This window comes from Schistocerca gregaria, unplaced genomic scaffold (assembly GCF_023897955.1).
Source record: "Schistocerca gregaria isolate iqSchGreg1 unplaced genomic scaffold, iqSchGreg1.2 ptg000808l, whole genome shotgun sequence".
Lineage (NCBI taxonomy): Eukaryota > Metazoa > Arthropoda > Insecta > Orthoptera > Acrididae > Schistocerca > Schistocerca gregaria.
Genome location: NW_026062176.1, coordinates 36,904 through 171,152, shown reverse-complemented (window position 1 = coordinate 171,152; position 134,249 = coordinate 36,904). Strand labels below are relative to the sequence as shown.

At 43.9% G+C, this 134,249-nt stretch overlaps 24 protein-coding genes and 2 long non-coding RNA genes across 39 annotated transcripts in view; 10 read left to right on the top strand and 16 right to left on the bottom strand.

The window, feature by feature from the left end:
* The window catches only part of LOC126322384 (splicing factor 3B subunit 2-like), a 2,629-nt gene extending 2,504 nt beyond the window's left edge, over positions 1 to 125 (bottom strand). The window contains exon 1 of the mRNA XM_049994297.1: positions 1 to 125. This exon is cut by the window's left edge and continues 2,504 nt beyond it. The gene's annotated coding sequence lies outside the window, so the exon portion shown is untranslated.
* A 428-nt stretch (positions 126 to 553) lies between these two features.
* On the top strand, positions 554 to 1,525 carry LOC126322379 (uncharacterized). Its single transcript, XM_049994292.1, has one exon. It carries the CDS (start codon positions 554 to 556, stop codon positions 1,523 to 1,525), a length of 972 nt encoding a protein of 323 aa, XP_049850249.1.
* Positions 1,526 to 1,825: 300 nt separating this feature from the next.
* On the top strand, positions 1,826 to 4,501 carry LOC126322378 (uncharacterized). The gene is made up of 2 exons (XM_049994291.1): positions 1,826 to 1,961; positions 2,346 to 4,501. Exons 1-2 carry the CDS (start codon positions 1,826 to 1,828, stop codon positions 4,499 to 4,501), a joined length of 2,292 nt encoding a protein of 763 aa, XP_049850248.1.
* A 4,209-nt stretch (positions 4,502 to 8,710) lies between these two features.
* LOC126322426 (uncharacterized) lies at positions 8,711 to 12,985 on the bottom strand. Its single transcript, XM_049994361.1, has one exon. The coding sequence runs from the start codon at positions 12,814 to 12,816 to the stop codon at positions 8,878 to 8,880; it is 3,939 nt and encodes a 1,312-aa protein (XP_049850318.1). The 5' UTR covers positions 12,817 to 12,985; the 3' UTR covers positions 8,711 to 8,877.
* Positions 12,986 to 13,918: 933 nt separating this feature from the next.
* On the top strand, positions 13,919 to 17,844 carry LOC126322392 (nuclear pore glycoprotein p62-like). 2 transcript variants are annotated; one of them, XM_049994313.1, is made up of 2 exons: positions 13,919 to 13,948; positions 14,722 to 17,844. In XM_049994313.1, exon 2 carries the CDS (start codon positions 14,827 to 14,829, stop codon positions 16,582 to 16,584), a length of 1,758 nt encoding a protein of 585 aa, XP_049850270.1. In that variant the 5' UTR covers positions 13,919 to 13,948; positions 14,722 to 14,826; the 3' UTR covers positions 16,585 to 17,844. The 2 variants fall into 2 exon arrangements, with proteins under 2 accessions (XP_049850270.1, XP_049850271.1); XM_049994314.1 differs by having other exon boundaries at positions 14,191 to 17,844.
* Positions 17,845 to 21,975: 4,131 nt separating this feature from the next.
* Positions 21,976 to 22,730, bottom strand: LOC126322408 (uncharacterized). Its single transcript, XR_007558992.1, has 3 exons — positions 22,635 to 22,730; positions 22,489 to 22,555; positions 21,976 to 22,395 (listed from the first exon to the last, which is right to left on the bottom strand). It is a non-coding gene; the product is annotated as an uncharacterized LOC126322408 (long non-coding RNA).
* A 519-nt stretch (positions 22,731 to 23,249) lies between these two features.
* On the bottom strand, positions 23,250 to 28,459 carry LOC126322427 (uncharacterized). 2 transcript variants are annotated; one of them, XM_049994362.1, is made up of 3 exons: positions 28,179 to 28,459; positions 27,529 to 27,799; positions 23,250 to 27,166 (listed from the first exon to the last, which is right to left on the bottom strand). In XM_049994362.1, exons 1-3 carry the CDS (start codon positions 28,212 to 28,214, stop codon positions 23,691 to 23,693), a joined length of 3,783 nt encoding a protein of 1,260 aa, XP_049850319.1. In that variant the 5' UTR covers positions 28,215 to 28,459; the 3' UTR covers positions 23,250 to 23,690. The 2 variants fall into 2 exon arrangements, with proteins under 2 accessions (XP_049850319.1, XP_049850320.1); XM_049994363.1 differs by having other exon boundaries at positions 23,256 to 27,166; positions 27,529 to 28,189.
* On the bottom strand, positions 28,396 to 31,451 carry LOC126322428 (mismatch repair endonuclease PMS2-like). The gene is made up of 7 exons (XM_049994364.1): positions 31,294 to 31,451; positions 31,042 to 31,198; positions 30,612 to 30,980; positions 30,395 to 30,488; positions 29,243 to 30,321; positions 28,763 to 29,177; positions 28,396 to 28,686 (listed from the first exon to the last, which is right to left on the bottom strand). The coding sequence occupies exons 2-7, from the start codon at positions 31,163 to 31,165 to the stop codon at positions 28,476 to 28,478; spliced, it is 2,292 nt and encodes a 763-aa protein (XP_049850321.1). The 5' UTR covers positions 31,166 to 31,198; positions 31,294 to 31,451; the 3' UTR covers positions 28,396 to 28,475.
* Positions 31,452 to 37,889: 6,438 nt separating this feature from the next.
* Positions 37,890 to 40,212, bottom strand: LOC126322401 (eukaryotic translation initiation factor 3 subunit L-like). Its single transcript, XM_049994321.1, has 3 exons — positions 39,974 to 40,212; positions 39,556 to 39,690; positions 37,890 to 39,433 (listed from the first exon to the last, which is right to left on the bottom strand). The coding sequence occupies exons 1-3, from the start codon at positions 40,155 to 40,157 to the stop codon at positions 38,232 to 38,234; spliced, it is 1,521 nt and encodes a 506-aa protein (XP_049850278.1). The 5' UTR covers positions 40,158 to 40,212; the 3' UTR covers positions 37,890 to 38,231.
* Positions 40,213 to 40,331: 119 nt separating this feature from the next.
* On the top strand, positions 40,332 to 45,135 carry LOC126322383 (uncharacterized). The gene is made up of 4 exons (XM_049994296.1): positions 40,332 to 40,426; positions 40,560 to 40,812; positions 40,917 to 41,011; positions 41,111 to 45,135. Exons 1-4 carry the CDS (start codon positions 40,366 to 40,368, stop codon positions 44,938 to 44,940), a joined length of 4,239 nt encoding a protein of 1,412 aa, XP_049850253.1. The 5' UTR covers positions 40,332 to 40,365; the 3' UTR covers positions 44,941 to 45,135.
* A 1,337-nt stretch (positions 45,136 to 46,472) lies between these two features.
* Positions 46,473 to 48,050, top strand: LOC126322403 (uncharacterized). The gene is made up of 3 exons (XR_007558991.1): positions 46,473 to 46,795; positions 47,075 to 47,181; positions 47,265 to 48,050. It is a non-coding gene; the product is annotated as an uncharacterized LOC126322403 (long non-coding RNA).
* A 2,143-nt stretch (positions 48,051 to 50,193) lies between these two features.
* Positions 50,194 to 53,792, bottom strand: LOC126322404 (uncharacterized). Its single transcript, XM_049994323.1, has 2 exons — positions 50,947 to 53,792; positions 50,194 to 50,868 (listed from the first exon to the last, which is right to left on the bottom strand). The coding sequence occupies exon 1, from the start codon at positions 53,614 to 53,616 to the stop codon at positions 51,325 to 51,327; it is 2,292 nt and encodes a 763-aa protein (XP_049850280.1). The 5' UTR covers positions 53,617 to 53,792; the 3' UTR covers positions 50,194 to 50,868; positions 50,947 to 51,324.
* Positions 53,793 to 58,312: 4,520 nt separating this feature from the next.
* LOC126322406 (uncharacterized) lies at positions 58,313 to 59,644 on the top strand. Its single transcript, XM_049994327.1, has 2 exons — positions 58,313 to 58,492; positions 58,653 to 59,644. Exons 1-2 carry the CDS (start codon positions 58,359 to 58,361, stop codon positions 59,374 to 59,376), a joined length of 858 nt encoding a protein of 285 aa, XP_049850284.1. The 5' UTR covers positions 58,313 to 58,358; the 3' UTR covers positions 59,377 to 59,644.
* Positions 59,645 to 59,906: 262 nt separating this feature from the next.
* LOC126322405 (uncharacterized) lies at positions 59,907 to 62,360 on the top strand. 2 transcript variants are annotated; one of them, XM_049994326.1, is made up of 2 exons: positions 59,907 to 60,004; positions 60,079 to 62,021. In XM_049994326.1, exon 2 carries the CDS (start codon positions 60,925 to 60,927, stop codon positions 61,882 to 61,884), a length of 960 nt encoding a protein of 319 aa, XP_049850283.1. In that variant the 5' UTR covers positions 59,907 to 60,004; positions 60,079 to 60,924; the 3' UTR covers positions 61,885 to 62,021. The 2 variants fall into 2 exon arrangements, with proteins under 2 accessions (XP_049850283.1, XP_049850282.1); XM_049994325.1 differs by lacking the exon at positions 59,907 to 60,004 and having other exon boundaries at positions 60,214 to 60,434; positions 60,901 to 62,360.
* A 26-nt stretch (positions 62,361 to 62,386) lies between these two features.
* On the top strand, positions 62,387 to 64,105 carry LOC126322407 (uncharacterized). Its single transcript, XM_049994328.1, has one exon. The coding sequence runs from the start codon at positions 62,414 to 62,416 to the stop codon at positions 64,103 to 64,105; it is 1,692 nt and encodes a 563-aa protein (XP_049850285.1). The 5' UTR covers positions 62,387 to 62,413.
* An 18,257-nt stretch (positions 64,106 to 82,362) lies between these two features.
* LOC126322394 (RNA-binding protein PNO1-like) lies at positions 82,363 to 83,516 on the bottom strand. Its single transcript, XM_049994315.1, has 5 exons — positions 83,340 to 83,516; positions 83,080 to 83,229; positions 82,923 to 83,006; positions 82,647 to 82,825; positions 82,363 to 82,579 (listed from the first exon to the last, which is right to left on the bottom strand). The coding sequence occupies exons 1-5, from the start codon at positions 83,472 to 83,474 to the stop codon at positions 82,441 to 82,443; spliced, it is 687 nt and encodes a 228-aa protein (XP_049850272.1). The 5' UTR covers positions 83,475 to 83,516; the 3' UTR covers positions 82,363 to 82,440.
* A 972-nt stretch (positions 83,517 to 84,488) lies between these two features.
* Positions 84,489 to 88,081, bottom strand: LOC126322416 (uncharacterized). Its single transcript, XM_049994341.1, has 3 exons — positions 87,846 to 88,081; positions 87,322 to 87,748; positions 84,489 to 86,084 (listed from the first exon to the last, which is right to left on the bottom strand). The coding sequence occupies exons 1-3, from the start codon at positions 87,948 to 87,950 to the stop codon at positions 84,625 to 84,627; spliced, it is 1,992 nt and encodes a 663-aa protein (XP_049850298.1). The 5' UTR covers positions 87,951 to 88,081; the 3' UTR covers positions 84,489 to 84,624.
* Positions 88,082 to 88,093: 12 nt separating this feature from the next.
* LOC126322415 (arf-GAP with coiled-coil, ANK repeat and PH domain-containing protein 3-like) lies at positions 88,094 to 91,110 on the bottom strand. Of its 3 annotated transcripts, XM_049994338.1 has the most exons (6): positions 90,912 to 91,080; positions 90,747 to 90,822; positions 90,575 to 90,670; positions 90,441 to 90,499; positions 89,911 to 90,376; positions 88,109 to 89,854 (listed from the first exon to the last, which is right to left on the bottom strand). In XM_049994338.1, exon 6 carries the CDS (start codon positions 89,771 to 89,773, stop codon positions 88,535 to 88,537), a length of 1,239 nt encoding a protein of 412 aa, XP_049850295.1. In that variant the 5' UTR covers positions 89,774 to 89,854; positions 89,911 to 90,376; positions 90,441 to 90,499; positions 90,575 to 90,670; positions 90,747 to 90,822; positions 90,912 to 91,080; the 3' UTR covers positions 88,109 to 88,534. The 3 variants fall into 3 exon arrangements, with proteins under 3 accessions (XP_049850294.1, XP_049850295.1, XP_049850296.1); XM_049994337.1 differs by having other exon boundaries at positions 88,094 to 90,376; positions 90,912 to 91,110; XM_049994339.1 differs by having other exon boundaries at positions 88,109 to 90,356; positions 90,912 to 91,110.
* A 3,725-nt stretch (positions 91,111 to 94,835) lies between these two features.
* Positions 94,836 to 100,096, top strand: LOC126322414 (cullin-1-like). Of its 2 annotated transcripts, XM_049994335.1 has the most exons (7): positions 94,836 to 95,242; positions 95,332 to 95,441; positions 95,654 to 96,572; positions 96,739 to 96,862; positions 97,057 to 97,161; positions 97,226 to 97,303; positions 97,414 to 100,096. In XM_049994335.1, exons 3-7 carry the CDS (start codon positions 96,451 to 96,453, stop codon positions 99,253 to 99,255), a joined length of 2,271 nt encoding a protein of 756 aa, XP_049850292.1. In that variant the 5' UTR covers positions 94,836 to 95,242; positions 95,332 to 95,441; positions 95,654 to 96,450; the 3' UTR covers positions 99,256 to 100,096. The 2 variants fall into 2 exon arrangements, with proteins under 2 accessions (XP_049850292.1, XP_049850293.1); XM_049994336.1 differs by lacking the exons at positions 94,836 to 95,242; positions 95,332 to 95,441 and having other exon boundaries at positions 96,331 to 96,572; positions 97,244 to 97,303.
* A 1,566-nt stretch (positions 100,097 to 101,662) lies between these two features.
* On the bottom strand, positions 101,663 to 104,395 carry LOC126322377 (calcium-activated potassium channel slo-1-like). Its single transcript, XM_049994289.1, has one exon. The coding sequence runs from the start codon at positions 104,393 to 104,395 to the stop codon at positions 101,663 to 101,665; it is 2,733 nt and encodes a 910-aa protein (XP_049850246.1).
* A 232-nt stretch (positions 104,396 to 104,627) lies between these two features.
* Positions 104,628 to 111,043, bottom strand: LOC126322376 (uncharacterized). The gene has a single exon (XM_049994288.1). The coding sequence runs from the start codon at positions 111,041 to 111,043 to the stop codon at positions 105,743 to 105,745; it is 5,301 nt and encodes a 1,766-aa protein (XP_049850245.1). The 3' UTR covers positions 104,628 to 105,742.
* Positions 111,044 to 111,227: 184 nt separating this feature from the next.
* Positions 111,228 to 113,516, bottom strand: LOC126322375 (uncharacterized). The gene is made up of 4 exons (XM_049994287.1): positions 113,468 to 113,516; positions 113,019 to 113,120; positions 111,856 to 112,887; positions 111,228 to 111,247 (listed from the first exon to the last, which is right to left on the bottom strand). The coding sequence occupies exons 1-4, from the start codon at positions 113,514 to 113,516 to the stop codon at positions 111,228 to 111,230; spliced, it is 1,203 nt and encodes a 400-aa protein (XP_049850244.1).
* A 1,181-nt stretch (positions 113,517 to 114,697) lies between these two features.
* Positions 114,698 to 121,069, bottom strand: LOC126322374 (helicase domino-like). Its single transcript, XM_049994286.1, has 2 exons — positions 115,933 to 121,069; positions 114,698 to 115,692 (listed from the first exon to the last, which is right to left on the bottom strand). The coding sequence occupies exons 1-2, from the start codon at positions 121,067 to 121,069 to the stop codon at positions 115,259 to 115,261; spliced, it is 5,571 nt and encodes a 1,856-aa protein (XP_049850243.1). The 3' UTR covers positions 114,698 to 115,258.
* Positions 121,070 to 124,082: 3,013 nt separating this feature from the next.
* Positions 124,083 to 128,387, bottom strand: LOC126322410 (uncharacterized). Its single transcript, XM_049994330.1, has 3 exons — positions 128,216 to 128,387; positions 127,706 to 127,964; positions 124,083 to 127,556 (listed from the first exon to the last, which is right to left on the bottom strand). Exons 1-3 carry the CDS (start codon positions 128,233 to 128,235, stop codon positions 124,536 to 124,538), a joined length of 3,300 nt encoding a protein of 1,099 aa, XP_049850287.1. The 5' UTR covers positions 128,236 to 128,387; the 3' UTR covers positions 124,083 to 124,535.
* A 52-nt stretch (positions 128,388 to 128,439) lies between these two features.
* LOC126322411 (GTPase HRas-like) lies at positions 128,440 to 130,253 on the bottom strand. 2 transcript variants are annotated; one of them, XM_049994332.1, is made up of 5 exons: positions 129,736 to 130,253; positions 129,307 to 129,396; positions 129,187 to 129,231; positions 128,974 to 129,108; positions 128,440 to 128,905 (listed from the first exon to the last, which is right to left on the bottom strand). In XM_049994332.1, the coding sequence occupies exons 1-5, from the start codon at positions 129,916 to 129,918 to the stop codon at positions 128,717 to 128,719; spliced, it is 642 nt and encodes a 213-aa protein (XP_049850289.1). In that variant the 5' UTR covers positions 129,919 to 130,253; the 3' UTR covers positions 128,440 to 128,716. The 2 variants fall into 2 exon arrangements, with proteins under 2 accessions (XP_049850289.1, XP_049850290.1); XM_049994333.1 differs by having other exon boundaries at positions 128,807 to 128,905; positions 128,970 to 129,108.
* Positions 130,254 to 131,555: 1,302 nt separating this feature from the next.
* Positions 131,556 to 134,249, top strand: part of LOC126322423 (tyrosine-protein kinase Fer-like) — a 4,195-nt gene continuing 1,501 nt past the window's right edge. For 2 of the 7 annotated variants that reach the window (XM_049994352.1, XM_049994357.1), the window contains exons 1-8: positions 131,556 to 131,620; positions 131,694 to 131,730; positions 132,012 to 132,346; positions 132,425 to 132,796; positions 132,894 to 132,919; positions 132,988 to 133,105; positions 133,305 to 133,597; positions 133,721 to 134,249. The exon at positions 133,721 to 134,249 is cut by the window's right edge. In XM_049994352.1, the coding sequence (XP_049850309.1) occupies positions 133,441 to 133,597; positions 133,721 to 134,249 (686 nt within the window). In that variant the 5' untranslated portion in view covers positions 131,556 to 131,620; positions 131,694 to 131,730; positions 132,012 to 132,346; ... (2 more) ...; positions 132,988 to 133,105; positions 133,305 to 133,440. Of the gene's footprint in view, positions 131,621 to 131,693; positions 131,731 to 132,011; positions 132,347 to 132,424; positions 132,797 to 132,877; positions 132,920 to 132,987; positions 133,106 to 133,304; positions 133,598 to 133,720 lie in introns of those variants that run through there. The other 5 variants (XM_049994356.1, XM_049994354.1, XM_049994351.1 and 2 more) reach the window with 5 other exon arrangements.

Sequence of the window (134,249 nt, the reverse complement as noted above, 5' to 3'; positions counted from 1 at the left end):
TTCGCCTAACACCGACTCGACCCCTCCGGACCGTATCCACGCGTCTCAAAAACAGAGAAGTGCCGACCCTTCCCTTGTTCAGCCCAAATCAGAACCTCGCCTGCCCTTTTCAACTCTTCAAAAAAAAAAAATGACAGCGCAAACCTGTCAACGACTCCATTTCGCGCGCTTATCTCCCCGTCATCCCCACACCCCCACCCGCACTCACCGACCCCGCTTGCTCAACCAAATGCCACTCGCGAACGCCCCGCGCACCACCGCCGCAACGCACCTATCGATAACGCGTCCGTCAAAAAACTGCGTCGCCCCTGCGCTCGAGCGATCTGCTTTCTCCTAGTGCGCGAACGAACGTCCTCACAATCGACTCGAAACGACTCATCCACAACAAAGGCTCGCACCCTCCCTCCCGCGCGCCGCGTAGCCGCGACTTCAGAAAAAATTTCTCAATTTATCCAGAAAACACACAATTGAACCATTCGCAAACTGTCACGAGCTAATTTAACCAATCTGCTCTCTACACACATTGGCTACACTAAAAGCTCACCTAGCGCACATGGAATGCGCCGCGACTTCCTGGAGTCGTCAGGCGTCGATGCTGTCGAGCCTTTGGAGCGACTTCAGCCACAGCTCTTTGCAGTTGGGCGAGTTGCTCATCAATAGCGACCCGTTTATAAGCAACTGCCTAATTTTTGTTTTCTTGAGTCTGACCAGCTTTGTGTTGGGCGAAATCACCGACAACTACTCCCAGGTAGACCGTCTCTGGTCGATCGCACCTGTAATGTATGCTTTTAACTACGCTGTTCGCCCGATGTGGAAAGGCGACCTTCAGTGGAACAAACGACTAATTGTCATGTTTCTCCTGGTCTTAGCTTGGGGAACTCGCCTGACCTTCAACTTTGCGAGGAAGGGCGGCTACTCCCTCTCAACTGAAGACTATCGCTGGGACTACGTTAGAAGCTTCGCCTGGCTCCGACGCCGTCTGGCTCGCACCTGCTTCAACCTTTTCTTCGTCTCTGTCTTTCAACACTTCCTCCTGATGGCAATCACCTTTCCCTTCGACGTAGCCTACCGGTCCACTCCAGAGCCCTTCAACCTCGTAGACCACCTCGCCAGCGGCCTGTTCATTTGCTTTCTAACCGCGGAATACGTCGCGGACGATCAACAATGGCAGTTCCAGTCCGTCAAATTGAACCCTAGACGAAAAAACGCTAAGCACACGAACGTGTTCGGCGCCGACTTATCCAACGGATTCCTCACGCACGGCCTGTTCCGCTACTCTCGACATCCGAACTGCTTCTCAGAAATCTGTATCTGGTGGACCGTCTACCTGTATTCCGTCGCCGTCACAAAAACGCTCATCAACTGGAGTATCATCGGCGCACTCACGGCCAACTCCCTCATCTACGCCGCTACCTTCGTCACCGAACGCATCAGCTGCTCGAAATACCCGCACTACCAACAGTACATCCAAGACACCTCGAGACTTGTTCCGTGGCTGCCAAGAAAAAATTCTAAAAAAAGTTGATTCCCAACGCGTCCCGCGCACACACTTTGGGCAACGACCCCAATCGCACCTCTCTCGAAAAGCTCCATTGCAGCACCCCCTCTCTCCCCGTCGATCGCGCGCACCTCCACATGTATTTGGATAAACGCCCATCTGGTCGGATTGCGCTCCTCGAAAGTTTTCTCTCGACGCGTGTCGGACCCTAGTCGGTGGGCCGCGATCCAAAAAATCTGTTCCGCAAAAAGAAAAAAAATTTACTTTTTTTTTTCCCGACGTGCATATCCTTGAGATTCTCGCCTAAATGATCCTTTAAGAGTAGCCATGGCCACCGCGGACCCTCGCTTTTCCAAGCTCCTGACGGACAGGCGCTTCTCGACCAAGAAGCCTTCCCCGCAGAAGCTTGAGCTCGATCCTCGGTTCTGGTCCATGATGACAGACAAAAAATTTAGCCTCGTCGGTACGTGTAGAGAGAGGAGAAGGGCTTTTGTTCCTTCCTGGACTCTGCCGCGCCGACCGGCGCTCTTCGAGAGCGCGTCTCGCCGTTGGACGCGTCCGGATATCCGAGAGTCGCGAGCTTGGAAGAGTCGTTCAGAGCGCGCGTCGCTCTGTGGCGCTCTTCGCCGAGAGCGCGCCTGGCCGTGCACGTGACTCACGCTTTTCGTTTCGCCAGGCGCCAAGGACCCTCGCGGCGGACAAGACTTGGAAGTCAAGCACCAGAGACAGGTGAGGAGGCTGGGGAGAATTTTTCGGTTGAAGAGACAAGTCCGACACGAGAAGAGCGGAAAGAGAGGAGACGAGAGCGAGCTGGGCTCCGGCCGGAGGAGGCGCGTGAGTTCTGGAGTTCGGAAATCGGGGGCGGGTGATTCCGGCGAAAGGCCGGGGGAGCCGGAGGGACGCGAGGCGACCCACGAAGACGGCGAGGGAGAGCGAAGGGGGCCGAAAAAGGAAGACCAATGTTGGAGCAGTCGTTCAGACGTTGGAAGCGGCCGTAGTGGAGGAACGAGTGAACCCGAGGAGCGGAGTCGCCGCGCGGCGGACTGTGGCCAGCGGCGCTTAGACGCCGGGCACGAAGGCGACGAACCGGTTTTTCGCGCCGGCGCTTCGCCCGCTATCGACCGTCGCCGCTCGCGAACGCGCTCTTGGCGGCTGTCAATGCTCGCGAATTTGGGCCGAGTGCTGTCGTCGCCACCCGACCGCGAGAGCGCGCGCGCCGACGACGAACGTTCGCACGAACAGGAAGAAGGCGAGTTCGACGCGACGGCTTTTTGGGCCGACTTTTACAGCCGCCACCCGCCAGAGAACGGGCGCGTCAGCCGCGGCGAGCGCAGCGAGAGCGATTCGGACCTCAGCGAGGAGGACGAAGAGGCGCAGGATGTGGGCGTCTTCGGCCAGATTTACGAACGCCTAGAAACTCATCTGTCTCAAGTCGGCGGAGAGACGCGTCGGTTGGCGGTAGTAAAATGCGATTGGAACCGCCTGAACGCAGCAGATTTGTTCACGTTGTTCAACTCGTTCGTGTCGAGTCAGGGCGTGATCAAGTCGGTCGTCATCTACGTGTCTGATTTCGGGGAAAGGAGGCTGAGGAGAGAACAAGAGGCCGGCCCCATGGTGGAGCCCGATCAAGAAGAGCTGGAATGGTTCAGGAGTCGCTTGGTCGACAGTCGACCCGCAGAAGGAGTCGACGTGTCCGGCTCGGCAAACGGGTGCCACCTCTCGGCCAAGGCGACCGAAGGAGAGAACCGAGACTCACCGACGCTCGACTCGCCCCTTCTCCAAAAACTGTGCAATTCTACCGCGACGGCGTCGTCCTCCTCTGCCGAACCCGACGTCCACCTGCGCTTCTATGAACTCTGTCGAATGTTCTACTACTTCGCCATCGTCGAGTGCGACAGCGTGTCCACCGCCACCGCGTTGTACGAACAATTAGACCACGACGACATCGAAATGACAGGTTGTCAGCTCAACCTGAGCTTCGTTCCCGACGACATCTCCTTCGACGGGCGCTCCATCAAGGACAGCGCCTACTCCGCGTCCGACAACTACGTCGGGCCTAACTTCGAAAACTCCGCTCTGCGCCTCACCAATGTCAAACTTACTTGGGACGAAACGCCCCGGGAACGCGTAGCCATCACCAAACACCAGGAAGCCTGGAGAGAAATGGGCGAAAACGACTACGACAAGTACTTGGCACCTCCTTCCTCTTCGGAAGAAAGCGCGGAAGAATCCCTCCCCCCTCTTCAACCACCCAACCTCCACGACCAACCCGCACCCCCCCTTAAAACACCCAAAAAAAAGGCCAAATACGCCCGGCTCTTGGAATTGGTCAACTCCTCCTCTGTTGCTCCCGACCCCCCCAACAAAAATCTGGAAATCACGTTCGACGATGCCCCTGAACTGCAACCCAACGAATCCGTCCAGCGCCTGCTCAACTCCTCCGCCAACTACGACCCCAAGCACGCCTTCTACGACTACATGGACGCCCAACGCTCACTCAAAAAACAACAACGGGACGCGCTTCGCCAACACCCTTCCTCCACCTCTCCTCAAGCCCCCACCGATTCCGCTTGCACCTCGTTCTTCAAACTTTACGAGGCGCTGCCAACCAAATCGCGCCACCTTCACGCCGACTCACCACGAAACCCAGGCCAAAAGAAACGAAGCCGATCCGAACGCGCCGACGACGACTCGCCCTCATCCGACGACCCGCTGTCCTCGGACTCCTCCGGCGAAGACTCGCAGGTCGATCCCACCCCACGTTCGAAGGCAAAGCAACCGAAAAAACGCTCAACAAAAGCCAAAAAACGATCCAAACCCACCGACTCTAAACCCCAACACAGCGCGCTCAACCTAGACGACGAACGCTTCAAACCTCTGCTCACCGATCCACGCTTCTTGCCAGACCCCACCCACCCGCTGTTCCAAAACAACGACGCGACGAAACAAATCATTCGAGCAAGGCTCGCATATGTCAAAACTCACGACCAAAACAACGATTGACCCAACCCCCCCCCCAGGCCCAGCACCTACATGGCCACCGCTCCCTTACTCCGAGCCCCGCCACCACCCCCACCCATCAACTCCACCTGCAGCCAAACGAAGGAAACCCTGCCCTATAGCCCGCAAACCTGCAACGCACCAAAAAAATATCTTCACCTTCGCGCGTACAACTCGCCTCGCTCCCACGAAAACGCGCTCACCCCGCAATCCCTCCTCCCAGCTGAATAATACGACCAGGTCCCCACTCTCCCACCGACCCTTCTAGCAACCTCTGGCGTTCTCAATTGAGGCCTCCAAGACAACACATACCTGTCACCCCCGCACCAGCCTTCTTCCTCTAAAAACTACGCCACTCAATCCAACTGCCACTCCACCAACTCCGATAAGCCCCGATAACGGACACTTCAAGCAGGCGCCCGCCAAAGGCTCTTCCAATCGGGGGCACTTCGCTCACTACCCACTACAAAGACACTCGCGTTCGAGAGGGAGACAACTCGAACGGTGACCGACTACTCCGTACAGACGAGACGTCGCACCGCTCATAGTAAAGCTCCAGCTCCAAGACCTCCAACCAAAGAAGAAAGAGCACGCTCAGTGCTCCAAAAACATTGCATGTCTGAGATGCGACTTTAATACTGACCAATTACGTTTTTATCACCCACTTTCGCGTCCCTTTTCCCCAAGTCCACCTGTCACTGCGACATGCCTCGTAGAAGAACGAAACCGGGGAATCACGTAGCACTTAGCCAAACATACTACCCAGGCCGGCATGTCCGCCGCAAATATAAGACGAGGGACTGTACAGAAATGTAAAATCGTCGTGTTATAGCACTTTCGTACTGTAAAAGACGAATATGCAAAGCATCCTCGAACGCCCACACCTTCCTTTCGCATAACCAGCAACACCTCATTTCCAGCCTCGTCTAGCACGCTCTTTTTTCGCGCATTCTGCGCCTCAAACTCCAACTCAAAAACACGTCGTTGGCCCTTCCGGTGTGATTTCGTCACTCGTTCTAAACCCTCACTAGGTGCCTCGGTCATGAAGTCATTCGAAAATGCGGAATTCGCGAACCTCAACTCCCTCAAAGCTGCGATTCTACAGCTCGAGCACATACTGAGAGCTAACACAACGTAAGCGCTTTTATTTTTTTGTGAATCTGGTCAAGCTGGTACAACACTTGCGCCATCTTGTCCTTAGTCAGCTCAAATTCAACTGTTTGACAAATTTTGTGGCCTGGTGTAAATTTTGTATTTGTTCCCAAAACCAGCCGCACTACGCCAACAACTTGCCCAGGGGGCGCGCGTTCCTCGCCCTCTTGAAGCACTGCATCTATACGCCAAAGAACCTGAACCAATACTCTGTTCCATTGACAAGCGCGCTGAACAAAACTATCTAAGTGGTTGCACTCTGAAAGCCAAGTCTCAAGAAAAAGGCGTTTTTGTATAGAGGAAAGTTCCGTCTGCTCGAAAAAACTCGAGTTAGATAGAAGCGACCGCGCAGAATATGCCGCATTTCCATGTGCACAGACAAAATTTACTTCGAATGTGTATTATGCAACATGTGTGCGGAACGTCAGTTGATCGAGGAATAAAAGCTGAATTCAAAAAGTTTTTTCAAACACCAATTGCCGTTACCTGCTGCTGAAGCAAAGACTCTACAGCTTCCACATCCAATTTTTCTTGAAGAATCTTTTGCAGTAATCCGCTGCACGCGTTCGAGATACGTTCAATGTCTAAATGATTGAGTGAGGCCGAGAAAAGATGATAAACTAGAAAAAAAATACAGAACCAACCTGACCCCAGCAAAAAAAAACACAGAGAAGCTGTTGCGCTAGAGAAAGAGGCGAAAGTGTCTGAGTTTTTGTATCAATAGGAAGACACACAATGTCCGGTATCACTAATCAAAAAAAGCCAACACACATTCGTATACCCAGGTGTCAGATTTCTCTTTATGAGGTGTGCTGCCGACCCTTGGTTGTCTTCTTTTATGTACGAAAACAATTTAAACTTCGACTTCAGATTTCAAAAACGTCAATGGTGGCCAGCATAAGGCACAGCTAGGCAAACCTACCTCCGATCGACAAATGAGGACTATGAGAAAAGATTTGATCCTTAAGGTAGGTGACGGTCATGGAATTGTCCTTTGTATACTCCCTTAGCAAAACCGTTTTCAGTAAACGACCAAAGTTTTCTGGATCGTCCATGACCTCGTCGTAAAACCAATGCGCTTGCTTAGGCTGTTAAGACAAAAATAAAGAAAAAACACAAATTCAAAGCAAGCTAATAGTCGTTTCTGTACAACTAAATATTATCTACAGAGATGGACACGTAACGGGTAATTTTGTCACGGATTTATTCTGTGGCACATACAACTCTATCACTTATCACTTGTAGATGCATGCAACACGCATATATCGATTCTAAATATTTTAGCGTATTCTGGTTGTATCGGCAATATATCATTAGTTTGTTCTCTTTTCTTTGGTCTTTTTATTCCTTCATACTCTGTCTCCCGTTAGCTATGTCTCTCTCCACATCTTCTATGTGCCTCTTTGATTACACACTCTCATCTGAAACCATACTCAGTATCTTATCGCAGTTTTTATATTTGAACCAGCAAATTCCAATGTACTCTCATCCGCATTCGTCGTCCTTTCCTTTCGCAGCCGTCTATCGCCTTCTTTCTCTCACCCACTTATCATTCCTTGGTCATTGCTGTTCTAGGCCGTACCGAGATATCTCCTCGAATGTACAGACAGAAAACACCCACACTAATACATGTGTTTCTTTATCCTGTCGTTTCTATAACTTGCGACTTGTTGTCCTCTTTATTTCACTCTCTATAGGTGGAAAGGTCTCTCAACCGGCTCAATGAAAGCACGCCCTCAGCGCGCATGCCTTTACAGTTCTCTAAGTCCTTCAAAGTACTGAACGAGTTGCTTGTCTCGAGCTGCCAATTTCATTCTATAACTACCTACTAACTCTATTTAGCCAGCTCGTTGAGCATATAAAAATAATTTCCGGCTCTATTCGCCGTCTCGTCGAATGCGAAACAGACTCTCCGTTGCAGTGCCTGCAAATCTCCTTCGGATCGGCGCTCTGCACACTCAAGCGAAGCTTCATCTTTTATTTTCACGCGAAACCGGCCCTGGAATCTACCGAAGGCGCCAACAAACAGCGAACACTCATGAGACAACTGATTTCTTCGCCAGCCATCAACGAAATGATAAAGAAAGAGTTGAAGCCGACCAATGTTTTTATCATTTTGGGACTAAAAACGCCTTCAAATCAAGACCCACCCGCTATCGATGGGTTCGTAGCATATCATAATTACAGCGTACCGCAAAAACATATGGCAATTTACATACACAGCAAAAAAGAAAGTGCCAACACCGGTTGTGAATTCGACACCGATAATTTGTCTTTCTACAAAATAAAAAACTCTATTTCCGGATTCTCGTAAAGCACCGAATGTTCAAAAAAGAAGGCTGCTTGATAGAGACCACAGACGAAGACAATCCACACATACCCAAAGCAAGTTCCAGTTACCAGGAGGCCGAACGTGCAGCCAGAGCGATACAGACAAAAGCACCTCCACCGCAAAATTCGAATAGGTGCTAGAACAAAAAACGGCGCAAAGCTGTGCCGCGCCTGAGAACAGAAAAGCCGTAAACGCGCGTAAAAAAAACCGAAATGAGCACAAAGCCCTCTACTACAAGAAAAATGTACAATTGATAGGGAGGAGTGGTGACAGGTAATACACCAGCATGCGTTTGTATACAAAGTTACGAGGTATACACGGAGTCATGTATAGGATGCAGGACTTCAGACTCACGCTATGTCCCAGGCGTGTCGTAGCAGGAGGAAAGCAAATGCTGTATAAACAGAAAGGCCCAAGTTGAGTCGACCCTTAGACATGAGAGCGGTTCCGTACAACGATCAGTATGCGACCAAGAGCACTGGCCACAGCTGGGTCGATTCCAGTACGCCAACACAGGGAAACGAGGGGAAAGCAAACAGAAAACAAACAGAGTCGATTTACATACCAACTCGTCGCGTATCCGTTAAGAAGCAAGCAGATCCAAGCCCAGTTAGCTGCCGGACTCTAACCGAAATTAGAGTCAACGGGAGGGTGACAGCAAACGGGTAGCATTCGTGATCGCACAAGATCCGATGGCGTCGAAATGCATAAATGTGTGTCGAAGAAACACAAAAAGAGGGGTGACGTTCTTTCTTCCTTGCATTTTGCAGTTCAAACATTCAGCATCGGTCTTTCAATATTGCTATGTCAGGTGTAACTTCGGAATTCATATAATGAGAGTGGTGTAAACGCAACAAAGGTCGTTTTATGAGGTCTCGACGCGCTCCGCGCGATTTCATTTTCTTGCATTTTTTGAAGCAGTGTCGACAGGTTCAGGTTTTTTTTTCTCACTGTTGGAGTCTTTGCCTTGGCCCTGATCTTCTTGGATGATAGGTTGTGGCTGAATGGACTCGGACGGCGTCTGAGTTAGGTAGGAGTTGCCCTGAGAATAGAAGGGCAGTGTCTGAGAGAGGAGAGAGAAGTTAGAAGGTTGAAGTTCCTTGTTGTACGGATTTACGTGAGTGAACTTGCCATGGTAGTATGGGTCGGGCTGCTGCTGGATCATAGAGCTTTGATACGCCAGTAGCTGTGGCGCGGCGGTGGATGACGAAAAGGGCTGGTAAAGTGACATGGACGTGCCGAAGGCGTCCCCGAGTTGTCGGTCGTAGGATGGTGAATAGTGGTTGACGTTGGGTACGCGGGAGGCGGTGTTGTCCAGGTACGAGCAGGTGGATGGGTGGGAGAGTCGAGAGCCAAATTGGGAGGCATACTCCGGGACAGGTTGCCACGAGCGAGAGTAGATGGAAGAGTCCGGATGAGGTGGCTGGTTCGGGTGGCCGCCGGTGTATTGAGAAGGTTTCATACCAGGATAGGAGATCGACGGAGTCATGTGAACAGGAATGCGAGGAGGGTAGTATTCCTCGGGCATGAAAAAGTAGGGTTTTTTGATTTGTAGAAGTTTAAAGGTGGTTGGTCTGAGGTTTTCTAGGGAGCCCTCAACGAGCGCGTTGCACTCTGCATAGTGCCAGAGTAGATTGTTCCAGAGAGCCTGCTTACATAGAACGCGGGGATTCCCAAGGAGTACGAGGCCGAATCGAGCACGGGTCAGAGCTACGTTGAGGCGACGTGGATCATTCAGAAAGCCAATGCTGGGATAGTTGTTGATGACCGAATTGTTGGAAGAATACCTGTTGCCATTTCCAGAATTGTGGTAATGATTTTGCCCGCCTGAAAAATTTGTGTTGTTGGAGCCGAGGCTAGGGTGGCTCAGGCTCGCAGACTCGTTTGACCGGACGCAGCTGAAAATGATAAAGTCTTTTTCTCTTCCTTGAAAGGAGTCGACAGAGGCGACTTCAATGTGTTCAACGGTCTCAACTGGCAAAATGCGCTTGAAGCAATTCACCAAGTAGGCGCGTTGCCCCTCGTAGGGCGTGATGACACCAATCTGCTGAGGCTTCACGCCGGCCTTCAAAAAGTGCATAAGTAGCCGCTCGCAAATGTTGGCCTCACTGCGGTTCAAAAAAGACGTCCCGGAAGCAGAAATCTCCTCTTGGCCAAAGCTGGCGTAGAAGAACTTCGTCTGGTCTTTGTTGGGCCACGGAAACTTGACAGATTTAAGTGTACGCTGCTTCACTGTGACGCCGTTCTGCAGAGAGCCCTCGTAGAAGGTGTTGCTGGGCCAAGCACTCAAGCAAGGGTGCATGCGGTACTGAATGTTCAGACGAATGGGCTTGTTCCCCAAACGTACCAGACGCTCGAACAGAGACAGAGACAGCCCGGCTCGGGCAGACTGACGACACATAATGACAGGACCGAGCTGGCAGTGGTCACCGACCAAAACCAGCTGCCTGGCGCCAGAAACAATGGGAATCAAGCATTCTGGCTCGGTACTTTGAGTCGACTCGTCAATTAGCACTTGAGCAAATTTAAACTTTTTCAAACGTAAATCGCCAGCACCAACGCACGTCGTACAGATCACTTGCGCTGCGCGCAAAATGGCCATCTCAACCTCGCGCTTCAGCTGCTTGTACCGGTGTTCATCGTGCGCTGGCAGCTCCCCGAGCTCGTCTCGCATTTTCTGTAAACGAGCCAGCTCAATTTTATCAGTGTCGTAGTGCGGCGTGACAGAAGCAGAAGATGACGAAGACTTGTCCTTCTTGGACCTGGTCGTCGACGACTCAGTGCCTGACTGCTGCTGGTCGCTCTTGCCAACGTCCTTTTTCGTCTCGTCGCCTGCGTGGTCCGACGAATTTTGTACCTGATTTCGAATTTCGTCCAAAAGCTGGCGCACTTGACTGTGCAACGTCAAGTGATCGACCGGAGACAAAACGGCCTCCCTCGACTTAGCCGCGAGACGCACCACTCTCAGCCCGGTCAGATGAATCCTCTCTGTCAGGTGGTCCACGGCCACGTTCGAAGGAGAGCACACCAAAACCTGACCCACTCCCTGCTTCACCAAGTGGTACACCACAGCGGCGGAAGTCACGGTCTTCCCAGTCCCCGGAGGACCCTGTATCAGAGACAACGGAGAAGATACGACCGCCTTGACGGCTTCCAACTGACTCGGGTTCAGCTGCGGTAAGTTGGGAATTTTCACCTCCTCGACTCTCTTCAAGTTGCAATTCCTTAAGCTCTCTTCTTCAACCTCTTGACCCAACAGTTTCTTGTACAAATAGGTAGATATGTTATCCTGCGACTTCAGCATGTGCATGGCCGCTTGCATGCGGTCGAAAGATGTGCTCTTCCAAACAAACTCCACACAAAAGCCGGAAGTCACGTTCACTGGAGGCGACTGTGAAGACGCAGACGCGTGCGCATCCTGAGAACCATTCGATTTCAACGAGGACTTGGGCGTGTAATGCAGCTTTATGCCAATCTCGTCTCCGATAACCTTTATGACGTGCCCCTGCGCCTCCCATGGCTTCCTACCACCCGGTACATTCTCCCCCGGCAGTTTGAGGCGTAACTCGTCTCCAGGGACCAGCCGAAGGTCGGCATCCGCTCGAGGAAACGTAAACCACGCAATATGGCGTTGATTCATCGCCACCTCCCATCGCACCGTGATGCTTTCTTGACTCTGCGACTCCTTCATCCTCTTGTCGTAATCTGCCTCTAGCTTCACCAACGGGCCAAAAATGCTCTGGTACTGATACGCGTCGGTGTACTGCATCATCACGCTGTTCGGCTCCGCGTCTATGCTGGCGGGCGTAGAGTTCAATATCACGTCCAACTTGGCGTTGGGATCTTGCTTCCAGAGCTCCTCCAAACGCACAGTCTGTTGAATGTTAATCTTCATGGCGCTCGCGATCTCGGCCTCGGTCGGCGTTTTCACAAGCCAAGGCAGAAAGGCGCGATTGTCAATTAGAGGCTGCCAAAGTGACATGTTCCATTCGGTGTCTGAACTCGCCTTGCCGCAAGAAACGGTGTCACGCGCCACGAGGCTCTTTTCAGCAGCCGAGTCGGCCGCGTTCGCAGAAGAGACCAATGACCGAGTACAGTGGTCACGACACAAAATCACCACAAAACTCTCAGTCTTAGCTGGCGTGTAGCCAAGCACAAATACGTTGCGGCACCCGCACTGGTAACATTCCAACTGAACGTCTCTCAGCGGCGAGTCCTGGTGAAGTTGAACCGTTTTGTGTTTGTTTCGTACAAGATGTGTAATAATGTGACTAGCTGTATTCGTGCCCGCCTTGCTATTGCAAAACCATTTTTTGCACGTAGGAAAGTTGCACTTAACCACGCAAGCGGTTGAGTGAATTCCACAATATGAACATGCGTATTCAGGCAACTCCCGGATGAGCTGCTCGTTTTTATGATCCGCGTCTAAGGTAGCTGCGTCCAACTTGTTGTCTTCATGGACTTTTTTATCAAAGATGTCATCCTGGTATCCGATAGTAGAGTCAAGGTAGGCAGACAGAGAAAGCGAATCGTATGACGACTCGCAAAACATAGAAGGATGGTCGTCGACGGAAGGAGAAGAAGGCTGAACCAAGCCATCTGAAACCGCCGTGTACGGCATCTTTACTTGCAACTCACTCATCAGCCTATAAAGAGTTGAGTCAAAAGTTACACACCAACACAAAAAATGGTCTTGGTGGAACCGTGAGTAGATAAATGAGAGACTCAATGAAAGAGAATCAGTTAGAATTTGAAATGCGTGTATTTTCCGAACAATTTCTGCTATGGCACCAAGTGCGGTGACTATTTTCATCTTCCGGACAGCCGCCATCATCCTAGAGGCTATCTATGGCATCTCTTTGAGTATGCATCAAACCCGTCGGGGTCTCCTCTGTCGGTCACGCTCAAATGGTAATCCGCATTGTCTTCATTTTTGTTCCATCCGCCTGTTCAGTCATTGCTCTTCATTGCGAGAGGTATTCACATCCTAGGCAAGTTCGAATAGGAACAGAAAAAAAATCACGAATTCATCATCGTGTTTGTAGTGTAGAAAAACACAAACGGGTAAAAAAGCAATAGAAGGAAAAAAGGGGTATAAAAAGAGGAAAAGAACAGATCAGAAGAGGAATTCAAATGCCTGCCCGCTTTCTAGTGCGTCACTTTGCTCTGCTACGACGCCGGCTTGCACTTGTTGACCTTCTTTCTCTGTTCTTTGCGCTGGCTTGTACCTTCGCCCACCTCCGCGCGCTTTCTAGACGACAATGAGTGTGGAGTTTTCAGCTGGGGAATTAATAGTTGAGAAGGCGGGTCCACTCACTCTTCCGGCCCGGCGTAATGATGTCTGGAGAACAGGCCACTATGGACACGCGGCAACTTGACGCAACGATTTGGCGTCCTCGAAAAGGCAGTTTCGAGAGATGTAAGAGGGAACTCCCTGAAATTCGATAGACCGTTTTCGCTCCGAGCCACGAATTAAGCAAAACATGCTCTATAAAACGCCAAAGCCGGCCTCACAGGGTCGATACGGGCGCTATGTATGCCCTCAACGAACACCAAAAAAATATGTGTGGTGCGCGTCACGCGTGCCGCAATAAATTAACTTGTCAACACACGCATCGATCTATACGCTCTATGTACCGTTTCGGCACACATACGCGTCGTTTACCTTACTGCCGCGCTTAGGTGCACCGAACCTCGGTGCTGGGGTAAGTCTGCGCAAGCTGCTTGTCCCCCGACGCTTGATACCGTCTGACGTTGAGCGCGCAGATCTGGATGTACATCGTACTACGCGCTACTTCGGTTTTCACCTTTCCATACGCCCTCTTCCGCCAGCATAATAGTTGCGCTTCTGAGATTACGGCTATCTTCATACACACACGACATGCATGTCTTTAAATGTTTAAAAATATATTTTCACTTTTCGTCGTTCTATCACCATTGCTGCTTTTAACTCTCTATACGAAGAGGTACGAAAACGTGTATAGTGCGCTGAATGATTGTACAGATTTGTGATCGGAGGATTATTGTGTCACCTCTGTAGTCTTGTCATTATTTCCACGGTGTTCGGCAGCTCCAAGCGCATCTATTAGATAACGTGGCAGACGATCAGAGGGCCTCTTTTAAGTTTTCTTCGACTTCAGGATCACGTCTGTTTAACAAAAATTGACGATAGGCTTATGATGTGCACACGTCACGTTTCTACACTCAGATTAGATTGGTAGTTCTTTGACATGGACACCGTCACATTGAACTCTCGTTTATCCTACGCAACTCAAACAAAGGCGAAAGAATGCTAACCTTAAGTGACTGTTACTCTTTCATCGTTGACACTTTTGGCAACTTTCGTTCCGAACAACCAACGCCCACGCAAATCAACTGTAATCGTTTGAACACACTACCGTTGGTGGATGGCAACGATGTACGGTCTTTGTACAACACACAATGATACGTTACCAAATATTGCGGTCCACATCGCGCCAAACCTGAATTCTGAAAACCTCGAAACCTGTGCGTTGCGCGCGTATCACACGAACGTGTCAATAATCAATCAACGCAACTCTTTTCTGTTTGAAATTCCATGTGCATACACGTCTTTTTGTGTACAAAATATCTAAATGGCCTTATTGATTTGATATGCGGGGTGAAAACGCAAAAATAACGAACATCGAACTACTCGCTGCTTTTTTGCCTGTCACTGTGGGCCTCATCGCGGTGCTGTGTTTTTGGTTTGTCTATGAAGTCTAATTGACTTCAAAAACACTTCTTCTGAAAAAGTTCTCAAGTCTGAGACGCGCCGTCCCAAGGATTCGACAATTCATTGTTCTTGTTTAGTTGTCCAAAGCAGATGGAGTCGAAACAAAATGGAAGTCAAGAATCGAACCCTAAACTGGGTTCTCAAGAGTCCACCTCATATTCTGGATTTGGCATGTTGAGCTCTTTTGGGAAACAGCCGAGCACTATGTCATCTTTTTCTTCTAATCTAGACCAACAGCAGCAAGCGCAGACCAATAAACCGTCATTTTCCACGCTCTCGCCTAAATTTGGACAACAACAGCAAACACCTGCTAATACGTCGTCTTTCTCCGCCAAGCTGGGCCAACAGCAGCAATTGCCATTCGGTGGTACCTCGGCCTTTTCTTCCAACCCACAACAAGCCTCAAACACCCCTTCGTTTTCGTTTTCAGCAAAGTCCGAACAGCAAAAACAAGAAACGTCTGGTGGTACATTTTCCTTTGAGCCGCAGCAAGCGTCAGGCACTCCTTCATTTTCGTTCTCAGCTAAGCCCGAGCAGCAAAAACAGGAAACCTCTGACAGCGCTCCTTCGTTTTCCTCCAAGCCACAACAGCAGGCGCCGAGTACCCCTTCGTTTTCGTTCTCATCTAAGCCTGAACAGCAAAAACAAGAAACACCTAGCAATATTCCCTCATTTTCCTCCAAGCCGCAACAAACATCGAGCGCTACTTCGTTCTCGTTCTCAGCTAAACCCGAACCGCAAAAACAACAGCAATCAGGCGCCACTCCTTCATTTTCGTTCTCATCTAAGCCAGAACAGCAAAAACAGCCGTCAGACGCCACGACACCGTTTCCGTCTTCGTCCAAGCCGGAACAGCAGCAACAACAATCATCGGGCACTACTACCTCGTTTTCATCAAGCTCAGCACAACAAGCCTCGAGCGGCGCCCTCAAACCCGTTGACAGCCAAGGTCCATCCTTCAAGCCGCCAACTTCGTCTTCTATTCCAAAAACCAGCTTTTCTACCAGCTCGTCTGGCCATGCAACAACTAGCTTCAAGCCACCAACCTCTCTTGATGCGCCAGCTTCGGAAAATACCGCCAAAACAACTTTCTCAAGTCAGAATCAACAGAACAACCAAACAACGGCGCCAGCTTCAAATGTCTCAAACGTTCCTTCCTCAACCGAGGGCTCTCCTTCCTTGAGCAGCTGGCAACCGCCTTCTAAACCCGCTCTAGATGGCGCGTCTAAACCAACGTCCTCGTCTGCCGCGCCTCTCCCTTTTTCTTCCACTCCTCAACCATCTAAGACAGATTTCCTCACCACCCTTAAAAACAAGCCCCTTGAAGACGTGATCAACGACTGGACGAACCAGATTGAGCAGGACAAGGACAACTTCATCAAACAGGCACTCCTTGTTTCCAGCTGGGACAAGAAGGTCAACGAGAATGGCCAAAAAATACTCCTTTTAAAACAGAATGTAGACCTGGTATACGCCGCTCAGAGCGAGCTAGATCAGAATTTGGAACTGATTCACTCACAACAGAGCGAGCTGAATAACATGCTGTCAACTCTAGAGAACCAAGTCGAACAGTGGTCCTTGGCTCAAGATCTATCCCCTATAGATCGAGAGCGCGAGAAGGGATATAAATTGGCAGAAAATATCAATATTCTGTTGGACCGAATGTCTGTCAAATTGAAAGAGCTCGTCAACAAACTGAACTCCGCCCAAGAAAGAGAATTAGAGAGCGACAACCCTATTGCTCAGATAGTGCAAATACTAAATGCGCACCTGAGCTCTTTGCAGTGGATAGACCAGACTTCCACTGCACTGAACGCAAAACTACTGACCCTCAGTAAACAGTCCTAATCGCCTCGGTACGATAAATGGGTGCACCAGCTGAATGCAGGAACTAGAAAAACAAAACAGGAAGGTGGCACGAAGCTAGAAAAAAAGTGTACCGAGAGCAACCCTACTGGACAGAACTGAGAGAGCACGCCAGCGAAAAAAATTGACCTCAAGGAGAGAGTGCAAAAAAAAAAGGTCCTCTAGAGCAATATAGCACGTTGTCTAACATTCAGCAACAATGCAGCATGTGGGGTAGGGCGGCGATCGCATGGGCTAATGCGTCGGCCCCTCCTTATTATCAAAATAATAACCATCACTGCCTGCACCCCATCCACATATACACCATACACACCTTATTACACAAGGCGGTGCAAGAATGAAGGCCGCGCTGTATACAGCCAATAAAGCTCACCTGGTCCCACTTTGATAATTTTTGACAGCTGGTGAACCCTACAGTGCGCATGTCCTGTGAGGTAATGCACTTGGTTGTAATTCCTGCTGTGTGAAGACTTCCTGTTTTTAACTTGTCGAAACCACGTCAACGACACCTCGATTGTAGCGCATACAATCACCGGGATCCATGAATGCGAGCAAAACTGCCTGCGTGTCTCCATTACTTTTACCCACCTTCTATCGAGGAAGAGGGGACCTAGTACACAAACCCTACAAACGCTTTGTCTGCTTCATTCAGCCCCCATTCCCAAAATCTGACATGTCGCGACGCAAGTGCAGCCCGTCATCCTCTGATAAAGTTATCTGCATACTCATTCTTGTCGTATCTACTATCTTGCTACTGTTCTGAATCACTCTACCACCCCCCCTAATTTCTGGTCTTATTACTCTCACATGCAAAATGCTATTATGTTACATCCGTCTTTTCAAATTCTACCATTTTAGTTTCATACTTCTTTAATTTCATAAGCAACAATGACGATCCACAGCAAAAAGAGCCCTACCAGTTTTTGAGGAAGGTTTGTCTCCCTCGCGTAGAGAAATATAACATACTATATGGCGAGTCGTGCGTATGCGTACAGAGTCTAAAAATGTACACGATATAGCTAGGAATATCACCACAAGCGATAGGCACACACCTATTTTTGCATGATCGATAATTCTATATGTACTGCAAACAATTAATGCTCCTGGTCCAAGAAATACTATACTGCACTGTTGTTTTTTACATGCGCGACCTTGTTGACTCGAACGTAATAAATGCACGTTTGTAGACACTATAACCTCCCGTAGAGAGTCATTGCCCGTATATCTCTATTGATATATATATATATATATATATGGATATTTGTTTTATATATAATTAGTACTATTATAGTATACATATATCGGAATATAACGTTTGATATCATTATATTATTCGATTAAAATTTTGTATTGTTGATTATAACCATAGCCATTTATATGTTTATGTATATTTTACAGTATTTGACACAATAAATAGATAAAGGTAAAATGAACAAGGTAGATATATATATTAGTGTTATGTATTTATATGTGAAAATAAAAACAGATAATAAATATGATCAATAAAAATAAATAAATGATCTATATATCAAACCATATCAGATATATGGGCAATAAAAGATATAACTACAGTAACACAACTAATATCATATGGTATCTATACATACATATAGAATGTTATTAGACTATTATGCATATATAATATATAAACTAAATACAGGTATATAATGATGAAATGATAACTGTACAATATTATATATAATAATTGTATATATATACCAATAGCAATATAAATAAGTATAGGTCATTAAGTAGAATAAGTACAGAAGATATCTATAATAATAGTACATGTGATATAAAAAGTCTGAAAGAAACGCACGTAATAATATATATATATAACAAAATGGTATAAATATTAATATATGAATTGGTTACATCCAGTAGAAGCATATCATATAACAAACTGAATATGCCATATGAAAGTATATATAGTGTATAAATACGTGATATATATAGGGAGGGATAGTAATAAAATGATTGAGACATATAGAAACATATCTAATAATAACATAGGAAATATAAACTTATGAATTAATAGATCTAGTACAACTATATTTCATATCAATAAAATATCGTATGTGCACACATGTACATGCATAACTAATAATATATATATATATATGTACATAGATATCAAATAATCGGATGAATGCGTTATCAACAGTTCTCAGATCATTATCTAATCTTTGTATGTATTCATATAATATAATAACAAAATATAACAACCAATATATGTAACTAAAAATACATCAGATAACTTAGTATATAATAACGAGCTCACAATATATATGAATAGTCTAGATAGAGTATGTTATAATATAATACAATACAGAACTAATAATAATATATATAACAGTACAACACCATATAATACGCCTTTATTAACACATGATATTGAATTACCTAGTCTAATTAGATAGTGTGTAATGATAACAAATTAAATTGAATACTATTGAACAATAAAACTAGTAAATATATGTATGGTATAGGAAGTTATATGCATAGGTATGTGATTTATTATATGAATAAACTAGTATGTAATGATATCGCAAAATAACATATATTTAGAATAACTAGACGTAGTAAACAGTTAAGAATTAATTCGAACCATTCTGGAAATCTTGCTACAATAACATACAATTTGAGATATATGTATGAATATTCATAAATAATACATAGTGCTAATAATGCAAAATAATATCAATAAATAATAAAATTCACTCAGAGGGTTAGATACAATATAGACAGCAGCGACAAAATGTGTTCTAGATAATAATAAATATCTTGAATATGTACTAATAATAATAAATAATAACAATGTGTATACTAATTAACAAAATAGAGGCTTCGGAGACTACATATTTATAGAAGCAAATCGTACTATGCGTCAACCACAATTGATAAATTGCTCAATATATAGATACTTCATCACATAAAGCTAATAAGCATCTAAAAATCTATACATATATAGGATTATGTATCTAATTAATAGCCTGTAATAATAATTATATAAATTTAGTGGTATTGATAAACGGTTTGATTTAATGAATCGTTATGAAGATTATGTGAATGTATTTTTATCAAATAATTTTGTTGAGAATATATGTAGGGTATACATAACTAATCTATATATTAATATAAGTATTGTAATATATTTATCAGATTATAGACATATATATACTATTTAGTAACGCATCACCTCATTATAATATATTTGAATGGGACGAGTATAATATTAGACATGAGCATCAGAAAGTATTGTATGTGGTAATAAAAAATAATGATACTTAATAATAAATAATAATTTATATGAGTGATTTCCATATATTTAGGTCTAGAAATAGTATAATAAATATAAGTAGACTATTTTTATAATATACACCAAATGCAATGATATTGTACGTATATATAACAATAGTTAGTAATAGACAATAACTGATACAAACGTAGAAATCCATCTGGTTCAGATCTAAATGTAGATATAAAAGATATAATATTACCAATCAGTCTTAAATACTTGTACAATATAACAATAAATAATGGTAATAACAAAAACAAGAAATAATGACACACAATGCCACAATATAGAGCTGCATTTAATTACTAATATAATAGGAGAGGATTACATGGTCATATAGAATTTACGTAGTTTATATATATAAAAAACTAAACATAATTAATAATAACAACTGATATATAAATCACATAACAAATAGCAATATAAAATGCTATTATAACAACGAAAACTGCAAAATAAATAAACTACGGTATGTGTATTATGTATATTATGTATATATATATATACAATAAAATAAATAACTAACATTATATACTATATAATATTATTTAGTGCATTATAAAATATAATACATATAAGATAATACTGTAATAAATGATATTAGAATACAATAAGGTAATAGAAAAGAGTATGTACATATATATAATATGATATAATGAAATATGTGCGGGTAGTGTGATGTGGATTGAAATGTGTGAATAGTGCGATAGAACGAAGAGTGTGTTGTTGTATAGTAGTATGATATAGTAAAGTGTGTGGAAGAATATGATAGAATTCGTGATATTAACATGATGTGGCGAAGAGTGAGTAGGTAGTATAATAGAATGTGAGTATATGGGTAACATAAAAGGGTGTAGGTGTGCAGGATAATGTGATAGGGTGAAGAAGAGATGTAAGATAGTATGATAGAGTGTGAGTGTGTGAGTACTATGATAGAGAATCTGTGGATAGTACGGTATAGCGAAGAGAGTCTATAGATATGTATCAATATAGATAGAATAATGTCTATAGATTTCAAACTATTCCTTCGAGGCCGATTGAATAAGGATAAAATTTTTAGGCTTGATACACCGACTGATTAATAGAATGTGATGTTCAATGCCTCAGTTTGTATCCGCATTGTTTTATTCATTTAGTTTCAGATGATGGAATTATATAAAATACAAAAACACCTTCCTCCTAACGTTAATCTAAACCCCATTCTTGTCGCAAGTTTTTTTGGGTAACCAAATTTTTTCTCCACTCCAGTCGGTCATAGGAATTCCTTTTAGATTTACTCTTCAAAGGCACATACCACGGATCAAATCCCTGACGATATCTTTCTGCCCACAACAAAATCCATTTCCTCTGCCTAGTAGGTATACCAGCTTCTCTTAGCTGTCTGCTTTTTCGGAATAGATCCTCCCAGCAGCTAAACTTATCTATGTGTTCTTCGCATCCCCTCCCAATGGTCTTCAAAAATCTAGCCACGTCCATATTATCTGAATAGAAGAAGTTGATCATTTAGTTTAGAATGTCACGCTTCACATTGCCTTTTTTGCCTAAAAAATCAGCTTCAGCAAGTCTTGATTTGTCTACGTACTTCTTGGCTCGGGAATAGGCACCAGGGGAGCTGAAACTGGTTCTTCCTGCTCTTGTGTGAACATAGTGTAGTAATCGTTTTCGCGAATCAATTTTTCAATTCTTCTACCTAACTGCGCAGCCCGTCTCTTTGGCCGATGCGTGGAATCCCATGGCTCGTCATTGTCTTCCTCATTTAATACCCCCGTAGGAGGAATGTACTTACTGTAATAACTTGACATCTTCAGGGTGTACCGACGTGTAGACTGTCCGTACAATGAACCAAGATAAGAAACGCTCTTAGTTTTGGCCCAAGCGAGCGAGCTACATTCATTTGAGCTAAAAACTACGGGCTTGGAGCGAGACGCATGCAAGCAAAGATAATTTCGTCTAAGACAACTGTTGAGCATGAAGAAAAAAAGTGTACGGGCGATGAAAGACTATGTAATTTTAAAAAATTTTATATACTTTTATGAAAATAGAAGAAATGTGAAATATTGTATTATAGAAGAAAATAGACTTATATAGAGTCGTAAACGTAATCTTCAGTTATCTTTAATTGATTCAGAATCTTTTACTTCGATTCAACTTGATTCAAGAAATTTTCTAAACATCTCTTTATAATGTAGTAGTTTGCGCGAAAATTATTTAAATTTTTATCATAGTAAGGGTCTCTAATAAAGACACCATTCGGATCAACTTTTTCTGGGTCGTAGTAACCCAGCCTTTTAACTTCGGCTCTATGGTCCTTTGGTATCATATTTTTCACATTCGATTCATTCAAGGCGTCCATATACAAAATGTAATCAAATTCAAAAAAATCACTTTGTTTGATTTGTCTAGCCCGGTGAGTAATTGGCGGACATTTACTTCCGAGGATTTCTTGACAAACAGAGATTGTACGCGCGTCTGGCCTATCACCTATATGGTATTTCCTAAATCAAGTGACAGTAGATTAATTTATTATTTTTTTGCTTTAAAAGCGCCATTCACTGTTTTTTTCATACGTAGCATGAAGAAGCACCTACATGGTTCCTGCAGAGTCAATTATCCATCGATCTTTTGCCACACCATCATTGACTAAATGATTCATGACTTTTTTTGGATTGAAAGATCAGAAATTTGACACCCAGAGCGGAAGTTCTTGTACCGCGCCTAAATAAGACATTCGTACTGATTTCAGCCATAGTTGAACGGACAATATTTCCTGTACATAGAAACAAAACAGAATGTATCTTACGAATTTCCATTATCAAAATGATATATGAGTGTAAAGACGTTTGAAGCTATTGCCAAATATAAAATATAATTTGAAAATTCTATGCTACACAATATTATAGGAAAAAGTGGATTATATGCGTATATAGAAATCTATCTCTATCGCTTGACAATGCACAAGGGGGCAAACGTATGAGGCAAATCATACCAGCAGTTTCCATATTAAAAAATTTAAGACTGTACAGCCTGTCACTGAGGAGGCATAGATATAGATTAGCACACGAATAATAATTTCAGCGTGCATCCCATCAATCTTCACACATTCCGTGCACTTGTTTTGACTTTTTCCATTGAATTTGAAACTCAAGTTTGTACAGTGTCAGGCCGGCAATTAGGTCGGAACTAAGATTCAATATAGTCTAGAGTTTGGAATAGAATAAAAGATTATAGGCGTAATTCTAATAATAAATGGATATGAAAGCGATAGGCCTCTCTAATCGGAGAGCATAATATAAGAAAGAGATGTAAGGTCTGGCTATGGCCCTGATAAAATAAATAAAAAAAGTTGTAATTTTAGAGAAAATGCAGACATAAAAATTGAATCATAGTTTATGTATCCGAAAATGATGGCGAGTAGAACGATTAGAGTAGATACACAATCTAAAGTTATCTGTAACCGAATTTAGGTTAAAAATACAGATTGACAAGGCTTTGAATTAATATCCATGTTATCGTGTAGGCCGTTGTAGGAAACACTGCGCGCAGCCTTAAAACAAACTTATACATTTACAAATATTCTACAAACAAATATTTTTATGCGAGCTTTAAATATCGCAGTCAAAAATATTTGGTCCCTCTCAAATCTTGATCTTATTCTTAAGCAAGCGGCGGTAAAACTCGTAGGTCGAAGAAAAGAAGATGTCGCTTTATACATAGTTAAAGGGCTTTTAGGCAAGAAATATGATGCAGCAAAAAAGGAAAGGTTGTAGACCTTGTAAATAGAGTGGATGGCTTAGTTCTTTTCCATAGTAAATAGACTATCTAGAGAACTTGAAGACTTGAATTTTTTTTTCGTTTTTTGATATTTCTTAATTCTTTCTTTGAATATAGCCTCAAGATTTTGAGGAGCTCCCAAAATTCTAAAGCATCGCTGGCAGGACTTGACGACGCTGGACTCTCGGTTCAGACATTTTTGAATTTCAGAACTATGGGTGTAGATCATGTTGTAGAGAACAACCAAGTTCCTAAGATAGTCATCTATGTGAATAAACAAAGATGAAGAGGATCTATTGGACGCCTTAGGAATGATTTTTGGTACTGTAGATACGAGTGATAGAAAGTTCGAAGCCTGACTGAATTTCTCTTGAATGAAGTCGTTCAAGTCAAACAAGTAAACTTCTTTTGTAAAGGTGACCTGGGTCATGATATTCAAGAGAATCTTGGAAACGAGAAGCAAAGAACGCCTACTGTGATTCGTGAGTGCGGTTTTAGATACCAATTGATACTTATCTGGAAAGTTGAGTACTGGACTAATAAGTCGTAGAATTAAGTAGCCAAATACAGCAATATCTCCGGCGTTGACGATGCCCTCAAATTTTTTTTCTGAGGCCAGCTTAAGATCGTGACAGATCTTTCGGCATTCCAGTGGTAACATTGGAATTGAGTTGCAGATGTCATTAAAAAGTTGATCTATAATTTTTTTGAGTTTTTTCATGTTTTTCTTTTGCTTGTCCTTGTCGCGAAGTCGATCAGGATCAATTTCCAGACGGTGACCAGATTCTATAACCCTCTCGACTACAGGCTTGCACACTGAAGCAACATAGTCTTTGCATAGTATGTGAGTGTATATGCGCATAACTTTGCTGGCCAAGCTGTTTAAGCGAAACAAAGAGCCGACGTGGATAGTGTTGTCGACCTCCCACTGAATGACAAAGCGAATCAAATTGAAGGTGCAATCGCCGAACAAATAAATTTTCAACAGACAGCTTGCCAATTGATCTATGTCGACGAGTTCTGTCAGGATTGGGATGATCAAGAAAAAACTCGGTGAATAGATAAATTGCAAATAGGTATTTAAGCCCGAATATTCCTCGAGCAAATCTTCTTTCATAAGTTTCATACGACTGGAGATTGAAGCTTTGATTTTAACAAAAGAAATCCATTTTTTCGCCTTCAGCCACTTTTCTGTCTGTTCAAATACATTCAGTTTATCTGTCTCGGCCTTTTGAACTTGATCCGATCCCAACATTGGGAAGTACTCATTAGCGCACTCATTCCATAATATAAAGTCATGCCTATTTTCAAGGTGCATAAATATTGTCACGTCCCCCATCACAAGCATCAAAGTGCATCCTTCATTTTTAGGTGCATCCTCCAACACCTCATTTGACACGATCTCATACATTTTAAGCATTGGTAGCGTGTATCCGCCAAACATGGAATGATCTTCCGTCTCCCAACGAATGGTCTCTCTATCCACAATTACACAGCATTTCCTCCATCCCATCCATGGCAGCCCTGTCTGACTTTTCAAGTATGACCACAAGGTCAAGCTATTCGCATCAGAAATACACCTATTCAAGTTCAACACCAATTTGCTTGCTGAATGTGGAAGCGATGGATAACCTACTTCATTCGCCTTTCCTGCGGACAGCGTTGCCCCCCCTGCTGGGCGCTTTTTTTGCAACGGACAACTCGACACATCCTCCTTTTTTGCAGCAGGCTGTTCGACCAAGACAGAAACGCTGTCACTATCAATCTTAGAATCAAGCGAGGTATCAGCCCCTTCAGTATCCTGTTTACACGTTTCTGTCACCGCTGACTGAGATCTATTAGTTATGTGATGTCTGGGAGATTTTGTGGATTTATGCAAGGCTTGGCTTTGAACTCTACGACTCCTTGAACTAGGTTCAGAATGTCGACATGATCGACTTTTGGTCTTTCTCAATTTGGAACCGCTGACGGAAGACAGCGGCTTGTCTGATTCAGTGCCAAATTGGGTCAAGGGCACTCTAGTCAACTCGGCGCCATCGAGGGGCTGTAGGGAGGCACCCCCATTAAACGTCTTATTCTGCAAAGTAAGTGAAGATTGCAGATATTGATCGGACCCGCTATCCTCAGGCTCAGATAACATAGACGGCTCTTCTGGATCGGAAATACGCAATGACTTCTTCTGTTTGGGTGCCGTCTCTACCGATAATGGCCCTTCCTTCTGTATATCAGTACGCTCAGCTGTTATCAAAGAAGGTTGCATATTTTCCGCTTGTGACGATTTATCAAGTAGCCCGACATTCTTTTCCGTAAATGCGGATTCTTCATCTAGTATGTCGATACTACCATCCGCATTCAAAGGTATATCTGAGTCGCTATACTCGACAGGGGACAGCACATCTTTATCCTGCGTTGTATCACTTGTTTTATCGTCTGTCATCACAGACTGCCCCTTATCTAAATTCACGTCCTCTCCTACAGACACCGCGAGCGGGACACCTACTTCTGTACTCTCCGAGTCGGAAATCGTTAAAGCATGCAAAATTTCACTTTTTGCGTTACCGTCTTCTACGGCCAATGATCGTTTCTCGTCCAGTACATCAACGCCATTCACTTGCTGTAATTTATCTTCTAGCGCTTTAATATCTCCTGATAACGACGGTTTGTCAAAATAGTCAGAACCTTCTTGCGTCAAGTCCGGCTGCTGTTTTGATCCAGATTCAGAGCTAACATTGAGAGGCAATTCCAACAATGACTTTGACAGTAATTCCGTAGAGCCTAAGGACTCCGACTCTGTCTCCAAACCCGCAGACCTAGATAAATCAATCTCTGTATTCGACTCTCTATCTTCAAACAATTTCGTACATTCTTCTTTTCGAACATCTTTACGCGCAAAAACCTCTCCATTCTCACGTTCAAAGTCATCATCTCTAGATATGACAGATATAGTGTCCGTAGTACTTTTCAAATCGGATATCTCACTATCAATTCCTAACATATCCAATTCATTTTTTACGTTTTCTAATTCATCCCATTCTCCCTGTTGTACATCTTCGAGGTTTGTGTCGGTTTTGGCTCTTTCAAAATCCAAAATATTGCTCTTTATACTGTCAAATGTCTCATCTATTTCCAAACTATCCGTGTCGCCAGTTTTTTCATACTCTTCATCCTCTTCGTACATGTATTCCTCTTCAGACACATATTCACTATTACCGCCGTCTTCACTCTCTGCTCTTTTGCCGTTCATCATTTGTTCATTTGACATTGTACTGTACAACATCGGTTCCTCTTGCTCCGACTTACTCTCCTCATTTTCATCTTGGTTCACCATATTTATTTCTTCCATAACCGTCATCCATTCCCCATATGTCGGTTTCAATTCATCAGCCTCCTCCTTCATCATCATACACAAGAGTTCTTCATTGGAAAGGTAATCCTCCAATCCACTTTTCTGGGTTAAATCAGATGATACATCGTTCCGGTAATTGGTGTATAGATCTAAAAATAACAAAATCGTAGATTAGACAGTATTATTCAGTTATAGACGAAAAGACATAGCATATGATCCTATAAAGAATTCTGGATTAAATTATGATGTAGTATATATAGGTTTTCACGCTTACTACATCAAAAAACAAACGACAAACTAGGAACCTTCGCAATTTTATGTCTACAAGCACTTTCATCAAACGAGATACAGCCCATGACGAATTGGTAGAGGCATTGAGAATTCTTATCATCATAAGACACTTCCCGACCCTTTATACCAGAATAACGGGATTGCCAAGTTGTCTTTCTTTCCTCTTTTTGCCTTTCTTATTTTATCTCTTGTACACTAGTACTTGAGTAATCGGACGTACTTTTAGTTTTCAGCATGTCGAGCTGCTCCTGCAAATTTAATTTTTGCTTAGATCCTGCCGAATCGGACAGTGATTGCTTGCTTGACATGCTTTCTATTTGCATCCACAACTTTTCGACATTTTGCACATCCTTCATCATACTGTCAATTTTTTTAGATGCAGATGCAACTGTCGTCTCTCCAAAGACGCAGCTACTATCCGATATATCTAAATCCTCCAGTATATTTTCCGCTGTCTGTTTATCACTATCACCACAATCTTTTTCCATATTCTTAGTAATCCAAAAAGTTAAAAATGGAAATTAAAATAAGCCCAAATTAGCATGTGTAAAATCAATTCTTGTAACAGGAGACAGCAAACCAAATAAAGCGGAATATAAGGGATGGCCAATATGAACGAAAATATATGATAAATAATAGCGCTCAAAAAAAACTAGAAATAAGAATATACAAGATAAAAACAATAACTTGACCCAAAATATTGACTCTTTTCCGGCGTATTATCTATTAAGAATAACCCTTTAGGGACAATATGTTGTTCTATCAACACCGATTAATTCTGCTTACATTAAGGAGATATGCAACAGAAATGAGATCCTTTACTACATAAAAAATTCTTTATACACGAACTATATAATACAACGTACATACAATACTTAGAAGGCACGGTACGTTTTCCCTACACATAGTCTTTCAAGGACATTAAATGGCACATAGTCGGCCTTCCATGTGGACACTTCCATGGATCATTTAGACTAGATAGTTGTCGGACAATTTTTACCATTGTTTCTCTATCCAACGAATCGCCAACCATCACAGCTTTTCTGCATGCTCTAGAAGCAAATACTTGGTCAACACGCTTCAATCTTACTAGTTGTCCAGGACGGCTTTTGATCATCTGAATTAACTCCTGTACATCTGAAATCACTCTCGTAAGTAAGGTCTCTTCTAGGAGAAAATAATAGATTTTTTATATTCAATTTTCATACCTGCCGCCCCAAGGTGCAAACTCTTTGTGAATGGATAAGACACCATTCGAAGACGGTGCAACAATGGCGCATCTTCAATAAACTCAAATTGAAATCCGTTCATCTGAAACAAGTCCAAGTTTTCTAAAACGATCGATTGGTCCGCCACTGTGAGCTCCAATTGGATCGGCCTAAAAAAAGTTATCACATCAGCCACACATTTCTCTATACACACATCCGTGCGTGCACACGTCTTCAAAAACGTACGACAAAAGTTTTTGAGTGTTTAATTTTGTATTTTGTAAGCACTCATACAAATACTTTTCATGTGATGCATGCTGATCCAATATAAACAGGTTATCTTTTAACTGCACTACAATAAACCCCTTATTAAACTGCCCTATAACTTGCATATTCAAAAAATCGGATTTGGATATTTTTTGATAAAGCTCGGCTTGCATCTCCTCAATGTCGGTCTCTCCTATCTTACCTCTAAAATGAATGGATGATACCTCAGGTTTCTGTAAACGCTCGAGTGCTTGTATCTTGGACTTAATCCGCAAAACGTATAATTTAAAATTAAACGGAATTTTCAGTGTTGCAGAAGGGGGTTTAGATAGACTGCCAACTTCTTCATATAAACCATCGGGGTCTGTTTTTAAAATTTTAGGATAATTGCATGCTAGATTAAAGAGATGGTTATACGATAAATGCGTAACTAAAATTTCGACATAGAAAAAGACGTACATGAAGAATGTGCTATATTGTATCGCTCTATGTCTGAAGAATTTACAGAAAGTCGAAGTGAAATATCTTTGCTACCAGAGTTTTCACTTGCATCGCTGTCCAAATTAATGCTACCATTACCACAAATAAACTTTGAAAGTTTTGATTCAAGAGAAGAAAACTTTGAATCTGCTGATCTACTCGATGTGGGTGGTTCAAAAAGAACGTTCTCATGCACGCTTATGTCTTCTCCATGTTCTATATGATCTGGCTTGTGTTTTTTTCCTTCTTTCCCATCATTTTTATTGACTTCTTCATATATCCAGCATTCAGGCCCCTTTTCCATAGTTTGCAAATCCCTCCTTTTTACAGTACTATAGTCTTGCAAATGCACCCCATTTTCTTCAGCTTCTATCTCTTGTTCATTCGAGTTCGTAACTTTTCTCCTATCAGCTTCTCTCGTCACTACTCCACAAGTTTTTAACCTTTTCAAGCCTTCCAGGGCTGCTGAAACCTTCACTGTTTCCTTGTCCTGGTCTTCCGATTCTTTTATATGCGTCTCACTTTCAGTCCCTTGACGCAGCCATTCTAAGCTCAAATTCTGGATTCCTTGATCTTTCTCTTGTGAGTGAATCTGATTTTGTACATTAAAATTTTTCAACTGTGACCCGAGCAATCGAGTTAATAAATCCACTAAATAATTAATCAGTTCTGGCTCATTCTCAATCACAACCTGTCGCTTGTCTGGAGTCACATTTACGTCTAACTTCGATGGAGAAATCGAAAAATTGAGAATAATCACAGGATAATACTTGCAAGAACGTTGGATCGTCCCATTCAAATTTTTGTAGACCTCTTGAATGGCCTTGGTTACCCTAACAAGGTCGACTGGGCGCCTGTTGAGAAAAAGATGCTGATAAGAGTTAGTCTTTTTTAAAGTCTTCAAGTCGTTCTGAGACACATAGCCTACTACATAGGCCCATTCGCCCAACAACGAATCTACTTTGCACAAAGTTGATAGAGTGCGTGCTCCATAGATAGAACAAATAGAACCTGACAAGCCATTTTTTCCAGTTGTAGATAAAATTTTTGTTTTAGCTCTATTTTTTTGTATACAACTGTTAGTCACTATCAAAAACTCTTTTTGATATGTTATTATGCTTTTTTTCGTACCCGTTTTTATCCTGGTGTGATACGCGAAATATCACATCTGAACATATCAATGCATAGGCATGGATCATGGAAATTAACTGTGCGAATTCTTTTTCTATTATCTCTTTTGTATTAGTCTAACTGCTTTGATGAAATGATAACTTTTTCATTTACAAATTGATAACTAATGCAGTTCTCTCTGCCTGCATCATTTTCTTCCAATCTTTGCTCTACGTACTCGCATTCTTCTCAAATTCATTACGTCTGACTGGAAGTGTGCAAAATAAATCTGTAAATGTTACCGATGTTCCTGGTGGCTCACTGACAGTCTTTATATGCTTAACATTTCCATGATGATCAAATTCAATTCTGCTGGACGTTGGAGCCTCGTGTCTTCTGGTGATTACATATACATTGGACAAAGCGCACAAAGAATTCAACGCTTCTCCGCGAAATCCAAAACTTGTCATATTGGACAAATCTTCAAATTTTTTCAATTTGGACGTCATATTGCGGATGGCCATAACTGATGCATCTTCAATCGAAATGCCGTGCCCATTGTCCTTCACTTGCACGGATTCCAACCCATGATTTTTAATTCGAATATCTTGGATATCAAAAAGGTTAAGTTGTGTATACAGAGATATATTTCATTGTTGCATACATACCAATAACAGTTGATTCTGCATCTAATGCATTTTCAATCAATTCCTTAGTAGCTGAACACACGCTGACGATAACTTGGCCTGCACATAAATTGCTTGCCAAAGTAGGGTTTAATGCTTGAATCATTTCAATCTGCCTAAAAGGGACAATCAATTTTTGCTAAAAGTGTATTAGACAGAATACAAAGTTGGTCGTCAATGTATTCAGAAGGAATACATATTCAATATAATCAAAGTGGGGTTAATCTGTCTTACCTGACTCTAATTGAGGCTACCTTCAGGCACAACCAATTGGATAAATTCAGCCAAGCGATGACGAATTAGAATTTAAAAACGTCGCACGTATTGTAGTATATAAAAAAAAGCCTATATCAAGTGCATCAATGCATATAAAAAAAACTGCAAACCAGTTTAGTATACAAACCACCTTGAAAATATATTTAGCCGGCAAATTCAACAATCCCTATTGTTTAACATACAAAAAAAATAAATAGAGAGACACAGATTTAAAAGTTCATGCCTTTTCTACATGAATTTTGAATTTTTACCAATTTCTAAAATATGAACGTGCATCAAATGTCAGCTACTTCAGTCTTTATTTGGCGTGAAATGTTACGTAATCAATTTGCTTTTTTTCTGGATACTGTCGTACAAGTAATTTCCATTTCAGGTTTTGCTTAATATACAGCGTTATATTCACTATTTTTTTGTGTATCCATTTTCGTCCTTGGTGCTATGCAGTTTATTTTTGGTGGTGTATAATAATTGATTTGATGTTCCATATTGCTTTTATTTCCTATGTAGCAGATGAGATGTACTGCTTTCTGTATCAACACTAAACTTTCAATATATGCTCAATGGTATTTTTTTCATTGTCATTTAGTTGATTAAAATAAATTTGAGCAGCATACGATTCCTCACGTCCAAGCTTCAAAATCCAGTTTTTTATCCATTCCTCTATTTTGCATTCTTTATTTTTTAGTCCATGTAATTCACATACTTCCTCCATTTCCACTGCATCTTCGTCATGGTCAGTGGATATTTCCCTTGGTTCTCCTATTTGGTTCACAGAATGTCTAGGGCTGTTATTAATACTTACTGGCCAGCTTTCATCGGACATATCTGATTCATGTTCTTCATCTGTCCTCACATCATCTAATTGCTCTCTCGAATTCGAATACTCTCTGAGAAACGCCTGGATAATTCTAGAACGAGCCGACAATGCTTTCCAAGTCTTGCCTTGCTTTCTGGTTCGCGATCTTGTCTGAATTTGAATCCCTACGTCTATTGTTTCCACTTTCACTAGTATATGCTCAACAGGCGGATAATGAAATAAAGTACCTAGCATATTGCACACAGTGTACCGTTGGTGCTCACGTGGCCAGTCCTCCAAATGCAGAGTTAACTTCTCTAAAATGTATTCCAACATGCTTTGTTCGTTTGGCATTGCATTGGTACTCCACACATCGACAGCAATAGCTGGAAATAACTGAAATAGCAAGACAAGGGAAAACAATAGAGATTGAATAATTTTAACAGAATGAATGTAAAAGCAGCGCAAACTAAGTAAAAGAATGATCTGTCTGAGATGACTGATATCTATAAATGTGCCGACTAACTGAACTAGGTTGACGATCAGCGATCCAAAATGGGAAAAATGCACCTCAGGCAAAGTTGGTATTTGCAGAAAATGCTGTACTACGCGCATCGAATTGGCAATAAGAAAAAATTCTGTTGAATAAGGTTGTGCCAGTTTTAAGCCAACATACACAACATCCTTGGGCGTTGGATTTTGAGCAAGAAACAAATCCAGCTGATCTTGAGCCATCTCCCACCCTAACCTTAAAAATACTTCAAAACTGAAATGACTCATCTTACTTCGTTCGCTGTTGATGTCACTAACTGCCCGTTTTACGCCTTCTTTGAGTACATGTATCCCAAGCTTCAAAAAATCTATGTCTTCGTTTTGAAGCATATATTCTATCATTTTTTTGATAATTGCGCAAATTTCTGGGAGTGAAAGTGATTTCCTACTGCAATATCGAAACATATTTATCAAAAGCTCTGTTGCTAATTCATGTATGTTATTTTCTCTGTTCAAAGTCCACTGATTCCAAAGTTCACTGACTAAGTTGGTCACTGCCTTTATCAACTCAGATGAAGTTGGGCGATAAAACAAAGAAGTTTCTAGACAGTTGAAAACCTGAATGCTGATAAAAGGATTGCCACGGTAAATCTCCCAAATCTGGATAAGGTTAGAGATTAGGCGACCAAACAACAGACTAGGTAAATAGGATATCGAACAAAGCCATGGAGAAATGCATTCCAAATATAAGGAAAGTGCTCTATCTTGTAGAGTAGAATCGGCCAGGTTAACAAGTTGTGCCAACGCTTCATCTGGTAAGCGAGTTTTTGTATCGACACCAATTTTAGCAATACAAGCCCCTGCCGTTAATTTGACAGACAAATTTAGTGTATCAAGCAGAATCAAATTCATACACCACTCCCATACTTGGCCTAATAAAGGATAAAGTGAGTCCACAAAAGATGGTGTTGCAAAATCTAAGACCGAATAGATGCACTGTAATCCATGTAATATATGTGACGGTGGCAACGAAGTATAGATTCGTAAAATTTGCAAAAGATATCCATGCAAGTCAAAGTAGGCCAAAAAAGATTTTTTATTGATGGTAGAATCGTAGTCTTTCATATTCAGTCCATGAAATGTTTTCCCGAATGCATAGGCGACCATGTCCACCTTACTGATATCTTCTTGATCCATAGCATTTTTTAGCTGGTTTTTGCCTATATTCTGAATCGCTCTCAATCCGCGTCGAGTTCTGGCCACTGTTTGAAGAAAATAGGTTGCTGCATCTAGAACGAAACCAACTGCACAATTTTTATCTAGACCTGTCAACATATCACCTGAGTCTGAAATATACAACCTAGATAACTGAAATTGATTTTCATTCTCATAAGCGTATTCCTCCTCAAGGTTCGTAAAAGCGTTCAACGTCCATAATATTGTCCGCTCAAGCTGCTTATCTGTTATTAGACTTCGGATTTTAGGGCAATCAAAAGCAAGTTGAAGCCAATCTAAAAAAAATGACATATACATCAAAAAATCATGCGCTTCTTGCTGATTGTTCCTTAAAATTTGCAAACAAAACTGACTTTCTTGACTCAGGTGCAGATTCTCGAAATTCGTAATTTGACCAAATCTCTCTATTAACAATTGGAATGCGCATTCAAATTCACCAATAATTCTCTCTAGTCTTTGGCCTATTTCCTTTCGAACCTGCTTGGGGAAGTTCTCAACTAGCATCATCATGATTTGCATCACCTGACTTTTAGTCGCCCAAAAATTCAGACTCATTTCCACATTGCCTTGACCAGATGTATTGCCATTTTCATTAACTGCATTATATGGCTGCCGCATAAAAAGTTCTTTTTCAAACAAATCAAACCAGCCTTTTACATTTGACTTAAGAAGTGCGTCGGTTTGACTTGGATAAACAGACCGAAAAATCGCTAGCCAGTCTAGTAATACCGATAAAACTGTAATTGCTTGATGTCTTATCGTAGCGTCGTATTGCTCCAAATGTTCGAAAATATATTTGAACATCTCCAGACGGTTCAGAAGAGGGAGGACCTGTTTATCTGATAGATCCTCGTATGTCAGAAACAAATGAAGACAGTAAAGGGATCCAGCTAATAGACCATCATCTTGGAGAAAGTTGAGCATATGTTCGATCCAATCTTCCCATTGTTCTGGCCAATCAAAGATAGCAACAGTCGCTAATAGGTCAGCCTATATGGAGTGAATAGTCCGTGATTTTTGTTTTTACGTAATGTTAGTTACATCAGTCTGATTAGCGGGACCCACAAGGGATGTTCTTTTAAGCAAAATCATAGTGTGCGTGTGGGGCCAACAGCAATCAGAAAGACTATGTATACAAAAAAAAATGTCTGATTGATTGCTCAGAAATCCACGGAAGAGTTCCTTTCACCAGGTCAACCAGTCAGAGGCGTATCTCGGGACCTTAAAGAGAAAATGCTGCGAACAATTTGTAGATCATCATTGCAAAACATGAGACATAATCCATCGGAACTATATATAACAGGTTTTATTTGGATTGAAAAAATTATGGGAGGTATTAATTTTCGTACAATGACATTTCGAACGTGAACATTAGATTCTCCTAATGAGAATAGCAATCGTTGTCTTATGGAATTTTTCTCATCTTCACTCATCTCCGGCTCTTTAAAGTGCTCATCGGATGAACACCAATGTTGCTTTATTTGCTCTTTTAATGCTATACCAGCAAAGTAATTTTCATTAGTATAACATTTTCCGGATCAAAGGGGATTAGCAGAATTAACATGGTCAAGGAAAAAATTCTCGCAAAATGAAAATTCGATGTATGAAATAAGAAAGGATATTTGTCTGAAGGCGTAGGGTGCTGAATGATTTAGTAGAATTTCAAGCAGTGCATAGCAATAGCCTATAAATATATATTTTGAGGGAAATGAATTTATTGTCAGGATTTAATGGCATTTGGTACTAAATTCTGTCTTACTTGGACAGGTTAAAGTAAATCCATTGGACTCAATGCTGAAGGAACAAATTGACACTCAAAACATCCGCCAATAGCTATACAATAGATACTCTTGACACCTATGTACGCGGATCATGTAGTGCTATCTGCAAAGCTATGAATAACAGACAATTAAAGCATCGCCTTTTTGTTATCATCGCCTATCTATATGATTACCTTTTTGCTGCTCAAACGTTTTAATATGTTCAATAGCCTGTGTCCTGACATCGTAATCATGACTTTGAAAAGCATTGTAAACTTGCCAGATTTGATCCATTAAGAATTAACGAGAGCTTAGAGTAAAAACTGACTGTGTAGCAATTTTTAAAATCAAAATCTGGCATGTCAGCAAGCCTCGTATAATCCACATAATCTTTAAAACTTTCAAAAGGCATATTTTCATAAAGAGCCGCAAATTTTTAATAGTTATTTTTGATTGTGTAAACTATTCTAGAGATTTAATGTCTCGGCCAATGATAAAAGAGATAGGGAAGATTCAATTGATGCGTTCTAAGATACAACAGGAGAAAGAGAAAAGTATTAAATCATAATTTTTTATCCGAATGTGCAGTGCTTAGTGTGAAGTTGATTCTAACATTTGAACAAAACTCCAGTTAATCTTCATTTCAGTAGCGCAGATATTCTGGCTTTAACAATTGCCCAGCATAAGAAATTATTCAATTCAATAAAAAATACCCCTATACTACCCTATCCTGCCAATCAAAACAAGCTAAGCTACTGCTATAGTATTTCACTTTTCCAAGTCGGAGGTAGATGATTTTCTTTTATGACAATCAATCTAGGAGAATCAGCGAAACCAAAGCCTGGTTCTGAATTCCCTATATAAGCCTTTCGGTTTATCCGATTCTGCTTTTGCCAATAATGATACGTTTATTTAAGGCTTCAAAAACAGCTCAATCAAAGATTTTTTGAAGAACCGACGAACGAGTGAGTTAAACCTTCAAGGTGTAGCTCATTTAACAGTCCTTGAGCAAAGCATAGATAAACGTCATTCTTTTATAGTTTAATATGTAACGTTCAAAAAGAAAAACACAGTGAGCAAAGACGTAAACGTTAAGTAGCCGAAACTAAACCACACTCAGGTTTGTAACCTCTGATCAGCTTAGATAGCTGCCTGCTTGCCGCTCAATGCTCTTTTGACGCCCAATTTTTCGATTAAAAAAATGTGTATACAGCAACCCCAGAACTACTCGAGGATACACGTTCCAAAGTCTATCGAACAAAGCACCAAAATAGAAGGGTTTCTCTCTCCGAGGGTAATCAAACCTTGAACTAGAAGAGCGGCATATAGGCTGACTAAAGTATGTGTGCAGCTTGTCAACGTTGTCGATGCATGACGAACTTCAAAACAGAGCTAAACTTCGGGTAGAGCAGCTACATTCTGTTAATAGACGCTTTATTTAACAATTTATAAGAGACAGAACATTCATTTATGACTCAATCCTAAGAATAACCTTAGATTGAATTATATGACAAACGATATAAATTTTTCAATTGCAATATTTTTTGTTGTATTTTGTTACATTGTTTTAGAACACGATTGGTTGCCCATATTTCTGGCGTTTTTCAATAGGTACTATTCTAAGGTTCTCGAGGTTGTTTTCTAAATAATATTTTATATTTGTCTTGGCATAGCTTAGCATACGTGCTTTGACGAATGCTGGATATCTTTGCGTCAACTCAGACATTACATCGTCTATTGTGTGATGTATCCAAGAAGCCGCTGGAAAAATTTTAACTAGGTAATGAGTGGTAGTTAAAATATGAATAGTTTCTCAAAACGCCTGCGTTTTTAAAAAGAACTTTATTTGATCAATACATAATTCTATACCCAAAAAGTATGAATTCATAGACAATTGATGATAATCATATTATGCTCATTTACCTGGCGATATGGCAAAAAAGGTTTCATTTTTCCATATGTCAACAAGCCCAGGCAGTTCCTTTTAACGGCTGGTTTTTTACATGAATTCACGCTTTGATAAGCTAAAAACTGAGCACAGACACACAAAACAAAAATCATACACATTACATATGAGAAGTGGTTTATGTATGAATGTAAATTTATATTTGTTTTATGTACGTATTTTCATAGTTATTACGTCCTGCTTTCCATCAATATAATTGATGGATATTTCGGGAGTCTTTCGTATACACAATGTTCTAGTTTAAACTACGAAATTCTAAGAATAGTCTATTAGATTTACTGAATGAAAAGTGAAACGGTTTGTCTAAAGAACGCAACAAAACAGGCAATCTAACTAGGAGGTCATAAGCAGTAAAAGTTAGATTACTACTTATATTGAGTAATAAACTTATCTGCATCGAGTTGAAGTATGTTCGGTTTAGTAAAATTGGCTGAACTTCGAAATAACTAGCTTTTTTAGCTGCGTTGCAACGTTAATCTGCTATGACACGACTAAATCCGAGAAAACATGTGTGAAAGAAGATTTACATTTGCTTTAGATATAAAGAGTACTTAAAAGCTGTCATAATAGTATTAACTACGTCCATCTTCTTTATATGGATCTGGCGTAAGGACAGTTATTTTAGTATATATACGTGCATTTCTGTCTAAACTTGATCTCTTGTCAACTCGGTGATCAAATCGTCAAATTTATTGATTTGCCTCGTAAAATATTCCGCATAGCGCCTTGGTGCCTTTGTGTCAAACGTCCGTATTACATCTTTTTCAATGTAAAAAGTGATGTCTGAATATGCTGTCACCTTTCCAGCTAGAATTCGATTTTGCCCAGATACGTGAGAAATACTTTTAGTCTTATGATTGTAGCATAGTAGGTTCTTTTGAAGCACATCTTCGTCTACTTTTCTTTCCAATAAATTGGATAATTTTGCGATTTCAATAGTCTTATATAACTTCAAATAGCTTCTTATAGCAGGTAGCAAACTTTGTTGTTTAATTTCATTAATGAAAATCCTTACTTGAGTTTTAAGCATGTCCTGGCCTATTGCCAAAGCAAAGTCATCTGGATCTACAACAGGAGTAATGAATTTGGGGCATCCGAAGATAAATAATTCTTCAACAACAGAAATGTCTCCGCGCTGCATGTGAACCATTTTTTCTGAAAAGTTTTCCTTCAAAACAGTTTTAACGTATTCGTCTATTCGCTGTGGACAAAAAGATACCAAAATGGCCAATAGAGAATACATGCGTTCGTTTTTCTTGCGACTGTCTTCGAGCTGGTGAGATTTAATATGCGTTTGTTTTGGTTTGCTAATGTAAAGAATGATGTGTGAAAATGTTCGAATGGCATCAGCAAACTGGCGAATCATCATGTATGCAAATCCAGTATAGTAGTAGAGGGTAACATATGCGAAAGTAATAAAGTAAGGATTTTTTTTATCGAATTGAATAGGCATTACGCTCATTAGTGCAGAATAATAATCTCCAATCAGACAATGAACTCGAAGCAGGCCAATCAAACTGAAGTAACCAAATTGAAGGTAAATGGGTAATAACTCAAAAAACGTGGTAGTGGATGAGCTATTTGATGAATTAAAGTTTGAATTATTTCCATGATTCAGGACTTGCACAATATTGGACTTTGTTTTGAAATCAGTCAGATATTGAAGAACAGCTCGAACATTCCATACTTCCCAATTAGAATGGAATTGTTGTCGAACAGAGGTGTCGCTTTTAGAACGGTATTTATTGCGACGATACTGATGAAATTCTTGAAATTGATAAATAAATTCATCGATCATATCCCAAACCCATTGCAAAGGAAGATCTATTTCAGGTGACGTTTCGCGTTCTAGTATTGAAAATCCGATATTTCAAAAAAATTCCAACAGGTGAGATACAAACGCAAACTTAGCTTGATACAGCATTAAAAAGGAGAGAGGAATGTGAAAGTAAGAAACACCATAATCGTACGTAGCAAAAAGTCAAAAATCTCGGTGTAGTTTTTCCAAGAGGCAATCCGATGCTCTAGTGTCAATCCTTGATGCAATTTTTGATTGGCAAATAAATGCCTGTAATACATCTCCTTATAAAGCAGTATGAATATTTCTTTAGATGATGCCACATAAATAGAAAGCACAAGAAAAACGTTAATTTTTATGTATTGTGACCACAACTGAAGGATTTAATTGCTAGACTTAATTGCAATTCACCAGATATTTTTAAGCAGGAAATGGTAAAGATAGACAATGCACATAAATACAGATAAGGAAGCATCATACATAGGTGTTACGATTTTGAAAAGGAAAATAATGAAACCAGGTGTCTTGTGCTTGCACTATAGTCCTGGTTGTACTAACTGAAGGCATTTAAATATTAATTAACAGCTTACCATCATTTACGAGTACTGACACATCATCGGGAGATGGCCATTCTGCTTGTTTATAGTATCTTTCGGTTATCTTACTCCAGCCGCTTTCGTAGGCTGAATTAATGAGAGGTATATTTTGTTCACGGATATGATCGGCAAAGGCTATGAGAAAACTTTTGACGGCATCACTGATAGCTTCTGTCATCCTATTTAAGCCCTTAATGTGATGCTGCTGAAAGATGCGAAACGTGAATTAAAGTGTTTTTTCATATAAACAAAAAAGAAATCGGCAGGCGAGAATAGAATATACACGCATATTTTTTTTTATAATAGCTCTAGATTCTAATGCGTTTTTAGCGAAGATTTTTCCTCTTCCCTTATTTGTTATTACTCTACACTTGGTATGAGTCAGGATGTCTTCCGCATATGCAACTCAATATCTGAAACCAGATAATGCATTGAAGAGAGCCGAAGGTAGAGTTAATCAATTCATAGCCATGATCTGGTTTTTATTTACATGCTTGTGTGCATTGATATTTTTTGTTGACATGCATGCGTCTATACTTATCTTGTCAACGAGTCGCCTACTAAATTGTTATATTTCTAGAACTTATTTCATTGGGATATAAGCAAAAAGCCCTTGAGCTATTACATCCGGTCATTTTGAGTCCACGTTGTCGATCATGGACCAAGCCGATCGAGACTCTGATAATCCGTTTTTTGGGCCTATGTGTCGAGCTGCGACAAAGCGAACTTGCAAAAGAGGCTTTGTATCAGTTCAAAAATACATCTTCTTCGGTACCTAATTCGATGGAAGTGGTGGTAAAGTTTTACTTGCAGAAGGCAAAAAACGCAGCGCAGTAAGTGATTGTGAGATTGAAGGAAATTGATGCAGTCCTATAATGTGTATGTTTGTGTATTTTTTGAAAAGAAATGTTTCTAATAAGAGAGGTTGCTGATGAAGCGAGGCGCAAATGAAAGCCGCTTCAATAGGTGCATCGAATGTAATGAATCAGGAGTCAGAGGCTATGGATGACTTGACCGATCAATTACTTCAGGGTACGACGAAGAAAGGAGCACAATTATAAGGTGAATTGACTAATACATGTATCTAACTTTTTTTATTATGAAAATGTGGTGAATGATCAACGTGTGTAGTGTCAGGTGAAGATAGCAAAGAGAGATCGGAACGTATGCTAGATCGCGGAATCGTGATGCCATGGCTCCGATTTTTGTGGGACGCGTATCGGTCAGTCTTGGACGCATTGTATCGTAATTCCCGTTTAGAGCATGTGTACAAGTCTACAGCAGAGCAAGCATATGCATTTTGCCTAGAAAATGGAAGAATATCTGAATTTCGCAGTCTCAATGATCACCTGCGCTTGCATATGAACTCACACCAAAGCCATTTACTGGACATTTTTGAGTCATTTCAAATGCTTTTGGAAATTCGATTTATACAGTTGGATACGGCAATTAAGTTGGAATTATGGCAAGAGGCGTTTCGAACTGTAGAAGATATAGAAGCGATGATGAGAGAAAGTAAGCATGAACCACCTATCGGTTTGCTCGTCATTCTATTCGAAAAGATAACTCAAATTTTTTGGATGTCGGAGAATTACACATTCCATGCGCATTCGATAAACAAGTACTACCGCCTTTATTTGGAAATGAAGAACAAGTACCGACAGGGTCAGCAGGGGACAGGGGGGAATCTAGATGAGCAGGCGAAAAAAATCTTAGAAAGCACGGATGAAATGGTGCTGGCATCGAAAGCGCTTTTGGCTAACCTGTCTATGCCGATTCAGAGTTACACTTCGGTTCAGCCGAGATATTTAGCAGAAATGGAGCATCAAAATGTGCCCTTTTCTGTAATAATGCATCGAGAGACGAAGATGAAGACGAGTTGGGAGGCGCAGAACTTAGGATTACGAAGTCTTGATATAGATTTGCTTTTAAGTAATGGTCCATCGAATCCACCAGGGGGAACTACAAGCATGTTTTGGCAGCACGGAGCGGAAATCGACATGACTTCTGAGAAGATGCATCGCTTTTTGAATTTACTGGATGCCGTGAATTTAGACAGAGAGGCCGTTTTGCAGGAATACATGGGTCGTGTGGATTTGTCTAAAGAAGTATATCCGGAGTTGGCCAATGCGTATCAGTTATTAGAAGTTGAGTTTATTCGGCTACCCTTAATTGAACAAATTTCCAATTTGTTGAAATTTATCGAGAAGACGAAGCCACTCCAGCAATATAGTAAGACAATGTCTCAGCTTGCATTCTTGCGTATCTTGCAGAACCTGAGTCGGGTATACCACACATTGCGGTTATCAAACCTAAAGAAGTGGATTCCGTTTGTACCTGAGTCTGAACTAGAAAGGTGGATTATTCGTGCGATTCAGAATCGTCATATTGAAGGGATGCTGAATCACAGTCGCGATTTGATTACATTTGAGAATGCACTGGAAACAACAAGTTTAAACAATCAAGTTTTTTGTTGGCAACTGATGAAAGCAGTAAGACAGATGAATGAGGCGGCAGAAATATACACGGTACCGATGGAAGACAAAGAAGCTCAGCTGCGGGAAAAGAAGGCACTCTTTACAGAAATGGCGAAACAGCTGGAGAAGGAACGAGAAGAGTTACTGGCCCGCCCGCAAATAATAGAAACGGCTACGATCGAACGAGAGCAACAGCTAGAGGAAGGGCAACAACACCAGAAGAAGCTAGCACAGGAGCAGTTGCAGAAACAGCGGAAAGAAGAATTAGAGCGACAACAAGCTAAAATGGCTGCAGCCGAGGCTAAGAAGGACGCACAGAAAAAAGCGGAGATGGAAAGACAGCAGAAGCTGTCTATATTGGCTAAGTTTGAGGAACAAGCACAGAAGAAAGGCGCAAAGCTTAGCGATGCGCTGAATAAGAAGCTCGAATCTGGCATGGTTGACATGGAAACGTTTATTACAGGCCAGGCTAAGGTGATTGTTTCGGAATACAATCGTTTAGAAAAGCGACTGAAGGACCTAAACGAGCGTTTAGACCATTTAGCTCGAGCTCGTAAGAACTGTGAAATACCCTTGATTAAAAAGATCCAGGCTCAACGAGTAGAAAGAGACATGATGTATCGTGAGGAGAAGCTGAAGGTGTTCAGAAAGTCGCATGAAGATGCGTACAAGATGTGGATGGAAGAAAAGAAACGGCTGGAGAAGACGCAGGAGGAGCGTCGTAAGTTGGAGGAGAGGGTTTTGAAACAGAAGCGCGAAGCATTTGAGCAGGCAATGAGGGAAGAGAAGGAAAGAAAAGAGCTAGCGATGAAGGCTGAGAGACAGCAGAATCAAGAAAAGATAAACGAGATAGAAAGATGGGATCAGAACAGGCAAATGTCAGGAGACTATCAGAAACGAATGCAAGATTCTAGGATGTCTAGGGGTACAGAAATGTGGCCGCAGGATGGCAGAGTGTCTAGAGCTGATGAAAGGCTGCCGAAAGAATCCCGAATGCCTAGATACGATGAGGCGATGAGAGCCAAAGGTACCAAAGTGCCTGGTGACGATGAACAACGGGTACAGGACTCCAAAATGTCTAGAAGCGATGAAAGGTGGGTACAAGATGTCAGGCCTGTACCTAGCAATGCTGAAAAAATATCTCAAGCTGCCGGATTGGCAACAGCGTCCGCTGTCAATGTCCAAAAGGCCGCAGCACAAGAAGCTGAGTCAGCCGCGGTTCCTGGAATCAGTAAAGTAGAGAAAAAAGAAACCGTATCTCCTTCAGCGCCCGAGGCAGAAAAAGCACCACAGAAGACAGGTGACGTGACAGCAACTAGCGAGGTCGGAAAGGTGTCATGGGGAGGTGAGCCACCAACACCTAAGGATAGAGAGAAATCCCTCCCACAACCCAAATCGGCCAGCGATGCTGAGAGGGCGGCCCAAGATGCTAGGATGTCCAGAAGCAATGAACCATATAAACAAAACGTCAAATCGCCTATCAGTGCAGAAGGGAGATGGGTACAAAACGAGAGACCGCCTATTAGCGAGGGAAGACGACTGCAAAACGAGAGACCACCTGAGGAAAGATGGGTACAACATGAGAGACCGCCTATTAGCGAGGGAAGACGACCACAAAGCGATAGACCGCCTATCCATGAAGAGAGATGGGTACAACATGAGAGACCACCTATTAGCGAGGGAAGGCGACCGCAAAGCGATAGACCGCCTATCCACGAGGAAAGATGGGTACAACACGAGAGACCGCCTATTAGCGAGGGAAGACGACCGCAAAGCGATAGACCGCCTATCCATGAAGAGAGATGGGTACAACACGAGAGACCGCCTATTAGCGAGGGAAGACGACCGCAAAGCGATAGACCGCCTATCCACGAGGAAAGATGGGTACAACACGAGAGACCGCCTATTAGCGAGGGAAGACGACCGCAAAGCGATAGACCGCCTATCCATGAAGAGAGATGGGTACAACATGATAGACCGCCTATTAGCGAGGGAAGACGACCACAAAGCGATAGACCGCCTATCCATGAAGAGAGATGGGTACAACATGATAGACCGCCTGTCAATGAAGGAAGGTTGCCACAAGACGAGTGGTCGTCTAGCGGCATGAGGAGAAGGATGCCTGGCTCTAGAAAATTTGGTTCTTCCAATTTCGGACCACCTGGGTCTAGAAATGCATTTAGCACTATGTCTCGAAATGAGTCTGGATATGGGAAGGACAGATATGGAAGTGAATATGGCAGAGATAGGTATCCCGGCGGTGGATACAACCGCCCAGGTGCGGATTCTGACAATTGGCGCGAAGATAGGAGTACAAACAGGCCTCCACCTAGAAGTCAACAAGCACAACAACAACCTCAACCTCAGCTTCCACCTAGTTCTGGTGCGAAAAGCTATAGAGACTCAATCGTATCGGAGAAAAAAGTGGATTCACCTGGCGAACAAAGGACAGAGAGCACAAGAGTAAATAAAGCTCAAAACTAGTCCAAAAAGAGATAGTCTCGCTAGAAATTTCTTCTGTCCAAAATTCTCGCATCTGTGAGATGGTGTTACCTATTCACTGCAAACCTCTTCCACACAGATGAACCAGCAAAAAAAATCATAACTGCTTTGGCATTTTTAAGCGCTCTCTTCGCTGCTAATTTATACGATCTATACGACCATTCTATATATCATCAAAAAAGAGAAACTCCATATTGATAAGTAATAATTGGAGTTTTTCTTTGTCCACCTACTTTGACTGCCAGATGTCCCAATTTCGATTACAAAGTCTAAATTTTGATACAATTTTTGCTCCTTTGTTTGTTTCACTCTTTAGTTCATTATTCTAACATTTTTCCGTAAATTATTAAAATTGTGCTAAAATTGAAGGTTTTTTTCCACTATTTATGCATTTCCCAGTTATAGCGGTGATAATGGACCGCCTACCTAAAAACAGCGCTTTGAGTATCTTTCTGCTAAGCCCTTTTGACTTGTTCCGTTTTCTCTACTCCCTAAATATCATATTCGCCTGCCCCCAACCAACATATCTAAATATATTTTTATAAAATTAAACTCAGCGCTACTCTCAATAATTCCGTATAAACTTTTACTAATTTTTTGAAACAGTTGTATTGATATCAAACCCTAACCAAACACGTAGGGTAAACTCTTCATCCCATTTAACAATAGCAATGTAATTGCCCCTAAATGGAGCCATGTGTCTATCGAACTATCACTACTCAACGCTTTTTCATAATTTATCTTTAACCATTCCAAAAGCCGACAAATGCTTTTCTTGTTCGTCTCTATCCAATATTTTTCCTTATGACAGATAGGCCTTTACAGTATTTGATCATTTTGCTTCAAAGATGCAAGCTTTTGTTTTTGTCGCATAATCTCCGCATCTCTGTATAAACATAAAATTATTTTAGTGTTCAGGGTTGTAAAATCACGCATCTCCTTTTGACAAAAAAACGATTGTGATACTCACTCTGATTTGACACAGTGAATACTAAAACATATAGTAACAAAACTCTCACATTGTGTCAACATTTTAGTAAGAACTCATATTTTTCTATAATTCTATATACGCTAGTTATGCATGTTGCCTTCGTAATGTACCTTTCTTTTCTTTTTGCGAGGTCAGCTTGTGACTCCTTGGGCTTTGTCTTAGTTGTGCGCTTCTTCGCTCGATTTCGATCAATCTCACGCTGGTTTCCTCGTGTCATATACTTCTATTGCAAATCTGGAATCGCCAATCTTATTTGTAGAAACAAAAAACGGATTCAGTACACTAATATATCACCACTGCCTATATCAGTGTTTACAAGGTAAATATGAAAAATATTTTTATTAAACATAATTTTGTCAATCTATTCTTATATTGTGTATGTGCATATCTTCTGTTTACACTTTAGTATCAGTACCAAATCTTTCTTGTCTTCATTAACCCAATTGTTTCTTTCTGCTTTTACCCTTAAATCCTATTTATACATGTATTTACCCTCTCATTTTTTATTTCTCCTGAACATGACATCTAGACAAGAAAGATTCATATTTATCCAAAACCTTTAAGTGCATTTACTTCCTATACATAATCCCCTTGTCATGTTCTGCCATGGACTCTCCCAAACTTCCTGCTAAAAAAAAGCACCCTAAGAAAAATCGGTCCAGCGACTATTTTTTACCCTCGTTGAAACGAAATAAAAAATATCTTAAAAGAAAGAATTTATCTCTGAAAGCCGTGAATGAATCACTGAAGAGCCTGGATATTCATCCTTTAAACAAAATTGAAAAAGGAAATCAGGTTGAAACATGTCAATTCATAGATCAAGAATTAAAAAGTCAAGTTCGGCAGGTACAATTTTTGCAACTCTGTTATTCACCAAGATTTACATGCCCTCATTTTTGCTCAGAGTCATTTTTTTGTTAAACACTGTTTAAAGAGGTATTTAAATAAGCGGTAACATTCAGATTCGAGAAATGGCCTTCTTTTGGCTATTAATATCAGCAGAGATAATCTCATTTAAGAGGAGACTATTCAGAGGCTCTTTTTGCTATTTCTTCTAATTGCCATTATTGTCACCAATACTAAATTTTCGTCTTTTCGATTAAACGTCTCTTCGTCTAAAATGAGTCTCAAAATGGTGTGCCTGAAGAGCCCAAATCAAGAGGTGCATTAATAAGAATTCAAAAATTACAGCGTAGAAATTGGCTAAAATCTAATCTGTCAAAAAACCCGAGGTAAGTATCTATTCTTCAGCAATATAACGTTAGTCTATTAATCACATCAATAATGACCTATTATTCGCTTTTTTGTATAACAGATCTAAAATCCGTTGTGCTCGAGAAAAGAAGGAACGGAGAAATATCGTTAGAAATCTTAGGAAACAGGAGAAAGAATGGGATGCCAAATGCCATAATGAATTAAAAATATTTGACGAAAGCCAGCAGGCCCATTCGCAACAAACCGCTGTAGACAATTTGCTTGCAGAGAGTGACTGGAACCAACTGAACTGCGACTTTTCAAAATGGAATGTTTTGTAAAGGTGCGTACGTAGTTTTGCAAGAGGTTCCTTAATCAACTCTACAAGCACGAAATCTGCGCATTTCCTTGCTTAATATGCACACGTAGAATGGCGTACGAACGGGGTTGTGCAGATACTGAAAAGAACTTTAATTTGATGTCTTATGTAGAACAGCATTTAATACTATAAAAAGCGGATTGTAGCAGAAGATGTGAAAAAGAAGGGTGTCCACAACACAGAAGATTGAAGCAGAAAAGATCATGGCAAACTCGTGTGTGAAGATAATAGATATGTCTTGCGTAAATGCTTAAATTTGAGAGTATCTGAAATTATTAATTGGTGCTATTCGCAGTTAAGAGTTTACTTGATTAGCGCTTGTGTTCAGCGATCCATGGGACTGAGGTCCATACCGCTGCTAGATAAGCAATTTCCATGTAAACCGTTTATTTACAAAAAAGATATAGGATTTTAGTTTTAGTTTTCATAGACTTGGCTTTAGTGTTAGGGCATTAAATGTGTTTATAGAGAGACACAATAAATACGCATGTCACGTATACACAATACAGAGAAGCTATAAAAAGCTGTAAAAATACCAATAGATGGTCTTTCTCTCTTTTTCATCTGAGCTTAGTGTAAAATATTTACACAGACCCAATCATGTTCGAATAATATAAGCGTCAAATTGTATAGCTAGTAGAATACACCAGATTGATGCATAATTTAATAGGTCACGAGGATGTACTACGCCTTTATTCAATAAGATCGGTAGCCGACGAATTTTTGGGAGGATGAGACCCACATGGCTTTGCCTCCATACAGGAGATAAAAAACAATGTGTTTATCACACACACTCACACCGTATATCAGTCGAACATGTGCTAAAAAAATCAATTCTGAACAAAAACTTTTTCATTCATTATACTATTAGAACCGATATAAACGGTGATCCGTTGCCGGATAACCTATCCCTTGTAAATCGACAGAGCCAACTGAACAGCCATGCCAACGAGATTTATCTACTTTTATTTAGTCCTCAAAAAAACTTGTATATAAAGGGAATATAGAAATTTTTTTGTTACAAAACTAAAATGCACAGCAAAGCAATTGATACCGGTGTGGCAGAAGATGTTTTGAAGCAAGACGATGTTTTGAAGCAAGATGATGACGTCGTAGGTGCCGCCTTGTCCTCGCAAGAAGCTGAATCAATTGTTGGACAGTGGCTTGCAAATCACCAAGAAGACCAAAACGCATCTATACACGAATCGGTAATAAGTCACAAGTACGGTATTATATAACAGAAATTTGTTGGCACAAACTCAACTTATCGAAGAGAAATTATTTAGACTTTAATGCGATTGCAAAAATTTTGTGTTGATTCAGCAAAAACATTGGATGAATTATTGATATTAGAAACAAAAATGATGACTGCTTTTATTGACGCAGTTTGTTATGCTATCAAGCAATCGGTATCTCGGGGCAGAGATGCTCAGCGGCTATACAGGCGTTGGTTCGTTAGATGAAGCAGGGCAAAAACTAAGGAAAAAGTTGCAATCGCAAATGCAGAAGAAGAACCGAAACTTGCAACAGACATTAGAACCTGAAGAAGATGAGAAGAGGGAAGAGTTTGAAGAAGAGGATTCTAAGCTGAATCAGTTGAAAAAAAAAAGAAGAGGTTTAATAGCGAAAGGAGAAGAATGGAAATTATACTATAATCATAAAAAAGTGAAAAGACTAATCAAAAAAGAGATGTATAAAAAAGCAAATAAAAAATGACTATAGATAGAAAAAAATCGAATCTTGGAATTGATAAACTGGCAATTTATGATTGCCAAAATATCCTACAAATTGGAAATTTTGCATATACCTCAGGTAACTCATATAATTAATGCTTGTAAAAGAGTTCTATACGTAAAGTAAATGCAGGCCTTCTTGTGTAGAAGGCCTGTGATGAGACAGCATTTGGACTGTAGTACTCTAAACTGGATCATTTAACAATTTATTTAAGCTGTAATCAAACAAAAGCTATAATTTAAAAATCTTGTACAAAATTCATGACCGTTTGAAGTAAACATAACCTGAACACTCTGACATTTTTTGTAAATTCAGGCCTCGCACGATGGGACGACGGAGAAAACCATTTGCTCTGAATCGGTCATCGCGTGAAATGATCTTACAAACCAATGCTGAAAACCGCCATTTTTGTTCGCCGTTCGTATTGCTCTGAGGCGGAGAGCAGCATTTGAAAGACTTGAGCTGGATGAGCGAAATCAGAGTTGGTTTGTTCGATACTGGTGAACAAGAGAGAGGCGTTTGTAGGGCCTGAGACGGACGAAACTCAAAAATTTTAAAATGGTATAGTTTCAGTACAGAAACAGCAAAAGCGCACAGAGAAAAAGTTTTTTTGACGGAGTGAACTCTCATAAGTATTTTTATTTGAACGAGCTCTATGTCTTTAGCCGATAGTGGTGAAATGTCTGAACTTGGCGTGAGCGATCCAGACCTGGGCACGCTGTTCAAAGGTCAATGGGGAAATACGTATGCAAATGCGATTAATGGTACCAAAATTTTGAAGAATGGCGCGTTACCGAAGGTATCGACGTCCATGAGGATGCCAGTACTGCATACAGTGGAATGGAGTGATAAGACAATCTAAATGGTAGATTCATGCAAAAAATTTATGAAAATCCAATTGTGCCCGCTTTGAATAGAGAATAAGTGTGGTGAATGGATTGATAGGGCAGCCGCCCGCATTTGAGACAAAAACGAGGCATTCGAGTAATGTGATTTCGGTAACAAATGCGATGTCAAAGGTGTCAGAGCCCATAGGCGAGCAGGAAGAAGGACAGGATCGAAAGGGAACAAAAAAATCAGATTCACAGAAAGAGCCTAAAAACGAAAACTGAATTACATTTTCTGTGGAGGTGAGTGTGTTAGAGTTGATAAGTATATTGACAGAGTAGCTGGTCTGCATTTACCATTTTAGAGCTGAGTGAAGAAAATGTGGAGAATGCAACCAAGACGCCAAAGGTAGATGAAGACAATGATGAACGTAACAAGGATGATATTGTCGGTACGGACGGTAGCTAAGGGGGTTGGATTTGATCTTGAGGGTAAAAGGGCAGGTAGGCCTAAAAACCGAACACTTTTGGAATTTGCACGGAGCTCTAGTACCTGTTCTTATGTTGCCGTAGTATTAGCGCTCAATAAATTTCTCGACAATAGCTAAGTATGTGGTCAATACACAGTGGTGGTTGTATTTATGTAGTTTTGATTGATTGTATTCGGCATCTCACGCGCTAATGCGGCCGAATTTTTTTGGCCCGGTTTTATGCTGCTCAGTGAGCAATAGAGCGCATAAGAATAATGATTTGTTTAGATAAGAAACTAAGGGATGAATGTGTAGCTTGCATGAGAGTTAGTAATTCAGGGGTGTTGAGACAAAAGCCAGCGGTGTTGTGGACATTGCTTAATCTTTTCGTACACGGAAGTTAAGAGCAATAGCATTACCAAAGGCGCATATCTTTAGAGCTTAATTGGAGCTAAGTCTCTTGGGAGGTGAAATTGAAAAAAGTGGCCCGTTCGGCTTAAAGAGTAGAGATTTTGTCAATACGGACTTGGAGACTTGGGTCAGATTTGCAGTACAGAGGGGTTGTTGAAGGCAGGAGTGCGCTATTAAAGTTTATGGTGAAGATGACAGGTTGTGTTTCAGGCGTGGGCCGTTGCGAGTGGGAAAGTGCGCGTTGCGATGTGTTTGTTAGATGTATAAAGCAAGCAAACAGAGATGTCTGTGACGCGCAAGTCTTTCTCGCGAGGGGTTTCACTTTGGCGCAGAGGAGTTTGAGTCAGACCGGAGGGCGTTTTACTGGGATTTTGCTAGAGAGGACTTGATTTGGTCTAAGTAATCTTGGTACAACTTTTGCCAAAATTCTTGGTGTTTAATTTGCTTCTTCCAGAACAGCCAAGATGGGATATGAATAGTGAGGTGAGGGGCGTAGTAGCCCAGATAGGCATTTCTGATAGCGGTCTTCAAGGTCAGAATTGGCAGCGACGAGAGTGGTACATAGTTTGGTAAGATTCGGATACGATGGTGGAGTTCAATGGTTGATCCGGCTGCTTCGGGGGGGCGACTTGGATCGGTAGACGAGGAGGGTTCATGGCTTTCGTAAGAGTGCTTTTTTTCGTCATCGTTAGATGGAGGAACGGAGATGCCTTCTGGGTGGCGGTGGTCGTCAGATAGATAGCAAGAGACGAGATCGTTGCCCAAAGAATGGAGAGATCGTTCGGCGGCAATGAGAGCGGACGCGCTGGTCATCACTTGAAGGTCGAGGGGCTCGTTAAGGTGAGGGCAATGATAGATGTCGAAGGAAGAGGGATCAGTATGAAATGGATGAGCCGAAGTAGGCGCCGAGTTTATCTGGTTGACGGCGGCGGTATTGGAACTAAAGCCCTCATGTAAGTTTCTGTTGCTTCCTGCGTCATGCCCAAGGTTTGAGAATGTGCTTTTCTTTCTGGAGCTTTCGTTCATTGATGCGAGGTAAGCAGAGGTGTCAGTAGAACTGCCCTTAGAAAGATTTGGTTCTTTGCTGAACAAGTTCCCGTTATTAGAGTTCCAACCAGTTTGCTGATGTTTTATTTGAACAGGAAGCTCAATGTTTTGGTTCACACGCCATTGGTCTGGCAACATGTTGCTTGACTCAGCCATATATAACAAGACTTGCCGACGAATATCATTTGCAATAGCCAGTTCCATCTCCCTTGTCAGGCCCACCTCGAGCGCAGTCCGTCTGGCAAACGTATCAGCCCAGTGAAGTGGGTTCGCAGGATCCCAATCGAACTGGTCGATGAGTCTGACGCCCATGATGGCCAGATCAATCTTGATGGCCACTCTTTCGTCCACCACTTGGTGAGCCTCAAAAGCTGATCCAAGTTTCCTTTTCTTCCTAGACGGCTTTGCATGCTCCATAGAAGACTCCTGCTGGTCCTGTTCCTTTTGAGAGGACGCTGGAGATGCAAGAGCTGCAAGAGACGACAAAAAATGGCCGAAGCCACTTGATCTCTCTTTCATATTTTTTTTTTTCCTGTAGTATTTAGAGGTGATTGTCGTTTTCCTATTGAACTGTCTGGCTCTCCTAAGAGCTCGCCTTCTCTGTGGGTCATCATTCTCGTTAACTGTGTCATCGTTTTCTTCGTCATTCGATGCGAGACAATCTGTATTCCATGTATCCAAATCACTTATCATATTGGTCCCGCCATACCCGTCCTCGTGTCCGTCGAATACGTCGGATTCATTCCAATCCAACATCGAAGATTCTTGATTCGCATTTTCTTCATCTGTAAAAAGATCATCTAATAGCTCGTCCCACTCCTTCTCTCGGTTGTCGGACTTGCCGCTTTCTCCACCGTTCGCCTCTGTCTTCTGCTGAAAAATAGGGTTTCGCTCGTTCTGCGTCCGCCTCTGGACCACATCAAGTCTGTGTTGCTCTGTCACATTCGCTTTTCGTTCGTTCCAATATACAGGTATACACGTCGTTATTTGTGCACAAATCGATTTGACAATAGCGCTATCGAATGCGTACGGAAAGTCGGACTCCTCGGCGAGACGAGTAGCAAACGTCTGTATGTTTGGATTGGACACGTTGTATTCAATATAGTCATCAAGTCGGTGGTAAGTGACGTCTTCCGGAATCAAAATTGGCCAATAAAACTGATCGAGCAAGTGCCACTCTCCATTCGTAAGGTTCAGCCGAATTGGGATCAGTTCCTCCGCAAGGGTGCACAGATCGTTTTGGCGTAGGCTTGGCGAGGGCGGTGCGGACAGGATAGGTTTAGAGGGACGAGTTAACGGACGAGAAAATAATTCTTCATCTGAAGAAAACTCATCCTTATATTGCTTGATCTGACTTGGAACGAGGCGGTAGGATTCATATTCATCATCCAAAGCGACTGGAGAAGATCCAGAAGCTGGAAAAGGCGAAGGAGACATACTATATGTGTTAGAAGGAGAGCTGCCATCAGCAGAACCAGAATGAAGGGTAGCTTGGGAAGAGTCAGCCATTTCGCTCCAATGATCCGCAGAAAGGCTTTCCTGATTATTGCTACCAGCGCTCGGCGAATTTTTGGGAGGATGAGACCCACATGGCTTTGCCTCCATACAGGAGATAAAAAACAATGTGTTTATCACACACACTCACACCGTATATCAGTCGAACATGTGCTAAAAAAATCAATTCTGAACAAAAACTTTTTCATTCATTATACTATTAGAACCGATATAAACGGTGATCCGTTGCCGGACAACCTATCCCTTGTAAATCGACAGAGCCAACTGAACAGCCATGCCAACGAGATTTATCTACTTTTATTTAGTCCTCAAAAAAACTTGTATATAAAGGGAATATAGAAATTTTTTTGTTACAAAACTAAAATGCACAGCAAAGCAATTGATACCGGTGTGGCAGAAGATGTTTTGAAGCAAGACGATGTTTTGAAGCAAGATGATGACGTCGTAGGTGCCGCCTTGTCCTCGCAAGAAGCTGAATCAATTGTTGGACAGTGGCTTGCAAATCACCAAGAAGACCAAAACGCATCTATACACGAATCGGTAATAAGTCACAAGTACGGTATTATATAACAGAAATTTGTTGGCACAAACTCAACTTATCGAAGAGAAATTATTTAGACTTTAATGCGATTGCAAAAATTTTGTGTTGATTCAGCAAAAACATTGGATGAATTATTGATATTAGAAACAAAAATGATGACTGCTTTTATTGACGCAGTTTGTTATGCTATCAAGCAATCGGTATCTCGGGGCAGAGATGCTCAGCGGCTATACAGGCGTTGGTTCGTTAGATGAAGCAGGGCAAAAACTAAGGAAAAAGTTGCAATCGCAAATGCAGAAGAAGAACCGAAACTTGCAACAGACATTAGAACCTGAAGAAGATGAGAAGAGGGAAGAGTTTGAAGAAGAGGATTCTAAGCTGAATCAGTTGAAAAAAAAAAGAAGAGGTTTAATAGCGAAAGGAGAAGAATGGAAATTATACTATAATCATAAAAAAGTGAAAAGACTAATCAAAAAAGAGATGTATAAAAAAGCAAATAAAAAATGACTATAGATAGAAAAAAATCGAATCTTGGAATTGATAAACTGGCAACATGACTGTTAAAGCATGGTATAAGAGTGTGATTTTATATTAGAAATTAATATTTTGTGAGTAAGAGTATAGCTTGATTGAAATTAATAATGAGCTATGTCCATTTCGATAAGTTTTTCATTATTCCAACCCTCTCTAGACACCGATTGAATTATTTCAATTTACTAGCTTGGTGTTACTTGGTGCGCGCACCTGCACTGGGTTTAGCAGTATCCGTGCGCGAGGTCTATAGATGTAAGTAGGATTTACTCGCAGAATTGGTCCAGTTATGTGAAGGATTCTGCATTGTTCAAATAGTTTAAATAGCATTACTCGTGGTTGGTTCAGATCGATCAGGAGATAGCACTCAGTATTGTGAATATTAGTTGACTAGAAATTTACATAGTTGCTGTACAGAGTACATCGTCAATTCAGTTGACCCATCTTCTTTTTTCTCTAGCCAGAATTGTGTGCAGTTGATATAGGATATTGTGTTGCATATTGTACAAAAAAAAAGCCTCTAATGTACCAATACGTATGTGCATCATAGCAAAAATGGTGCTGGTACTTTGAATGTAGTACAGTTGATTTTCGTAATTCTGCCACATGTACGAGTCTATGCACAAAGTTATTTTCTAGTTACAGGACACATATATACCATACCTATGACGTTGTGTAATTGTCCATAAGTGTATGTCAACAGAGCAAGTGACCGAGGGCACTTTGTAATATCGCCACTGTAAAGCAAGCGACGTGTATACGCACGCTCAACTCTACAGCAAGCGCTCACTGTTTTCCGCAATTCGACATTTATTTCGTACAACCCTGTGATTTCGACAGACAGAAGACAAATGAACGGTAAGCGAGGTTTACAGTTTGTGTTTACAAAGGCTTCAATTTGATTGTATGCGAACCTATTCTAGAAAGTCCTCAGATGAGTCAAAATAAAAGGCGTTATGAATACAGGTACAAAGTTCTGACTTTAACTGAATAGCAGAATGTTGGCGGTCAGGATAATAATCTTGAACTACGGAATTAAACCTGTCAATCGAACGCAAAACCTCTGTCTTGACTGAGCTGAGCAATACGAATTTGTTGGGGTGATCGCCTAAATACAGATTTAGGCGCGATGTCAAAAAAAGTAGTTTTGGTTTAAAATTAGCTCGAAAACCTTTGATAAGGTGATCAACCTCTGAAAGGGCGAAACTTTTGCTAGATGACAAAGGCTCGGCTTCTTGCTTGCCAGAATTTTCACAGTTAATTTGTTCCATTGTAGAATTAACGAATGAAATCAGGTCGCCTACGAGTAGGTTTTTGGAGGTCAAGATAAAGGATTCAATTGTTTGGAATAGCAAATGCTCCATGTTTTCCCTTAAATCCTTCTCAGAATAGTTTATCTTTGGCGTCGCATGTTGGAGGATAGAAACTAGCGCGTTATTTTTTGATAGTACGAAAAAGCTTGATAGCCTAATTTCGCCATGCAATAGTTTTCTGAATGACTCACGGACGTGGGAAAAGTCGAGATTTTTTTCCAATACAAGGAAATTGACATTTAGAGGCAAAATCTGCTCTTGCAAAATTTCCAAATACTTGATGATGAACAAGTCAGCATCCAGTTTGCTTTGACGCTGGCCCAGAAGACCACTAGCGACACACAATGTTTTTATACATAAAACTACAGCTTCCTGTGCGAGCTCATCAAACGACTGCGTGTCAACAGAAATATAGAGCTTATTCAAAAATTGAAGAGTGTACCTTAAGGTTGGGTACCACCAATCCTCGATGTTCGCATCCCATGTCGTCGTAAACGCTGCCGAATCGACCTCCTTATTTTGGGCATAGTTTTGTTCTGCAAACGAATTAAAATGCTGGTTTTTTTTAAGATTGCAAACTTGCAAAAGCAGATTAGGATAATCTAGATCTTCTGGAGTTGGATCGAAACGTGAGATTTTATCTTTAAGGTAGGTACAGGCGATGAAGATCAGACGAGATTGGGTATCTTTGAGAATCCGATCTAAAGTAGGTTTGAGGGCTTCTAATTCCACAGGTTTTTTAGAAATATATTCATTGAATTGATACTTTAAAGTGTTTGTAAGATCGAACAGCACTTGTAAATCACGTATTTGGTGAAGAGAGTGCAAAATACGATCACACAGAGTAGCAGAAACTTCTTCTATTAACGCTTTTAGGCCACTGGAAGGCCCAGAGAAGAACTTTGAATAAAGAACATGCTCTTGTGTACATAAATGCATTAAATAGAAAAAGCCGCTTTTCACCATCTTGATTATTTCTTCACTTTGAGCGATTAGAGAGAGATGTTCTCGAACCTTGTCTTGTATAGTAGCCCTTCTTATTCGGAAAAATTCGCGGTGAACGTCTAAAAGGAAATTTGTACGCTCTGTCTGTTTTGATCTACGTTCGATTTGAAGACAAAGAGGTTTAAGAGTAGTCACCATGCTGCCAAGTTTAGTATTTTCAAGGAATAAGCTATGCAATATTTTCTCTAATTCCTCTGTCAGAATTTTAGATTGAGATAATGCTGACAGCGGAGGCTGAAAGTAGATCTCATATAGAGGCAAGACATCCTCGAACGCCTTGACGATGTGATTTTGGATTAAGATCATGCCTCTTGTCTTAAGACGGTTTGCCTCAGCTAGATACTTGTCTGCATCTAGTATATCTTGATTGTCTATAAAAAAATTAGTAGCTTCATCAAGCTGGTTGAATAAAATTATAAAGCGTTCATCTTCGACATTAATATCAGGGTTATTAAATTTTCTGGCAACATATTCCAATGTTTCAAAATAAGAGAGATGATGAGATAGTTGCGAAACAAATTCTCGAAGCGTTTGTTGTTCCTCTAACGACTTTTTGCAAAGTAAATAAAGTGCGGTGGTCTTCTTAATAAGGGTACAATACCCTTCCTCAACTTGAGAGACCTGTTCCAAAGAATGCTTTATTTGCTCTGCAAAGAACTGACATGTAGACTTAAGCTGATCGATCTCTTTTAGATGCGCTCTAAAATACAAAAGATTGTCAATTTGAACGTCAAATACCGAAATTTAAGATAGGTTTGTGTTATAACTTACTCATAAAAAAGGTCTTGTTCAATTGGGCTGGCCCTATTTTCCAAGTCATCAATTTCGACAGATAAGCTAGAGAATGACAGACTGTTGAAATCTTTTTCCAAACTTCTATAGTAATTCCAGAACTCTGCTTCTACAACGAAACAATCGTTTGTGTCTCCTCTATTTGAGCAGTGCTGCTTAGTTTCTAAGTGCTATCAAAGAAATTCCTTGTCAGGTTCCCCATCGATAAACAGCTATCAGAACTACCGTCGTACAGTTGTGATTTCTCGGTAATTATTTTGCAAAAAAGCACGCATTGATCGGACACGTACAGCGGGTAATGGCCTACTGACAGTTTGGTATAACCGCGAGAACTCAACATCATCAAGTTCAGTATTTTGTTCGCGGGTTCTTAAATTTTGATTGTTTTGAGTCTCGGGGGTAGCTGGGTGATTTGGGGGATTATTAGACTTGTAAAAAAAAGAGGTCGATTGTGACATGATGCATTGAAAAGTGCAATACAACAAAAGAGCAATAATGGTAATATTAATTCGCAGCGACCAAAAGATATGCTTACAACAGTAGATTTTATTATTGGAGGATATTGCAGTACGATAGAAAATGTGTACTATTTTAAAAATTTTTCAATTGTACATTCAAAGAGATAGATAACAGACTAAAAAGTTAACTTGATGAATGGAATATCACCAGAAACTAATTCAGATTTCAGCTTGAGCCCTAGACAGGCCTATGAAAGCAAAAACCGGGAAGCATCAATTCATGCACACATAAATCGATCTAACAAACACGATGAGAAACACATGAGGTAAGTAGTGTGATGTATATTACCACAAGTATATAATGCAGCATAATGCTTGTAAACGTGGTTAATTTCATAGCTGCAGACGATCAAATATCCGAAAATAGTCCATTCCAACCTTATAATTAGAATTATATCTTGTTCTAACTTTCTAACAATCCCGAAGCACTAAGTTCTCCCTAAAGAGCTGCGTATTTGGAGGCTTAGATGGAATCGTTACAACATTTAGCACAATATCCAGTTTATCAGGAGCAGGCACACATATATCGACTATCATTATTTTAGGTTTTGCCAATTTAGTGGCAGACGGCCTGGCGATGGGCATTGGAGATTACATTTCAGAAAAAAGTGAACATGATTTTTTATCTAAACAATATAGATCTAAACTCTGGCGTTATATGAACTGTTTAGATCTAGAAAAGAAAGACATGACAGACTTTTACATAAAAAAAGGAATGAGCCTTGAAAATGCTGAAAGGGTAGTGGACATCTTGTCAAAGAGAAAAGAACATTTTATTGACTTAGTTATGGTAGAGAAATTAGGCTTGATGCCACCAGATCAGAACGAGAATCCTCTTTTAATGGGCCTTGCTACATTTTTATCATTTTTAATTTTTGGGATGGTTCCTCTCATGCCCTACGTTATTAGTGCATCCCTAAAAATCAAAGTTGAAAAGCGTTTTTTTGATAATGAATTTATTGCATCTATACCATTGACGTTAATGACCCTGTTTGTTTTAGGGGCTATTTCCTCAAAATATACAACAAAACAATGGATCAGAACGGGTATATGGTTTGTCTTGTTGGGTGGATTAGCATCAGCTCTTTCATTTGTCCTCGCATATTTGTTGGTCATCTTTATTCCAAGCTTTAGGCCGTCGAGTCTGTAAGTTGGCATTATTGCCAATGCCTAGGCACAACCAATCTAATTTAAAAATTAGAATCAGTATTGGAAACGTAGTACCTTTGAATTGACCTTGAGTAAAAAGAATCCCACTCTACAACACTTTCTTGATGAATTGATCACTGCAAGAATGTAGGATTTTGCAGCACTTTTTAAACAAGGATTTAAAGCACCCCCTCGTTTCCGTGTTTATTCCCTTTTGGTTTAATTGCATCTCTAATTGCTGCTTGATGCCTTAAACCTATACATCAAAATAAGTTTTTTACGTCCTTAGTATTTTCATATTCAATTCATATTTTCGCTCGAAGGGTTATAGCGTTTGATGTCTGAACAGCGGCAATTCTAAAATTGGACGCAACAAAGACACGCGTAATTAGACATTTTGTGCTCATATGTTTCGGTGGTTTATTTAAAGAGGTTAGAGAAATAGCTGATATAGACATATCAATATTAGAAATTAATTTGCCTGAGCAATTTTAGATTTTGCAAATTTGTGTTCTTTGGCCGATTTGACTTGATTCTACCTCTTTGTCAAGTTTCTCGAGCACGGCTTTTAGAAAAAGTGACAATAAGTGTTGAATTGTTTTGTTGTTAATAAGAGATTAGCAAACAGGGTACGTTCACGAATTGGTATTTTGAACCAGTTTTTGCCTATATACTGATTTATTAATAAAATTTTGTATATTAGCAGGCTCACCTTGGCAATAGCCACCGCCATTTTAGAAATTCAGTTCATCATTGGAACATAGAGAGGCCGGCTTTTTGAAATTTGTAATATTTTTTGCGTTGGTTGAAGGGATTTACAAATTTACTGGCTATTAATTTTTTTCGACACTATACTATCAAAGTTTGGTCGTCTGTACATAATATTTTTTATATCTTACGTTACCAGAAAAGATGCATGCTATTGGACGTGTAGCAATATCCCGCCGATTTGGATACCAAAGAAGCAGTAATCAAAAATTAACACAGCGCAAGCCACAAAGCTTGAAGAGCTTATATCTGAAGCACGAATGGAGAAGTTATGCGACAGATTCTAAAGAGGTGTGTAAAAGTGAATTTTCTCTGAAGTGATATGATAGCAAAGAACGGGCCGCGCGATATTTAGTGATCTAGTGATGCACCAAGTGAGGTTAGCTTGAAAGCAAATAGATAACGCATATGGATGCAAAAAAAACAGAGTTAGCAATACTAAACGTGGCGCAAGCCAAGGATGTGAGCAAATCAAAAAAAGGTCAAGAATCCCTCGGGGCTTTTAGAGGGGAGGGTATAGGGAAATTTGACATTGAAACTGCATGAAGAATGAATGAAAGAAAATATAGGCAGGGGAAAGGGGTAGGGCCTGGCCGTCGAGGGGTTCATGTAGCGTTGACACATTCAGTTCTCGCCTATGAATTTTCGTGCATATGAGAAATATGTGAAAACTGGCTTAAATTACAAATTCGAGAAATATATGCTAACGTATACAGCACCTTTTTGTATTCGAATATGATATGGAGAATGTGTGCAGGTGACAGTACGTGAGGCCTTGAATATGGCGCTGGATGAAGAGATGGAAAGGGATAGCCGAGTAGTGTTGATGGGAGAAGAAGTGGGCCGATACGATGGTGCCTACAAGGTATCGAAAGGCTTGTTTCAGAAATATGGCGAAGAGCGGGTGATTGATACACCTATTACGGAAAGTGGTTTTACAGGCTTGGGAATAGGCGCAGCAATGGCAGGCCTGGTTCCAATCATAGAATTCATGACTTTCAACTTTTCATTGCAAGCTATTGATCATATTGTGAACACAGCTGCGAAATCCAGATACATGTCAGGTGGGCAGCTATCGTGTCCTGTGACGTTCCGTGGTCCAAATGGCCCTCCAATGTCCGTTGGTGCACAACATTCACAGTGTTTTGCTGCTTGGTATGGAAGCATACCGGGTTTGAAGGTAGTAAGCCCTTATAGTGCAGAGGATGCAAAAGGCTTGCTGAAGGCCGCTATTCGTGATCCCAATCCCGTTGTGGTATTAGAAAATGAACGTATGTACAATCAAAAATTCTGCGTTCAGCCAGAAGTTTTATCCAAAGATTTTGTATTACCGATCGGTAAAGCCAAGATAGAGAGAATGGGAAAAGACGTTACAGTGGTATCTTTTGCTCGTTTGGTTGGACAAGCTCTCGAGGGAGCAGAACAACTTGCCAAAGAGGGTATTGAGGTCGAGGTTATTAACTTGAGGTCAATTCGACCACTAGACATAGAAACCGTTGTCAAATCTGTTCAAAAGACAAATCGACTAGTAACCGTAGACGAAGGATTCCCTCAGTTTGGAGTTGGTGCTGAGATCGCCGCAAGAGTGATGGAAGAAGCGTTTGATTTTCTGGATGCGCCTGTCGAACGACTCTCGGTTGCAGACGTTCCAGCTCCTTACTCGTACAAATTGGAAATTTTACATATACCTCAGGTAACTCATATAATTAATGCTTGTAAGAGAGTTCTATACGTAAAGTAAATGCAGGCCTTCTTGTGTAGAAGGCCTGTGATGAGACAGCATTTGGACTGTAGTACTCTAAACTGGATCATTTAACAATTTATTTAAGCTGTAATCAAACAAAAGCTATAATTTAAAAATCTTGTACAAAATTCATGACCGTTTGAAGTAAACATAACCTGAACACTCTGACATTTTTTGTAAATTCAGGCCTCGCACGATGGGACGACGGAGAAAACCATTTGCTCTGAATCGGTCATCGCGTGAAATGATCTTACAAACCAATGCTGAAAACCGCCATTTTTGTTCGCCGTTCGTATTGCTCTGAGGCGGAGAGCAGCATTTGAAAGACTTGAGCTGGATGAGCGAAATCAGAGTTGGTTTGTTCGATACTGGTGAACAAGAGAGAGGCGTTTGTAGGGCCTGAGACGGACGAAACTCAAAAATTTTAAAATGGTATAGTTTCAGTACAGAAACAGCAAAAGCGCACAGAGAAAAAGTTTTTTTGACGGAGTGAACTCTCATAAGTATTTTTATTTGAACGAGCTCTATGTCTTTAGCCGATAGTGGTGAAATGTCTGAACTTGGCGTGAGCGATCCAGACCTGGGCACGCTGTTCAAAGGTCAATGGGGAAATGTGCATGCAATTGCATTGAGCAGTACCAAGTGTTCGGTGATAAGCATGGTGTCGACGGTATCGACATCGCTGAGAATTGTATTGATATTGGTAGAGGAATGGAGTCATAGAGCGATACAAGAGCTAGATTCGCGGAAACGGCTCATGAACGACTGTCAGGTTATGTCTTCTGTGAAGGCGAACATGCTGAAGCTGATAAATATATCGACGGGTATACCGCCTATACCTACGAGGTCTGAAATGGATGAGAAGACCGTGGTGGATGCGTTGAACTTGTGTGGACAGTGGATGAAGAAAACGGCGAAGGTAGTAAGAACAATCGTTTCAGTATGGAGGGAATTTAAGAAACTGAAATCAATGACTAAAAGGGATGATGATCAGGCTAGGAAATCGGCCGTTTCAGTTGAAGTTTACGTAGCGTCGTTGCTGGATGTGTTTACATTCTTGGTGCCGTCGATTAATTTGTTTCCGCTTTTGGAGAATGTATTACTAGAGTTGGCTGTTTCATCCGAAACATTATCGATGACTATTTTTTCCTTCTTGAAATGGATAGTGTCTATAGAAGAGAGTGCAGCAAAAAGCCCGGACGCCTCAAAAAGGAGAAGTGTGGTTGAGTTTTTTTTGAGCTTGATCCTTTCGCTATCGTCCGCTCAAAAGTCCGTTTTATCCCATGCACAGGTGTTGTCCCCTCCAACTGTGAAAAGCGCTTTGATGATGCCCCTTTCTGCGTACAAGCACCCGGAATACCAGTATCTTGGTCTCGTTTATCGAGTCCTCTCTCATGGACGACTGGTGTCTGATGAGCGGACTAAGACGGGCGCTCTGACCACCTTTGGCAACACGTTGCGCTTTAACTTGAGCGCTCCGCATTCCTTCCCGTTATTGACGACCAAAAAGATGTTTTGGCGTGGCATCGTCGAAGAATTGCTGTTCTTCATTCGAGGAGATACCAACTCCCGACATTTGAGCGATCGAAACGTACACATTTGGGACGCGAACTCCACGCGCTCATTTTTGGATTCGCGCGGCCTCTTCAGTCGCGAGGAAAACGATTTGGGACCTATCTACGGCTTTCAATGGCGTCACTTCGGTGCCAAATATATTGACATGCATGCCGACTATACCGGACAAGGAATCGATCAGCTGGCCAAGTGTATTGACCAAATCAAAAACGATCCGTCCAGCCGACGAATCGTCTTGACCGCGTGGAATCCGAGCGATCTGGACCTCATGGCTTTGCCACCTTGTCATATACTCTGTCAGTTCAACGTCCTAGATCAACGCTTGTCCTGCCTTGTCTTTCAACGTTCATGCGATGTCGGGCTCGGACTGCCATTCAACATAGCCAGTTATGCGCTTTTCACTCTCATGATTGCGCACGTGTGCCACTTGCAGCCCGGAGACCTTATCTACACACTCGGAAACACACACATATACTCATCTCACGTAAGCACACTCGAGACGCAGCTTATGCGCATCCCAAAGCCCTGGCCGACGGTGCTTCTAAATCCAAGCGTCACCGACATAGACAAATTCACGCCCGAAGACATCACACTTAAGGATTACGAACACCTTGGACCCCTGAACATGGCCATGGCCATATAAGGGTACAACTTGAATTGTGTTATTGGGTCCTCTAATCTTTCAAATCCAGCCATCGCACAATCCGGCTTTGTCGTAATAAAAAACAATTGCCCTCAAGATGGACCGATCAGCCCTGATTTGCTCCCTTCTCGCAAGAATCACCTATTTTATTCCTCCGAGCTCCGTTTCTGCTTCAAAGCTTGCTCGAAACTGTGCCAACAAAACGGTTGCCGGAGTTTCTGTAAACATTTGATCTCAAACTCAGCGTTGGCCGCTAGGCGCTACCCCGTCCTGGAGAAGGAGAACAAGGCGCTCGCGCAGCAGCGCCAGACTGGCCGAGAAGCTTGGCCATCGACTCTTTGAACTGAGCAGCATTGGTATTGATGGGATCGGCGCCCAGCGAAATAGCCCTGTCGCAGGCGTCCAGAGCCTCAGCAAACCGGTTGAGCTTGGACAGAGTCCCAGCGAGGCGTATGTAGGCTACAGGAAAAAACGTTATATTAGCAACCGTACGCACGCCAAGGACATGGAGTCAAGATGGAAAAAAAAAAGTTTTTTGTTGTACTTTGAAAATTTTGAGGATCGATGAATAACATTTTGTTGTAGCATGACAGGGCATCTTCGTGGCGTTCCATTTTCCCGAGCAAGGTAGCCTTCGCGTTCAACAACTCCGTATCTCCGTCTTGATTCAACAGAATCTCATCTATCGTCTCTAGGGCGTTATCAAACCGTTTAAGTTCAATCAACGCGTTGGCCTTCTCTAAAATCACGGCGTTGTCCGTGCTTATCTCTTCTATGCACTGATCGTACACTTCGATGGCCTCTTCGAATTGATTGTTCAAGCTGAGTACCCTTGCAAAATCTCGCCTCGCTTCGTAGGCCTCTGGATGCAGCTTCAAAAGTTCTTCAAACGTTTCGATACTTTCTCTAAACCGCTCCATGCTCGACAGAAGCCTCGCCTTGTCTAGCATTGCGGGATAACTCATCGGGTCCTCCAGCAAAGCTTGATTGAAACTCTCCAAAGCCTCTTCGTGCCTCAACAGCTGATTCAGGATACACGCTCTGTACAAATGCGTCTCAACACTTCTGTCGCCCATCGTCAACCCCTGATTGATCGCAGCCAGTGCTTCCTCATTTCTCCCCAAATCGTACAAGTAAGACGCCTTTTGTGTATACACGCTCTTATCGGTCATTGGCACCACTTGAATCGCGCGATCGAAAAAACTCAGCGCTTCTTCAGCCTGATTCAAGTTCATACAGGCATACGCCTTATCTAGGTACGACTGAACTCGGGATGCCTTCTCTTTTTTTCTCGAGTTCGTCGTTCCCGAGCACAAACTTCGAACGCTCTTGTTCCACCACCCATCTTTGTTCCACGCCCACGTTTCACCACTCCTCCTCCCCACTCTAACGTAGTACCCGTTTGCCCTTCTCTCTAGAGCCCCAATACTGTGCGCTCTCAAAATTGCACCTTGCTTGAGTCTCAGCATGTTTGACACTTCCTGTTCATTCCTTTCTGAGCCCTTTCTTCAGGAACACCTACTCCGAGCCGCGCACCGCGTGCCCCTAAAAGCACCCAACGACAACGAGTTCGAAGCGCTAAGTAGCATCAGCTATTGCCCCGAATGTGTCTAAAATTGTTGGCCAATGAGCGACGTCAAAAAAATTTTTGCCATATTATTATCCGAACGCTTTGCACCTCGAAAGTCGATTAAAAATTCAAAATCGGAAAGTTCCCGTCTAAAGCGCTCTGACCAGAATGGCGAATGAGGCGACACCTGACAAAAATCCTTCGGGACCCGGCACGTCTGAATTGGCGGATTCAAAAAGCGCAAACGAGCCTTCTAGAATTAGCTGTGCCCAGTCGCCTGTTCAAGTCACGCGTCTTCCAGAACTAAAGGGGCATCAAAAGTCAGTCCTCTGTCTGGCGTTTCTCCCGGATTTATCCTGTGCGATTTCAGCCAGTGAAGTGTGGATCTAGCCAAAAAAAAAAAAAAAAATTATCAAAGACGACGGTGCCAAACTAACTCTTACGTTTTTTTTACGGAAATTTTTGCATTCATTAGGATCGAACTGCGCTTATCTGGGACCTAAATGAGCAAAAGCCTGTTCACTCCATCGTTCCGCCCGAACGTTTTTTCCACTCTTGCGCCACGGAATCTGACAAGACCCCTCCCAGCACCGCCGCTCCAGTGCAGGAGGAAGGGGGGCAATCCGTCTGTCAGATGGACATTTCGTTTGTGGCCTTCTTGAGTTCCAGTCGGTGTTGTGTGGCCCTGGGAGGTCACCTTCTCGTTTACGATTTTTCCTCGGCCCCTGCTACGATAGAAGAGCCGACTCTGCTCCTTCGCGTTTCGAACGAAGAGATCAACCATCTGAGCATCGACCATACTGGGAAATACCTCACGGCCGCGGACGATGACGGACAGGTCCATATTGTGGACCTCCAGAGGTTCGAACTAGCCCGAACTATTAAGGCGCATCAAGCACCTTGTATGTGTGTGACATTCCGGCCTTCCAACAATCAAGAATTGATATCGGGAGGACTAGACTGCAGAATTGTCCACATAAACCATTCGAACGCATCGGTCCTTTTTACCTTCGATTTTGCTAAAACTTTGGCCGGCTCATCTCAAATTGCAAACCCGCCCTATGTTCATTCTGTCTCCTTTACGCCCGATGGGGAATTTCTCGTTGCCGCGTTGGGAAACGGGACCGTCGAATTCTTTGCTTTGGACTTTCGTCTTCAATTGACCCCAATTTCTCACGCGCACAACTCCGCCGTCACTCAGGTCCTTGTGCCGGACGCATCCCCTCACTCGCTCGTTTCCGTCTGCCTGGACAAAACTATTTCGTTCTGGACCGTTCAGTGGCCCGAACCCTCTGTCCTGAAACAGCTGAGCGCCGCCGGCTCCAAAACTCAGCTGCAGCGATCCAAAAAAACAAGAAGCGCCCGCTGCAAGCCCTCGCGCCCTCCCGCCCCTTCTTCCACACACCCCCTCTGTCGACTTCAGTTCCGTATCAAGTGCCAAGAAAAAATCAACTGGGCCCTTCTGACCCCTCGCTCTCATCTCTACATTGCGGACCTGTCTAATCGCATCCGCCGTTACGAAATTCCAACACTCACAACCGATTTCGCTACTCCACGAAATCTAAACGAAGTCACCCCGTAAATGCCTACACACTTTAAACAACAGCGCCTGCACTCATTCTATTATATATATTGAACCGCGCGTCCGTCTCATTCCGCCTGAAAAAAAAAAACCTACGTTCGCTCCAGCCACATTTTCTCCTTTTCTCTCCTAGATCCGTGTCGATTGTCGGCAACTTTGTGGTACTTTAGAATCTCGTCTTCTTTGTCAGATCCCAGTTTGATTGTGCGCGGCTTCTTCTTTTGAATGGCGTATATGTTTCTCGGATAGGCCTCCGTGAACTTGGCGTTCAGGTCTTCGTCCAAGTCCCGTAACACGCTGATCAGCGAAGAACCGGGTATCGATTGCTCGATGATCATGTGGAGAGGCACTAGAGCGTCGCATATGACCTTGACGTCATCGTAAAGCTCGTTGTCCTTCATATGATAGTCTCTGAGGATGATCTTACGAGCCCCGTGCTTCCAAAACTCAATCAGGTGATCCGAGCGGGGAATGGGGTCGCCAGCCAGGTCCTCGTTGACAATCATAGGCAGAGCCTCTTGGGACATTGGAATGTCGGCACGAATTGTGTGACACAGTTCGGAGCTGTGATGAAACACGTCGCCCACGCCGGACGTTGCAACGAACGGCGAACGCGCGTGAAACTCGATCGCGTCGTCAGTCAGTGTCTTCCAAATGCCGGCACTTTTTGGCGGCAAGTCAGCCCCAACGAGCCTGAGGCGCGTGTAGGGAAGCGTGTCTTCGACTTTCTTAAGATTGTGAGAAATTGCGCGGACACAAAGAGTGAAGTTATGAAGCGCTCGGAAGTTATTGAGTTCCATGACTTCCGCGAGCTTGGGATGCAAGGGCTTCAAGAAGCGCTCTTGAGAATCGCAAATGAATTTGGTTGAATTCAGGGGCATGACAATTTGTGACAAAATATTCAGCAGTTGCTCTTTTACCTCGGTAATCGAAAGTTCTTTACATAGCTGCTCCAAGTTCGAATTAAGTAGCAACGTGTTCAGCACCATATTGCCAGGGTCCAGATAAGACAAGTTGTTGGCCAGGCCGGCTAGACAGACCGGGCTCCCGTTGACATTTATCATGTACTGGTTCCACAGGTAACTGAGCGTGTACCTGAACTGAAGCCACATCTGAGAACGCAGCGACTCGTTTCCGAAAGCAAAGAGGGACTTCGTAGCCAAGTTGATCAAACCCCTGTTCATGTGCTTTCTCTCGTCAGGAGACTCCTGAGAATACACGGTCAACATTCGGAGCGCAAGCGAGCTGTTGGTGGGAAAAGAGCCAACCATCGGCGGAATATCTGTCAAAACAACGCGCTGAATTTTGTGTATAGAGATGTTCAAAAAGATGACGTCGCCCATGTAGTCGTATCCTCGTCGACCCGCTCGACCGGACATTTGCTTGTACTGGACCGGGGTGAGATAGTAAGAGTCTTCAGCGAAAACGACCGAGCGGCAAGGCATATTGACACCAAGTGCCAACGTTTTGGTAGAGAAAACGACTTTCAAGTGTCGCTCTCGGAACAAAAGCTCTACTTCAGACAGAAATCGACGTTCTAGAGACTCGTGATGGACGCCAATCCCATGCCTCAAGTATTCGAATAGGGATTCTCTCATGCGGGGACACTTCTTCCTGAGCTTTTCTATAATTCTCTCTAGCCCCTCTTCGTCGTAAATTTCGCCTTCTCGTACCAGGGGGTCGTCGAGGAAGTTTTCGTACAACACCGAAGCCAGCTTCTCGCACGTCCTGTGCGAAAAGTTGAAGACCAAAACTGGAAGTCGGTTTTGCTCGCGCAGACATGTGACCAGCGAAATGATTTCTTTGTTGACGTCCAACGGGTTCGACAGCACCAAGGAGTTGGGGTTGTATTTACATAGTTGCGTACAAATTTTTAGTGAAAAGCGGCGATCGTACGTGAGCACCAGTTCTTCAAACAGCTTCAGCAGCTTTTTGCCCCATTGGCGCTGGGCGCTTTGAGAAATGGTGATGAGGGTGGAAAACTGCGCGTCTGGATCCAGGGACACCAGCTCCTTGGTCCAGGCGGTGTCGACCATCGAGGGGTCTTGAGAGACGCCGACCATGACGTCATAGAGCTGAATGGCCTCGGCAGACGTCATGGTTAGGGACTTCAAATACGGGAGCTTTTTCGAAATGGAATTGAACAAGTTGCCCGAACGCTCTTCGCCGCAGTGGTGGTCCTTCAGCAGGGAGAGAGGGTGGATGGGGGCGAGCACGTCCTTTGACTCGTTGGACCCGACGGGGCCCTCCGAGGAGGAGAGGGTTTTGTGCATGGGCACCCAGGCGAAAAGCTGCAGGTCCGAAAAGCGCTCTTCCACGTGGATTAAATGGACTCGACGAGTGTGCAGGCTTTGCAGCCAGTCGCGGAAATGGTGCATGTTTCCCATAGTGGCCGACAGGGCTAAAAACGGAGAAGTCACCATGCAAAGCAGGTTTTCCCATACAACGCCATTCTCTTCTTCGTTCAAGCAGTGGATTTCGTCGAAAATAACGTATTCAATATCTCTGCGCAGGGAGCCAGTGGAAGAGAGCATGATCATGTCCAAGCATTGAGGCACTGTCAAAAGCACGCGGCAGTTAGCGTGATGAGTGCGAAATTCGCGGGTACATGTCCCGACTAGGCAGTGACCCTCTGGAAGAGTGATGTCCTTGAAGCGGCGATACACCTCTGCAGACCCTTGGTTCACCAACGCCTTCGTAGGACAAACGTACACAACCTTGCCGTTCCCGGTTTCGGTCAAGACGCGCTGCATCAAATAGAACGAGGCGAACGTTTTTCCGCTGCTCGTGGGCGCGCAAATCAACGCAGATTCAGAGGCGTCTATGATGTCGAGCAATTTTTTTTGCCAGTCGTCGGGGTAGAACGGAGTGCGGGGGTCTTTTTGAGGGTTGGTATTTCGATCCATCAAATGGCCCATGTAGTGGAGTTGGAACCGACTAGGGCTGCATGGCAGGTGCGTTCGGCGGAGCAAGTCCGTTTTTTTGGAGGCTTCGGGATCGGGCCAATTCGCCACGTAGGACCGTTCGCTCAAATTCAAAATTTTGTTTTGGTTACTTTTTATCGCGAGTTGTGCGTAATTCATGGACTCTTCGAATTGTCTAGCAACGCCGTAATAACCCAAAACCTCCATAGCGTGCGTTATGAGCAGCCGGTGTTCGACGGATTGCAGCACGATGTCGGGGTGGTCGAACCACGTGTCCGCGATCAAGCGATAGATGCGTACAGGATGTGAATCTTCGTCAAAATGATGAACTTGAGTCGATCGGCACTCGGCCGTCCATGCCTGGAGTAGCTGATCCAGCACCCACATGCGCGTAGCCACTATGTATTTTGGGATGGTAAACTTGGACCACATCAGGTTCCACGCGAAGTTTAGCCCGGGGTTGAACTGAATCAAGTTTTGCAAGATCTCATTTTGCTCCTGTTCTTGCTTGACCAATTCGTCTTCTACGATGCCTGGAACTTTCTTGTTTTTGTTTTGCTGCGCTTTTTTGCTTCCGGGCTTGGCGGCTTTCTCCTTCTTCTTCGAGGACTTTTCTTGACCAGAACCCTTGTTCACCTCCGCGTTCAACAACCTCAAATTCAGCGGGCGCCGAATCAACGGGAACCCGCGTTTGAACCCCGTGATGTTTAAGGACGCGCTGTACCGATTGAGCCATGCGTACCAAATTTGTTCTTCGCGGTTTGCGGACTTTTTCGGCTTCTCGCTCGACGGTGGATTGATTTTCTTCTTGGATGTCATCCAGTATAGCTCCAAATCCTCCACGACGCATTTAAAATTCAACAGACTGTCCGAACTCTCAACCAGCGGCACTCGATACTCGGGCCCCCGAATAATGCTGTCTTCATAAACGAAATTAGTCTGATCCTCGCACTCTTCTTCCCAGTCCTCGACCACTTCGCCCGCATCGGTCTCAACTTCTTCCTCGACCTTTCTCTCCACGATGTTGTAGTAGTATTCTTGCTCTTTATTGTACTCGTTGCGGATCAGGTCTAGTAGCTCGGACCTGCAGGGCGGAAACACCTCTTCTATCAAAGTACCTTCTGGCGGCTGGTGCGGCAATATAGAGCAGTTCATAAACTCGATTGGAAGCTCGCTGCGCTTCTTAACCTCTCTCGTCTCCCGAGTCAACGCGTCCTTCTCTGACTGACTCACGCTGATCCAAAAATCGCACTTTTTGTCAAGTTGGTTCCTCCGATCCAGGTCCGCCGACACAAGGAGGAGCAGCTCGCTCAACAAGCCCTTGTCCGCCTCAGGGAGCCGAACGTACTCAGAAAACCTCCACGGGCCATCCATGGCCGGCAGACACAGCAACGAATACCAGCACTTCCAAAAAAATCGCCCATCCATCAAATCAGCAAAGAGATAGTCTTCTCTGCACTTCGCAATCAAGTCGTAATTCGTTTCGAGCACTTCGATCAAGATTGCCTGCATGCATTCCCAGTACCCTACAAACGCATCGCGCACGGCAGACAAACGATCTCCTGGACCGCTCGGGAACGGCTGACAACGAGCTTTTATGGGGAAACTGTCTAATGCCATCAAATACACTGCGTACGTTTGAGCAAACTCCGTCAAGTACCGTTCGTTTTCACCATCCGGCTGATTCGTCTTATACGCTATCAGTGTCGTCAGCGCTTCTATATTCAGCCACATTCTTAAATTCAGGTGTTTGGGCTTTTCCCTCTTGCTCACAAAATTTTTGTACTCCTTTTTTTTCCAATCACCTGCCGGCTCCTCATTCGTGAAAGGCAGACTGCTCGACGCCGAGACAAACCTGAACGTTCTCGCCGTGACCTGGCACCCCTCGAGAAGGGCCACCAAAAGCGACTTCGACACGCATGCATCCACCAGCTTGCTTCTTGATGTAGACAGCAAAATAAATGAAGGATATTTATTGTTAATGAGCTCAGGCCAAGAGTCGTACCAATACACGTCCTCTTCCGAAATTGGCACTTTCTGCTCCATCTGGTTTCTTCTGTCGGGAGATACAACAGTAAACACCTCGCACTTCGTATGCAGCTTCAAATACAGCAACAGCAACTCGCGCGCCAGCTTCTTGCTGGGGCTCGTGTAGTTGTAAAGCAGCTCATTTTCGAATACGACGAAAAAAAACCTCCCCTTTCGATCGTGCAGGAGAGACAACAGCTTATCGAACGACCAAAGCATGTGTGCATATTGTCCCCCATTGGACCAGTCGATCTGAAAATGGCCATTTTTTGTCAAAAACAGAACCACAGAATCGACATCGATGAAAAACCCATAGGAACCTCCTAGTTGATGCAAATTGTACACCATGGGCTTTTTCATCAATTTTGCGTCTACATAGTCGTCCAATTCCTTGTCTACCTCAGTTGAAAATTCCTCGACGGCTTCATCTTCATAATTACCCGCGTCTTCTTCTTCCATTCTTGATCTCTTTAAGATCTGTACCGGCGCTTATTGCTCCGAAAGTCAAAATTTCAGTTTTTTTAATATAAACTTGACCCAGGGCCAAGTAAATCTGATCAATTTTTTAAGTTAAGCATTTTTTTCGTAACTTTCTTAATCTATCTCCCGAGCCACTCTGTGCTGCTTCTCAATCAACCAATGGCACCACATCTTTCAAGCTCAAAACATTTTGTTCTGTAGAATACCCGTCTTTTTTCTGTCTACCCTTTTACAAATTCTATTTTTTTTTTTTCAGTATTCGCTATCTATTTGCATTCTAGGCACAGAGGTGAGAAAACCCCTGCTGTAACCAATGCCTTTCCGACTCTCGATTTTTAAAAAACTCGCTCATCTGCACTTCTAAACACTATCTATCATCAAAAATGTTTCAAAAAAACTTTACCTTTTTTTAGTCGCAATTATTTCGACTCTCGTCCCCTACCAACATAACCGCGTTCCCGACCCCCATTCGTCTATGAAGAACGAATTAAACTGAGGCGCCATTGTTTCTGTGCTTGAAGATTTAGATTAGATAATGCCACATTAGTTGGACGATAAATGCCTACAACACCCTGTTTGCAGCCCTTACCCAACCCCCTTAAACATCCCTCTCCTTCTGACCAGTCATCCTTTTGCATGAATTTTAAACGGAACTACGCCTGTCCTAATTCGCCATCTTCCAATTACCCCAGCTATTCTTTTCAAACTAGTTGCCCTGTCCACAAATGCGGGCCTTGCAGCCCCGACCCCTTCCTAGATAAAAATGCCCATTGTCAACATGCTAGATTCACACACGTGGCCTCTTACCCGAGCATGTCTCAAAGGCATTTTCATGACTATAAGTCCTTATATGCAAATTGCCCTCCCGATCCCTGCACTGGTACCTTCAAATCTTCCTCGAGCCTCCCTGCGCCATATACAGAGGATGCTCCAGATACCGCTCAGCCGCTTGTCCGAGATCCAAGCTATTACCAAGACTCTTCCCACGCCCTTCAACCAGACTATTCGCCAAATCCCCGCCCCCCAACTACCTCACCACACTCGATGTATTACCGCCAATCCCGACCACCTTCCCTCTTTCCGCGAAACTACTCCACACCAGATTCTGGCAATAGCGCTTCCTACACCAAGGACTGCATTTGTTGTTTCAATTCAGCTCGTACCGCGGCTAAAGACAAAACTTCAGATAACGATTCCGACTCAGTCCAAAGTCAGGGACTGAATTCAGCAACGCATTTTTCCTATGCGTATTCTGCTCAGTCCGCCGCGACCTCTTCATCCAACAGCTTTCTGTCTGACGCTGCCGCTGTCCCAATAGGCTGCAAACACTCGAAATTGCTCAGCTCCTCCTCTCCTAAAGACCAGAAATTCGCCCCGACAACAAATTCTGGCAGTTCTGCAACACCCACACATTACAACGCGTACAAATTGTACGAAATTTGCGAGGGCGACAATTACCTCGCACCTTCTCAATCCAACGTTCCGATATCCGTCTCCGAGAAGTCTGCGCCCCCGCCCGACGGCTCGCTTCATAGCCTCGCGAAAGCAGAACCGAGGATGGATGCCGAGCAACTAGAAGGGCGCCATATCGAAAAAGAAACTGAATCTAAAGAAAAATTTAACAAGACCCAATCCTTATCTGCTATTGGCTTACCAGACTGCGGCTCAACTCGTCTCAACTCTCTCCCATTCTCCTCCGTTCACCTGCACGCCGCTTCCAGCAGTCGCGCTACTGTCGAATCGGCATTGGACCCGGAAAACTGCACTCTTCCAACGTCAATCGAAAACAACAAAGACAACAACTGCATCCATGAATCAGTTGTCGCCGGCGGACTGCCTCTCAACTCTAGACAATACCGCAATGCAGCGGTCGGCTGCAAGGCTCGTGATTTTTTGATGTCTCCCAAACTACCGCCGTCCGACCCCGATCGTTCAACAAGGCCTCTCGAGACTTCGAACGCGCCTTGCTCTTCAGGGACGGCTCCTTTTTTTCGGCCCGGTTTGCCTTCAAGCGACCGGCTCGATAGCCTGCTTCTAGAGTCAGATTCTTTAAACAGCCAATTGGAGAGCGCGAGCATTGCCTACACCATTATCGAGAAAAGATTCAAGGATCTAGCCCTTCGAAACTACACCTTGAAACATCTTCTAAAATTTTTGAACGAGGAAGTGAACGCTACCAAGACCGAAATGAAGGAGTCGCAGGCTAAATTGGACACTATCAAAGCAAAGTCCGAGTCGTTGAACAAAGAGATCGACAGACTCAGAGAAGAACGACTGAGTCGGGAAGGCGTCGAACCTAAGACTGAAAACGCGAGCACCGTTCAAAAGAACAGAATGGACGACGCACTCGGACGACCGGTTCGAGTGAATGACAAGAATGCAGAAGTCCGCGGTTTCGCAGACGAAGGGCCCACCAATTTTCAGACAAACCAAAACCTACTCGTGGCCATCGAGAGTTACGCGAAACCACAGGAGCCTTATTATAAATTAGAGAGGCCGATATTAATTAAAAGTGGTTATTACTGCATGAGTCAAAAATCTGTACCGTCCTTGTTCAACACCAGCTCGAATGTTTCAAAACTCAAACCGCCGTTGCGGCATGTAGACGAGGTTCCCGGCTATTATTACGACTTGAATTTGAGTCCCCTTCGGGCCTTCAGAGCCTTTCGCTTTTGCGAGCAATTTCCTTGGAAGAATTTGTTGTCTGTCACGTGGACCAACAACTTGAATCCGTACCAAAAGTTCTGTACCCTCGACATTCGCGGCCGGTGCAATGGAAAGTGCAAATACCAGCACGAACATGACTACACTCTGTCCAAGAAGGGACTGTTGGAAGAATACCTGTCGTACTTGGACAGTTCTAACGCGGCTCAGCTAGAGGAATTGCGTTCAGACAACCGGCCGCTGCTAGAGAAGTTAGTTAAGATAGTTCGACTCGTTAGACAACAGATAAACTCGCCCGCCATCGTGCATTCACTGGCGCTGCAGAGGAGCTCGACGTTCAGAAATCGGTACAAACGAAACAGAAAAACTCTGAATCCGAAGTGCAATAAGAACGAGACGAACGGTGGAGATTCGACGCAAGGAGGGCTCGACGAACTCGGGCCGCCGAAGCCGAAGAAAAGAGACGTTGATGAGATCAGAGATCAGGCCGACGTGATTTATATCAATACAATCGCCGCAGAGCAGGCGTCTAGCTCGTCTGCCAATAACGACCAAACTCTTCCGGGCAGTGCAGACGAAAACGACCAAGAGACTCTGGGCTTTGACTTCTTCAGCAGTCTGATCGACGAGCTCAATCTTTCAAATTTGGCAGGCCAGTCTGTGAACGAGAGAGAAGATGCCCTCGTCAAACTGTCTGGCACCTTAGAAGAACATCCGACCGCCCCTTTACTCTGGGCGTGCTATCTCCACATCTTTTTAAAATACTCTCAGCAAAAAGAGGACATACACGAAGCTTTCGACCGAGCCATCAAATCTTGTCCGAATTGTTCGGTATTATGGGTGTACGGAATAGTACACATACCATTCACGTCATACCTATCAAAGCTCAAATTCATTAAAAAGTCGGTGGATCAGTTCGAGAGAAACAGATGCAACTCTTTCGGATTTATGGAGTGTCTCACCCATTTATTGACTTTCAGCAACAATTGGCCGTACAACCAGTCCTTGTTAAATATGGCATTCACGTACGATTGGCTGGAACCCAGATATCGCCTGGCGTGTAAACTTTGGATCTTCTATTACATCGGTCACCACGCTTGTCTGTCTAGGAACGAGCTATTGTCGTCGATTACAAACAAGTCGTATTTGTTCGATTGGACCAACCTGAAAAAGTCCGCACTAGAACGCTTGGAAAAAGGCTTTTCTAAACTACTCTCGAGCGCGGAATTCAAAGACATACCCTTACTTCTGGACAATGCGTTCGCATTCTACGCACAAAACGGATGGACGGACAGGGCGACGAGCTTATCAATGGCCACAAGCGAGGCCGCGTGGCAGATAAAGGCAAAAATGGATAAGGCGAAGCTGATTGATGCGATCAACTCAAATTCTATTGAGCATTCTAGAAAGTGCGCGAATCCCGAATACGTCTATCAGAACGCCAGAGCGATCCTATATTTAGACCTAGGGTTTGAAGGGCTGGAAAGAATTTTATCAATGATTCGGACTTTGGTCTACGTAAAAACACCAGATGAATACGGCAGCTCCGCTGAGCCCCTGAGCGATCAGGACATCACCAAAATTTGGGCTCACTTCTGCTACTTACTTTCCTTTCCACTCAAGCGTCTGTTTCCCAATAAATCAACTACGGTTTTATCACATCTCCAGAGTATTTTTACGTCCACAGAAAGGTCTAGAACGACCAAAAACCCACATTGGTGGCTTTGTTTTATCATTTTCAGCACGATTACCAATCCGTTCGACACACATCTAAGAACAAAGATCCAAGAAGTATCTCGAAACATGCTGGGTTTCGAAAAACTGACATCTTATATGAAAGAGTATACTTGGATTGTGCTGAGCATAATAAAGGTATATCAGTGTCAAATCCCAGTTATGATAGATGACAAAAAAGTCGACACAGACTCGGTCACCGTGCTGCACCCCCCGGTTCAACTACCTCCCGTCATTCAAAAGTCCATGACCGACGTTTCGGATAACCAGTCTTTGCTATTTACATCTCTAAGTCACACTCTTTCCTATTTGGTTAAAAAGCCGACTAATGAACATCCATTTTTGTACACATTCAATCGCGAGTACGCAATAGAACTCACAAAGCAGTTGGAACTTTCAAATATGACGATTGAGCAAGCATTTAAACTGGTCAAGAAAGCCCAAATTGACGTTTTGCGCGATTGGTCCGGTATAAACCAGTGTGTCCACTTACTTAGATACGCACCACATTTGCTTCCAGAAATTTATAGCCTCAGTCTGAAAAAGTGCACGTCCACAAATATAAACCTCCTTCTCGAGTCATACAAAACGATCTGTAAGAGAAGTGGAATCCACGGCAATGAATATTTCGAGCGGACTGTTCTACCAGTGTTTAAGAAGCAGAAAAATTGCGACGTCACTGTCGAACAGTGGGCAGAAGCAATAAATATTGCGGCTGAATTCAACCTAAGCCATGCAAAAATTTTACTCAAAGACGCTATTGCTATTCATCCCTGGTCAGATACCATTTCATTGCTACGACGACAAATATGTCAAGACGATGAAAACTAAGTCCTGCCTTGACATATGCGTATTTTGTGTATGTAGTAAAAGTCTGTTGCATATCACGTGTGTATATCGTGTTAATTTTCATCGCTTTACAGCTTTTCCTTACATTTAATCGTTTCCAATGACACGCTGTAGCTTTGCCGATTTAGCTCTTTTGCCAAACTGGTTTATTCTGTTGAAAACATCAATAACTTTTTTTTATAGCTGCAAAGTTTGGTTCACCGGTAAAGGAGGCGAAGTGACATTCTTTTCCCGTTTACATCGATGACCAATTGCTTTGATACGCCCCTCTCTTACACAAAAACCATTTTGATTTTCAGCATAGCCGCCACCTGAACCACCCTATCACACGCTTTTCTGTTGACACACATACACAATAGTGTTAATAGATACATGCATTATTCATTTTACTGCTTAGATGAGATGCGAAAAATTCTATTTTCGTAGGCGACACCGCCGCCTCCTTCAGGTATATTATAAAATTCTGACTGCGCGGTATGCATTAGAAGCCAACTTACAGCCACCTCCTACAGCTGGTGGTTCTCCTTTTACAAAAAATTTCAATGAAGCGTACCTGGTAAATGTTATACAACTTGGCGATTTTCCATTCAAAATAGCAAACTGATTAGCTGTTCGTATCAGAAGTATTAAATTCATGATACCAGTCTCATGATGTATATCACAAAAGTACACCTCATCGCCCGCATAAACCACGTCCGCTGAAATGCTCTCAGGAAAACCATAAATGCTCCCTGCCTCATCTTTATAGTTCCACTTAGTGATCTCGCAACCAGGAAATTTTTCTCGAACAGCAGCAAAAAGGTCACTGTAGTCCATGAGATCCGTTTTGGGCTTCATTTCTCTTAGCCTTCTCGCACTATCTGGCAGGAGCTGACTACAAATATCGGTTATAGCGTCGTTGAGCTCGTCATACAGTACTTCTTTTACAAGGCTGTCAAACTCAGCACTTATACAAGGAGACTTCAGCATTTCTAAAATCTTCTTCACAAACGGGGATTCGGGCAAACTTCTTGCATTCGACGCCATTCGAACAAAAAGATATTATATTCTGCGTTTTTATAGGCATAGACAAATGATGCCTCAAGTATCAAAAAGTTTGTGCCTCGCAGTTGAAGCGCTAATCATAAAATCCTCTTTAGATTTGTATGCAGCAAAAAAAACAGTTTACACACAGTTTTTTTGTAGTCAGGTATTTCATGCTTCAATGCGCTTTATAATTTGCTCCCTGATTTTTTTTATTTTTCGACCGGGCGCTGACAGTGAGAATTCAAAAACAGTTTTTTGTCGGTGATAGTTATTAGTGAAAAAAGAGATTGAAAGATTCTGCCTCGCTTCAGCCGCTTTTATTCGAGAGCGCGAACTTTCATGTAGCTGCATGTTCGAAAATCTCATTGGGATGTGAAAATTCTCTTGTTAAGGAAGAAATACATCTCAGCAACTCCTGTTTTTTTTTGAAAATCGTATAGCAAAAAAAATTACGAAATCTATACCTAAATGCAATGAGCATACAAGCCAACACACATTATATCTGAAACCCTTCGGATGGTTCTTGTCTCGAAGGATTGACAGAATGCTGATCAGCGGGTGTTTCTTTTTTTCTAGAACCAATTTGGCCTGTCGCCCGACACGCTGTCTTCACAGCGCAGCTAAACCATCTGCACAGTCTCAAGCTAGAACTTGCCGTAATCACGTCCCGTTGGTTACGGATTATCTGACGCCTCGACCTGTCCCTCCTCGGAAACCCCCCCAACACCGTTATGTCTCATTCTACAAGTATGTCAGAGTTCGGCGTCTTGAAGAAGCATGTACGGAATTAAAGGTCATCCTCGAAACTCTCAACGCACTTGGTCGAATTTACATTGCTTCAGAAGGAATTAATGCTCAAATGAGCGTTCCTATCCACAACTATGAGTCTTTCTTCTTTGCACTTGAAAGGTTTACTGCTAAGTATCATCTCGGAAATTTAGAACTGAATAGAGGGCCCTCACTCGACATGGACACCGACGATTCAGTAGCGTTTAAGCGATTGATTGTCAAAGTTCGAGAGCGACTTGTACAGGATTCTCTTCAGCCAGACCTCAATAGATCACTCCAACTCGATAACCAATCGTTCACACCCATCTCTCCGCTTGAATGGCACGAGAGACTCTCTGCAATTGGTCATAACTCCCCGGAAGAAGAGCAGCAAGTTCCAATTATCATTGATTGTCGGAACTACTATGAATCACAAATTGGCCGGTTTTTGCATGCTATCCGCCTTCCAATTGATCGGTTCAGCGATGCCTTCGCTGCGGTTAACGCGATCGTTTCTGAAGAGCCTTCATCCAAGCCAATTTTGTTGTATTGTACTGGCGGTATACGTTGCGAAAAAATCGGCGCTTATCTGAGTCAAATCAAAACAAAAAAAAATGTCTACACCCTGAAGGGAGGCATTAATCAGTACTTGAATAATGTCAGAGAGAACGGTCTCTCTTCCATGTATCTCGGCAAAAACTATCAGTTCGATGAACGGAGCAAGCATGGCCTGGAAGGTGAGTCCGCCAGCTCTGAAATTGTGTCGACCTGTCAAAAATGTGGCTGTAAAAACGACCATATGCGAAACTGCAAAAACCCCGTATGCAACATTCTTATCGTGCTTTGTGACCAATGTTGTAGCGAATCTCACGGTGCGTGTAGTCCAGAATGCAAGTCAATAGTTGATCTTCCAAAAGAACAATTCCAAGCTTATATACAAGATAACAAACGACCGCCTAACTACAGAACTGCCGGTCACCACCTGAGCAAGCCCGGAAGTTTCGCTCATTCCACTGCCTATCTTCAGGACGTCCTTCGTCAGTCCAGCCCTCTGAAATACAAACAGGAGCTCCTTTCGCGTGCCTCCACTTCAACGAGGAGCGAGGAGAATACCTCACCCTTTATTGCCACCACCAACGCGACAGGAGAGTCTAGCCAACCAAAACTTGGCGTAGACAAGCGACAGAGAACAAAGGGCCAGAATCGCATCACGCCCAATACTATTCAATCTTACGTAGAAATGTGGTCTAGCGCAGAACCGACGCATCTAAAACAAACTCTTGGTCGACTTAAAAGCGAGCCACGCTCTACAATTTCTATCGGACCCTATCAATCGCATTGGCTTCAGACGATCATAAGAATGACGAAAGCCAGTAGAGTTCTTGAAGTTGGTACTTTTCTGGGGTATAGCGCCATGTGCTTTGCCAACTCCCTCGGACCAGAGGGTAAGGTAGTGACCTGTGATGTTGATGAAAGGGCACTTAAAATAGCGATTGATAATATAAGCCGACATCCACAAGGTCATAAAGTCGAATGCGTTCACAGCAATGGTATCCAATTTTTAAATAACTTGGCGAATCGCCCTGACAAAAAACCGTTTGACGTGATTTTCCTCGATGCCGACAAAAACAACTACGTCAACTATTACAATATCATTTTTGATGGCAATCTTTTGGCTAAGAACGGGGTGCTGATCGTCGACAATACCCTCTGGAGAGGCAAAGTGGTGAACGCGAGCACCTCCGAACCCAATGAAGAGGGAAATTACTCAAAACCCTCAAACAAGAAGGGTGCGGTACATTTTTTCAACAAACGCGTATTTGAAGATCCTAGAACTGTGCAGACTATTTTGCCCATCAAGGATGGGATAACGATGATCATGTGGGCGCCTTCTGAATGATATTAATTGTGTGCCGCGTAGTCGAAGAAAATCAGGTACATTCACGAAAAATGCTACTCTCCAAGCTTGTATAGCTTGTCTTCTGGGGCGCGTATGAAATTCCTGCGCTGCGTGATAACGACCGCTTTCAGGTAAAAGTTCAAAACCTCAACGACCGAGCAGACTGTTGATAGAGCGAATACAACAGTGCATGACGTGAACTTTATTGCTGTATTGTGATTGAACACGAGTTTTGAGCGCGACTATAATACACTCGCGACGCTATGGTACTGCAAGCGTTTAAAAAAGTACAAAAGAGCTGTTTTCTTGGCGCCTGCGGATGCAGCGTACCGCACACCACACACCGTGTCTCTGCATTCGAGATGCCCTTATCCCGCTCTTTATGCAGCTGGGCGCGTTCTCCGGAGTGGGGGAAAAATCGCGGCTTTGACGACTTGCATTCGACGAGAATCACGGTCGGTACACTCGGCTATGACTATCAAGTAAAGAAGAAAAAAGAAGCAAATGTGGACTGGCCAGTGAACGAGAAGTACGAGATGAGTCCGAGCAAATAACTAAAAGAGCTTTACATGAATGTGAAAATTGAGTCGTAAACTGCATCAAAGCGATTCATGATATGTTCGGTAGCAACGTAAGCTTGTGTAGATAGAGGAGGGCAGAAAGCGAGGTTTCACAGGCTACGATTTAGAAATAAGTTTTGACAAATAAAAAATTTCAATAACGGGTGTTATGTTTTTTTTCGTGCGGTATGACCTCTATATAGAAGGACTAGAAATATACATAGTTCAAAATCCGACTGAGGGGAATTCTTCAAAACCTTTCCTTGAGTCGAGCGCTAATATTTTGTAGTTTGTAATAGACTTTAGATGGAGGTGCACCCAAAATCAGATCACAAACAGCATCTCGAGCTAACTTGATGTTCTGGTAGGAACCAAGCAAGCTAATTCGCCTAAAGAAAGTTTTAGTTTTGAGCACTGCCCCCTTCAAATAATGAAAATCGTACGGAAGATACTTACTTGTCAGCTAGAACGATACGTGTCCTGGTGGCATTTTCAATGGTGAATTTTGTTTTGCCATCTTTACCAGCGATTCTTCCAATAGCTCTAGATAGATGGTCGCCGGTCAAGTGCTTGACGTCGTCAACATTGAAAGATTGAAGGTAGAGGTCCTCTATTCTAAGCAACGCTTTTGCGTCCTGGAATTGAAAAACGGGCGACAGGGTTTAGAACTAGGATGCTGATAACGACGCTTCTAAATGTCGCGTTGGTTTTTGCTTCGAACCAGAGGCGTACAGATATTTCGAACCCGATAAGGTATGCTCGGATGAACTCCACGGCGCGATCCAGGACGCCGATGTCTTCTGTTTCTGGAGATGTCTGCGAAGCAGAAAAGAAGTCAATGCTTCGAAAAGATGTGTACATTGTGTATATATATATAGGCCATACATACACGTAGTTCTACATGTTTGGTTTTTGTGTTCATTCGAATTTGCAGTTTGAGGTTGTCGACAATGGGCGTGTATATTTCCGCCCAGTGATTTCTGAGTGCGGTGAGGCGGTTGTTCGGCACGGGTATACGACGGAATTGAGCCATTCCGGCCTGAAAAAAGAACAACAGAGTCAGGGCGAGGGTCCGCGGTTCGAGCCAATAGAAGGAGATTGCTACCTCTAAAATGGCCAGTTTTGTTGGGGTGTGCGCGCGCTTCATACGTTCATCTGATGAGGCCTCAGGGCGTCGAACACGACGTCCGTGCTGTCGGTGTGGCATGCATTGGGCTCCGAAGGGCTCTGGTCGTGCCCGAATTCCGAAGAGAGGCTCTCCTCACTGATGATAACCTGAGCCATGTGACATATACCGGGTGGATAGAGAGACGGCTTCAAGATGGGAGAAGTGGAAAAATTGCGATAAAAATTTGGGATCAAAAACAAATTTTTTTTTTTTGCTGAAAACGCAAAGTTGCCCTGAGAACGGACGAATTCTGGTCACCATGGAGGGGCTCCGGGGACATGTGCTCTTCGCTCCTACGCATCGAATGCGTGGTGTGAGGGTTGAGTGGCTGCGGTGGTCTATGGGCGAAACCGACCAGGGGGCCACCCGCGATTTGAGGAGATGCGGGAAGTTTTTGCGTCTGTTGATCTTTTTTTTTAGAGGTAGCAGTGGCGGTTCTCGGAAGGGGGAAAAAAAGGTAGAGGAGATGGCTAATTTTTATTCAAGCTGAGGCGCTGCGCGCACTTGGAGGGGCACGGACCAGCAAGAGGGTTACAAAATTGATCCTCCGTTCTTAAGAAGGAGGAGGAGCCATGAACAGCGGGAACGGGCTAGCGTCGTTCATAGAAGCCGGTATCTCTGGAGGACTCGAAATTGGCCTTCTGGATTTTGGCTCTTTCCTCTTTAGAAAAAGAGGGTTCTGGAAGGACCAGGGTGTTGCCTAGGGAGGGAGTGTCAGTCGTGCATGCGGCAGGCGTGTCGGCCCGTGGCGCGTTTGACGCGTACCGTAGCTGTGTATGAGGTATAGGGATAGGGCGAACAGACCGCCGAACAGGATTTGTTCGCGGCGCTGGGGGATGTTCAGGGTGGTCACTCTGAGGAACCAGTGCCAGAAGTTGAGGATTTTTTCGGGAATGATGGGCATTGCCTCAAGGGGGGGTGTAGAGATCGTGGGCTTAATGAGGAAAAGTTTTCCAAAAAAAAATAAATATTTTTTGCGGGGGCACGGATTTCGCGACAGGAACAAAAAAACGCGCTCTGCAAATTTCCGCGGCCGACGCGCTCGAGGGCGTGTGGAGCGGCGCGGCCGACGCGCAGACGGGGACGACGCGAGGGACAAAAAAAAAAAAAAAAAAAAAAAAAGAAAAAAAAGCAGAGAGAGAGAGGGGAGTCCTCAGGGGCTAATCTGACTTTAAAATTTCGACGACTGCAGTTTTGTGAAAAATTAGAGAGCGAGGGAAACGTCATTTCTTGGAGGCGTGTAGGCACCGAGGATGGCTACGGCGGTCACTTCGATGGGTATTCAGAGGTGTATTGCATTGAAGACGACACGGGGTAGGGCGTGTACCCGTTGTATTTGTTGATGGCGGAGTAGTTGGAAGACGCGGCGGACGGATAGGACGGATAGGGGACGTTCTCGTAGGAGCCCGGCATGGCTCCGCCGAAGCCCTGGTTGTAGTTGGTCCCGTTCGCGTAGGCGGGCCCGTACCCGCTGCCAATCGAGCCAGAGGCGTGGTGACTGCCGCCGCTGCCGTTGTACCCGACGTGGTAGCCGTCCGAGCACTTGCGGGCGCCGTTGCCGTTGCCGTAGCCATTGCTGTAAAAATTGCTGTTCATGGACCTGTGAGAAGAATAGCCGTTATAGCCGTTGCCGCCACCAGATCGCGAGCGGTTGTTGCTGTGCCACCCGCCTCGGCCGCGGCCCTGGCTGCCCGAGTGCTTGGCGAACCGTTCTTTCTCGAGCCAGTCTGGAATCTCTTGCTTGGCGTCCTTGAGACAGTCGTAGAGGTCCTTGGCGATCGAGGAGCTCTTCGAGTTGTAGAACGCGGTCGCCAGGCCCACGTTCCCCGCGCGGCCGGTTCGGCCGATGCGGTGCACATAGTCGTCGATGTTCTTGGGCAGGTCGTAGTTGATGACGTGACCCACGTTCTCGATGTCCAGGCCGCGCGCGGCGACCTCCGTCGCAGTCAATATGTTGTACCGACCCACCCTGAAGTCCTCGAGCGCGTATTCCCTCTCGTGCTGCTTCAAGTCACCGTGAATTGGCAGCGCCTTAAACCCCTGCGACTGCAAGTAGCGGGCCAGCCAGTCGGCCTTGCGACGTGTCTCGACGAAAATGAGCGTGCGTCCCGTGAACGCGCGCAACTCGGTAACGATGGCGTTCTCCTTCTCGTGCTCCTCCACGCGCTTGACGCGCTGCGTGATGTTCTCGCTCGTAGAACCCACCGCGCCTACCTTGAGAAACAAGTACTGGTCCAAAAAATCCGCCGCCATCTTCTGTATCAGGCGCGGAAACGTCGCCGAAAACATCATCGTGCGACGCATGCGCGGGGGCGGCATGTCCGACTTCTCAATCAACGACCTTATCTGGGGCTCGAACCCCATGTCCAACATGCGATCCGCCTCGTCTAAACAAAGAAAACGAACTCGCTGAAAAGAAATCTTGTGCACGTTGCACAAGTCCTGAAGACGACCGCACGTCGCTATGATGATGTCGACGCCACGCTCAACCTCTCGGCACTGCTTGGTCTTAGACGTACCGCCATACACGCACAACACTCGAATCTTCGTATCGGAAACGAACTTCAAGCACTCATGGTAAATCTGAACTACCAACTCTCGCGTCGGCGCCAGCACCACCGCGTATGGCATCGCGGGCCTCCCGTACGGCGGACACGTCCCGCCAAGGCCCGCCTTCAACAACCCATCCACAATAGGAAACAAAAAACCACCCGTCTTTCCAGATCCTAAAAAACGCGTGGTTAAAATCACGTCGGCAACGACTGCAACCGCCTTAACCCCACCCCCTCCACCCACCACCAAATACCACACGCACACACACACGCACATGGCACACAAAAAAAAAAAAAAAAAAAACACGCCACACAAAATAGCCGAACTCTCCACACGCATATACGCCGCCTCGCCCTGAGATAACACAGCTCACACACTCGACGCGCACGCGAGCACCTCCGCTCCGGCGCGCATCGCCGCACCGGCACGCCACAACCCGCACCAAAACAAAGGGTGCACGCCCCACGGCCGCTGGCACGGGGCAGCAATCGCGTAGTCTTATCTGCGCGCGATTCACATAGCCGATGAGAGCAAAAGTACAACTGAACCAAATGATTCGACGAGGAAAGACGACATCGTCCAAGCTCGGTAGAAAAGAGAGATTCAATGTGACGCCCACCACAACCATGACTCCAAGATCGAGCACCCCTCCACCCCCTCCGCAGCGCGCGGATACCGTCGTAAAGCGAAGACCGCGTCTCCGGCCATGCACTCCCCACCCCGCCAACCAGGAAAGACGAACAATAGCGCAACTCAGAGCGCATATTCTCTCCCTTTCCTTCGTAGCGGTGGCAAGCCAGGCGAACCGCCACTCCACTCCCGGCGCCCTCGCGACCCGGAACTCCCCCTCACCGGGCAACGCCCAACACGTCGACGGCAGCGTCATCTTCCATCCCAAACACGCGCTCTCTCCGTCCACAACCTCCAGTTCCAAATCTCCGCAAAACCCACGTCGACGCCAGGCCCCAGCCGCGCCACGTCCACACTCCCCTCCGCCACGTATCCGTAGAACAATCCTTCGCGACCACGCGTCTCCTTCCTGCAGTTCTCCTCGAGCTGACCTTCTTCTCCGTCGATCTCTTCCAAACCCCACTTGTCCTACGGCATTATACGCACCAACCTCCCTTGACGAGAGAGAAAGACGATACAGTTGCAATCTCTCTTCACCACTTTAGCTAAATCGTATCGTACGACGCAAGACCGTACACTCTCTCTCGAAACAAAAACCCTCATCGAGTATGTGAATGCGCAAACGTCCTAGGAGCATAATCGAGGCACTAACTCGTATCGCTCAAAACGTCGGCGCACAGGCACGAAAGTGTGTATTCAAAAATATTAAAGTCGACGTGACACGAACGGTAGTCACTGTAATCATCGAAAACAGAAAGAACAGAATGTGATTTGCTGTACCAGTCTGAGCAGAGGCCATGAGATCACGGTTCCCCAAAATTATGGGAATTGAGTGCTTCTGCACGGGGGTCGGCTTGTCGTATTTGGATAGGCGGATATTAGTTAAAAGTTGGGGATCGAGTCCCGCATCTTCGAAGTGATTCAGCGGCTCGGGCACATCTCTTCCTTCAACTTCAATTTTGATATCGTCATATTTGTCAAAATTGATCCCGGTATTGGGCCCAGAGAACAAGACTGACTTATCGGTATAATCTCGGGCTACATAACCCCCAACCCCAGTGTAAGATTGGTATATGGGATCATCTTCCAGGCGACCGCGGTTTGCACCGTTGCTGCCGCCGGAGGAATCACCGTGATAGCCACTCTTACTATCATTCCAATATCCACTGTCTCCATAATGTGAGTTGTGAGAGTAGCCGCTGTTGTGCTAAACAAATAATAAACAACGCGAAAAGCGCTCCTAGCGGTTAAAAAAATGACAGGCAAGCAACATTCAGAAACCCGCCAACCCAGTCTCGACGTACTTTGTCACCCTCCTTCACTCGCTTCTGATCATACGGCCCCGCCGGGCTTCCATCGCGGGACCTCTTGCGATCCCTATCTACGGATCTGTCCGAATAAGAGTTCATAGCTTTCAATTTCGAAGAGCGCTTAGATTAAAATACACACGTAGATCCTGTGAATGTATCAGGTGAACCGGATCGAAAAGGAGTATTCAAAGCTACTGACTTGTAGACGCTATCGAAGGTCAATACTATATGAACAAAAATTCGAAAAACAGGTTCATTTAAACCGGTACATAGTATACAAACTAAAAAAAACGCATGACACACATATTGTGGTTCGTTTGTCGTATTGACCTGGGCTCGACTTTTTCAAATCGCCGATTAAAAAGGAGGCGACAGCATGGCGGCGGAAAACCCAATACAGCGCCAAATTGCACGAGGCAGTCCAGCCCGCGGACTGAGAAAACGTGGCTTATTTACCCGCATAAATTCTTTCCGATATAAACCTGAATAACCCCCGGATAAAGCCGTTCGCGTCTCCCCCACCTGCTGCGCGTGGCCATACAGCACCGCGAAAAGTCCAAGAAAAACACTGTCATTTTGTACAATCTTACACTTCTAGTTTGTTCACAATATCCTAGATATCTCAAAACATCTTCAAACAACACACCACCTTCTCCTTGAGTGAGAGAAGATGAGAATTCGCGCTAGGTTGCCAGACCCTCTGCCTGCTCGACGGAACCCGAGCCCTGTTGCTGGCTGAGCTCTCGATTGTACGTATCCATAATAAACACGTCCAACTCTGCCAAAAATTGCTTGCTCTCTTCGCGCTCGCATTCTCGAGCGAGCCTTATGAGTCTGAGCAACGTCAGCGAATTCGCATTCTGGAATTTCAGAGCAATGTCAATCGGCATGTTGTTGTCTGCGTCGAGCAAATCAATATTTGCTTTGTGCTTGCACAGAAACGCGGCACAAAGAGAATTTTCAACCACGGCATAGTGCAGGGGCGTCTTCTTATAATCATCTTGGACGTTCATGTTTGCGCCGTTTTGAATCAAAAATTCCAGCACCTCAATTGAGCCAACATTCACTGCGTAGTGAATTGGGTATTTAGAGAAGTCGTCATGATAGCAATAGTTGAGATCGGCTCCTTGGGCGTACAGTCTCAGCACATCTAATACGTTCCCAGATTTGATGGTGTGCGCAAGCTCCGCTTGTAGACTTGCAGTTTCATCTATGTGCTCGGAGGAAACATCAACGTATTCTTTGCCGTCCGCTTCTAAATCTTTGTTGCCGTATTTTGGAACCATTATCCTTTGCTCGTACTTCGCTTTTATGACCGCCTCTCTTTGCTTCCTGCTGGAATCCGGCTTCAACACAAGTAAACCTTGAGGATCATAAATCGAGTTGAGGTTCGAGTTTCCAATAGACCCGATCAGCAATATCGTGCTAAATTCTAACTCATCCAGGACAATCGACTTTACTCGAGATATGTGCGTCCCCAGGGCGCGGTGGATTCCAGAGCACTCTAGACACATGAGGGCCCCGAGGTTAATAGAGACCCACGTGGGCAGCTTGTCTCCGCAATCGACGCATTGTTCATTCGAAGGGTCGCTTATGAACAAATTTTTGATCATCTCTAAACAGTTTGCGCGATCTCTCTCGCTATACCGATACACTTTCTCTAAAGAGGATCCCAGCTCCAAGAAGTCCGGATTCAGCAGATTCCGCGCGTCGGACTCTTTCGTTGCATTCGTAAGTGGGTTGTTGCGATTCATAGACATCCCCTTTAGTTGGGCGGAGATACAGGTTTTCAACTTTTCGACCCATTCGTTCATTAGCGCCTCTGACTCGGCCTGTAAAGTCAAGGTCTTTTGTGGGGCAATTAATTTGAAACAAAAATTTCTGTTCTGATGAGGCGCAGGTCTTACAGAGCAAAGTAGCATGTTCAAGACGAACTTCGACTTTTCAGTGTCAGCAGTTTTGTGACAAAAAAAAAAGCTGTCCTTCAAGACGAAAAATTTCCGCTTGAATACGTTAGAATTGCACTTGAGAAATAAATAGCCTTGCATAGAAATCCTACCTAGCACATTTTGACTTGGCTTTTTGGCCAGCAGATTTGACTTTTCTTCGTTCAAAGTCCTGAATGAGGACGAAAGCAATTCAAAATGCATTTTTATAAACCTACGCGCGCTCTTTGCCCTTAAAGCGTTTTCAGTCAATTCCTCTACCCTGTTCGCCAGACCCTCCTGTATACCAGTCAAATCTAAAATTGCCTCAAAATAGGTGAGTGTCATATATGCATAATATTCATTGTACATGGTAGCGGTTTCATAAAACATCGTCGTTCGATCTTGGTTGCAGATGACGAGCTCCTTCGACAAACTGTGCAAGCGACTCGAGTTTCTCTTAAGCTGGCAAATCTTTGCCACCAGCGCATCTGTCCTACTGCACATCAAACTCCACTTTCTAAAATTTCTTTTCACTGATCTCGCCTTGCAGATCAAATTCTGTAACAAAGATATTGACCTTTTTCCGGTTATTTGAAACTGAGCAAAGTATTAAAATCATTAGTAGACAAGGAGAAAGTTACAAGCCGGACCTCTTACTTACTAGATTAGAACGTCTGATTTCCATGTCGTGTCCACAGTTTAAAAAATAATCTTCTGTCTCTGTATAGATAGGCAGACGCAGAGTTTAGTGATGGGCGACACATCGTGGTTTGCAACACGAAAATAAATCCGTACTTGAATTTAGACCTTCAACTTCAAACCCTTTAACTTGGATGGACTTTCTCGTCGAGTCGAGCTCTGTGTAAACAGCCCTTAAAGCCTTGGTAAAAGCTAATTTATGGTGAGTTACATATACATGTATGCACACCCCTTATAGCGAGGGGCTCTCAATGCGCTCAATTAATACCATTAGAAGAGTTAATCGCGTCTTGAATCAGCTTTATCAACGTATTTGCTTGGACTATCGTATTCTGAATATTTGCCTTTATATAGATAAGACGTTTGAGTTATTAAACGCGACAGGCGTGTCTAAAATTCAGGTCGTCCCTAGCGAAAAATGTATGTGGCCTACCACTCTATCGATAACGCATTTTCTTATTGAAGGAGAATCTGAGGTTACTTCAGAAATATTCACTGGAGTGTGTTCTATGTCGAAGCTAACAGGTTTCTGATTGTTTGTAGATTGATTGGGTGACAGGTCTTCGACTTGGTCCGAAAGTTCACAACCAGATATATCACTATCACCAACTAGACCAGACATATCATAAAAACTAATTGGCGTTTTTATAACAGCAAATTTTAATAAAGAGAAATTTTTTTGCCGACCCAAATTCCTAGTTGGCCCCCCTTTTTCGTGCTCGACCCCTAGATCCAGACACGTTCAAGCGCAATCGCTTCATTAGATGCTATAATTCTTAGCGTAATTGTCTACGCGCTTTGGCTGAAACTCCTCATTCATGACCGAACCATTTGATTTTTTGTACGCTCGTCTACTGAATTTAGTTATCTTATTCGTCCGTAAATTCTCCGATCTTATTCAGTAGCTACTGATTTTACCTTCTATCCAAAAAAATACACCATGAATTGCTCATTTAGGCTTAATTCGGTCAATTTCTGACGGCGAGTAAGCATTCACTGATGCCAACTTGCGAGATTATATTAGACTCACTTAAATTGTGGGGTGATTCCCAAAGCTCGAACTACCTGAAGTGTGAAGTGTCGCTGGCGTCGTGCGCATTTTACGTTCCTTTTTCTGTAATGATGTGGTTGCAGTATAACCAAATGTTGTCGCAAACGAAGCTGTTATTTTCAGTGTGCGATAAGAATTGAGTGGTGGCCGCTCAACTAATAATAGATCATTTTCTGCGACTTCTGGATGTGCTATTATACAAGTGGGCAAGCTAAACAGCGGATTCAAGAGATTAGTTCACCCGGATATTTTGTAGACAATGCCACTAACAAGTTCTCAGCTGCGTTTCCTGCTTCATTTATCGAATTCTATAACAATCAAATCTTTTGCGACAACTTTATGTATGTTAACCTTCCTCGAAGCACTTCAACATGTTCCATCCTTCTTTGTGTGCCCCGCTTGGGTGCTTCTTTCGTCAACTCGGAATATAAAGGCTTTAAAATTCCTTTGCTGCACCTATCATTTGCTCCCTCTTTAATCACACTAAGGGCTGAAAGGACATATGCGGATGGCGCCTTTTGACAAATTGCGCGACACAAAGTTTATAGGCAGTGAATCTAACCGATTAGAAGAGGGCACACTTCTTTTGACACTTGGGTAAGTTATTAACGGGTCTCAGTGTTGTTTAGAACTCCCAGGAAGCCTCAGCTACGCCTGGCACGGCATTTCTTAGAAAAAGCTCATTATCTTTTCAATATCAAAGAAATAACAAGAGGTACAACTTCCCGGGATTCCTCAATCCACGCGATATTTGATTCATCGCGTCTGCAATGTTTTCGGTGTCATTTTGAAAACAGCCGTCAATGCTTAACCGAATTGTGCAGAATTTGGCCAATTACGAGCATTCAATGGTAGTCATACGCGTTCACGGTCAGTCATTTTAGCTCCACTTGAAAGCTATTCGAATTCGACACAATGGCATCAGCAAACATGTATTCGGTGATTTATTCACATACAAAACACCCGCCGGGTACATCTAATACGAACTTGACAATGAACTCGAAGGTCAGTTGGAGGCAACAGATGCCGTCTTTTGATTTTAGAAATGGACCCTCTATCAAACGAATCAACGCCAGTGCAAGCAAGGCAACAAATTCGAGAGTTGTAGACAATATTCGGAATAATCTGCGACGGTATTGCGCCAAATTTCGGGCATTGGATCACGACGAGCGCGTTTTTGACAATTTAAAATCAACAACTGCACTGCACACATAAAAATGCTAATTTAATAGAGATAGCACAGTTCAACTCTAGCAGGACCGCGATAGGAATCTGTCGCTCTACGAGTTGAGGTGCCTCTTTAAACAAAAATACTTCCTGCATAAACTGCTTAATCGTTACGTGGCTGACAAGTAGCGAGAACACTCCATCTGACAAATCAACATAGCAGTAACACAGTCGGCCTATACAAGGCTTCTTATAATGCGTTAGAAATTCATTGAAGCAGAGTTGCTAAATTGGTGAAATCAAAAGCAATTGTGTGCTGCTTGCCATTCTTTATAATATTGACGTGTTGTAGTATGAAACAGATCCAAAAGATAGTTACTGCCTCAGTTGTCTTATGCACAACTCACCAAATCGGACTGTAAAAATGTTAGCTTTTACCAAAGAAAATGGCCTCATGAAGGCGTTTAGAAATAGGTAGACTTCCAAGTAGAGCAGCATTCGTCGCGGCTTTCATTCCGTTAATTTGAATTTCGGCGCCAGGCCTTGGTTATAAAAAGAGCTTTCGGGGGTACGAAGTACGACTCTATTGAGAGCTCTTAGGAAAAAGAAATAAATTTTGGCTCCAGAAAAACGGTTTTTGCGACCCTAATTCTAAAGGCCTCATCCCAAATTTATTGTAAAAGCTAATTGGTCAACATAAATTGAAGTCTGAAAAATTCGGCACTTCCATGTTATGGCATATTGTATAGCTTCGCGTTCCAATACCTTGACCACCGCGCAGCCACGAGTGAGCGTGCAAGGAAGGCAGTCGATTTATTGTCGCTGTTGTTACATGATAAGATGTTAGGAAAACAGTAAACCTCACACTCGTCGCTTTGTTTGAAGGGGTGCCAAAGCAAACAGCCGAGTTTCATTTTAGGGTTTACGGGGACAGGGACTTTTTTTCTGAACTTACAAGTTATTGAAACTTTTTTAGAATTTGTACCGAAACGCTTGCTTTTTTAAATCGCTCTGCTTCCATTAGCTGAAGTTGGCAAAAAATCATAAACCGGGATTTTAAGTGCGTTTATTCTCTTAAAACTTAGTGCGCTTCGACTTCAAGACGAAACGTGTAGTTATCAAACCTTTGCGAATTTATGCCAGAGAGCCATTCAGGGTCTAGTGTTCGATTAGAGGCGACCGGAACTACATTTCATGATAATTCAGTCTTTCGTCTATGTGTCCACATTCATCCGCGCCAAATGAAAGAGGATCAAGCTGCAGCGAGGCGTCAGAGCTGAAGGATGGGCAGTGTATTTCGGTCGATGCTGACGATCTGTTCGCGCTCACTGTTCAAGAAATGAAGATGTTTGAACTGCTGAAGCAAGTGCTTGTTTACTTCAACCTGACTACCGTCCTCCGGGTCGCAGGCGGTTGGGTCCGTGACAAGATCTTGGGAATTTACTCTTGTGATATTGACATCGCCCTAGATAATATTATAGGATGCGAGTTTGCAAAATGTGTTCATAATTTTTTGTCTCTTCAAAAGCTAGAAAAGTGTTCTTTTGGAGTTGTCCGTATCAATCCAGAACAGTCAAAGCATTTGGAAACTGCTGTCATGCATATTGGAAACATCTCGATTGATTTTGCCAATTTGCGTTCAGAGCAATACGCGAGCAACAGTCGAATTCCTCAAGTGCAATTTGGTTCTCCAGCTGAAGACGCTTTTAGGAGAGATTTGACCATCAATTCGCTCTTTTACAATATAAATACTCACCGGGTCGAAGACTGGACGCGGCGCGGGATTTTGGACATAAAAAGACGGTACATTACGACACCGCTCCACCCACTCCAGACATTTATCGATGACCCTCTGCGGATCGCTCGAACCTTGCGATTTCTCTGCAGACTAGAAGACTTCGTTATTGACACCGAAGTCCTCGTAGCAGCCTCAAATGCTGTTGTAATCGAGGCTTTTAAAACCAAGTTGGCGCGAGAAAGGATAGGAAATGAAATAACAAAGACCATGGCCTCTAGACGGCCTGAGCTCGGTGTTCACTTTATGGTGAAAACAGGATTATTTTTGTCTGTTTTTAAAATTCCACCAGAAACGGCGAATGCAACCGACTCCAAAACCCTACCTCTCCGGTGTTGCACGTATGTTCGGCTGGCCGTTCAAATGCTAAAGAGCAACCTTGTGTCTTTTCCAAATGGCAGCAATCAACAGGGTATTTTTGTTTTCGCTGCCCTGCTGCTTCCGTTGGCCAATATCGAGTACAAAATCAGCGACAATCGAAGAAACTACATTGTTTTTTACGTTTTGTTTGAATCCCTTAAGCTTAGCAAAAAAGACACCGATTGCATTTTGCATTTGCACCGAATCCTTCCGGAGTTTTCAGCTCTGCTACAAGAACTAGAGGACGAGTCGGGAGACTTAAATACGCTAAGATTGGGAAGGGCTTTACGAGATATTGGAGAATATTGGAATCTGGCGTTGAACTTGGCAGTTATTCGATTGTTGCCCTACCCAAAAGGTGAAATCTCAGAAACAGTCTTCGATCCTCCCTGTACGTCGCACACTTTAAGAAATTTCAGGCTCATTCAGAATGCGAATTTTTTCAGTTTCTATCGCTCTTTACTAAATAAAAAGCCAAAGTTGATTCAGATGACCAGCGCAGCAGACCCTTTGTTTTGCAAAAGCGATTCATCGATCAAATTCACGCAAAAAAACTATACGAAGTATGGAAGATTAAACCCTATTTTCGAGTACGTGCGCCGTCCCTGGCTTTCTTAGTACCTCAATTCAAAAACCGTTCGAAGAGTGCAGTCGAACACAGTGAACCGTCGACGCGAATGCCGCTCGTCGTTGCCAGACTGGGAACGACCGCACGCTTTGCCCGGACCCAGTTTTTTCCTGTGTTCAAGCTGTGCGCTCTCTCCTCCTAACGCTCCAGCCACTTAAAAACTGTACACAACAGGGAGATCAAATTATCGAAGTACTCGGTCTGAAGCCCGGTCCTATAGTGAGAATAGCCTTGGAGCGACAAATAGACTGGATGATAACTCATCCTTCTGGAACGCAGGAAGAGTGTGAAGAGTGGATTAAAAACAAGGAATTTTTGGAGGACGAGCTAAAAAATGACGAGTATTACACAACGAACAAAAAAAAAAAAATTTAAAGCTAAAGATGCACAAAAAATCCCTTTTCACCCAGAGCAAAGAGATACGAATATTCGAGTCTCTGGCTCAAGACTAGCACGGCCATTTTCATTTTTGCGGTTTGCCATGAAAAGAAATGGTAGGGGATGTTTTACGATAGGCGTTCCAGAAGGCAGCGATTTTGATAATACTGCAGTTGTTGCAAGAAATTATAGTGGGTCGATATCAAGATGAAACCATCTGGTCGGAGCCCTGTAAAACGCGAACGCTTGCCTCTAGCGTGAGCGAAAGGCACGCGCGGCTCGTAGGGATTGGTTGCGTGGCAGTGCGAAAAGCGTTCTTTTGCCGAGGTGGGTTGGAGAGGCAATGAGGGCCTTCAGTCGGGTGATGAGATGACACTTGCCAAAGAAATCAGTAAAATAATAAAAAAACCACATAACACAAATATGCGTTTGTACAACGCATGTAAAGCACACACATAGAGCAGCTAGCGGTTAATTTTGTAGTACTATGAATCTGTGAGCTACCACAGATCCTCCTCTCGTCGTTACCAGCTCAGCCTTGTGTCAAAACATTTATTGATTTAACTGACTGACCGGCGCATTTGCTCGATAAAATGAATACAAATAGAAGAGTGACCTTGGAGAGCATTTGGCCGGACCTCGAGAATGGCCTTAACCAATTGCTATTCAACCTGAATCAGGGGATTTCCAACGAGTACTGGATGCGCCTGTATACGTACGTTTTGGCCTAGATGGTTTTTGAAGAACTGCAATGCAAAAACAGCGCTAAAAGCAGGCTTTCTGAAGCTTCGTTTGTTTTTGCTGCTACGTGGGTGCCAAATGGCTCTTTTGTTTTTTCGACTCACCGACATTGACGTATTTTGCGACCGACGACTGCCCAGCCATGTTTACCAATTTTGCATGGACAACAACAAGGGGACTTGCAAAGGAGCTGACTTTGGAGGTAGAGAACTTTACTACAGTCTTCTCAATTTTTTAAAAGAATACATCAAGGGCTTATTCAAAGTATGTTTGCTGAGTTTGTGTCGTTGGGAGGGGGTGGGTGCCGTTTTTCTGGTTTGTACAGAGTTCGTGCGAGTGCCAAAGTAATCCTGTGTTCTGTTGTGCACTTTTTTGGCGGATTTTATTTTCGTGACAGGATTGCCCTTGCGTTTTGGAGAGCGACTTGCCTAACCGCTTGGCCTCTTGTTTTGGCATAGGTGGCAGAGGCAACCCCCGACGATTGCCTTTTGCAACACTACAAGAGAGAGTGGGACCGATTTAACACGTCGATGAAGTACATCAATCACGTGTTCAGGTATTTGGTATGAGTTGAGGCTGCGCGTTTGGAGGTGATGATTTCGAGAGGGGACTAATTTAATCTCGCAGAATTTGCACTGGGTGAAGAGAGAGCAGTTGGAGCTTGGGTCGGACGACGAAGAAAATGAAGTGTATGAGATTTATTTTGTACGTTGCGTTGGCCGGCGACGAGTGGCGACGAGGTTGCATACGGCGCCGTGCATGTGGATGGGGGTGTTGCGTTTTGGGAGTGCGTGTTGACGTCTTGGTGTTTTTAGCTAGGGTTGGTTTTATGGAATCGGTACATGTTGAAGGAGATTAAGGATCGGCTGACGGCGACGTTGCTGAGTTCCATAGAGAGGGAGAGGAACGGCGAGCAGGTGGACGTGCACTTGATTCAGGACGTGATAAAGTCTTACGTGTTGTTGTTGTCCAATAATTCGAAGAAGTCGCAGTCGAATTCCGAGTTGTACGACACGAAATTTTCGGAGCAGTTGATTAGGGCGACGGAGCGGTATTACACGGCGGAGTCGATGCAGTTCATATCGGAGAACACGATATCGAGTTACATGGAGAAAATATCCAAGAGGTTGGAGGAGGAGGAGGAGCGCGTGAAGACGTATTTGCATCCGTGCATGGCATCCGATTTGATTAGGGTGGTGGAGAAGGTGTTGATTGACCAGCACAAGGAGGCCATATGGCAGGAGTTTCCGAAGATTTTGAATGAGGACAAGGTGGAGGATTTGGCGCGAATGTACAATTTGTTTTCGAGGATTTCGTACGCGATTGATCCGCTTAGAGATACGTTTGAGGAGCACGTGTATCACGCTGGGCTGAATGAGGTGAGTGCGGTGCAGTCTACGACGATTAGCAATCCGGTTGAGTACGTGACGGCCTTGTTGAACGTGCACAAGAAGTACAATTCGCTCGTCGTGGAGGCGTTCAATTCGGACACGGGGTTCGTGGCGTCCTTAGATAGAGCGTGCAGCAAGTTCATCAATGACAATGCGGTGACGAAGGTGCACGGATCGACCAAGTCGCCCGAGTTGATTGCTAAGTATTGCGACACGTTGCTCAAGAAAAGTCATAAATCCTTGGAGGAGCAAGAGACGCTTGAGACATTGAATAACGTGATGCTCTTGTTCAAGTATATTGAGGATAAGGACGTGTTTCAGACATTTTATTCGAAGATGTTGGCCAAGCGGTTGATTCACGGAACGTCTTCCAGCATGCATTTGGAGGTGCAGGTCATTTCCAAGCTTAAGCAGAACTGCGGTTACGAATATACGTCCAAGTTGACTCGCATGTTCAGTGAGATCGAGCTTTCGAAGGAGCTGCAAGAGCGTTTTTTGGCGACGATCAATTCCAGCGAGCTCAATTCGTCGAGTTTTTCGATTCTTGTCCTGGGCACGAGTTTCTGGCCCCTGCAAGCGCCGGTCAGGAGTTTCTCGATCCCGAAGGAGCTCGCCTGTTGGGAGCAGGCGTTCTCAGCGTTTTATACGAACGAATTCAACGGCCGCAAGCTGAACTGGCTCCACCAGCTGTGCAAAGGGGATCTTCGATTTCACTGCCACCAGAATCCACGCAATGGCTACGTGCTTCAATGCAGCGTTTACCAGATGGCCATTTTGCTGCTGTTCAACAATGCGGACGAGCTGACGGTTGAAGACCTGCAGATCGCCACTCAGCTGAACGATGGCACCCTGCGTGCGACCATCTTGTCGCTCTTGAAGACCAAGGTTTTGTGCAGTCAATCGGGTTCCGGCTCGATGGAGTTGGACAAGCGTCAGGTGCTGGTGGTCAATCCCAATTTCAAGAGCAAGCGGGCGCGAGTGATGGTGAACGTCTTCTTCAGAGAGGAGCAAGCCAAAGAGACAGTCGAAATGCAGCAGGTGATTGAAGAGGGTCGCTATAATTTGGTTCAAGCTTCGATAGTTCGTATCATGAAGGGAAGAAAGACTTGCGATCACTCCAACTTGATTTCTGAGGTGATTCTCCAACTTCAGAATCGGTTTAAGCCTTCTGTGCCTCTGATCAAAAAGTGCATCGACATTTTGATAGAAAAAGAGTATCTAGAACGCGACGAAAACCAGAAGGACATTTACAACTACAAGCCCTAGGACGCGCGGAAGACGGGGGGCCGACTGGGGGGGAAAAAAAAAAAGAGCAGCGGGTAGGGAAAAAAAAAAAAAAAAATCTCGCTTGTCCGAAATGATCTTTGATAAGGCGTTTGATTGATAGTTTTGATGTTTTCGCATTTGGAGTTTCTTTCGTCCATCGAGAGCCTTCTGTGCGCATGCGAGAGTGGATGCGAACGTGTGTGTCAAAGATGGCCCATAACTAAAATTTATATTTTTATCGCTCTCTGTTTCGTACATCGCCGTTTTCAGAGTTTTTTTTTTTTTTTTTTTTTATTAAGAACGCTTGTACTTGAAGTATTGGTGTTTGAGGTTTTCGGTTCCGTTCATAAGTTGTACGTCTTTGATTGAGCTGGATTGGGTCAGGTTGTCGTAGATTTTGGCGGTGGCTCTGGAGAGGAATAGTTTGTAGGAATTGCGGATGGTCCATGGTTCTAGGAACGCGGCGTAGAGAAGGAGGGTGGTCGAGATCGAGTAGATGAGTTCTATTGAGAATGAGAGGGAGGGGAGGAGTCGGAGCCTGATGAGTTTTTGGAAGATGGCTTCTACGACTTTTCCGACAGTGTAGAGCGTGATTTCGGTGCTGGTTTGGACGGTGGTTGCACAGCAGCCGCCGGCGAACCCGCTGGCGAAGTCGATCAGGGGGTGGTCCTTTTTGAAGAGAGTGGTGAACGAGACTTTGACGAGCCGCGAGACGCCGACGAGGATCGAGACGAAGCACCCGGAGCGGAGGGCGGTTTTTCCGAAGCTTTTTTTGAGGACCCGAAGAGGGTATCGAAGGAGGAAGAGGGGCGAGAAGAGTTTTGGGAAGAGAGAAGAAAAAGCGCGGACAAAGTAGCCGAAGAAGAACCCGCGAACGAGGCCGTTGAGCCAGAACATGGTGCGGCTGGAGGAGTAGGTGGGGATCATGTCTTCGACGGTGTCTGGAAGCGTGGGTTCGGGGGGGTCGAGGGGTTTTTGAGAGGGGGGGTCTTGTGTGGTGAGAATGAAGTGGGTGTCAGAGGAGACGGATGGGAAGTCGGTCTGGTTCGAGGGGGTCGTCGGCGCGTCGTTGTTTTGTGGCGGCGTTTGGGTTGGCTGGTCGAAGACGTGGCGTTCGAGGGGGTGATCGACGTAGACGAGGTCGCCTCCGATACTGACTTGAGTGAGTAGAGGGTTGGAGCCGGGGTTTTCGTCGGTGTGTTGTTTAAACAGGGTTTGGAGGTTGCCGAAAGATTTGTTCTTGAGGGTCAGAATGGGTTTGGTGATGGTTCTGACTTGGTATTCGATCCAGTCTCCTTGGGACCGTTGCGTTTTTGAGCCCATGAGCATGCGACAGATTTTCAAGACGTTTGGCGCCAAGTCCTGGCTGCTCCAGTTGTAGAAGTAGAGCATGGATCCCATGGCCGACGCGAACAGGAAGCGCTTGCCGGCGCGGAACGGCGTGTAGGTGAAGTAGCCTCTGGAGAGCAGGAGTTTGAAGGTGGTCTCGGCGGCTTGGTTGAACATGTACACGGCGAGTTCGCGTCTTCTAGAGGATTTTTCGATAAAGACGGTCGTGAACGAGGCGATCAGGGGGCCGAAAAAGAACGCGAGGCGGTACGATTCGACGTTGCGAATGAGTCTGATGAACATGCAAGTCAGGCGACTGTACATTAGGCAGTAGGTGGCGATGAACAGGCTGCTCCTGAGCGAGGCTAGGCAGCACCGCTTGACGATGTACATGGGGTATCTCTTGGCCATTATGGCCATGAGGAAGTAGAGGGGGAGGTAGATGGCCATGGACGCTTTGAAGCAGCTGGTCCAAACGTGACAGGCGTTGCGGTTGCACTTGGTGCCTGGATGAAGAAAGTCGCAGAGCATCTTGCTGTAGTAGTCGCGAATGGCATCGAGTTGGTCTGGAGAGAGTTCGGAGGCGCCGAGGGGGGGGTTGGTCTCAGGAGGCAGAAGAGGGGTTTCGGCGGGCGACGTCGTCATTGTTTCTTTTTTTTTTTGCGCGTTCGGTACACCGCGTTTGTGCGGGAGTTACAACATGCTTCGCGCGAAGGTTTCCCGCCGAGAGCGCTTGAGGACTGGAGGGGACTCGGTCGAGGCAGAAATGAAACGAGGGCGATAATTTTTTTTTAAGAGAGGGGAGAGTTCATATTTTGACATGTTTGAGAAATTGGGGGGTTTCGCGGTCCGCGACTGGGCGGCGGCGAGGCGAGAGTTCGCCGAGGGGCGCGGCGGCGACGCGGGGGCGCGCGCGCGGGGGGGGGGGGGGGGGCCCTCCTTCGAGGCCGACGCGGGGGGGGGTGGCGGCTTTTTTTTTTTTTCTCTTTGGCGCCGAACGAGGGCGGGGGCGTCCGAGCTCGAGGCAGCGGGCGCCGAGTCAAAATTTCGCGTTCTTCGAGGGCGGTTGGCGCTCGCGTCAGTGGTGGTGGGGGAGCAGCAGGTAGACGAGGTCGTGCTTTTCGAGGATGGTTTCGTTGGGGGGACAGGTGAACACGTAGTGGATGAACTTCTCTTTTTTGGAGTGCTTCTTGGTCCTGTAGAGGCCGATGGGGATGATCATTTGGGTCTGTATGAAGTCGCAGAAGAGAGTCTCGTAGGTGCGCCCGCAGTAGCTCTTCGGGACCGGGTCGAGCCGGATGACGGTGCTCTGCAGGTTGCCGTGGCCGGTGCCGGACTTGAAGAGTCGCTTGCCGAAGACGAGCTCGTTGACGACGTCGATGAGGAGCGGGTTGTAGACGGTTTGGGCGAGGATGCGGTGGAGCGTCTCCATGGTGGAAAAGGCCATGCCGTTGCGGAACTCGCGGAAGAGGTAGTACTTGGTGCCGTACTCGGCCCTGTGAAGGAAGCGCAGCGTGGACTCGGACTGCAGGGACAGGATGACCTGGACGTGCGGGTAGTAGGTCTTGATGAACGAGTAGATGAGCAGGATGTCTCGGCCCTTTTGGCTCGGGATGCTCAGGGGCCTCAGGTATTCGGGGACTTCCAGGAGGTCCAGCTCGGTGTATTTTTGCCCGATGAGGACCTCGGAGTGGGAGGAGGTGTGCTCCTCCGAATCGAGGAGGATGACGTGCGTGGCGGTCTCGACGCTGAGGCGGTCGAGGTCCCTTCGCCGCAGCAGCGAGGCGTTCGACAGGAAGTAGACCTCGGGAAAGTGGCTTATCGACTGCCACTGATCGGCGGGAAAGGTGTCCGGGGTGGCGATGACGATGGGCTGGAAGGAAGGTATGACCTTGGACCTCAGCGGGGCGATGATGTAGGGCCAGCATCGCGTGACGCCGTAGATGATGATATGCTTGGACTTGGGCACCTGCTCGATCTGGGCGGAGCGGTAGGTTCGAGGCGAGTCGAGAACCTGGTAGTTGTTCTGCAAGAGCTGCGAATCGCGCACGGCGAGGTAATAATGAACGAGCTCCATGGGCTGGACCTCCCTGTACCAACTTATCTGCGTGCGGCGGTGCTCCAAACTGTTGTCGACGTCGTAATAGGGATGGCGGACCTCCCTGACCGGGCCGGCCGAATCGACGGAAGCGCAGTCCTTGGAGAAGCCCCCGGTCGCCTGCTTGATGTGAACCAAGTCCCTCGGGGGGATGTCCTTGATCTTAGAGGCTATGGACGAGTCTCTGGCCAAAAAGACGCCCAACTCGTTGCCCTGAATGAGGTAGCCGAAGCCAGGGTTGAGAATGGTCTGCTTGGACTCGATGCTTATGAAACCGATGATGACGGAATTGAACAGCTGGTAAATCAGCTTGCAAACCTCGAAAAACTCCACTCCGGAAAATAAGGTCGGAATCACGCCAAAATAAATCTCGTAGTCAAAACCGCTGTCGTACTCCGCGTAGCGACTCGCGCTCGAATCGACTCCGCGACGAATCCTGCTCCTCACCAAGTTGCTAATCAACGTGCAAAACCCCCTGATGTGCACGGACCGCGCTATGAGCGCGTGGCAAATCTCCAGCCTCGATATCAAGACGACCTCCGCGTCGCCCCGATCTATGTTTATCGGCGCCGACGCCTTCATCAACCGCCTCATCTCCGGCCTGAACACCAGCGCGTAGATCGGCAAGTCCCTGCGGTAGTTGCGGATCGCCATGTTGGCGAGGCAGGTGTCGTTGTCGTCCTCGTAGATCAGCACCGCCGACTCCGCCCTCCTCAAGTCGACGCGCTCCAAGTCCTCCGAGTTCAGCGGCGTGCCGTGATACACGTGCACCCACGGGCTGCTGCGCGAAATGGCCACCAGGAACTTCGTCAACTCGAGGGACGCGGTCGCGTCGAGCACTATCAGCAAGTGCATGTTGACTCTCCTCACGACGCGGAACTTGATCAAAAACTCCGTCAAAAAGTGATTCATCGAGTGCATGTGCAGCGACGCGCAAAAAATGACCGTGTGCTTGGACCCGGACGACGCGGAGTACGCCGTGTGCAGCGGGTTGACCCTCAACCCAACCAGTCTAGACACGGAGTAACCCAGCAAGGGGATGAGGACAACCGCCGTGAAGATCATGATGATGACTATCAACCTGCCTATCTCGCTCGTCGGCGTGTAATCTCCGAACCCCACGGTGAATATCGTGACGACCACGAAATAGAAAGAAGTGTGGAAATTCCCGAGCTCGCTCGACTCCGCGACGTACATGAGCGCCGTCGATATGAACAAAAACGAAATGATGCAGAACGAAATATAGAAGATCTGGCGAATGTTGTCGGACTGGGCAAACTGGACAATTCGATGCAGTCGAAAAATGCGCAAAATCGACAAAACCTGCAAGATGTTGATGCTGCTTATTGGAATGAAGGCCGGAATGATCGTTATGTAATCAATGAACGAGTAGACGGAAACGACGAACAGCAAACGGTTCTCTGCATAGTACAGGCGAAACAAATACAGCAAGCAAAAAATCCCCCCCACAGAATAATTCGAAATTTTGATCAAATACGGCTCTACCACGTAGGTCTCCGCCACCAGCGTAGCGCACCAAAAAATACTTAACACCACTTCCATCAGCCTTATAAAAGTTCCAGTTTTGCCTTCGAACAAGAAGGCGTACACCCTCATCTTCCGACTCAAGACATCCTTGTGCCCATCGTCGAGCTTATACCTCTCGTTAAACAGGTGCGGTCGTCCAACGTCGAAGGTGTTCCTGCGCTCCATTTCTAGCACCTCGTCCGCGCGGCTCGGCCCCTCTCACCGGAGGGTAACAGCAATGCAGTCTAGATGAAGCGCGAAGACGACGAGGGCCTTCTGCTTCACTTGGCAAACCTTGAAAAAATACGCAAAATATGAGAGTATTGACAATAATATGCACTAAAAAACTATCTTAGCATTTGATTTTGTACCAAAAAAAAACCTTTTTCTCTCTTTTCCGTTATACGCTCTGAAGTCTAATTTTGTGGAACGCCCGGTGTGTGTCACACGGCAAGCCCCGCGCTCCAGCTGGCGTCGCGCCACAAGCCCGAGCCCTCCTTCACGCCGCGCTACAAAAAAACCCCAAACCGGCGCTCTCCTGCCCTTCGACTCGGTCATCGGCCGAATTCTTTGCTCGACGATGCACTTAGGATTCTTGAGAAAAGGAGTTCAGAAGCCGATGCCTTTTTCACTCGCGCCTGCCATTTTTTTTCGCGCGCACGTCGAGGACGGGCCCCTCTCTCCACCCCCTCTGCGCTCTGATCGCCAGTGAAAAGTACGTCTCGAAAAAAAAGGCTCCTTCCTCGGCGTCCCCATCAACAACGCTGCGTCTCGCTCCCCTCGCGCGCGCGTTTGCCGAAACCCACAGTCACTCGAGACGCGAAGCGTTCGTCGCACGCACGACGCACGTCGTCATCGACCTCCGCCTCTCTCCCCCCAACCATCTGCCAAAGCCGCTCTAGTTCGGTTTTTTCGGACCAAAATTTGTTTTTCGCGCTTCCAGACGCGAAATCCCATGCATTTTTTTGAACCGTCTCGATCAAGAGCACTTCCTGCAACCTTGTCGGGAAGAGGATCCCTCCATACCTGGCGGCTTCGCCCTCCAACGCGCTTTTTCCACCCCTTCGCCGCGAGCAACTCGAGTCGAAATCTCCAAACCCTCGTACAACTCTCTGCGTCTTGCCAACATCAAAAGCCGACCAAAAAACCACCCCCGCCTTCCCAGATACTGCTCGCAACGCCCCTCCGCTCCAGACGCCGCGCGTGCCGCGTCCGAGGCCGACTCGCCGCCACCTTCTCATCGCCGGCGCCTTCGCCGCAAGTTTCAAACCCCGTCTCGCGAAAAAAAAACCACGGCGCGTCGCCAGCTATCGCTTGTACGCAACGGAGAGAAAGACCCCCTAATACAAAATGCGCTCTTGCCTTTTTAGACCAATTTTGAGAAATTTTATTGGTTCAAAACTAAAAATTTCAATCCTCTGATATACACAAACGCACCTTATATACACAATAATATAACGCCGAGCCCGAGCTGCCCCCAGGCCCCCGAGCGCGGGCGCGCCGTCTCCAGCTACGCCAGGAATCGCCACCCCCCTAGTTGCGCATGCCGCTGTAAACCACGTGGAACGCGTGGTTCAACTTGATGGTCGAGTTCTCGCTGCTTTCTCGAAGCTTCTCCTTGAAGTAGAGCTTGGCCTCTTCTTGAGTCAAATCCAGCTGCAACCGGTCCTTTATGAATTCCACGTCCGCCTTGCTGCTCAGCTCTGGCAGCCCCTGATTCAACATCAGAGAAAACAAAATCAAAATCTTGTTGCTGTGCTTGCGGAGAAGGTTGTAGGCGTCGTAGCAGATCCCCTCGAAATCCGAAATGTTCTGCTCTCCGATGATCGTGTAATACTGATTCGTGAAGACGAAGTTCGTCTTGTCCACGTATGTCCCCAACACCTTTCTGTAGTGTCCCAGCACGTGCCCGAAGTCGATGTGGAAAATGTGCCCCTGCTTCGACAGCATGATGTTGTCGTTGTGGCGGTCCGCGAACCCCAAAATGAACGTGATCACCGAGTATCCCGCGCACGAATAAATGAAGTTCACAACCGCCTTCTTCATCGCGCTCTCAACCGGATTCTGCTTCTGGAGCCACTTCAGTAGCGTCGAGTCGCTGTATACCGCTCGCAGCCCGCCAAACTCGATGTTGATGTCCGACGTGGTCCTCGCGTTCGCCACCACCTCGATGATTCCGCACTCCGGGTCGAACGGCACGCAGCTGTAGTACTTCAGACAAAGGTTCAACCCCTCCGACCTCCAAATCCGATCTATCACGTTGATCGCCTGCAGCACCAACATGTCCTGCTTCAAGTTGTTGCCAACCTTGTAGATAATCTGCAGCGGCTCGCTCGTCGCCACCTCCTTCGTCTGGAACGTCAAAAACAACGGAAACGTCTTGCTCCCCATAACTCTGCACTGACCGTACTCAAAGCCCGTGCACTCTATGCAGGGATCCACCGGACAACAAAACTGCTCCGGCCACTTCACCTCCAGGAGATAGTCCTTCAACTTCGCTGTCTTGAACGCCAAACTCCCCTTCAGCAGCTTGATGTTCACCGCAATACGCCTCAAACAATCCACCGTGTACATCGACGAAATCAACTGCGAACGCATCCTGCTGCCACACACTCGCACCGCCGCCTCTATCACCAACGAAAGCCTCTCACCCGCCGTCTGATCGCTCATCAACTCACACCTCAACTGCCAAAACAGCGCCGACATCACCCTCTTCCCTCCCCAATAGGCCCGACTCATCAACAACTGACACAATGCGCTGATGTGGTACGGCTCGAACTTCAGCGCCTGGATCAACTGCGGCAAGACGAGGTAAATCTCGCTGTTGCTGATGTTGGCAAGGCACCGATTCACCGCAAACGTCCGCACGACCTGGTCCGGAAACTGGTGGTCCAGCAGCTGCAGCGTTATCAACAAAGGCAACTTCGGCCACGCGTCCAGCGCCTCGTACAACGCCCTAACCATCGCCCTCTCTCGCCAGTCAACCGCCAGCAACACCTTCGGCAACAGCTCCGGCAACTGCCTCCGAATCCAATTGCGAAACTTCCACAGCAACGGCAACTCCTCCTGTCGGAAACGCGTCCACATCACGTCCTGCGCCAACCTGAAAAAAAAATCCTGCTCCTCCGAATTCGGCTCCACCTTCTCGTGCGTCACCTCCATCGGCGCGTCCGACACCGCCAAGTAAGACGACACCGAACTCTCCGTCTCCCTCAACTCCAACGACGTCGCCAGCGTCTGGAACAAGTGACCCACGCTCGAAAAATAGTTCTTCTTGCTCGACATCGGCACCTTGAACGAACTCCTGTTGCTGTACAAATCCACGTACAACAACGTCGGCTTCGGATTCACCAAATTCTCGCTGCAAACCGCGCACGGGTCCGACCTCCCCGGCCACATCCGAAGCACGCTCAACCCCTGCCTTATCCTCCCCCGATACTCGAACACCATCACGCTCACCCACCCCAGCGGCACGTCGTCCCCCAGCACCCGGTTGCTCGCGTTCCTCGTGTCTGTGCGCAGGTACAGCGAAAAAACCAACTTCGTCTCGCGAGGCAAGCTCCTCATGCTTATGAACTCCAGCTCCTCGTCCCACGTGGGCTTCGACGAGTGCCGCACCTGCTTCGTCAGCACCTTCGCGTATCGCGTCTTCCCGTAGTACATCGACACCGACACGAACAACCGGCCGTGCGCCGCCACGTTGCCCTCCACCTCCTCGCAGTCGTAAATCTTGACCTTGTACGGAGAATTTTCCTCGTCAAACGCCGAAAAAAACGGCGTAAACTTCGAACTGTCCTCCCCCACCGACAACTCGATCGTGTCCGTCGACTCCATCGTGCACCAGCGCTTGCCCTCCTCTCCAGCGCTCACCACCACTATGTCGCAGTTGTTGTTCGTGTCCAAAATCTGCATCGAACGAGGACTCGGCGTCACCTTGCAAATCGCGTAGTCCGCCGCCAAGTTCTCGATGTCGGGCGAATTCTCTCCGGCCATCGACAACACGCTGCTCTTTTCTACAAAACGGAGCTCCACGTGAGTCTGGTTGTTGATGCACCGTCGCACGTAATCGTAGTCATACAAGTACGACTGACGGTCGTGCCTCATCGGATTCGTCGGCAGCAAAAACTCACTCGCCCTGTTCACTTTAAGAATGAAGTCGTCCACGTATTTTCCGTTGTGCAAACAATGATTCTTGGTCCTCTCAATCTCCTTCTTCAGCTTCTGGTCCTTCTTCTTCACCATCTTCTCGTACTCCTTGTACGCTCGCTTCGCCTCCTTGATCTGTCGCTCCTGCTCCTTCTTCATCTGCCGACTCTTCTCCTTGTTCTGCTTCTTCAGCTTGTCCTCCTTCTTCTTCTCTTTCCGATTCGTCCCGCCATCCGCGTTCTCATCGTTCGGGTTATCGGTCCCCCCGCTCGCGTCCGACTCCGCAATCACTTCCGACCCCGCCTCCGACTGCTCCGCCTGGCTCCCGTTGTCGACCGCCGACGGCGCCAGAAACGCCTGCGACTTCGAGCGCTGACCCTCCTCTCTCGCCGACCCCCCGCCCCTCGTAGACTGGGCATGCAAAACATCCTCCTGCACGTGGCGGCGATGCTGGTGACTCGCGCCCGGCGGATCCGACGGATGCGAGTCCTCCGCCTTCCCCTCAAGGTGTTGGCCCAGCCTGTCCGCCACGTCCTTCACCCTCGCCCGCTTCGAACTGACCCTCGCGCGCAACTCGCCGTCGTCCACCTCGTCGCCACCAACTCCCCTCGCCTTCTCCGAAAACTTGCCGTCTCTCTGCAACAGCTCCGGCGGCAACTCCCCCAACTTCGAATTCTGCACGTGCTTCCCGTCTAAATACATAGAATTCGGTATCTGAGCAGACAAGAGGTCGTTCTGGTAATGACGCTCCTCGCCCCTGTGCGCTCGACGCCCCTGCTTCTTGACTTCAGCGTGCTCGACCACCTCTTCCGACGGCCTGAGCAAATGCGACAACTTGGAGTTCGAAACGATCGAAAAAATCGACTTCTTGCTAGGCGGCACCGATATGGAATGATGAAAACTTCGGCTGCTCGCGTTCCTAGCCTGGTCGGCGTACGCGTCGCTCTCCACGACCTGGTCCGGCAACCCCTCCCTCTTCTCCGCCTCCTCTCCAAAATGCACGCGACTACCCCTGGCCCGACCAAAACTCCCGTGCGCGGGCAAGTTCAAGTTGACACGGTCACTTTGCGCGCCCTTGTTGTCGGAATCCTCCAACTCCACCTTCGGGTGCGCGTGCGGCACGCTGTTCTTCTCCACCGTACCCCCGTGTATGCTCGAAATGTACCGGTCGAAATAGTTCCTCATGTCCTGGTCGCTAATGTCAGAAGAAGAATCACTTCCGTCCATCTCGATAATTCGCTTCATGAACTTCGTAATTCGCTTCCTCGTCCTGTGCCTCTCGCGGTTGTACACGTGACTAAAAACGATCTGGTAAATCGACTCGACCGTCGCGTCCGAAAGAACCTGCATCGTGTATTTCTCGTCCTTGCAATAGGGCAAGTAAACGTCCAACGTCACCTTCATCGGTATCTTGGAAGACAAAATTTCAAACCCCCTGTATTCAGGCCATATGACGCTGGGCAACTGCCCAGCGCTCTGCAGGCTCTTCTTGTCCAGCATCAGCTGTATCCTCTCTATCGCTTGCTTCTGGCGAAACTCCGTCGCCTCCTGCGTATTCGCGTTCAAAAACGGCCTCGTGTCCCCTATCAGCGAAAGCGCGTCGTAAAGCACCCCGGGGTTGATGACCAACACGTCCCTCTCGCCAGAAATCCCATTCAAGTGAGGACCAATCTGACCGCCCCCCTCCGCCCCGGAAAATTCGGCCGCTGCAGTGAGCTTCAAAATGGGAGTCACGAGCGTCGTCGCGGCTATCTTCAACAAAGACGGCATCTGGTTCAAGCAAACGCTCTCGTCCACAAAATAACAGTCCATGTCCTTAATGCCAACCACGTACTCCGACAAGGGCCGCAACTTAAACAGGTTCGCCCACGGAGACTCCTTCACCTGGTTGTAGAACTGCTTCTTAGCCTGCTCGATCGTCATGGACGGCCTGACCCGACCCATCAAAATATAGTTGATCTTCTTGCTGGGATCCAGCGACATGTTGTGCATGAGAGATTTGTTCAAACTGTTGAAGTTCCGCTGGTATCGCCACCTCCTCTTGTACCCAAAAAAAAACGACTTCTTATCCTTCTGACTCAGAGCCAAACTCATAATCATAGTGTAGGACTCCTCTTCATTCGAGCCCAAAAACTTGTACCGACTCAGAAAATTCTTGCGATCAATCCTGTCTCGCTGACTCTTCAACTCGTTCTTCGCCAGGTTCAGCAACTCTGACAGATCTTGAAAACTAGTCGCGGCAGAGGCGTAGGGAGCCAACTCCACGCTGGACGAGGCGTCCGCCGAGACGTCGGTGATGGCCCTCGGAGCGACATATTGACCTTTGTTCACTCGACTGCCGGTCCAGTCTCTGGAAACCAACGGCATAACCGCGTCAAGGTTCTCGCTCAACAGCTGAAAACCGGCCATGACGCGCGCATTTCGATTAACGGGTCGAAGAGACATCCACTTGGCAATCACCGAGTCCAACTTGGAAAGCAACGCTATTTTTTTTTTCGTCGAACTCAACATGACATCGATAGACTGTCTGGACGTCATCAATACCAACTGCGGCTTGTCGCCCTCGGAAACGTCCTTCACAAACAGGTCGCTGAAGGACGCCTGATAAACAATCTCGTTCTCTCTGGTTATCAAAACCATATCGTTGAAAACGCAGAAGTCCACCACCTCGCGACTCTTGCATACCATAACCGCGCAGCTGTAGATAAACCGACGATTGAATTGTAGAATCGAACGAAAAATCAGATATTTCTTGTTGAGTTCGAGGAGCTTCGAGGACGACCGAAAATCAACCGTTTCTTTCAACAAAGAATCTGCGTCTTTGATCAGCAGGTTTGCCTCGACCAACATCGAAATGTCGCTGCTCTTAGCTCTAATCAGCGCGCTGGTCAGCTTCTCAAACGCGTGACTCAAATCCGCAAAGTGCCTGAGCGGCAGCTGAAAAATGTGGTAGAGCTGTTCTGTCGCCTTCGTTTTCCCGTATCGAAATTTGTAAACTTGGAAGAAGTCCTTACCGGATTGGCTTCTGTAAGCAGCCAAAAAGTTTGAGGGGACCATCGTTTGTCGAAGAGCGGACGGGTAGCTCAGCGTATAATTGGTATAGAGTTGAATGAAAGTGATGTTTTTGAAGGCATTTAGCCACACGTGGGCAATCTCTTTAATGTTATTGTGGCCCGTCTCGAGAATTCGGTCCATTGGCAGGATAACCAATTTGTAGTGGCATTTACATATATCATGGAACAATTTCAGCATTTCGCTCCATGTGTGTTTGTCCGTCGAAGCAGACATGGCAGGCGAGGCCGTAAACGAAACCCATTGACAAAAAAACAACAAGTTTTGAACATACAATCGTTCCAATGCCATGATTTGGCCGATGCAACGACTTATGTTCATTTCATCATGATTGACAACAGAGAGGTAATGCTGCAACCCGCCGGATACAGATTGGACGTAGCCCTCCAATGCCGGGTCAGAAAGATGTATTGGGGAAAACGGCTGACTCGGTTGGTCGAAAATGTTGTAGGCGTTGGCGCCCATGGCCCAAATCTTCCCAACATCGCTGATTACCATAGTACACCCGTCCGATGCATACGCTTTAGAGACAGACATGTCGTGATGAATGTCATTCAACGTCGGCACGGTAGCAACTTTATTTTGAGTTCCCAGTCCCAGCTCGCCTTCTTTTCCAGTTCCCCAGACAAAAAGCTGGCCACACACTGATACAGATACAGTGTGATACGCGCCGCAGGAAACCTGCTTAATTTTAGCCTTGATCCTTTTGAATATGTCGATGCATTTAGGCGTTGAAAGACTCAGGTCGTTTCCATGTCCAAGTTGATAGTGTTCGCCCGCCCCAAAAGTGTAAACCGAGCCACCACTCGTAACTGCGGCGGTATGATACCTTCCACAAGAAACTTGGACAATCTTTAGTTTCTTGAGATAGCTCACCATAGTAAAGTAGTACAAATTCTTGAAGTCGCCGTGGCCCAATTCGCCATGAGTACCTGCCCCACATGTGTACAAGGAATGCGCGCTCGTGATAATAGCAGTGTGGAAAGACCCAGCCTGTACATCGTTGATAAACACCTCGCTTCCTAAAGTGGTCACTTCGTACGGTGTGTACCTCTGAAGCACCGCACCCAGCCCAAGCTGTCCGTATATACCCTGTCCCCACGTAAATAGTTTCCCTTGATCAGTGACGACGGCCGCGTGTGTGCTCCCGCAAGATATCCGTATGATTTTGTGTTTTGAAAGAGAAGTTACCAGTACAGGTGTCAAACGGTAATCGACCCCCTTTTCTGGGTCTCCCTTCTGATTTTCGGACCCTCCTTCCGGGCGGCTCTCATTTTTAGCATCGCTAGGCAACGGCTGTGCAGAGGAGGCGTCTAAATTCGAAGAGGACTGTGTGCACTGATCTCTAGTGTCCGGAAGACGAATACTCAGTTCGTCCTCAGTTTCAGGAATGCTGACACCCAGCTGACCATAATCGTTGAGACCAAAGGTCCACAGACTGGTCGCGCCGTTTTCCTCATCTTGAATCAGAATTACCCGTCGTCAGTTATATTAATGACACAACTGCATCACGACCACTGAATGTATTGTGGGAAATTGTGCCGAGCACAAGTCTCTCTCTCGCATTAAAAACTGACATAGACTCACATACTCTTAACTACCATTGAATGAGAAGCGGAAGCGGCAATCGACTGCACATTCTCGAAGAAAGAAGAGATTGTCGGACTCACCTTTTCCGAGCGCACGCCCAGGCCTGTAAGAGTTAATATGCCTTGTCAACTAAATGCAAACAAAAGGAATCTGAGGGCATACCAAGCTGACCAAATTTTGAACTACCCCAAACGCAAAGGTTTTGTCTGTGGGTAGTGGTTGGTACAACCACTGACATTTATTTTTATCGACACAAGAAACCCCTGCGTATCTACGCGTCACAGAATACAAGCGGGGACACAAAAATGTATTTATGACGCAGTATTGCCCACGCGAAAATGTATTAGAATAGCACAATACAAACTTCTAGTTGTTTCAATTTAAAAAAAACCAACGAGCGTAAGAGAGCGGGAGATAGTTAATTATCCCTGTGTAATTGATTTTTTTTACTCTTCATCGTAAATTCGAGGGCGATAAACTGCGAGACTACCTCTTCCATCGTAGAATTTATCCCAAGATAACAAACGACAGGAATTCCCTCAACACGAAGTTTCGTGCTTCGTTGAAATACTTGCCGATGTGAAAATAGTGGAAACGATGGCTACTCAGTAGAGATTGTAATAGCAACTGAAAAAAAATAGAAGTAATCAGTCCTTGATAGGACAATTGCATTACAGAACTGCAAATACACAGAGCCATAGGCTCTAAATGCACGAGTTTTGGTGACAGCCAATGCATCGTAATTCACAGGTCAGCTGTGGAGAGAGCTTTTAATCTTTGTTCAAAAATTGTCTAAAATACGCTAGTTCGTAGAATGTATTTGCACTGGGAACTAAAGATAGCCCATAAAAAGGATACACAATTTTTAGTCTCGACAGAAACAATAAAAGCCCTTCAATTGAAGCCAAATAAAGGTCTCCTGCTTGTTACTATTTAAGAATCAAAAAATGTTTGAACCGTAAAATTCCTATTTTGATATTTTTTCTCTGACTTGTTCGTACTGTAAATACAACCAAGGCAAAATTGACAATCATGGACTTCAAGAATTCTACGGTTAGCTAGCGGTGACCAAGTTCTGAGGTGGGGTAACAGCTCAAAGTAATAGGATTTTTGCAATTTTGCTCCTTTTTTACGCGACAGAAGGTCTGAAAAATTTTTCACGTGGTATGTTGTCAAAGACCGCAGCATTCAAGATGGTCCGAGCCAGGACTCGGTTGAGCTGGGAGCAGCCCCAAATTTTTTACGCTAAGAAGGAAAAAAAAGTGAATGGAGAGCACAGATGGAAGTAGAACATTAACAAAACGAAGGCCATATTGAAAACATTGTACGGAATGTAGAGGGGGTCAAATGCGTTTTGACCTGCACCTATCTCCTATTTGAGAGGCATTTTTTAGCTTGCTTCTCGAGGTCAGTACTTCAGTTTTTCACAATGAAGGAGAATAGAGGATATGAGCTCAGGCGTGTGATCAGACGAATCTACCATTCCGAATGGGATTATAAGTGAGGAAATACCATTTTTTACATTTTCTGATAAAAGCGCGTGCTATGAAAGAGAAGGGCTAGCCGTACACAGCTGAAAGAGTCTGTTTGTACAATATTTAAATTATCGCCTCAATAAAAGAATTTAGGATATACAAATTGTCTAACGTATTGAAGAAGTTACTCAGATATTTGTTGACTTCCGTCAACAATATACTTCTGGCGCTGAGTTGCACATACTGAAATTTTCTATAGTGCAACCTCATTTGTGTGCTCTGTGTATTGCCACATTCGTAGGCCGAGAGAAAGCTGAGCACAGACTTATTTTGGCTTGACCGGTGCCGAGCATGCACGTACCCGTAATTCATAGAGTAGGTGTTTTCTGAACTCGGGCTGAACGCGGAGGCGCGACTTCGATATGCAAAATTTTTATTAGAAGGAGAGAATTGCAGCAGTTAACCCTGCCAGATTTGTGGCCGCGAGATCCAAATGTCCGGCATTTGTCATATGCATCCCATTCCCTTCTGCTCGGAGTGCTTGTGCTTTGATTTTTGGCCCCAAAGATGATAACGCATACCTTCTTCGTTGAGCAGGTGAAAGCTTGTTCACAAGTTGACCAGCACCTCCTGATGAATACCGTATCTCAAGTATTTATATACATTTTAGATTGGCGCATGTTTGCTATATCAGCGAGAAGTCGAACACGAGAAACGTTTACATACGTCCTGACGAAATTCCGATTTGCTTGAAGCAGATTTTTTTTTAGGAAACCATGTCTGAATTTTTGTCGTTTCTTAGCAAATCCTTTGTCCAAGGAAATTTGTTCTTTAGGAATACATCCAATGTTTCTCTCTGATACTTTGGCTGAGTAAAAATTTCAGTTCCTCTTCTTTGTTCTATTTTTGAGCTGTCTGAGTGCTCGTTGTCTGAGGAAGAGAATGCCTTAGCGGGTTGCTTCCTTTGCGGAAAATCCTCAGTCGGCGGGTCGTTGAACAGGCCAAGAGGGTGACAGGAATCTTCTTCTCCTGCCTCGTGCAAGGAAGACAGATCATAGAACAGATCCCTAGAGATGATGTCCAGTTGGTTTTCATTCGGCAAATACATTTCCTCTTGATCAGGATCCACCACCCCATAAGGAATGTCGACCCTGGACATTCCTGGGTAAACTTTGTCAACCTCATCTAGAAAAGATTTTACTATTTAAAAACATCGTCAGCAATTGGCTCGAGGATATAGACTCTGTACAAGGGACAGATAGCCGGCTCAAAAAAGGAAGGCAGTACACGAAACAAAAATTTCAAACGTTTTTTTTGAAAAATGCATAGAACTCGGAAGACGGACTAAGTGAAAATATAAAAATTCACGGTGCTCTATGTCCGATGTCAAACGCGAAAGTTTTGAACGGCTGGGTTTTGAGTTAGGGACCGCATCTGTACCTTGATAAAACATTGGGATGTTGTCGTCGTCGCCTAGATCGTCTTGTTTACTGCGAGATAGAAGACCCTCATCTGCAGTATTGAAGTCGCTTTCATCGGTACCCTCGGTTGTTTTGTGCGGTAGTTCGCCCAAATATTGCGAAGTTTTTGATGTTGTTTCATCGTCTTGGCCAAAGTGGACACTTCTTTCGAAAAGGCGGTGCGCGTTATCGCGCTCAGACACGCCAAAATCGACTGGATTTCGAACCTGCCTCAGTTGTTCAGCAAATACAGACCTCCATTTTTTCTTCTCAGTTACAATGCTCTCATAAACCGCCTTTAGCTGCAGTTTGCTAGACGAAAAATTGATCGATTCGACGCAGTGCATAGCCGCGCTGTGGATAGGAGACAAATCCGTACCGCACGCGTTGTACTCCTCTAAAGCCATCTGCTTCTCTTTTTCGAACTGGCTGAAGCATTTCGCGTCGTCGAAGTCCTCTGCTTGAGTGAGGATGGCTTCAAACTCTGGCGTGGACCTTAAAACGGAGTAGTCGATGTGCGCATTCTTCTCTAAATCTGCCTCTTTTGAATCGTCCTCGTCAATCAAAAAAGGATCAAATGTCGTCATCACAGGATCAACTGACAGCTTAGACCATTTGGACTGTCTCTCGAGCTTCGACCAGCCACTGCCGCGTTGGCCGGCATCTCCCCCCTTCCAATCGTCCAGTGTTTTCAAAAATTCAGCGAAATTGTCTTGTTCAACTAGGTTCTCTGGCTGAATGGAATTGGTAAATTTCAAAAAGTCCTCTTCAATTGTGTTCTCCGAAACCAACCTGAAAATACGAACGTCGCGCACCTGGCTAGCTTGACGACAGCATTCTTGAGCCCGGGCGTGCATAGCTGGATTCCAGTCTGTGTCGTAGAATATAACCGTGTCGGCTCCGATGAGGCCGACGTCGAATTTCCTTGTTCTAGTAGACAAAATAAACAAAAACACATTCTTATTTTGGCCATTGGCCTTGTTCATCAGCATCTGCTGAATTTTCGCCTCCGTCATTACATCGATTCGAACGTAGGCATAGCCGTGTAGGTTGAGAAATGCTTCCAAAATGTCCATCATCTTGACCATCTGCACGAAAATTAGCACGGAGTGTTCGCCTTGTTTAAGTTGGTCCAACAGCACCGCCAAGACCAAAAACTTCCCGCTGTCTTCCAGAACGAGACGCTCTTTTGAAAGGCCGCTCGCTCGCTCATCTGCACCCTGCTCGACGTTGCAATTCGAAGACCGAGTAGGCAAATCTCTGGTTTGATGGCGCTCTTCATTTGTAGCGGACGAACGTGCGTCCAACACACAACAGACAAATTGGTGTCTGAGAACGTCCCTAATTTCTTCCAGCTTCTCGTTGGACGCGGTCACCAGACGGTCCGGCGCGCCCGTATACTCCAGATACTTCGAGGGGTCTTCCGAATTTTTGCGCGCGTGTTTCATGATTAGAGAATAATCATCGAGCAAAAGCCGAACGGTATCGCTCGCTACAACAAGCGGCTTGATTCGACCATGCAGCTCAACAAGGCGAATAAAATGGCTGATTCGGTGCTCCGCTTCCTTCAGCCGACCTTCCTCTTTCGACAAATCGCATTCGGTGCTGTCTTCGGTTTTCTCAACTCTCGAGAAATCTGCTCTGAAATCGTCCGCCTCTTCGCGTCCCGTCAAATTTCCAAGCTGGCTTTCTGTCTCGGTCGAGTTTGACTTCGAAGGATTGGAAACCCGGCACATTTGCAGACCGGTCGGAGTAAGCGCTTTCGATGGTAAAATAGACACGGGACTCGTGTATCCCAAGGCCGAAGAACGAGATCCACGTTCCCCCTTCCCATCCGTCCCTGAATGAAGAAGGTTCGTACCTTGGCTCGAACTTCTCGGCCCACCATCAACCTCCATCGCATTGGACGCCGCTCTATGGAAGCCACGCGCTGGCTTCGCGGGCGCCCCGTCTTGACCAGAAGCGGGTTTGGCGTCGGCGAACACAATAGCGGGCCCTTCTGAACATACACGATCAAGCGGAAAAAGCCCAATCCTTCCTTCAAAAAGATCCGGGTGGTTGCAGATTTTTTGCAGTTGTATAATTGTGTTTGCAGTATCTGCATAGTTGCTCTCCCTCAGCATGCTCTCCAAGTCACGACTGGCCATATATTCGTCGTACAGCAATCGCTGACGTCTGGATAACTTGAAGATGATAACGTGTTCAACTGTTCTTGGAAGCTGCTTCGCAACGTCAGCTTTCAGGCGCCTCAATAAGAAAGATTGGAGAATGGTGTGCAAATCGCAGACGAGGTCGTCCGAAAAACTCTTGCTTTCTTCTGTCCTCGAGTCCTCTTCGTCACGGCGTTCATAACTCCGCGTCATGTTAGAACACCAAACCTCTGCGACGGGGTGGAATGTTTGCGGCATCAAGTATTGAGCGAGCGCCCAGAGATCCATGATATCGGTCGGTAACGGCTTTCCTGTAAGCAACAAGCGCCTTTCCGTCCGAAAGTTTAAAAACATCTGCCACAATTGGAAATTGTGGTTTTCGCGCGACTCGTCTAAAATCAAGTAGAACCATTTGTAACGGCTAAAAACCGATATTTCCTCCTCCACCACCTTGTAGCTCGTTAGGCATACGTGGAACGCGTTGAACCCCTTTAGGCTGACACGTCGCCGCCTCCACTGTTTCGGCGCCCCAGCGTAGACAAGGACCTTGAGCTGGGGGCACCACTGTCTGAGTTCTATATTCCAATTCACCAGCATCGAGGTAGAAGAGACAATCAAATGAGGGCCCCAGCTCCCCGCGCTCGCCAAGTAGGCCAAAAACGCAATAGTTATAATTTTTTTCCCAAGACCGGCCTCGTCAGCCAAAATGCCATTCAATCGCCTCTCATACATGGACACCAGCCAATCCAGCCCTATGTGCTGGTACTCTCGAAGCGTGCCCGCCAGGAAGAATGGAACCTTGGTTTTGACGCTGGTAGTCACGTAAGTAAAGCCGGTTGGCTGCAGTGCCTCCGACTGCTCAGAAATTGACTGAATCGTACCTCGGGGGCTGAAATGTCTCTTCGACGAATCGCGAATCTTGCTTGCCAAAAATTTAATAAACCGTTTTCCGAACCGAAGTATCGAGTTAAACCGAAAGTACTTCTGAGCGGTTTTTTCAACGTCGCATGCCAATTCTGACGTTTTTTTCCCATCCCTTAAGTCACCACCGCACAACGCCGATGAATCATTGGAATCAGTAGGAGAACTTGAAATTTCGAAGTCTGGCTTCGTTTTGACCTCGCGCGCTGCTTGATATTCTTCCTTCAGCAGCTGCGAAGTCAGCTTTTCCGCGTCTAGAATAAGACCCTCCACATCAGGCGCGTCGATAACGTCAGGATGACCTTCGGACTCTTGATTCGAGAGATCAGCCGTCTCTTTTAGATCCGACGCCTTTTCGTCGTCCGAAAGAGCTTTCCAAAGCTGCAGATCGAAATCGCTATCATCAATATCGTTTATCTCAAGGAAGTCATCGTCCATCAGGTTTTGAGCTGTGCTCTTAGTTGTCTCACTCGGCCCATCTTCAGCGCTCGGGGCGGCGCCTCGGTCGCGCGAGAAAATATCTAAAGGTTCGGAAAAAGACTTGGATTTGGCGCTTTGCTTGACAGAGCTGGAGAACGGCCTACCTGTCTTCGAACCATCCCGGTGCTTGTCGCTCAGACGCTGATATTTGAATGCAGCCAACTGTTTCAAATCGTTCCAAAAAGACTCTGTTCCTCTAGATATACACCGTATCCTCTCGCGCCGACTTATTTCTGCCCTTCGTGCGTTTTCAATACAATATTGCCTCGCTGCTCTGGACAAAATCCTGGCCATTCTGTGCTTCCAAATGCGCTCCTGGGCGTAATCTGCGGCCATCCACGCCATTTCTTGCAGTAGGTAATCCCAATGAGTCCTATTTCGAGGGGGGTCCGGAATAGGGACGTACTTCGCGTGGTCCCTTCCTCGGCGCATCAGAACCTTGAAGAAAAGCTCGGCATACCGCTCAGCGTCTCTGGCCCACGCCGAATTCGCAGCAATGGGATTAGGGACTTCAAGCACCGCAGTGCGAGACGCAAAAAGCTCTTCTTCCGTAAATGGAAAAACGCCTCTGCATCGATCTTCAGACATTTTGCTGTTTTCCGTCGATTGATAAACGGACATGATTGCGGACGGCACCAGCTCACTAAGTGTAGGTGCTGCAGACGACGGCGAAACCTTCTCTGAAAACTCCGGAATACAGGAATCAAATCCAACTTTTGTAAAATCAAATGAGTCGTCCAAAATTTTGGTGATAAGAGACTCCTCCTTTGTCGACACTGACAAGGGATTTATGGCAAACCTCTGAGAAGGAAAAAACACCCGGTCGATGCGAGTCGGGGCCTCTGTATTTCTCCGCCCTCTCGACTCAGGCGAAGTAAATGTACCAGATACCTCCTCGGTCACCACAGAGCTCGCTGCAGAGCCAACTTCCAAAGGTTCAGCGAGACTCGCATCCTGTGTCGCTACTTTCTGTAAGTGACCCCACGCGGATTCCGAATCGCTAACCATATCGGCCGTAACCAGCTGACATGAACTTTGGTTGGCATGAAAAGGATCCAAAGTCGTCTTTTCATACATGACTTCCTCTTCGCTTGACATTTCGTCAGGCGGCACCGAATCCAATACAATAGGATGCCTCCTGTGGTATTCTTCTACACGGCTCAACAAACCGCCATCGTTTTCGTTGAACACTATCAGGCTGCCGCCATGCCTGATAAAAATCAATTCCTTCAAATCTAATTCTCTTTTTCTGATAACTGAACACAACTTTGCATACTTCTCAGCAATGACCTTTTCGCGCAGCTGCTCTATAGAGGGGGTGTGGAAACCCTGACTACCTAGGAAGTCTGTGCGCTGGCGGCTAATCGACTCGCAATTCAAATTTTCAGACATTGTACGGGTCGGGTTTTTCGGAGCTGAAAAATCTGTTAAGGCCTGGTCGTCACGGATGGTCTTAGACAACTCCAAATTCTTTCTCTGCTCCCCAGATTGCTGAGCTGCATCCGCCGAGTAAGAGCCTACGTCACAATAAGGAGGTCTTTTCCTGGAAAAATGATCACTAGACATTTTACATAATGCACTATCGAGACATTCAACTAAGCTCTAATTGCTGTTCTCTGCCTTGTTAAATAGCTGTATTTTATCGGTTAGAAGCATAATGAGCAGGGGTCATTCAGAGCGGTGTTTTGGCAATACTGTCTCTGATGTACTCAACTGTCTGCAAGCAGAGGCGCTAGAGACAAATGATATTCTCTCTAGAGCGTCGTCTCAACAAACGTTCTCGATAAGGCTATTGAAAAGCCCCGTTCCCATACCTTGGGTTCGGTCTTAAATTATACCTTTTAATCATGGCCACTTGTCGAAAAGACTCTTGTAAACTAAAAGCGCTTGTTCGTTTTTAATGAATTGTCCTGGCAACTTCAAAACAAATAAAACACTGCGACGAAAGCAAGGGGATTGTTGTTGGTGCTGAAAAATGGTGCATTAATTTAAATTACGGGTCAGCCGCCTCAAATGCACCAAGAATGTCTATAAAAAATTTTTTGGGAGAGAGCTGCCAAAGTTTTGAGTATACATAAATATTCCGAGGGAATAGTAGTACCCGTCTATGGCTCAAAGAATACGAAAAAGGGCATATTTAGGTGACACACACTGTTTTAATACACACATACATTCGACCAAAACATGTGCATATGCAAAGTTTCCTAATTTGATTATATACTCTATAGCACCAAGCAGAGATGGCATTTTTGCTGCACCGAGTGCTTTTTTGAGGCTGCTTTGTGCAGAAGAACGTTTAATGCCTTCGCCATTATTCACACACTGTCTTGTTCGATCATCGTTTTTCTTTTCCTCTTTCTTTGACGCGTATTTTTAGGAACGCTTTGGGGCATGCTTGCATCGATATTTTGGCTGGCTGCCTCTGGAATAGCCCTATTAATAGAAGTTTGAGCAGAGGAGCGAAGTCTGGCTCCAGGTTGAATATCTTTCTTCAACATATACTGTCGAGTTGAGCCTTTCTTTCCTCCTCTGGGATGCTGCCTAAAAAAACGTCGGTAGAACCGAGTTAATTTTTCATTTTTTTTGGCACGCTCTGCCCTGAGCTCGTGCTCAGCCTTTCTGACCATGTCCTGTTCACTTTTTGTCATCGACAAGGTTTGATTCAACTCGGTCTCTACAGCTTTACGCGAGCAAGAGGCAGGTTTTCTGATCATCAAAAGGTTGGCCTCGAAGAACACAACCGGAATTTGCGGGAATTTAGAAGACTGAACCAGAGTGTGCATGTTCATGGTTGCAAGAATGTATTTGTCAGTTTGAGCTGCATTCAACACACACTCACAGCCAGCAATGGATGGCTGAGAATGTGTGCATTGAATAGGAACTAATTTGTTCATAATCTCCATGACTTCAGGATTTTCGACAGGCTCATTCATGAAATCGCGAAGCGAGCACTTAGAAACCAGAAGAAACAGCCTAAAACCCAATATACGACCCAACTCCTTTTTTACATCTGAACTTGAATATCTGACTAAGCATGAGACAAACTCCTTATCCACTTATAAAGAAAAACAAATGCGTCGAGGGCCTTTAGTAAATTGCTCTCAACGTGTCACCCTCATCCGGATGGTGTTCTGAACCAGAAACGAATCTCTATAATCTCATACAAAACCAATAATAGATATCATGTACACATACATAGCACTTTGTATGGTTCTCGAAAACCGAAATTGATCCGATAGAAGTTGAGCGTTTTCTTAAACCTTTTTACCCTGAGAACTTTCATGATTTCGGCCGCCGGAATGAAGGTGTAGGTCTAACTCGGAAAGGACTTTGTTTATTCGGAATACATGGAACAGCCCGAAGTGAAAATATCGTCTGATTTGATAATATATGTTTTTTTTTTAGTTATATGCAATCAAAAAGGACAGAATTCTGATGCTCTCGCTGATTAATATGTACATATTGTGCCTCTGAATTCGGTGCTTACATCCTTTTGAATGTTCTCGGAGATCTCCTCTTATATCACCCATATTTTCTTTTATATATGATAGCAATATAGTAATTTTCTATACAAAACAGACTGAAAAGGGATGCTATCAATGCCCTAGCAGCATTTCACATTTTTGTATTGTGGATAAAACGACCTTGTTATATAAGTGCTACCCCCTAGTAATAGAACTGAGGCTCGTTGACGTGCATATTGTCCCTCGGCACGTATAACACAAGGATATCAAATCCAATTAAAGCCATATACTATCCGAGCTCGGAATATAGAGAGATCGATCACATTCATTGTAGCTGAGACATAGCTAGACGAGAGCGAATTATGCGAATGTTTTAAGCATCTTTTGTTTTTACAAAAACAGCAGCACTCTTTCACCTTTGGAGTATCTACAAGCATGCAGCCATCAAATAGCCGTACCACTCGAAAGGCTAAAGCGCGTTTAGCCAAGGGGGCTCGAAACCTACGTACGGATGATACCTACGGTTATATGAGGAAGAATACAGCGGGTAGCAGCAGTCAAAAGGATGACTCTTTTGTGGACAACGGCTACAAGTCTATGTCCTTACGTGGCAGGTCTAGTTCTAGACAAGCTCAAAATTCACGGGACAATCAGCGCCATGAAAATAAGTCAAGTACTTATCAATCTGGAAAGCTGAAATTAGGTTTGAAAAAATATTCGAACAAGCCACTGGCCTCGGAGCAAGAATATACTGACTACTCTGATTTAGGAAACCAGGAAGACAATAGTCTAGATGATTATGACGACGGTGATGAATACGATGAATACGATGTTTCATCTGAAGATGAGAACAGCTACAGTGATAGCCCCTCTTCTGAACGCATAAAGCCAACCAGAATGACCGCGAGACAGCGGATGATGATTCAGGGCACTAGCGAAAAATCTTCAGACAAGCCAAATGAGCCAAAAGAATCGTCTCAATTGCTTCAGAAGAAAACAAAAACGAACTCAACCTACAAACCCAGAATCGAAAGAACACAACCACCTGAAGAAGTAGCGAAAGAGGTCAGACAGATCGTTTCCATCTTGGTTGCCGAAAACACTTTGTCTAAGAATGAGAAAAAACCTGAACTCGTTGAGAAACCTCTCAATCCAGGATATATTAGAGAATTGTCAAACTTACAAGGCAACTATATAACTATTCCGCTGGAAAACTATTCTGATATAATTTCAGCATCGAATGGTTGGGGAGAACCTGTAAAGCCCGACAGCACCAAAGATATAGAACAAGTCTATCTAAATCGTGTTGTTATCAATCGCTGCTACTAATGTAATGTATTAAATCAACCATACGGTACGGACCACGAACCAACCAACAAACTGGTGAGGATGAGCCAGTCTCGCATGCGCGACTCCGTGCTCTCCAATTTAAGGAAAATTATCTAAGCCATGACAAATGTACCAAAAAGATGTTGCAATAATAATTAATTGTATTCTTTTTATATAATAGCTTTTTCACCTATATAGATCCGTTATAGCGTTCACCTGTCTTCACCTTTCTTGTAAATTCATTTAGAGTTTTTGCTAAGCTGTTGGTTGAGATTGTCTACCCAATATGCCATCTCTTCTAAATTGTGCGCGCACAGAACGAGGCTCTTTTTTTCTGGATGTGAGAGGTGAATCTGGTATTTATATTGAGATTCTGAATCTGACTGCTCTTCCATGTTAATGGAATACCCATTGGCTATAAAACAATTGTCGGCTACCCGGCTAGATTTTGAAGCAAAGCTGTACAAGCATCCATCGTGAAGATAGAATAAATGTTCTTGCCACAGTCGAAATATACCAGACTGCTTCCATAGAAACCCCTTTATGGATGTCACGCTATCTAAATAATTTCTGGAAGGCATCTCGGCCCGGTGAAATAGCCAACTAAGAAAACCACGAGATTCGGTGTTCGGCTTGAAATTCCCTGGGCTGTCTGCGTATTTTTTTCCTCCTCCACCTATCATTGGCCGAGCAACATTCTTTGCATAATTTCGAGTCGACCTGTTCGCATTTTCTTTGTTCTGGGCCTGATCCGCCGGCTGCTCGTCCCGCTCTTTCTGTAGGCTCTTTCTCATTTGCCTAAATAGCTTGGTACTTGTATTCAACTCTTCCTGCAGCCTAGCGTTCCGCTCATGCAAACTGTCGACTAATTTTTCAAGGTTATAAATGTGTACGTTAGCTTGTTCCAATTGAGTGGTCGCGGTTATGGCAGCCTTCTGGGTCTCCCTCTGCGTCTTTTCCACTAAATCATGAGTATTCATTAAGTGTATCTCCTGGGCATTGAGCTGACGCGCCGCACAATTGAGTTCTAACTGTATTTTTTCGTTGTTTCTCCTCTCGTTTCCTAACGCGGTTTGTAATAGCTGCAACTGATCTTCATATTGTTCGAAGCGTAACTGAGCTTTTTGCTCTGTAGACTCAAGCGTGTTCCGGAGCAACCGAACAGATTCATTTGCCTCTTCGGTAAGCTGAACCTGGTCGGACAACTTTTTAAAAAGTTCCTTCAACTCCTCATCTCTAATTTTTAGCGTCATAGTCAAACAGCTTATCTCAGACTTTAAACTAGCTACTTCATCGACAGATTTTATTCCTAGATTGATCCCACCTAATTCCAAAAAATTTTTCGAAGCCCTTTTTTTCTCAACGTTCATCGAATCCAATTCCAACTCCATATTCAACACCTTCATTTTCTCAGCTTGCAATGACAACAAACTTTCTTTTAAGCATGAATTTTCTTCTCCTAACTGATGCAATTCTATCTTTTGATTATTTATCACCTGCACCTTTTGTTTTAACTCTTCTTGCATATCATTAATCTGAACCTTGCTACTCGCAACTTGTGCTTGAGCACGTTCCAAGGATTCTTTACTCTCGGAAATTTTTTGCCTCAATTCGCCTGAGACAGAATTAACTCGGTGCCTCCACCTCTGCGTTTCTGCCTGCAAAGTCATCACCTGCTTCTCTAGCTCGCTTTTCTCTTCGCGCAATGCTTCAAATTCTGACTCCAACTTTGTCTTAGATGATGAAATTATAGCAAACCTCTCTTCCAGTACATTTTTTTGCTCGCTCAGTTCAATCACTTTCGCATCAGCTTCAGTAACTTTTTTATTCAACTCGTATTTTAAACTCGATTCACGGATGAGGCTACTCTCACGCTCTTCCTCTAACCGTGCCTGAGCTACCTTTAACTCTTGGATCAGGCCAATCGATTCCCCGTCAGCGTTTGAAAGCTTTTCCTCAAATTCCCTTATCTTAGATTCTAATTGCGAAATTTCTTCTTTCAAATCAGCAATTTGCAACTCGTACTTTTCTCTCATCATCGAAATCTTCAACTGCGCCTCCGCTAGAGCCATAGGATCGAATATGGCATTCAAATGAACTAGCGGTGTTTTTGGTGTAGACAGAGAATTTGTATTTCCGAAAATAACTGGATCAAGGTAAGCCTGATCCATCGAACTGCCGTCATTCATCGCAGCAATAGATACGGCGCTTTTTGGTGTCTGAGGTGTACTAGGTTGATTAAATGAATCCTCATTTATTCGGATGCTAGTCCTGTTTTCACCTGTACGCAAGTCTGAATGAGGCATCGTATTCGGCTCTGTCGTCGCCATTGTCGATTGACTAACTTCATGTGGTATACCAAAAAACTTTTTATCAAGCTGAGTAAAATCATATTCAGGAATTAACTTCAATATTTCCGTTTTTAAGAATTCTGTATAAGTTTTCATGCGGGACAGCTCCAAGGTGAGATTTTTGATGATAACTTCCAGTTCTTTGACAGAGCGTTTTTGATTTATAAACACGCAATTTTTTATAGACTTGGCCCGCTGCCCAAATTTCAAGGTAGAAATGGTTTCATCTGCATTGCTAAGGTGCGAAGAACAAGTCACCAATAATGTAGTTTTGCTGTTTCCTCCCAAAGATTCACGCAGAATATGGGTAAGCTTTGAGTCTCTGTATGGAATGTGTGTTCTGTTGGGTTGTGTAAGGGCATTGATGCAGTTTCCGAGCGCCGAGAGGGATTGATTGATTTTTTTCGCCTCTTCAAGCGTTTCTCCAGCAGCACCAGTTTTAGAAACTTTTTCTGATCCGGCTAAATCTGCTAAATTAAGTTTACCCTCTTTTGTTGAGCCATCTTTGTTTCGTTGAGTTATAGTTAAAATAAAGAGTGAGTGAGACCGCGAAGAATTGGTGTTCATCTTTGTGGCACCAATAGAGCGATACCTTTCACCAGTTTTTAAATGCTCAACAATTTCTTCTATGCTACTAACGTAATGCTCTGATAGCCCGTCGACCCATACACCATTTGATGAGGTTTCTCTCACCTTCAATTTCTGATCAGAATCTGGATATAACAAATCACGAATATTTTCTTTGTATATTTCCAAGTAGCTGCATTTCAAAATATATTCAATATTGCTTACATCGTTATTAATATAGTCGAAAATGTGATCGCACGCACGAGGAATAATTCCCTTTGTTTCCTCAGAGACCACGTTAGGACCTGACATACTATAGCTCTTTCCAGAGCCTGTTTGACCCTAGAAGTACCAAAAGTTGCAAATAAGCCAGGTATTAAAATCTTAGTTAGTATTTTAATCTTGGTACATTCAGGAAGGATTTTGTACAAATACTATCAAAACAGGTAACAGTAGCTAAGCTTTCAATAAATACACACACAGAAACGTACGTAGGCAAAAATAGTGCCATTATATCCTGCCAACACGTCATTGATAGTATCTTTAGCCGCTGATTCATACACCTCTAACTGAGTTACATTCGGACCATGAAACACTTTGTCAAATGAAAAAACTTGAGGCTGAGACTTGGTTTTCGATTGCTTAACAACTACATTTTTATCGTCTGGAAACTCGAACTCTGTTAAAAATTCATTCGATAATTCCTTAGTTCCTTCTGCCTCATTTAAGGGGCGGAATCGGCAGATAACGCTGATAATGTGTAGGAATAAGTCAAAATGTTAGCAGCTCATAGCTCAAACTTTTATGGATCCACGGGCATAATAAAAAGTGCCATCATTCTAGCTATGAAAAAACGTCAAATTTTAGAGGGTACTGTCTTCAGTATTTGAAATGTAAGATCCTTTTATCACCGAAGTATATTTCTAAAAAAGATGAAGCCATTCGTCTGAAAGTTGATTACTCAGCACTAAAATTCTAAATTTGTTAAGAAGCCTACGCACCGAATGCTAGCATCTGGCATATCGAATACGGAATATTTATTTGTATTATAGGTTAAAACCTATTCTAGACCTTAGAGCTCACGCCGGACACGGCCTGGTCAACAGCGGTTATCTATTTTTCAGATATGCTATATTGTATAGAGTGTTGTAAAAAGGTTTAAAGATATAATTTAGTACAAAAGATTATTTTATAAATATTTCAATAAAAAATATGTAGAGTTGAATATACTACATCATCATCGCCTTTAGTTTATAAAAAGGATCGATTATGCTCTACATCTGCTAATTTCATAATAAAGGTATACAGGGTGCATAGCTGATGAAACTGAACCACTAAATTCGGACAAGCTCCAGTATCTAAGATATAGTTTGGGTAAAATACACAAAGCTGTGATAAGTTTTTGCTCAGAAGTATTAGCCTTAACCCAATATTCGAAAATTGACGTATTATCCATGCAAGTAGCCAGTTGAAATGCCAAAACGTCAATTACCAAAACTGACCTAGAGTATAGAGCATCGTCCTTTCTTTTTTTCAGTAGGTGGGCCTCCGCTTCTGCTCCAAATCTGATCTATTAAAGAACTGAATATCTCTGTAATGTTCAAGTCGAATTTTGCGGAGCTCTCGAGAAAGGGAAAGCCAAAATATTTTGCCAATTCTTTGCCCTTTTTTGTATTAACTTCTCGTTTTTTCTAGCCCATACAGTATCGTTAGAAGCTTAGTATTAATGATCGAATAGACTGAAAAATTGCCTACCTACTTCAAGGTCGCATTTATTGCCTACCAGAACCATTGGGACATAGCTATTGGCCTTGTGTCTATATATTCCATCTCGAATAGGTTCTAGATCATCTAAACTGCGCTGGGATGTGATACTATATACAAGAACAAATCCCTAGTTACATGAAAAATAAACAGCACATTAGTATGAAGTTTGCGAGGGTTTCCTTAGTCTTAACTAAAACTAACGAACTTCTCCGTTTTTCATGTATAGCTCACGCATTGCAGAAAATGTTTCCTAATGCCAGGTTAGATACAAATGGTCATATAACTATGTCGTCAGAAACATCTGCATAATATGTGCAATACGAACTTGTCCAGCAGTATCTAAGATTTCCAGAACACACAGAACTCCTTGGTAGTCTATAACTTTTTGATAGCGATCTTCAATTGTAGGATCATACTAAAATTAATAAAGTAATGACATTAGTCAAGACAAAAAACATAAGCAAATGTGTAGGTATTTCCTAGATTAGCTAGCTTAAGCCCATTGCTATGTTTACAGTGTAGAAAATATTTAAATGCATTCCCTAGAGCAGAACCTATGAGTATGCAAATTTTTTTCTCTTGAATGAGGGAAAGCGTATCAGTGTAATAGATATTCAATTAAAAATGAGGGCTTTGATCTTCAACTTGACAACATGAGTATTGTAATGCAAAAAGTAGACAAAATTCCGTAGAATACCTGTCTTAACAACAAAGCAAATAGCGTTGCTCGTCAAAAAAACTAGAGATTTCGTACCTTTGCCTCGAAATGCCTGTTCACGAATCTGATAGTAATAGCACTCTTTCCAACTCCTCCACTACCCATTACCACGAAGTGGTAGGTGCATGAAACACGGGTATCATCGTTTTTGACACCACAGTTAGAACAAAACTTATAATTTTCGGAGTTCTTATATTTACACTTGGGACATCTAGACATGGTTAAATACACAGGATTAGCCAGCAGAGTTATCTGACCAATAATGATAAAATAGGCAAATTGAAACTCTATCAAAAAAACTGGCAGTTTCGATTTCTATATTTATGTATTTTAAACGCAAGGAATTAGGATTAAGTAATATTCATTCAATAACTTTATGAAGAGGGTCCTATTATGTTCACAAGTCCCTATTACTTATTACAGGTCAATACGTGTATTTATATCCATGGGCTCGCTTGTAAACACATTTTAATGTAAAAAGTATCAGTTCTCTTGCGAGCGATTTTCATAACACAAAATTTTCAATACGTTAGGCCAGTGCTGGGTTTAAAATTTTCGTCTCGTAATAATTTAATGAGTATATATATATCTTTGGCCCTTGGGCTTCCCTCAATAAGTTACTCTGATTGGATCAACTCAAAAAACCAAAAGAATATACTTATTCAATTTCAATTAAACACCAAATTTATCTCTTTGTTTAGATTATCCTCTGAGTATTCATAGTTTTATAGCAAGGGAATCATGGTTTTAATGTTTCTCACATGGCATTGAAATTTGATAGTCTTAACATATCTACCTCATCTATCTCTAGTTAGCCTCTGATCCGTGACTATAATGTTTATTTTTAGGGTGCACTAATATAAAATCGAAAAAATTTAGTCTTTACTATATACAGACTCTTGCGTATCAGGTTGCGAAAATATCTCAAAAACAGTGATCGTACAAGATCAACAAGACGAATGCATCGGCTGACTAAGCCGGACGAGGCAGCATTCAATTTCTGGGATAGGTAGAAATATTTTTCCGTATTATTAACGGGTCAAGTCAAGTCTTATACACTATTATTATACTATATAAATAGTATATACTGGTAATTATTTTAACGATAAATATAAATGAATTAATTGCTTTCTAAAAATACTGTAACAACTATACACTACACTAAAAACTAATAAAGAAAGATAAATAATACAATATTCGGAACATCATCAATCATCACTGATTTAACAACCAAAGTTGACATACTAAAATTAATTTCTATTTTTAAGTAAGGTTTAGGACAAAATCTAGAAAAGCTGAAGCTCATAAGCAAATGCTTGGTGAACTAAATATTTCAAATACTCGAATCATAGGTATAGCTTTTAGCTAAAAACTAAAATGTACCAAAATTAAGAAAATATCATTAGTCGCGTACTCTCGATTTGTAGTACAAAGATGAAAACTATTTGACACCTTTATATCTGTTAACTCAAAAAGGCAGATGTCGGCTTATTTGCATTCATCGTTTGTTTCCATCACCTGTAGCCTGAAGCTTTTAGACGGGGTTCTGAGACTAGTCTATGGCCTATAAATGTCTATGTTTGATATGTATATTCAGAAGTTAAGTAAAATGAAATTGAGACGAAATCCAGATACCAAACTTTATACTTTTAAAAGACCTTTATCGAAGACTTCAGATTCAAGGAGCACACAGTTAATTTCTTTAAGAATAATTTCACATCATCATTACCAAAAATATGAATCTGAATTCAATTTACGTTAACTGACATCGGAAATCAAAATTCGTAGGTTTTTTAGTTTGAAAACCACATACCTAATTTAATTATGTATTTAACATTTTTCACTTTTTTGGACCAAGAATGTGTGTCTGTTAAGTTAACGCTTCTGAATTAAGTATTACGTTGTATTCAAAGGAACATATGTACATAATTTTATTTTTTTAATTAAACCAAGCATGTATTAATACTAACAAGCTATATATTTGAAAAACCCAGGACTTATACCAATAGCTACTGCAAACTTTTTAAGCATGTCTATTTATTGTGAGGGCGAGACTTTTACTTCTATTAGTCCATGATATTTCTGTTTTAGTTGTCGATGTAAATGATTCAGCATTCTATTCCATTAATTATATTGCTAATCGAAAATTCAAAAATTTGGTAAAACGGTTAAGGAATACTCAGGCCGAGATTTATAATAAATTTGCTCGTTTTCTATAAATGAAATTATCAAACTTCTGTTTTTGAATTCGAGTATTTGAATTATTATAACAAGGATAATTAACATTAATTTTCATAACGTTAAAATTTAAGAATTTTATTATTGAAAATACCAGCATCATAAATGGACAGACATGGCTTTAAGCTAGGAACACAGACGTTACGACTTTTTTCGCGGGTGAAAAAAAAATGACGGCTTATTTCTAATAATAACTTTTGTATTAGGTGTGCTATTTGTTTACGATATCTTATTAGAACACACACATTTTCTACATGTAAAAAATTATCTAGAAAAAACCAATGCAGCTGATAACCAAATTGTTTTTGTTTTCAACAAACTACAACCGAGCGCTGGACTAGCTTTTGTCAAGGCATTATTTTCCGTTAAAAAAGCGTTAAAATTCGATTCATTGATTGGTCAGATTTGTGTACGCCTAAGCATATTAAATAACTGATTATGCCTAACTGCAGTAGTCTAAAACGTTTTTCCGCTTGTAAAAAGTTAGTCTCTTTGATTTGGCATGCTGAATTTAAAATCGTTATTGTTCAAAACAAATTATATGAAAAATATTGTAAACTTTGAAATAGTTTGTTTTTATTTCTTCTTAGTAGAGCACTGTTGGCGTTATTTTAATTTTATGATGCGAATTTTTTTAATTCATCATATAAATTGTGGTTGTCTATTTTAAAATGCAAAAACAGAATTGTCAAAGTACCTGTTTTTTGATTCTCAAAAATTCGAGGTATTAAATTTTGCAATTTTTTATTCAGTTAAATCGATTAAAAAAACAAGACCCAGTTATTTTGAAGACAAAAAAACTAGAAATAAAAACTATTATTTGAATTGATTGAATAGCATTTTATTGTCACGTACGAAGGTACATAATTTGAATCTCTTGTCTTGGAATAGATGAAAATCAGCAAAATATAGTAAAACATAACGAATATTTACCATATAGAGTTATTGAAAACTAGGTTTACTTTTTGATAATACTGTTGAAGTAGGCGGCCTTAATATTTCGATGTTCAGTATTTTTATACAATCTTATTTACTATTTAATATTGGAAGTTACTACAGGTCAAATTTACCAGTATTTCACTCAAATATTGGTTGAGTCAATGGTCTCTAAGTAGAATACGATGGACACTTAAATTTTAAAAACTAAAATCAGCCTTCAGTTTATAAGGTATTTTTGAATACAGATTTGCGTGCATAGACCTGCTTTTAACTATTTTTTATTGCATGTTGAACAAATTTCTAAACTTATTTTCAAGAAAAAAATTTTAAACACACTTCTTGAAGATCTGGTGAATTGATAGTTCGAAAATCTGACTTGAGCTACTAATTATGATATTAATTGGTCTGAATTTTATCTATGCATATAGACTAACAGATAGAAAGCAGTGCACTGGTATCTCGTATTTGGAAATACGCATATACGAATAAGGTATATCGATTTCAACTTATCTAGTTATCTAGTTATTTCAAACCACAAGTTCTATACCACAAGTTAAAAAAGAAATGCGACCAGTAGTAAAAGTGCATCTTATAGACGAAACTACAATACTGGAAATTCCAATCGAAGAAATAAATCATGAAAAGGAACATTGTACATTATATGATGTCAAAAAATATCTGCAAAAACATTCCAAGATCAAGCATATTTATGGAACAAATGGTGCGTACAATTGTACAAAATTTTTTGTAAAAAGAATATTGTTACGAATGTTATATACGAATAGCAATGTTTCGAAGTTGCAGTTACGAACGCTCTTATTACTAATGGGCTACTTCTTTAAAGTTCGGTGGTCAATTGTAAAAAAGTGTTCTCACAAAAGATGGGAGAAAGTGAGCAGTACCAGAAAGTTATTTGCAAAGGAATTTTTAGAGAAAGGTATCTATATTGCGAACGATTTAGTTTTCTCCAAGGCTTTGTCAATAAGAAAAAGGATTAAAGAGTCGGCCAGAAGTTCGTCCTCAAATTATGCAACGACTTTTGGCGGATCTGAGACAAATGCGGTTGTATCGCACGAAGGTCGTGTGGTAGTCTCTGGAGATCTAACACCACCATCATGTTCCACTCTAGTCGAAGCTGGATGTAACAAAATCACCGAAATTTTGACGAAAGAGAATTTGCCATCAGAAACGGTCAAAGGCAATAAAGAATTTTCGATCATTATCCACTTTTTAAATGTGTCTTACGAATTCTTCCTCCCAGAGAATAGTACAGTACTAAGTGCTAAAAAAATGCTGGCATCTCATTTCAAATATACAGATCCAGAATGTATACAGCTATATCAAGTAATTTCTGGATTCGAAAGATTTCTTCC

Bases quoted from the DNA above. Each gene is read 5' to 3' on its own strand.
- LOC126322379 (XM_049994292.1), top strand. From the start codon at position 554: ATGGAATGCGCCGCGACTTCCTGGAGTCGTCAGGCGTCGATGCTGTCG.
- LOC126322378 (XM_049994291.1), top strand. From the start codon at position 1,826: ATGGCCACCGCGGACCCTCGCTTTTCCAAGCTCCTGACGGACAGGCGC. The intron at 1,962-2,345 runs GTACGTGTAGAG...TGAGTTCTGGAG, and splicing joins CAAAAAATTTAGCCTCGTCG to TTCGGAAATCGGGGGCGGGT.
- LOC126322426 (XM_049994361.1), bottom strand. From the start codon at position 12,816: ATGATGGCGGCTGTCCGGAAGATGAAAATAGTCACCGCACTTGGTGCC.
- LOC126322392 (XM_049994313.1), top strand. From the start codon at position 14,827: ATGGAGTCGAAACAAAATGGAAGTCAAGAATCGAACCCTAAACTGGGT.
- LOC126322427 (XM_049994362.1), bottom strand. From the start codon at position 28,214: ATGTGTAGGGAAAACGTACCGTGCCTTCTAAGTATT. The intron at 27,800-28,178 runs GTATGTACGTTG...TGGATTACTAAG, and splicing joins TACCGTGCCTTCTAAGTATT to AATATGGAAAAAGATTGTGG. The intron at 27,167-27,528 runs GTACGTCCGATT...TGTTATTTTTAG, and splicing joins CGACATGCTGAAAACTAAAA to ATCTATACACCAATTACCGG.
- LOC126322428 (XM_049994364.1), bottom strand. From the start codon at position 31,165: ATGATTCAAGCATTAAACCCTACTTTGGCAAGCAATTTATGTGCAGGC. The intron at 30,981-31,041 runs GTATGTATGCAA...TTGATATCCAAG, and splicing joins TGCAGAATCAACTGTTATTG to ATATTCGAATTAAAAATCAT. The intron at 29,178-29,242 runs GTACGTCTTTTT...TCTTTAATCTAG, and splicing joins CAATATAGCACATTCTTCAT to CATGCAATTATCCTAAAATT.
- LOC126322401 (XM_049994321.1), bottom strand. From the start codon at position 40,157: ATGACAGAAGCTATCAGTGATGCCGTCAAAAGTTTTCTCATAGCCTTT. The intron at 39,691-39,973 runs GTAAGCTGTTAA...CATCATCTAAAG, and splicing joins GTCAGTACTCGTAAATGATG to AAATATTCATACTGCTTTAT. The intron at 39,434-39,555 runs GTACGATTATGG...TTTCAATACTAG, and splicing joins GATTTTTGACTTTTTGCTAC to AACGCGAAACGTCACCTGAA.
- LOC126322383 (XM_049994296.1), top strand. From the start codon at position 40,366: ATGTCTTCCGCATATGCAACTCAATATCTGAAACCAGATAATGCATTG. The intron at 40,813-40,916 runs GTAAGTGATTGT...TTGCTGATGAAG, and splicing joins AAGGCAAAAAACGCAGCGCA to CGAGGCGCAAATGAAAGCCG. The intron at 41,012-41,110 runs GTACGACGAAGA...CAACGTGTGTAG, and splicing joins GACCGATCAATTACTTCAGG to TGTCAGGTGAAGATAGCAAA.
- LOC126322404 (XM_049994323.1), bottom strand. From the start codon at position 53,616: ATGGAGGCAAAGCCATGTGGGTCTCATCCTCCCAAAAATTCGCCGAGC.
- LOC126322406 (XM_049994327.1), top strand. From the start codon at position 58,359: ATGAATGGAATATCACCAGAAACTAATTCAGATTTCAGCTTGAGCCCT. The intron at 58,493-58,652 runs GTAAGTAGTGTG...ACAATCCCGAAG, and splicing joins CACGATGAGAAACACATGAG to CACTAAGTTCTCCCTAAAGA.
- LOC126322405 (XM_049994325.1), top strand. From the start codon at position 60,288: ATGCATGCTATTGGACGTGTAGCAATATCCCGCCGATTTGGATACCAA. The intron at 60,435-60,900 runs GTGTGTAAAAGT...GAATGTGTGCAG, and splicing joins ATGCGACAGATTCTAAAGAG to GTGACAGTACGTGAGGCCTT.
- LOC126322407 (XM_049994328.1), top strand. From the start codon at position 62,414: ATGTCTTTAGCCGATAGTGGTGAAATGTCTGAACTTGGCGTGAGCGAT.
- LOC126322394 (XM_049994315.1), bottom strand. From the start codon at position 83,474: ATGGCTCAGGTTATCATCAGTGAGGAGAGCCTCTCTTCGGAATTCGGG. The intron at 83,230-83,339 runs GTATGAAGCGCG...TTCTTTTTTCAG, and splicing joins TGAGGCCTCATCAGATGAAC to GCCGGAATGGCTCAATTCCG. The intron at 82,580-82,646 runs GTAAGTATCTTC...AACTTTCTTTAG, and splicing joins CGTATCGTTCTAGCTGACAA to GCGAATTAGCTTGCTTGGTT.
- LOC126322416 (XM_049994341.1), bottom strand. From the start codon at position 87,950: ATGAACTCTTATTCGGACAGATCCGTAGATAGGGATCGCAAGAGGTCC. The intron at 87,749-87,845 runs GTACGTCGAGAC...TTATTTGTTTAG, and splicing joins GAGTGAAGGAGGGTGACAAA to CACAACAGCGGCTACTCTCA. The intron at 86,085-87,321 runs GTACAGCAAATC...CGCGTTTTTTAG, and splicing joins CATGGCCTCTGCTCAGACTG to GATCTGGAAAGACGGGTGGT.
- LOC126322415 (XM_049994337.1), bottom strand. From the start codon at position 91,100: ATGTCTGGTCTAGTTGGTGATAGTGATATATCTGGTTGTGAACTTTCG. The intron at 90,823-90,911 runs GTAGGCCACATA...ATCTATATAAAG, and splicing joins AATGCGTTATCGATAGAGTG to GCAAATATTCAGAATACGAT. The intron at 90,500-90,574 runs GTACGGATTTAT...CTATCTATACAG, and splicing joins AGTTGAAGGTCTAAATTCAA to AGACAGAAGATTATTTTTTA.
- LOC126322414 (XM_049994335.1), top strand. From the start codon at position 96,451: ATGAATACAAATAGAAGAGTGACCTTGGAGAGCATTTGGCCGGACCTC. The intron at 96,863-97,056 runs GTATGTTTGCTG...GTTTTGGCATAG, and splicing joins ACATCAAGGGCTTATTCAAA to GTGGCAGAGGCAACCCCCGA. The intron at 97,162-97,225 runs GTATGAGTTGAG...TTAATCTCGCAG, and splicing joins ATCACGTGTTCAGGTATTTG to AATTTGCACTGGGTGAAGAG.
- LOC126322377 (XM_049994289.1), bottom strand. From the start codon at position 104,395: ATGGAGCGCAGGAACACCTTCGACGTTGGACGACCGCACCTGTTTAAC.
- LOC126322376 (XM_049994288.1), bottom strand. From the start codon at position 111,043: ATGGTATGCAAGAGTCGCGAGGTGGTGGACTTCTGCGTTTTCAACGAT.
- LOC126322375 (XM_049994287.1), bottom strand. From the start codon at position 113,516: ATGGAAGAGGTAGTCTCGCAGTTTATCGCCCTCGAATTTACGATGAAG. The intron at 113,121-113,467 runs GTAAAAAAAATC...TAACTCTTACAG, and splicing joins CCTCGAATTTACGATGAAGA to GCCTGGGCGTGCGCTCGGAA. The intron at 111,248-111,855 runs GTCAGCCGTTTT...GCGTTTGAGAAG, and splicing joins CAACATTTTCGACCAACCGA to CTGACCAGCGCGCTGATTAG.
- LOC126322374 (XM_049994286.1), bottom strand. From the start codon at position 121,069: ATGTCTAGTGATCATTTTTCCAGGAAAAGACCTCCTTATTGTGACGTA. The intron at 115,693-115,932 runs GTACAGATGCGG...GTTTTTAAATAG, and splicing joins CATCCCAATGTTTTATCAAG to TAAAATCTTTTCTAGATGAG.
- LOC126322410 (XM_049994330.1), bottom strand. From the start codon at position 128,235: ATGCCAGATGCTAGCATTCG. The intron at 127,965-128,215 runs GTGCGTAGGCTT...ACACATTATCAG, and splicing joins ATGCCAGATGCTAGCATTCG to CGTTATCTGCCGATTCCGCC. The intron at 127,557-127,705 runs GTACGTTTCTGT...TGGTACTTCTAG, and splicing joins ATGGCACTATTTTTGCCTAC to GGTCAAACAGGCTCTGGAAA.
- LOC126322411 (XM_049994332.1), bottom strand. From the start codon at position 129,918: ATGTCTAGATGTCCCAAGTGTAAATATAAGAACTCCGAAAATTATAAG. The intron at 129,109-129,186 runs GTTCGTTAGTTT...TCATGTAACTAG, and splicing joins TATACATGAAAAACGGAGAA to GGATTTGTTCTTGTATATAG. The intron at 128,906-128,973 runs GTAGGTAGGCAA...TGTATGGGCTAG, and splicing joins GCAATAAATGCGACCTTGAA to AAAAAACGAGAAGTTAATAC.